The 140,433-nt window shown below is 59.9% G+C and overlaps 2 protein-coding genes across 4 annotated transcripts in view; both read right to left on the reverse strand.

Moving 5' to 3' along the window:
• Positions 1–42,283: 42,283 nt before the first annotated feature.
• On the reverse strand, positions 42,284–105,757 carry FBLN2 (fibulin 2). 3 transcript variants are annotated; one of them, XM_068981763.1, is made up of 18 exons: positions 105,723–105,757; positions 84,348–85,636; positions 64,452–64,563; positions 62,983–63,112; positions 61,557–61,737; positions 60,709–60,918; positions 60,013–60,126; positions 59,222–59,323; positions 57,014–57,154; positions 52,721–52,855; positions 50,720–50,857; positions 50,164–50,307; positions 49,917–50,045; positions 49,454–49,579; positions 47,624–47,740; positions 46,834–46,962; positions 44,859–44,982; positions 42,284–42,708 (listed from the first exon to the last, which is right to left on the reverse strand). In XM_068981763.1, the coding sequence occupies exons 2-18, from the start codon at positions 85,579–85,581 to the stop codon at positions 42,351–42,353; spliced, it is 3,624 nt and encodes a 1,207-aa protein (XP_068837864.1). In that variant the 5' UTR covers positions 85,582–85,636; positions 105,723–105,757; the 3' UTR covers positions 42,284–42,350. The 3 variants fall into 3 exon arrangements, with proteins under 3 accessions (XP_068837864.1, XP_068837865.1, XP_068837866.1); XM_068981764.1 differs by lacking the exon at positions 57,014–57,154; XM_068981765.1 differs by lacking the exons at positions 52,721–52,855; positions 57,014–57,154.
• A 33,674-nt stretch (positions 105,758–139,431) lies between these two features.
• The window catches only part of HDAC11 (histone deacetylase 11), a 13,337-nt gene continuing 12,335 nt past the window's right edge, over positions 139,432–140,433 (reverse strand). The window contains exons 9-10 of the mRNA XM_068982496.1: positions 140,327–140,433; positions 139,432–140,118 (exon numbers count right to left, since the gene is read on the reverse strand). The exon at positions 140,327–140,433 is cut by the window's right edge and continues 72 nt beyond it. Coding sequence (XP_068838597.1) covers positions 139,903–140,118; positions 140,327–140,433 — 323 coding nt within the window. The 3' untranslated portion in view covers positions 139,432–139,902. The remainder of the gene's footprint in view (positions 140,119–140,326) is intronic.

Genomic DNA, 140,433 nt, shown 5'->3' on the forward strand with positions numbered 1-140,433 from the left:
CTGTCGGAGCTCGCCAGATGCTGCTTGCCCACCTTGTTCACACACCCTGTCTCTCCTGGGCTCTCTTGCTGGGTATGGAGCAAGTGGCAACCCCTTTCTGAACCTGGAGGAATATAAACCCTCCTGCTCCCTAGAGAACGGCACTGATGTACGTAAAGCACCCAGGGTTCTAATAAACGCAGAAGCAAAGGATTCCATCTCGACAGCCCTGCTCAGAGAAGCTTCCAGCTGACTGGGCAGGACTCGGCCTTCCTGGGTTCCCCCCACCCTGCCCTGCAGAAAAGCCTCAGAGCCCTGGGCTCCGTGACAGGGCCCTGGGCCCACCCTCCTCCGGCTCAGCCTCGGCCCCTCCGTCAATACAGAGCAGAACTCTGACCTGCTTTATGCTGTCAAGTCAGGCTCTGGAGACAACACGCTCCCCGGGTCAGCTGGCCCCGGTCTGGGGAGAATCTCCGAAATCGCCGCACATGCAAATGATATGCAAACGACATGCAAATGAGCCACTCCTAAGCACCAAGTGTCCTCGTTGGTATGCGTTCAGGGCTTGCCCTGGTGAGTGGATGAAAACACCTGTGCGGGCGGCATGGCAACGGTCGGCATGGCAACGGGGCTTCTAGGGTGCTGCTCGAGGAGCAGGGAATCAAGCGTGCGAAACATCCCCTCCCTGTGATCTCGTCCACACTCGACGCTGGCACTCCAGCCACAGACAGAGACCTCTCCTGGCCACTGGAGACAAGCGGGGCTTCAAGCGATTGGCCGCCAAAGAGATCTCTGCTCCCAAAATGCACTTCCAAGTTGCATGGCCCTGAGTGTGAATCTCGCTCCTGAGGCCCACTTGTGGGGCTCGGCCGGAGGCTCCCTGCCCTGGTCCGAGATTGGGCTGTGTCTGGGGGGCCCTGTCCTGAGGACCAAGGAGCCTGGCTCAGGGGGCGCTGCAGAGGCTGGAGGCAGGCCCGACCCAGAGCCGACGCTCAGCATGCCTTCTGTCCTTCCTTCCTCCTTCAGCCCTGCAACTCGTGGGCTATTTTTATCCATATCCTGGGTGAAATAAAACAAGTTAAAGCAGAGCATGAAATCTGAGGAGGATTCTACCTTAAGGGGAAAAAAAATCCGCCTTTGCCATAACAAATAGCTGGAGCTGGTGTATTACCCGGGTGAAATTGTTACCCCTCGAGACAAGTCTAAACTCTTCAGCATTATGAAAACTCCGCAGATTGCCCTGCTACTGAAAATTTATGGCCCCCAAATCATTCCTGAGAGACAGCGCACATTCCCAACTGAGGGCTTTCCTCAGGACGACCTGCCTCTCTCCCCACACAGCTGCGTCTGGGGCGTTGGTCCTGCCTGTCCGCCCGAAGTGTCTACTCGACCGGGACCCAGGGAGGTCCCTGCACATAGTCAGTGCTCGACAAACGTCCGTCTTGTTCTGTGTCTGCCCAGCGGCCACGCCAAAGGACCGCGAGCGAGGATCCCCTTCTCCCACCCCAACCGGCCCCACAAGCAGGACCCCAGCTTGAGCCCCTCGCGTGCCCGCAGGGCTGGAGGCACCTGTCCTTCCCCTCCTCTATGAAAACACTCCCCCTCGACACTGAAAGGGCACCGTGAGCTTCCAGAAGCTTCATTCCGCAGCTACATGCAGGAGGAAACCCAGGCTCGAGGTGTCAAGGAACCCCGCCAGGGCCACACGGGGTGGAGCTGGGGTGTGGCCCTTGCTCACCACATGAACCCAAAGGCCTGGCTCATTTCACCCCAGCGGGTCTTCAGGGAGCACACGATGCCCCAGGTGGGGCCGAGTGGCAGGTGGGCGGGGATTTGAGCCCAAGGTCCCAGGCCCGGGCTGCAGCTGCCCTGCCCCCTCCACGGCCCTGGGCAGGACTCCTGAGGACAGAGTCTGTGTCTGCCCCCACAGGAGGGGCGTGAGGGCAAGTTCATCTGTTCTCATCACAGCTGATGTCAGGGAGGCAGGTGCCCCCTTTGCCCAGGAACCATGTGGCTTCCCTAGAGGGGTCTGGGCACCTGAGGCCACGTCCCCGGCCCCCTGCCAGCCTCCGGTCCCCCAACAGCCCCACCCTCCCGGACGAGCTGCAGGTTTCTCAGGCACCCCCTTCTCTCTTTCCGATTCCCCCCATCTTCAGACCGTCCTGTCCAGACCCTCCTCGATCCCAGGGACCAGCATAGCACGTCCGCAGGGGCCCTGCCTGGAAGGGCGTGTGGACGGCTGGAGGAGGGAGCCCCTGTCAGCTCCAGCTGGCCGGGGGGCAGCAAGGAGACAGGAGCAACCCCAGGATGATCCAACTTTCTGACTACATGTAAGAATTAAAGATTTTAAAATTAAAATAAATAAATAAATAAATTTATATGGAAAAAAAAAAAAAAAAAAACAAAAGAAGGTGGGACCCAGACGTCTTATGAGACCCCGATTTTTGAAGGTTGGCGCACAGCTGCTCTGAACGTTTGACGTAACACAGGGCAGAGCAGAGCTGACGCACCTGCTTGTCTGACCCCGGCACTGAGGCCACTGCTACGAAGCCTGGGATTCCCAGCAGTGGAAACGGGGGCCCGCGGTTACAGTCACTGGGGCCAAGCCCAGGCAGCCAGGCCTTCGGTGAGAGAGGCGGAAAACCCAACCGACAAAGGCTGCCTGACTCCACACCCAGGCATGAGCCCTGGGGCGGCTTGTGGGAGACGCCAGGGACTGGCCCAGAGGCCTCGCTGTGTGGCTGGCAAGCACCCCTAATGTCTCTGGGCCTTGATTTACCCACCTGCAAAATGGGGCAAGAAAAATAATAAGAACGCTGTTTCTCACCTCTGTCTTTGTGAAGGTGATATAAGAGAAAAGGGCTAAAAACCTCAGAAGGGCAGGGCCCGCCTCGGTCCTGGACAGCCCTAACGAGGCTGGGACCCCAGGACAGACCCCCAGGTGTCACGCCCTCTGCACTGAAGACTCGAGAAGGACTGGCCCCTTCTCTCTCCTCTCTGGGCCTGCGTTCACGGACCGGGAGGCAAGGCTGGGCGAGCGGCCGGCAGACCCGGGCCCGGGGCCCTCCTGGCCAGCTGGGGACAGGCCCCTGGGCTCAGCGACTGTCACCGCAGCCCTGGCTTCCCTCCCTGCTCCCTTTGAAGTTCAAAGAATGGGCCTCGCCCCTCCGAAGCTGGCAGTAAATCAGGCAGGAGAAAGGAAACTGTCCACTCCGGCTGAGTTATGGTGGCCACAGCGAGACAGCCCGCACCCTCTGGGCCGGCCGGCCCCGCCCTTGCGTGCCCCTCCGGTCCTGCCTGCCCCCTTCCTGCCCCAGCCGGCCCCTCCATGGCCCTGCAGTCCACTGCCCGGCCCCTCTGCCTCCCAGTGTCTCTGGGCTGAGGCCCTCCCACCTCTTCTCCATTGAGGGGGTGTCCACCATGCTTGCACACCTCCTGTGACGGGGAGCCCACTCCCGCACTCAGGCAGCTCGACCCAGACGGTACTCTCCCTGCCACAGGCTTGGGGTGGGCTCACCTGTGTCTGCTGCTGTGGGCCGGCCCCCACTCGGGGTCACGGGCTGCCTCCTCCCTGCAGAGACAGACCCACAGAGTCCCCGAGGGAGGCTCACATGGGCTCAGAGCCATTGGCGGCGGGGGATGGGGGGGGTCAAGGGAGACCTACAGGTTTGCAGGCATGAACTCGGGCACAAGCGCACTCGTGGAGATTTAGACTCGGGGCTGAGGACTCACGGGTGGACGCGTGGGTGGGTGGGAGGGCAGAAGCAAGCATGGTGTGTGTGACCCGGAGTGGCCCTCGGCACGTGGGCGTGTGGGTCAGAGGGAGAGTGTGCAGCTAGGCAGGTGTGCATGTGTGAGTGTGTGTGTGTGTGTGTGTGCTTGTGTGTGGAGTGTGTGCACTGTGGCTGGCAGGGCAGGACCCTGAGCACAGGGTGTGTCAAGGGGGAAACACAGGTTTGAGAGGCTGTCTGCTCCTACAGTGCGTGTGGCACTGTGAGTGTGATAGCGTGTGAGGGAAATGAGAGTGTGTGAGTGTGCAGTGTGACGGGGAGGGGTGGGGGGCATCTGGGCACTTCCCGGGGGCTCTGGTGGTAAAGAACCCGCCTGCCAGTGCAGGAGGTGAAAGAGATGCAGGTTCGATCCCTGGGTTGGGAAGATGCCCCGGAGGAGGGCACGGCAACCCACTCCCATGTCCTTGCCTGGAGAACCCCATGGACAGAGGAGCCTGGCGGGCACAGTCCACAGGGTCACAGAGTCAGATACGACTGAGCGCGCACACAGGGGCCTCCGAGGGCTGCAGTCCTCAGCCCCCGGGACAGCCCCGGGCCGGGCACTGTCACCAGGCAGGAATAGCCCTGAGCTCATCTCCTGGACACAGAGCTCAGGAGGTGGAGTCGGGGCTGCGGGGAGGGGGCGGCCTGGTCAGCGTGCTTGGCTCAGCCCAGGGGCCTCCACGGCCTTGAGGGCAGAGGGCAGGGCCTGGCTCCTGAGCCCTGGGGTCCCGGGGCTCTCGGGCTCGTGGGAGCGAGCACAGGAGGGGCGGTCACGACTCAGACCCTGAGCCTGACCACACGGCTCCAGACGGGCCTCAGCGCCTGTGTGCCCCGGAGGCGGGCTGCTCACCCCCCGCCCCAGGCACAGTGAGGCCTCGCTGCCCGGCCGCTTCAGTCTGGCTCAGCGAACGCTCTCCCTGTGGAGCTGGACGTGGCCGGCCAGCCAAGGGGGCAGTTGGGGGCCAGGCTCCCTCTAGGACCCTCACCTGCTTGTCTGTGAGTCAACCTGGGACCCTGGCCAGCGCCCGTCCTGCCCACCTCCCCTGGCCCCACAGCCGACCACTGCCGAGCCCTCTGGGATGGTCTCTCTGTGATCCGGCCCCAGCTCTCAGTTGCCACGGCAACTACTACCCTTCAAAGCACCTCTTTGCGCCTGGACCACACTGCTGCCCCCTTCTGGGTCTCCCCCCAACCCTGCCCCCATGACACACGCTCCCCTAGGCAATGCGATGCCCAGCCTGCAGCATAAGGTTGTGGGTACTGCTGGTGCCAAGCCCGGGTCCCCCTGGACGGGGGACACCCATCTGCTGACCACTGTGTGAGCCCCCCAGCTCACAGCCACGCCTCTACTGAGACAGCACCCCGAGGCTAGAAAGCAAGTGCCAGGAACGTTTTCGCTCATCCCATACACACCCCAGGAGCGATGACAGACAGGGGTCATTTACTCTCCAGGAGTGCCAGCAGACACTAAGTCAAAGGACATTCAGTGGCAACTGGCAGGAAACTCAGGGGACAGTCACCATCTCCCTGAAGAAATTCCATGGCCAGCCAGTCCCCAAGACGAGGCAGCCGTCTCTGGACTGGGGCGCTGCGGAGAACAGACGACCGAGGAGTCTCAGCCTTTCAGCCTCTCCTGCCCTCCCCTTCCATCTGTCCCCCTTTCCAGCCCATCTCTCTCAGCCCCTCCACCTTCCAAATCCTGAAATACCAGATCGGATGCACAGACAACAGCAGGAACGTCTGGGGACCCTGAGGGAGGAAGAGAGGAGAAAGGACCCTAGAAAAGCCCAGAAGAGACAGGCGCTGGGCCAGAAGGGTTAACAGCTTCTGGGAAGATGGAGACAAGCAGGGAAGGGACCTGGGGTGGGGGAGGGCAGGGCTCTCGTTTGGGGTGGGCAGCATCCACTCTCACCTAATGCCCCCAGACGTCCTCCAGAGCCTCCCCTTTCCCATTATGGGGGTCCTCCTGGCAGAAGGGAATGTCCCCCTCTCACCACCAGCATCCCCCTCTCTTGCCCAGGGAAGCCCCACTGACTGACGAAGTCTGAGCAAAGCAGAGCTGGCAGGCACGTGGTCAGGAAGTGGCCATAGGGCGCCCTCTGCCAGCTCTCCAGAGAGTCCTCTGGACCCCTCCCTTTTTATAAACACTGTCCTTGCGTTTTACACAAATGCATCATTATAAGTATCCTTTCTGTACAGGCTCCTCAGGTGCGACACTGTATTTATCCACGTTGACATTTGTTGCTCAAGTTCTTTCTAACAGCTATATGATTATTCCAAAGTGCGAAAATTTCAGAACTGTCCAGGTGAGCCACAGACTCGAGAACAACAGCGCAAGCTTATGTTTGCAGCAGATGGGTTTGCGGTTGTTTTGTTACACAGCACCAACCCCCAACGCACAGACACGTTACGAGAAGGAAGTGAAAGAACAGGACACGGCGCGGCTTCTGTCTTTCAGGTCCACTGACCGCTAGACTGTGTAGCCTGGGACCAGCACCTGTCACTTTCCAGAACTCTCCACGTATAGTTTGGGGTTAATCACTACTACCTCAGGAGAACTGGTGGGGTGCATGACAAGGGATGTCAGAAGGGGCGTCAGCAAGAATGCTTTCAGTGGCAAGTAACTGAAAACCCAATTTTAACTAGTCATGTACAGATGTGAGAGCTGGACCATAAAGCTGAGCGCCAAAGAATTGAGGCTTCTGAACTGTGGTGCCGGAGGAGACTCTTGAGAGTCCCTTGGACTGCAAGGAGATCCAACCAGTGCATCCTAAAGGAGATCAGCCCTGAATAGTCTTTGGAAGGACTGATGCTGAAGCTTCAATACTTAGGCCACCTGATGCAATGAGCCAGTTGACTGAAAAAGACCCTGATGCTGGGAAAGACTGAGGGCAGGAGGAGAAGGGGGCAACAGAGGATGGGATGGTTAGAAGGCACCACTGACTCAGTGGACGAGTTTGAGCAAGCTCTGGGAGACAGTGAAGGACAAGGAAGCCTGGGGTGCTGCAGTCCATGGGGCTGCAGAGTCAGACGTGACTTAGTGACCGAGCAACTCAACCTATAAGGGGGATTTGCTGGATCACATAATGGAAATTCCGAAAAGGGATGAATTCAGGCATGGTTTGGTCAAGCCTCCAACTTTGTTTCTCTGCGACTCTTCCTTGTGGACAGTCCTTTGGATGTTGACTTTGCCCTCAAGGTGACTTGTCCCCAAGGTGACTTTGCCCTCAAGGTGACTTGTCCCCAAGGTGACTTGTCCCCAAGGTGACTTTGCCCTCAAGGTGACTTGTCCCCAAGGTGACTTGTCCCCAAGGTGACTTTGCCCTCAAGGTGACTTGTCCCCAAGGTGACTTGTCCCCAAGGTGACTTTGCCCTCAAGGTGACTTGTCCCCAAGGTGACTTGTCCCCAAGGTGACTTTGCCCTCAAGGTGACTTGTCCCCAAGGTGACTTTGCCCTCAAGGTGACTTGTCCCCAAGGTGACTTGTCCCCAAGGTGACTTGTCCCCAGGCGCTGGTTGGCCTAGGCACTCGTTACTGGTTCATCACTATGAGAAAAGTGGTGGGATTGTGCCTCCTGGCTTGGAGTGTCCACGGCAGAGCTAAGGTGGAGACAGTGGCCTCTCACCCCTCATGACCACAGGTTCGTGGGAAAAAGAAGGGATGGGAGCTGAGGAGGCTGCAGCCCCACGGCAGACTTTGGCTAAGTGACCAGCTCCTCTATCACTGGCACACCCGTCTCTGGGCCTCGGTTTCCCTTGCAAGAATATGAGGGGCAGCCTGGATGGCATCTCTAGACCCCCACTCAGCGCTCAGAGCTCAGGTCCTGATGAACCATGCGGTGTCTTAGGTGGGAGCCTGGAGCGCATCGCCTGCCACTTGTGGGATGGACCAGACTCCAGAGGCAAGTGCTCTGAGCAGAACAAATTTCGGGCCTTGCTTCTCCTTATAAATGATTTCCAGAGCTCATTAGGGCAGGTGAATGATTTCCTCGCCCTGCCACCCCTTTCCAAGACTAATCGCATTTCTAGGGACAGCGCCTAGCCCCTAGTGGGGGCCAGGATGTGGCCCACTCCAGCGCACACGTGGTGAGGCCATCTGTCTGTCTGCGGCCGGCCCAGCTCCCGTCTGAAGCAGTGCTGAAGGCCAGGCCTAGCTCCAGCACCACGTGGCCATTCAAGCTCTCAAGAGCCGTGTGGCTTGTGGCTACCACACTGGCCAGTACAGACCTCTAACAGCTCCATTCCTGCAGAGCGCCCCTCTCGCCAGCCGATTTCCAGCGGGAACTCGATGCGAGAGGCCAGCCCCTCCTCCCCTCAACGCCTACCTGTCCTTCCCAACTTCCTCTTCTGTAAACTGGGGGTAATAGGACTTAGAGAAATAGACACATGGGATAGGGCCTAGGAAATACTGACTCCAGGGCCAGGAGTCCCTGGAACATGATCTGGAGTTTAGGTTCTCACCAACTCCCGGTGTGTGGGGTGGGGAGAGTGGGGAAAAGACAGGTGACGGGCATCTAAACGCGACTTCACGTGGCAGATTTGGTTGGTTGTCCCACTCACCGTCATTCCTTCTCTCTCTTTCATAACAAGACTCTCATTTTTGCTAAAATGCATTGACCCAGAGAACAAAGGATGATTGCCCCATGCTAATCTTGCCATCCTTATCATTATTTGCCTGTGACTGGTCCAGGAGCGGACATAAGACATCGGGAGAGGTCTGCTGGGGGCTTCTGGGGAAACGTTCCCTTCATGATAACAGACTAGCACAGGAAGAGAAAATATCTTGGTATCCTGGTCGCTTCCTGCTTTGGATCTACTGTGTGTCGCTGGTGCTATGGCAGCCATTTTGGGGCTGTGAGTCACAACCCTGCAGGGAAAGTGAACATGCAGAGGTGTCCACGTGGGAGGGTGGAGAAAACTAGAACTCTGATGTCTGGGTCAAGCCCTTGGACACACACTGCCTCCCTCCCCTCCAGACTCTCGTAAGGTGAAAATCAGTGTCCTCGAAGGCCAGCCTTCCTGCAGTCAGAATCACCCTGAGTGCCTCTCATTCACAAGTGAGTCAGAGCTTTCCAGGTCACCTGGGTGCACAAGGACATTCCGAGCAGAAAGGACAGGACGTGTGTGGGCGCGGAGGTGTGGGAGAGGATGCTGCCTCCTGGGAACTGGGAGAGGCTCCTGGGGCAGGAGTGGCCCGAGCTGATACCGGAGCTGGCAAGGGTCAGGTTGGCACACAGGGCCACGCACTGGAGTTTTGTCTCCACCTGTGGGAAGGTCGTGGGGGGAAGTGGGAGGCAGAACATTGGAGCATTTTTTTAAGGAACAGTTGGTTTTGAGTTACAGGGTGAACTGTGGGTAGGGATGGGCTGGTGGGGAGAGACTGGAGGCAGGGAGGCCAGGGCGGAGGCTGGATGGCAGCTGAGAGTGAGTGTGAGCCCTGGGGAGGGCCAGGGTGGCAGGAGGTGAGAGGGTGAGGAGGGAGGCAGGAAGAAGCAGACAGTTTTGGTGATCGAAGGACTGAGGAGATGTGAGGCGAAGGAGCCGGGGCAGAGGAGGACGAAGGACAGAGCCCCCCGGACTCTGTCACATGAGACGGGAAGGAAACCAGCCCAGAGGGAAGAGCAAGAGGTCAGAGGAAACGCAGGAGCTAAATGCAAAGAGGGTTCCAGGAGCAGGTGGGCGCCTGGCGAAGGCTGAGCCAGGTCAGGCCCCCCCACCCCGCTCCACACCTCCAAGGCTCACAGCACCTTTGAGGCTCCAAAGACCCCGGCCCCTTCCCTCTCCAGCTTCGCCTTCAACTGCCCTCTCCCGAGCTTCAGCCACGCTACCTCTGTGCTGCCTTTCGAACAAGCCGAACACGTTTCTACCTCCGGGCCTCTGCGCTTGTGCTCGCTAAGGCAGCAGGTTTCCCGGAGGCTTCCCCGCCCTTCTTGGGGGAGGTCTTCCCTGGCTACCGTATACTATATGATCCGGCCCCTCCCGCAGCACCGCACAGCCTCAGCCTGGCTGTCGTCCGCCTCCACGGGGTGTGAGCAGGACAGCAGGCCCAGGCGTGGACTTGAGGGGCTGGTGTGCCCACCGGCTCAGTGCAGGGTGGGAGTTAGGGTCAGCTCCTTGCACTGCAGTTACTCCTGGGCTGCAGGGAGTGGCCAGTGGAAATCTGTTGAATGAATGAGTGAGGGTCAAGTGTGAGAGGCCTTCTAAGGTCCTCTCTAGTTCGGCCAGGAATCTAGAAAGCTGAGGGTGGAGAGTGGAGTGGGGGGCATAGAGGACTCCTTCAGGAAGTATGGGGAAAGGTGCCAGGGAAAGAAGTGAGCGAGGAGAGACGGGGGGTTCAAGACACAAGAGAGGGGTGACTCACAGAGGCTGCCAGGGGACCATGGGGATCACATCAGCGTGTGTTCCCTCCTTTGCTTGGCTGTTAGGAAGCTCACAGCCAAATTCTAAGGTCAGCCTCTAAAACTGCATAGAATTCTGTGCTCCGTGTAGCTGCATTCTTACTGCCTTCCCAGACTTGATCTCATAAAGGTTTTCATTTTGCCTTGCCTGGAAGTTCTTGGTCGTCGTTGCTTTTCTTTGTGGGGCTGCATTTGATAGAAAATCTAAATATAACTGTGGCTTAACACATGATGCTGATTTGTTTTTCTCTCTTATTACTAAAACCCAGGAGGTATACAGACCAGGCACACACTATCCCCTACCTTCCTTCAGGTATGCCCTTTGTCCTCATGCTCACAACGTAGCTGTAGAGTTCCAGCCATCACATCCAAATCCAAAGCAGATAGGAAAAGAGTTGCCAGAGGATGAGTAGCCAAATGAGTTTCCCAGAAGCCCCTCCCAACGCCACCTGCTCAAACCCACTGGCTAGGACGGTTTCCTAGGACCACTCCTCACTGCACGGGAAGCCCAGAAACGAAGCTCTTTTCAAGCCTAGTGCAGCTCTGAACAAAATCAGGCAGCGCTGGTGGTTAAAGACCCCGCCTGCCGATGCAGGAGACATAAAGAGACGCAAGCTCGATCCCTGGGTCGGGAAGATCCCCTGGAGGAGGGCATCCAGTATTCTTGCCTGGAGAATCCCATGGACAGAGGAGCCTGGCGGGCTGCAGTCCATAGGGTCGCAAGGAGTCGGACACGACTGAAGTGACTTAGCATGTACACAGGGCAGCTCTGAACAAAATCACAGTCCTATTATGGAGAGGAGGGGGATATGGATATTGGTTAGGGACGCGGCAGCTATCTGTCATGGTTACCCATATTTCTCTCTTTCATCCTTTATGGATTAAGAAGCACACAGAGGGTGCAACGGAGCATAAGAGCCCGCGGTTTTCAGGGTAGCGATAAGCTCTATGTCTGTAGCTCTGTCTTCAGTCCCCTGAGGGTGAACCAGCTGCCTCTTGCATGCAGGTGGCGTTATCCCCACTTCACAACAGAGGAAGCAGCTCTTCTCCAGAGCTCAGAGACACCAAACCACACAGTCATTAGTCCACGGAGGAGGAGACATGGCCCAGAGATGCTAAGTGACTTGCTCAGGATCAAACAGCAAGTCCAGGGCAAAGGCTAGAGCCTGGATCTCTTCAAGATCACATTTCAGACTGAACCTGGTCTGGACAGATCTCGGCCATGAAGTTTGTTCAAGGCAGGCTTTCTCATTCCCCGAGACACTGCTATTCCATTACCCACAGGAGCCTTATGCATGGGGCCCAGTGAGGTGGCAGCCTGGAGTCACTTCTGAGCCCTGCAGCTGCTATAAGGTCAGGGGAGTGGGGAAAATAACCGACCATAACTTTCAACCAAAATCAGGCGCAAGTGGCAAACAATGAGCTTAAGAGCTGGGGAAAAAAAAAAAGAAAAAAAAATGTTTCCCGCCACAAGTCCCTTTCCTCGGGTCAAAAGCTTTTCAGCAGGATGGGTTTCCAGCAGACCATGAAGACCCGAACATGCTCCAAATATGTAATCTCTTAATAAGCCCTGGAGAAACCCTAGGCAGGCACCCTGACAAGCCGCCACCCGAATCACAATATGGTTTTGGCCCCCAGAGAGGAATCAAAGTCCCCGTTATTAAAATGCGTTATTTATGGCTTGCAGAAAGCCTTCCAGACCCTGACAGCACAGGAATGAGCTCAGAAGTTAACTGTTTGATATTATCAGGGTCAATTCATCTCTCTGAATTCCTTACCCTATGTTCTTTTTTTTTTTTCCCTTCTGAAAGGCATGTACAGAAGGCGAATTTCATTCCAGGCACACAGGAGTGACGAAGCCAGCTGGGGTGCTGCCTTTCTCCCCTTGCTGATCAACCCTCTGATTCATCCGTCCTTTCGGTAAAGACAAAATCACTTCCTGCCTCGCTGAAGGTGGCCGTGAGGGTGGGAGAACCCGGGAGGCGGCCAGGGAAGCAAAGCACGAGGCTGGAGAGCTCCTAGAGACCACGCGACCCCACAGAGGGCACGGAGCCTGGCAGGTGTCACACAGCAAGCCTGGAGCCCAGGGCTGTGGGACGAGGCAGGCTTCCACCAGGACTGCCCCACCCCTGAAGGTCCCTGGCACGGTCCTGACTCTGCCTGGAGCCTGCTTTTCCACCTGTAAAATGGCTGTGGACATGGGTACTCATCCAAAAGGCACGGAAACAGGATCTCAAAGGGATACTAGCAGCTCATGTTCATTGCAGCGTTATGGAGGCTAGCCGAGAGAGGCAGGCAATGTCAGTGTCCATCGGTGGGTGAACGGATAAAGAAGGTGTGGCGTACGAGTGAAGAGCCGACTCGCTGGAAAAGACCCCGATGCTGGGAAAGGCTGAAGGCAGGAGGAGAAGGGGACGACAGACGATGAGGCAGTTGGATGGCATCACTAACTCGATGGACATGAGTTTGAGCAAGCTCTGGGGGTTGGTGATGGACAGGGAGGCCTGGCGTGCTGCTGTCCATGGGGTCACAAAGAGTCCGACACCTGAGTGACTGAACTGAACTAATAGATACATACACATATATACATACAGTGGAGTTTGAGTCACGATAGAGAAGGGAATCCTACCTTTTGCAACAACATGGACAGAGCTTGACGGTATTAAACTAAGTGAAATAAACCAGACAGAGATAGGCGAATACTGCGTGATCGCTTTCATATGGGGAATCTTTTTTTTTTAAAAAAAAGAAGCCAAACTCACAGAAACAGAAAGCAGACAAGTGGCCTGGGGATGGGGGAATCAGGGAGAGGGTGGTCCAAGGGCACAGACTTCCAGCCATACGGTGAATAAGGGTCAATCCGTGAAGCGCGTGGTGCCTGCACCGACAGCGCTGTGTTGTCTAAGTGAAATCTGCCAAGACAGAAGCGCTTCAGTGTTCTCCGCACACACACAAGGAAAAGATGCACGCGCGAGGCGACCGAGTGTGAATCAACCAGATGGGCGGAGCCATGCACACACTCAGCAGTCACCGTGCACACGCTCAGCAAGTCATGGTGCACACGCTCAGCAGTCATCATGGACACGTTCAGCAAGTCACCATATACACGCTCAGCAAGTCACGATGCACACGCTCAGCAAGTCACCGTGCACACGCTCAGCAAGTCACCGTGCACACGCTCAGCAAGTCACCGTGCACACGCTCAGCAAGTCACCGTGCACACGCTCAGCAAGTCACCGTGCACACGCTCAGCAAGTCACGGTGCACACGCTCAGCAAGTCACCGTGCACACGCTCAGCAAGTCACCAGTTTTATCTGTCAATATGTCTCAGTAGAGCTGGCAGCAGCGATGAACACCGAGGAACGCAGACGTGGAGGATGGACGCCGAGGAACGCAGACGTGGAGGATGGACGCCGAGGAACGCAGACGTGGAGGATGGACGCCGAGGAACGCAGACGTGGAGGATGGACGCCGAGGAACGCAGACGTGGAGGATGGACGCCGAGGAACGCAGACGTGGAGGATGGACGCCGAGGAACGCAGACGTGGAGGATGGACGCCGAGGAACGCAGACGTGGAGGATGGACGCCGAGGAACGCAGACGTGGAGGATGGACGCCGAGGAACGCAGACGTGGAGGATGGACGCCGAGGAACGCAGACGTGGAGGATGGACGCCGAGGAACGCAGACGTGGAGGATGGACGCCGAGGAACGCAGACGTGGAGGATGGACGCCGAGGAACGCAGACGTGGAGGATGGACGCCGAGGAACGCAGACGTGGAGGATGGACGCCGAGGAACGCAGACGTGGAGGATGGACGCCGAGGAACGCAGACGTGGAGGATGGACGCCGAGGAACGCAGACGTGGAGGATGGACGCCGAGGAACGCAGACGTGGAGGATGGACGCCGAGGAACGCAGACGTGGAGGATGGACGCCGAGGAACGCAGACGTGGAGGATGGACGCCGAGGAACGCAGACGTGGAGGATGGACGCCGAGGAACGCAGACGTGGAGGATGGACGCCGAGGAACGCAGACGTGGAGGATGGACGCCGAGGAACGCAGACGTGGAGGATGGACGCCGAGGAACGCAGACGTGGAGGATGGACGCCGAGGAACGCAGACGTGGAGGATGGACGCCGAGGAACGCAGACGTGGAGGATGGACGCCGAGGAACGCAGACGTGGAGGATGGACGCCGAGGAACGCAGACGTGGAGGATGGACGCCGAGGAACGCAGACGTGGAGGATGGACGCCGAGGAACGCAGACGTGGAGGATGGACGCCGAGGAACGCAGACGTGGAGGATGGACGCCGAGGAACGCAGACGTGGAGGATGGACGCCGAGGAACGCAGACGTGGAGGATGGACGCCGAGGAACGCAGACGTGGAGGATGGACGCCGAGGAACGCAGACGTGGAGGATGGACGCCGAGGAACGCAGACGTGGAGGATGGACGCCGAGGAACGCAGACGTGGAGGATGGACGCCGAGGAACGCAGACGTGGAGGATGGACGCCGAGGAACGCAGACGTGGAGGATGGACGCCGAGGAACGCAGACGTGGAGGATGGACGCCGAGGAACGCAGACGTGGAGGATGGACGCCGAGGAACGCAGACGTGGAGGATGGACGCCGAGGAACGCAGACGTGGAGGATGGACGCCGAGGAACGCAGACGTGGAGGATGGACGCCGAGGAACGCAGACGTGGAGGATGGACGCCGAGGAACGCAGACGTGGAGGATGGACGCCGAGGAACGCAGACGTGGAGGATGGACGCCGAGGAACGCAGACGTGGAGGATGGACGCCGAGGAACGCAGACGTGGAGGATGGACGCCGAGGAACGCAGACGTGGAGGATGGACGCCGAGGAACGCAGACGTGGAGGATGGACGCCGAGGAACGCAGACGTGGAGGATGGACGCCGAGGAACGCAGACGTGGAGGATGGACGCCGAGGAACGCAGACGTGGAGGATGGACGCCGAGGAACGCAGACGTGGAGGATGGACGCCGAGGAACGCAGACGTGGAGGATGGACGCCGAGGAACGCAGACGTGGAGGATGGACGCCGAGGAACGCAGACGTGGAGGATGGACGCCGAGGAACGCAGACGTGGAGGATGGACGCCGAGGAACGCAGACGTGGAGGATGGACGCCGAGGAACGCAGACGTGGAGGATGGACGCCGAGGAACGCAGACGTGGAGGATGGACGCCGAGGAACGCAGACGTGGAGGATGGACGCCGAGGAACGCAGACGTGGAGGATGGACGCCGAGGAACGCAGACGTGGAGGATGGACGCCGAGGAACGCAGACGTGGAGGATGGACGCCGAGGAACGCAGACGTGGAGGATGGACGCCGAGGAACGCAGACGTGGAGGATGGACGCCGAGGAACGCAGACGTGGAGGATGGACGCCGAGGAACGCAGACGTGGAGGATGGACGCCGAGGAACGCAGACGTGGAGGATGGACGCCGAGGAACGCAGACGTGGAGGATGGACGCCGAGGAACGCAGACGTGGAGGATGGACGCCGAGGAACGCAGACGTGGAGGATGGACGCCGAGGAACGCAGACGTGGAGGATGGACGCCGAGGAACGCAGACGTGGAGGATGCACGCCGAGGAACGCAGACGTGGAGGATGGACGCCGAGGAACGCAGACGTGGAGGATGCACGCCGAGGAACGCAGACGTGGAGGATGCACGCCGAGGAACGCAGACGTGGAGGATGCACGCCGAGGAACGCAGACGTGGAGGATGCACGCCGAGGAACGCAGACGTGGAGGATGCACGCCGAGGAACGCAGACGTGGAGGATGGACGCCGAGGAACGCAGACGTGGAGGATGGACGCCGAGGAACGCAGACGTGGAGGATGCACGCCGAGGAACGCAGACGTGGAGGATGCACGCCGAGGAACGCAGACGTGGAGGATGCACGCCGAGGAACGCAGACGTGGAGGATGGACGCCGAGGAACGCAGACGTGGAGGATGCACGCCGAGGAACGCAGACGTGGAGGATGCACGCCGAGGAACGCAGACGTGGAGGATGCACGCCGAGGAACGCAGACGTGGAGGATGCACGCCGAGGAACGCAGACGTGGAGGATGGACGCCGAGGAACGCAGACGTGGAGGATGCACGCCGAGGAACGCAGACGTGGAGGATGCACGCCGAGGAACGCAGACGTGGAGGATGCACGCCGAGGAACGCAGACGTGGAGGATGCACGCCGAGGAACGCAGACGTGGAGGATGCACGCCGAGGAACGCAGACGTGGAGGATGCACGCCGAGGAACGCAGACGTGGAGGATGGACGCCGAGGAACGCAGACGTGGAGGATGCACGCCGAGGAACGCAGACGTGGAGGATGCACGCCGAGGAACGCAGACGTGGAGGATGCACGCCGAGGAACGCAGACGTGGAGGATGCACGCCGAGGAACGCAGACGTGGAGGATGCACGCCGAGGAACGCAGACGTGGAGGATGCACGCCGAGGAACGCAGACGTGGAGAATGGATGCCGAGGAACGCAGACGTGGAGAATGAACGCCGAGGAACGCAGACGTGGAGAATGCTGCCACATGTAAACGAAAAGCTCAGTGATGGATTCAGACTCAGGCAGGGATGGACACTTTCCCAAAGTGTCCTCCAGGCTGTCTCTTGGCCGCCGGCAGCACCGTTTTGATCTGTGTGGCTTGCCCTCAGGCAGGTATCCCCTGCAGTGGCAAGATGCTGGCCACCAGCCCCAAGTCCCAGGAAGCCACCCCTCGCCCAGGCAGAATCTCCGCGCTACACTGATGGAACTGCCATGTGACTTCACGCATCTAATGTCACGTGACCACCCCTGAGCCCCAGTCAGAGTGGTCAAGACCAGCTCCTCTCTGATTAGCCAGGCCTGAGTCTCAGGCTCAAGTCTGAAGCTTAGTGTGACAATCCACTCCCCCATCAACTCGCATTATCCCCCAAAGACAGTAAACCTTCCCCAAGAAGGCAATGTGGGTGCTAGGAAGACCGCACCCACAGAGGACCCCAGAGAGACGTGGGGCCCAGCTCAGGGAAGCACAAATCCCCGACTTCAGACTATAGCTCAGGCACGTGCTCAACACCCAACGTGTGAGAAAGGGCGGGTCACTGCGCTGGAGGCAATCGGGAGGCCCGGGACCCATCCACGCCTCCCATTTCCCCGCTGCGAGCATCCCAGTGGGGACAGCCAGGGACCCACGCAGATCCCTAGAAGCAATGCTTCCATGGCCTCAGCGGCTCAGCCTCGTGGTCTGTTCCACCACCAAGTCCTTTCCCACACACAGACCACGAGGTCATCCTGCCCCACCTCCCGTGTGACAGCTAATCCCCTCTCCCTGGCAAATGGCCTCTCCGCCCTCCTTGGCACCTCCACGGTCAGGGCACCCACTCTCCTGACACTCACCCCTCCCGGTATTGCCAACTGTTCAGTCTTCACTCCAGACTGTGAGCTTTGCAAGGGCAGAAAGGGAGCCTGTTTCCACTGCTGTGACCCCAGCCTACTGCAAGGAGGATGGATAAATATCAGATGCATGGATTGGTGAGTAGGTGGACAGATGAATGGTCAGATAGACAGAAGGACAGACGGATGTGTGGATAGATGGATGAATGGATGGGTGGTGGATGGACAGACAGATGGACAGATGGATGCATGACGGACAGATGGTTGACTGCCCCCTGGACACCCCCAGCCTACACCTGTTCTCTTCTCAAGGATCTCAGCTGCAGCACTTCAGGAATTCTGCTAAGTACAGGCTGAAGGCAGTGACCACCTTCCGCCTTCCAGGCTCTCTGCCTTAGGTCCTCCGACCCGGGGCTCGTCTGCGCCGCACCGGGGCTGAGCCCTGACCACCATGGACAGCGCCGAGCCAGCTCCTCCGATCCTAGCCACACGCCACTTGCTCTGGGGATGCAAGTGCTGGAACTGACTTTCATTTCTTCCTTAATTCACTCTGCCCCATCCATTCCTCCCAGCGTGACAAGACCATTCGGACCCCTGAGTCTGTCCATGGCTCTGGGCCATCTGTGGCTCAGCTACAGGCAGGGCACGGTGGCATTTCCCCTGGGGAAGTGGCACAGCCCACAGTGCTGGGAAGCAGGGGGCAGGGCAGGGTCCTGGTGGCGGGGGGCTGAGCGGAACCCCACCCTCAACACCCCCCAGGCGTCTCCTTTCCCCTCCTCTGTTTCCCCTTGTCTCACACTCAGGGCTCCAGCGCCCTGCCCCCATCTCCCAGAAGCTTCCCGAAGTCTCAGCGTTACACATGTGGGCGGACGGGGACACTGAGGCCTCGGGAGAACACGCTCCTCGCCCAAGGCCTCCTAGAGCGTCAAGGGCCAGACCAGACACCGCCTCTGCGGGCGGCCCCACCGCTGGACATGCAGGGCTGCAGACATGAAAACAAAATAAACAGGACCTAACCAGACTTACAGGCTTTTTGCACGGCAAAGGAAACCACCAAAGAAGCCAAAAAATCTACAGGACGGGAGAAAATACCTGTAAATGACACGACTGACGAGGGCCTGGTTTCCAAAATATACAAACAGCTCCTACAACTAACAACAGAAAAACAAACAATCCAATCCCCCCCCAAAAAAGGGCGGAAGATCTAAACAGGCATTTCTCCAAGGAAGACATACAAACGGCCCAAAGGCACGTGGAAAGATGCTCGACACCGCTACCTTTCAGAGAAATGCACATCAGAACTGCAATATGGTGCCATCTCACACCAGTCAGCATGGCCACGACCAGAAAGCCTGTAAATGACAAATGCTGGAGAGGGCATGGAGGAGAGGGAGCCCCCCTTCAGTGCTGCTGGGGATGAGAATTGGCCCAGCCACCATGGACAGCACACGGAGGCTTCGCAAAGCACTAACAGCAGAATTACCATAAGATTTATTAAAGGCAATCCCACTCCTGGAAGTATATCCAGACAACACGATAATTCAAGAAGATCCACACACCCCTCTGAACAGCGACACTGTTCACGAACGCCGAGACAAGAAAGCAACCTAAAGGCCTGTCAACAGATGAAGGGATGAAAGGACGTGGCCCTTAAATGCCATGGAATACCACTCAGGAGCGAAAAAGAGCAAAACAACACCACTGGCAGCAACACGGATGCAACGAGAAATTATCACACTGAGTGGAGCAAGTCGGAAAGAGAAAGACGGACACCATATCACTTACACACAGAATCTGAGGCAAGACGCGGAAGAACCCACCTGTGAAACGGAAACAGAACCACGGAAATAGAGATCAGACTTGCGGTTACCAAGGGGAAACAGGCTGGGGAGACGGAATGGGGGGCTGGGGTTCGCAGATGTAAGCTTTTGTACACAGGATGAATAAACAACAAGGTCCTGCCGTATAGAAGCACAGGGAATATGTTCAATGTCCTTTGATAAACCACAGTGGCAAGGAACACTTACAGAGAATGAATGCTGAATTTCTTTGCTGTACAGCTGAAATTCACACAACGTTGCAAATCAACTATACGTCAATAAAAATTTTAAATAAATATAAATAAAAGTAAAACAATTAATAAAATGAAAATAAAAAACAGAACAGGCAGGGCTGTGTAGTAGGCAGACCAAGGGGCTGCTTCCCACAGTGGGATACCAGCTCCAGCCTCCATGACCTTGGCCAGTGACCTCTCTGGGCTCAGTCTACCTGGCTGTAAAATGGGGATATTTGTTCCAGGACTAACCACGTACTACCCAGTTGTTCTGAGGATGAAATAAGGTAACCCATGGCAGGTGCAGAGAGCAGCACCCCAGGTGTGGAAACGGCCCAGAGCCCTGCATTTTCCACCCCTGGGGGCCGGACCCGGCACCAGGCACCTGCCATACATTGTCCCCTTTCTTCCTCGTGAAGCACCGGTAGTTAGAAAGGATTATTCCCATCTTACAGCTGGGGAAACTGAGGCTCGGCAAAAGAGCCAGGCTTGCTGCCCTCTGCACTCCTCAAACTGCCCAGTGTGTCCTGCTGAGCAACAGGCGGGAGTGTCCACTCTCGGGGCACTGCCCACCCACCTCCCGGCTCGTGGTCATCCTCATCCTCACTCCAGGCACTGGGCTCCTGGGAGACCCAGGGAAGGGCACAAGGGAGGCCCTGCTCCGTCTGTCTTGGGGAGACCTGGGCTGACGTCCAGCCAGCCCACTGCCACCTTCCTTTACCACCCCTTGTGCAAGGAAAACAACCACCTAAAAAAGACAAAGTCCAGGAGCGAACATGCTCTGACGAGGAAAAACAGGAAAATGAAGAGATGAGGGCGGGCATGTATTTGTTAGTTAGATCGGCCAAGGAAGGCCTCGCAGAAAATACAATCTGAGTTGTTGAGGAAGAGATGGATCATGGCTGTCTGAGGAAAGGAATCCAGAAAGGAAAAAAAAAAGCCAGGTGCAAAGGGCCTGAGGCAGGCATGTGCTTGGAGGAACAGCAAGGCAGCCAGTCCAGCTAGAAGGAACCAGAAGGGGCAGAGAGTGTGAGGCCAGGAGGATCCCCAGGAACGAAGTCTGCCTCCTGGGCAGCCTCAGTCCTCCCAGAGCAGGGGAGATCATGTTTGAAGGAGGAAACAAAAGGAGGGCAATTGCTTTTGATCCCAGGACATTGTGCGGGTAAGAGAGAACACGCAGCTGCTGGGAATATGACCTGGTATCAAGGTTCAAACATTAGTAGTGCACATCTTCTGACCAGGCAATTTTAGCTGCAAGAGTGATCAGGCGCATTTAATCACAGCCGGGGCAGAGGGGAAGGGGTCTGGTAAACACTGTGTCCGTGGATGGGTTGGCTGTGTGCATCATGACACGGCATCCAGGCTTTGTGAAATGATGCTTCGGAGAAATGGTTCCCAACACAGAAAGACAGGCACTCTATTTCATTAAAAGGAAAAACAGGGGAGTCCCTTTTTTCTAAGTACAGATACACACAGGCACAGCAGAAGAGACTGGAAGCGCCATCGGCTGTCTCTGGGGGAGGAATCTGCAGGCAAGTTTTCTTGCCTTCCTTCTGTTTATCTGGGGTTTTCCCCCCGGGGGTCCCTTCAACTCCCCTGAGTTACGATGCAAGCTGCAAAGAAGGCAGAGCTTCGTGGCTCTACACCCGTGGGAGCTGGGAGACGTCACCGACACGGTGGTCACCTCCACGGCCCAGTCCACCATCCGCAGCCCTGGCCGGTGACCCCCAGGTGAGTTTTCAAACAGGGCCCTCTTGGGGAGCCCCCAGCAGACCTGAGGGGAGGGGAGGGATGCGAGCAGGGCGGGGCCTGCCGGGTGGCCAGGACGTCAGTGGTCAGCACCCACGGAGCAGTGCCCTGGGTCAGAGCTCGCCCCACACAGCCTTCCCCTGTGTCCCCAGCAACCCAATCTGGGGGATACTGTGGTCCCCACCTTACAGATGGGGAAACTGAGGTTCTGAGAAAGGCACCAACCTAGCCTGGGTCTCACAGCCGAGCAGCACCAAAGCCAGGATGTAAATTCAAGCTGCGAGAACGTGTGACAGGCCAAGAGGGTCTGCTTACAGCCAGGTGTCCACTCAATGCCCCTCAGCTCTTTTACGGCCTCCTGATGGAGCTCGAGGCACAGAGACGTTAGGCAACTCCTCAGAGGCCACACAGCCCGGAGGAGGCAGGGCCGGGGGCTCCAACCCCCAGGCACACTCCAGCTTCCAGCACCGGGACAGGCCAGAGGGCGCTGGGAAGACAGCCACCTCGTCCCCCGAGGACTTGCGCGCAAGCAGAGGCAGCCATGGGTGGGAGCTGGGAGCCGCTGATCACCCCCTTCTGGGGCACCCCAGCCTCCCTGCCTGACCCTGCAGAGCCTGGGGATCTCGAGTGGGAACTGGTCAAACTGTCCACGGCAGGTGCTTGCAGAGCCCTGGGTCCCATCAGGAAGCCCAGAGAGGGCAGGTGACTTGTCCAAGGGCACACAGCACAGCCGCAAGACGGGGCCCCCGGGCCGGCCCTCCCCGGCGCTGCAGGCCGGAGTCCGGGGCTTGTCAAGGAGAAGGAAGGAGCGGGCCTGGTCTTCCAGGCAGAGAGAGATCCCTCACGTCCGGCGATCACGTCATCGGCGGGGACGCCGGCCCCCGGAGTCACCGTGCTGTCCTTCATGACCTCATCGTTTGGCTCAGCCCCAGCGCAGTGCCTGGTGCCTGGAATCAATACCTCTTGGCAGGGCCCAAGGCCCCCGTGTCTTCCTGTCGGCCCCTCCCGGACGGCCCTCCCCAGCAGCACATAGACCCACCACCCGCCTCACACTCCCAGGCAGGGAGTCAGGGTCGGAGCCGGGCTGCAGGTGACTGGAGGCCCTCAAGGGGCTCAGACCGGCTCTCCTGCCCAGCGCCCCCCGGGGCTGCGCTCTCTGCCAGTGGGAGGAAGCGGTCTCTGTGCAAATCCAGACCCCGCCCCATCTCCTGCCCGCTGGGCAGCACACACACGGCCTCCTTGGGGCTCAGGGTCTCACACGTCAATGCGGGTGATGGATCCAGCTTGCAGAGTGGCCGTGGGGCTCCACCGCCCAACTCGGCACCTGGCAAATAGTAGCGCTCAATAAACGCTCCCTTTGGCCTGTGGTTGTTCAGTCAAAAGTTGAGTCCGACTCCCTGCAATTCCGTGGACTGCAGCCCACCAGGTTGCCCTGTCCTCCTCTATCTCCTGGAGTTTGCTCAAACCGACGTCCAGGGAGTCAGTGATGCTTCAGCCTGGAGTTTAATAAAGCAAGTTCAAGGACATTGTCTGTCATCACTCTGAGCAGCAACAATGTGAAGGGAGTGGTGGGGGGGCCGTGGACGCTCAGGGTGGGATATACGTAAAGCTCAAGACTGCATTTCAGGACCTGGGCTGGAGACCCTCTGAAAGAACATGTCACCTGCCCTCTCTCGTTCACTGGTGGGGAAACCCCCCAAGGCCCAGGAAGGTCAAGGGAACGCCGAAGGTCACACAGCAAGTCAGACTGGAGCTTGGATGCTCGGCTGTGAGCAGGGGGAGCAGATAAGGCAACCTTCCCACCCTGGGTCCTGTGCCTTCCGTTCAGGGTACACCCCTCACCATGTACCTCACTCACACCAGCCCAGACTCCCCTGAGAACCACAGCCGGCAGTGGGCAGGGGCCACACGTTGGCCTTGAGAGGACACGGTCGTCAGCAGGCAAATCATGCCCCCCATCCCGAGATGTCCACGTCCCAACCCTGGAGCCCCCGTACGTGTTACCGCACGCAGCAAAAGAGACTTTGCAAACATGGTTACGTTACAGATGGTGAGAGGGGGAGATGATCCAGGTTATCCAAGTGGGCACAACATAATCACAGGGGTCCTTTACAAAGGTAGAGGAGGAGGAGGGCCAGTGTGGATGGGACTCGCCTCAACAACTGACCCAGATCCCAGAGGACGACCAGAGCAAGGCATCCTCCTGCCCAGGGAATCGGCACGGAAGCGGCCCGATCCCTGCTAAGGCCAGAACCTCTGCCGACTCTGCTAGAAATCCCACCTGTGAGGCCTGGAGCCTCTGCAGCCACTTTGCCATCATGAGGGGGGTGACACACGGAGGCAGCAGGAGCAAGAGAATCACGGTGAGAGCAGCCGAGGCCTGAGCTGGGACAGTGGCTGCAGAGAAGGCAGGGGGCCCGGGAGGAGGGAGACTCAGGAGACGACAGGATGGGAAGACGGAGCTCAGAGCTGCGGGGGGCGTGGGGACAGCCTGCGGAAACCCGCCACCAGCATCTCAGCGACATTCTCCCCCGGCAGCAGGGGGCCCCCCAGGAAGACCTAGGCCGCATGGGGACCCTCCTCTGCTCAGACCTCACATGGCTGCTGCCTCACGCCCAGCAAGAGCCAAAGTCCTTATCTTGGCTCCCAGGGCCCCCGACCTGGCTCCCACCTCAGGGCCTTTGCCCAGGCTGTGCCTTCTGCCCCGCGCGCTTCTGGACGCTTGCTGGGCTCACTCCCTCCTGCATTTCAGGTCTTTGCTAAAGTGTCGCCACCGCCCCGCCCCCCCTTCCCTGACCACCGAGACCTAAACCTGCAGTCCCTCCGGTCACCAACCCTCCCTCCCCGTCCCTCGGTGGGTTTGGCTCCCATTCTTTCACTGGTACTGCAGCTCCTCCCCGGGGGCCGGCAGCTTCTCCGCGGAGCGCTCCGTGCTTGAGACTGAACCTTACTTGCAGCAGCTGCAAAGCACCCCCGAGTCAGCCCCCCTCTGACCCCACCCCCACTGCACCGGCGCCTGGAGCTTGCTCTCGGGCGCCCCCCAGCGCCGGAGCCCGCCACGGCGCCAGATCGAGGGAGTCTGCAGGGGACAGCTCGGCCTTAAAAAGAGCAGGCATTCCTGGGCGCCCCCCGCCCATCGCCCCTGCCCCGGGCCTCCGGCGCGCACGAGGCGCGTGTGCAGACAGGCCGGCACGAGTGGATTCCAGGAGCCAAGGAGCAGCCTGCTGGGCGCAGAGAGGCTGCCCACCGTGGGGCACCCCCAGCCCCGGCCCCAAGCGTCCAAATCTGCTACCTGAGCCCTGCTCCTGGGCACCTGGGCGGCACGCCCGGACACATACACACACACACATACACAGCCGCTCCATTTGGAAATGCCGGAGTCTCAAAATTCTGAAAACGTATTTTTAGTCCATGTCCTTGTCTTGGCAGATTGCAGATTTCCAGATCCACAGACCCCTCCGGCTACACCACATCACCTTATGGCAGAATCAGCTGGTGGCCCCCAGCACCAACCTCCCCTTCTCTCTCTGATTTTCAGCAGGGCTCCCAAAACAAAGATTCCATTCCCAGCCTCTGCACATCTAGGCTCCCACCAGTGGAATATAAGAGTGTTCAGCATCAACTCCCAGGAGCCTTTCTTAAAAGATATCTGATACTCACACTTGGCCCCCTTTTCCTTCTTTCCTCCTTCTTCCTACTTAGAAGTTAGATGTGATGGCTGGAATTCTGGCAGCCCTCTTGGACCTTAAGGACCAGATTTCTGCCTTGGTTTGGTGCATCCAGGAGCTAAAAGTAGGCTGGCTCCTGTATCACATACTCCTAGGCTTAAATATGAAAGACAGGAACTTCTCTCTTATTTAAGCCAGTGCTCTTTGGGATTTTAATTTACAGTCCAACCCTCTCATTGCCTAGATGGGGCGAGTGGACTAAAGTCAAGCATGGACCTGCGCAAGGCCAGATGGTGAGTCAGGGCAGGGCCAGTATGAACTGAAGCGCTGGCCTTGTCTTCCTATGAGCCCTAAGCCAGCTCTTCCGGTTTCTGCTCTAATGGGTCCCAAGAGCTTTTCCCCTCAAGGTTGCCCAGGTCAGCCTCCTGCCTCACTCTCACCCACGGTGATCCCAAGGTCCCTAGAGGCAGCCCTGAGTGGAGGCACAGGGCACCCTGGGCTCTGCCACGGCACCTGTGTGAACCTGGGCAAGGCCTCCTGTGTGCTTGGTCAGTCCTGGCCGCTACCCTCCACGCCTCCTTTCTCTAGTCTCCCTGGGCTCTGGTTTGCCCTGAAATCTGAAGACCAGAGGATCTGCTGAAGATCAGGGGACCGCCAGCCCAAGCCCTGTCCCTCCCTGGCCACCCCAGCAGATGGTCACTTGGGTCCTGCTGGGACACCCCAGGTGACAGAGAGAACCTTCGTCCCCGACAGCCCAGCTCAGGCCAGCCCTGCTGAGCTCCATCTGGGCTCACCTGGGCACGGGGACCAGGACTCTCTGAGGCTGCTCCCCTCCGAGCTCCTGAGCGTCTGCTTCCCGAAGGACAGTGGAGGGAGGCAACGCCAGCTCAACAGGGCTTCTCAAGGACAGGGTGCCACCTCCATGGGCAAGGGAGCTGCAGGAGCGGCCCCAGGCCTCCCGCAACACAAGGAGGGACCCGGCCCACGTGGAGCCTGCTGTGTGCCATACAGAGGGCTGCTTCGTCACTATCCTCGAAGGCACCCGAGTACTAGCCCCGTTCACAGGTAAGGAAGGGCTTCCCAGGTGGCGCTAGAGGTAAAGAGCCCACCTGCCAATGCAGGAGACGTAGGAGGTGCGGGTTCGATCCCTGGGTCGGGAAGATCCCCTGGAGGAGGGCATGGCAACCCACTCCAGTATTCTTGCCTGGAGAATCCCATGGACCGAGGAACCTTGCAGGCTACAGTCCACGGGGTCGCAAAGAGTTGGACATGACTGAAGCGACTTAACGCAGATAGGGAAGCTGAGGCTCAGAGGAACCTGTCCACAGTCACTCCCCTGACAAATCCAGCCGCAACCCAGGGGTCCTGCACCCAGCTGCCCCTTGCTCTGGAGCAGGCCCCAGCGGGGGGCAGGGGGAGAGGGTCTGAGCGCCGGCCTACAGCCTCCCAGGGCCCCTCCCTCAGCCCGCGTCGGGACAAGACTCTGACTTGCAGGAGAAATTATGAATAAGGCGAAAGAGAGTTGTCCTGGCCCCTGTGCATGCCTTAAGTGTTTAAATTCTTTTTCATAATTATCTCAAACAGTAATTACTGCAGGAGCAGATGCGCTTATCACAGACAAGAAACCACCCGCCTTCCCATTTTTGTCAAAAGTGGAAACACTGACATTATTTTCCCGATTCGCTTCAATAGCTGTTTTCACTGTAAATACCACCTTAACCACAAGAAAAATACCCTGGGAGACGCTGCAGGTATTCGAGGTTTCAGAGGAATTACTCTGCGAGGGCTGCGGTGGTTCACGAGGAGGTGGAGAGAAGGGGGCTCGGGAGACCGCTCCCCACCTCTGCACCACCGGGAGAGGTGTGCCCCCTGGGAGGAGGGTTTACCCCACGGGGGTCCACGTGGTGCTCCCCACATCCCCTCCTGTGCTTGCCCCAACTCCCACCCCTACCTCCAGCTGCCCCCTCTCTAATGGCCCAGCCTCCGGAAACACCTCCTTCACCCCAAATGACATCAAAATCAAGGAGCGGCCCCCCACAAGCTCCATGGGAAATGAAGGGCCCCACCCCTAAGAGGAAGCTTGAAGAATTCTAAGGCTGGAAGGGACCGGGTTTCCAAGAATGTGGCATTCCAAGATTTCCCGGTCTCTAGGCCCCCACAGTCTGGCAGAGGGGAAGCTGGGGAGACCAGGAATCCAGGGGTCACAGCCTGAAAAACACCCCTTCCCCCGCCAGCGCCTCCCTGGAGCTCTACAGCACCCCGGCACCGGCTGCCAGGGCGGGAGGTGAGCTCTGGGGGCTTGCAAGCAGGGTCAGACGGGCACCGTGGGGAGCAGTGTCCAGGGCTGAGCGAGAGGCTGGGGACAGGGACCTTGTGAGCAGAGGCTTCCAGACAGAGCGGGACAAACTGAGGCCACACAGCAGGCGGCCCGGGTTCCAGTCCTGGGTCGGCCCAGGATGGTCTGGACAGGCCGACCCGCAGTCCTGGGGCCTCTCGGCCTCGCTCCTGGTGCGTAACGTTGGGTAAACCCTCCTTGACAAGCTCCAGCTTCTGATCTGTGGTCTCTGGGCTCTTCCCGCCCCCACCGCCCCCGTCCCTTCATGAATGCCCTGGTCATGACCAACTATCACCGTGGAGCGTATGTATGAGAGCTGGGCTGTGTGCCGAGTCCCCGGCGTGCGTGACGCATTTTGTCAGTTTCCCTGCGCAAGATTACACCAGCAGCCATCATCCCCATTTCACAGACGGGGAAACTGAGGCTCCAAGAAGGTAAGCGGGTTGCCCAAGGCCACCCAGCTCATCGGCCGCGGCACGTGTGACGGCAAACAGGCCGTCACCGCGACCGCCGCGCCCCTGGAGGTGGGACTCTGTTCCCGTCTCAGAGAGGCGGGTTCCAGGCTCCAGGGGGACCCCCTGCCGCGTACCGGGAGTGCTGAAGCCCGGCTGTAGCACGTGTCCTGCAGGTCAGAAGGGAGGAGCGTGGGAAGAGATTAGCAGGATGGGAGCACTGAAGTGGAGGGAGGGGGAGGCCAGGATCCGGCCCTGGTTCCCAAAGCAGGTTCCGAGGGCCCGCAGGGCGCTCAGCGGCAGCCCAGCCGTCTGGGTCTTTCCCAGTGTTGTTCTCTGCTGCCCTCGTGTGGCCGAAGGAGTCAACGCAGCCTCCTGGAGGCAGTTTCGGGGTCCCGGAGCCCGCCGGGGCGTGGAAGGGGTGGGGCTGGGCAGAGGACAAGCAGACCCAGGGGCGTTGGGCACAGCCCTTCTCTCGAGCCTCACCCACCCCAGCCCAGCCACACCAGCACGTTCGTACTCCCCGGCTCGTGGGGGCCTCTGCCCAGGACCCTTCTGGCCTTTCACACGGCAGCACCTTCTCACCCTCTGGGCGTCTGGCCCTGTAACACCTCCGCCCTGTAACCCAGACCCCCGCGTTCTCTCTGCCCCGACTCCACTCTGCGGTTCATCTTCATCCTTGTCACATCCTGGTTATCTGGCGACTGTGCGCTCCTCCAGCAAATTCATGTCAGCGCCAGTGCCTGGCGTACAGTAGGTGCTCAATAATGGCTTTTGAACCAACATGCTCACCCCGATTACCGGGCAGCTGTGACTAACATCAGGGCACTCCCTCAGCGCTCTGGGCCCTATCTTCCCAAGGGCCCCAGCCCAAGGGTGTGGCACAGTTAGGGCAGGCAGCCACCCACATTTACCGATGCCCTCCTGTGGGCTACACCACACCCCAGATGCACCTCCTTCGCCCCACGCGAGAGCTGTCTGCACCCCATTTACCGGCGGGGAGACGGGCTCGAGTCTCCTCAAAGGTGCCACAGCACCCAGCTGGCTGGCGTCTCCCAGGCCACGATCTGGGCCCCACGCAGATTTCACCCTCTCTCTCTCCACCTGCTGGGGCCTCTCTCTGTCCTTTTCTTCCCAGAAAGGGAAAGGTCTGGGCCAAACGTGTCGTGGACAGCCCCTGCCATCAGTGTTCACACATCTCTGTCTCAACTCCCCGTCTCTGCACCTCCAACTGTGTCTCGGGTTCTGAGCCCATGAGTCAAGCACGCCGTGATGAGTGACAGTAAGCCCTGCTCGACAGAGGTGGGTGTGCGCCCATTTCCCAGGTGGGGAAACTGAGGCACCGAGAAGTTAAGGGCTTGCCCACCATCACTGGGTATGTGTTAGTTGCGCAGTCTCGTCCGACTCTTTAAGGTGACCCCACGGACTCCTCTGTCCATGGAATTCCCCAGGCAAGAATACTGGAGTGGGTTGCCATGCCCTCCTCCAGGGGAATCTTCCTGATCCAGGGCTCAAAGCCGGGTCTCCTGCAATGCAGGCAGATTTTTTTTTTACCAGCTGAGCCACCAGGAAGCCAAAAAGACACCCCTGCCATGCCATGTTCCCACGACGCTGTGACTCAGATGCGAACAGCTGCTTAGTGGCAGGGCCGGGGTTTGGACCCGGGACATCGGGCTCCAGGCTCTTAAAAGTGAAAGTGAAAAAGCCGCGCGGTCATGCCTGCGACCCCACAGACGATACAGCCTGTGGACTCTCCAGGCTAGAATCCTGGAGTGGGTAACCTTTCCCTCCTCCAGGGGCTCTTCCCAACCCAGGGATCGAACCTGTGTCCCCTACGTCTCCTGCATTGGCAAGCGGGTTCATTACCCTCCTCCAGGGGATTTTCCTGACCCAGGAATCGAACCAGGGTCGCCTGCATTGCAGGAGTGTTCTTTACCAGCTTAGCCAGCAGGGAAGCCCTTAACAGATTTCCTTCGTGGGGTGTTCACACCTCAGCCTGCAGCTCTCCGGGACCACGTCGGCGCCCGGAGACCTCAGTTAAGGGCACACGTGCCCTTCAGAGAAGCGGGGCACAACGCCAGGAGGTCCCTCCCAGCCCCGGGGCTGCTTCCTCCAAACGGCGCCCAGTCTCTCGGGCTTCTGAGCCGCCGGCCGTCCCTCCCCGCGGGCAGCGACGAGCGGCCAGACCCTGGGGTGAGAGCGCCCCCTGGCGGCGTCTTGCCGATCGGCTCCGACCTTCCTTAGGTACAAGGGGGCGGGGGAGAGGCCAGGGGGCACGGGGTGCCAGGCAGCAGGGAGCCCCGAGGGCAGAGCAGGGGTGGGGCGCCAGGCATCAGTGGGAGGGGATGACTCCGGGTGCCGGCCCCGCCACCTGCTTCCCGTCCCCGCGGACAGGGCGGTGGCGGGAGGGGAAGGCCTGCAGTCGCACCCCAGACCAGCCCGGGAGGGCCAGGGACCTTCCGGCCACGCAAGCTCGGCCAGGAGGCAGGCCCGCGTTTCCTGAGGGCTCAGGGTGCATCTTCAACGTAAGTGCAGCCAGCTGATGGAAATGCCCGAGCCGGGGGTGCAGAGAAAGGCGGGGGGCTCGCCTAAACACACAGGAGGGCCCAGGTGCCCTGGGCCCCCGCGTCCCCCATCCTCCGCCCACCCGGGGACGTCTGCCCTTTCATCGGGTGTCACCACCCGATGGAGCCAGCGACTGGCAGGAGGGTCGGTCAGGAGGGTGGCTGGCCCGGCCCTCAACAAGCACAGACCTCAGGCGGCATTCTTCCCCGAAACCAGGCAGTGCCCCCCACCTACAGAAATCAGCCTGCTCCGAGTCTAACAAACGGTGGTAGAGGCTCCCTCCCGCTGGAGCCTCAGCCTCTGTTTCCATGGCAACCCCTCTTCCAGGACAAAGCAGAGACTCAGAATTACCCACAGCCACCCCCTGGCAGCCGGCGCCGCCAGAGAGAGGGCCCAGGCCGTCGGGCGCAGAGGGGAAACTGAGGCCTGCTCCGCCTCCCCCCGACTCACCCCGCATGGCCCCCCGCGCAGCACTCATCACACCATAGGGTCTGCAGGTGTGGACCTCGGACGGTGATCACACAACTAAATATGTGAAACAGCATGAGTGGATGTGGTTTGATGGAAAATATAAAAGGCTGAGAGAAGTAATACCAGCTGGGGAGTTGGGGGCCAGGACTCCGAGGGTCTTAGAGGCCACAGTTAAGGAACTGCCGTTCGTCCTGGGAGTGATGGCAAGCCCATGGTCGGGGGTAGGGATGGAAGGAACACAGAACCGGCATGCTATTTAGAATGAGGAGAAGGTGCTGGGCAGACAGGTGGGGGAGGGCTCAGGAGGAGGAGGCCGGCGAGAGGGGCCGCGGAGGAGGAGGAGGTGGGGTTCTGCAATGTTCTGAGGGTTCGGCAGGACTTTCTGACAGCGCGGATGCTGGGGCTCACAGAGAAGTCTGGCTACTCCGGATTCCTAACTAGACACCAGGGGCCAGGGGCACCACCGCCCGTGCAGCCCGTGATCCACCCCCGGCTCACTGGGCCCTTCCCTCCGTATACTGTGACTTCTGCAGCCAGCACCCCCCCAAACCCCTCCCCTTACTTGAACACCTGATCCACCGTCAGTGTCTGAGGACCCCTGCTGACAAGGTTTCCACATCAGCTCCCCTCGTCTGGAGGGATGGACAGGAAGGTGGTCAGTGAAGACCCCCGGAGGAATATGGGGTGGGGGGGCTGGGACAAGAAGGGCTCCTTCAGCCACGGCTGAGGAAACCGAGGCCCTGGGAGGCAGGATGTCATGGCCAAGGTCTCAGCTGGCCCAGGGTGGGCCAGCCACTGCAGGGACGGGGACACTGCGTCCACTCTGGGCCCAGCATACTGGGCGCCTGGGGTCTCAGAACCCCTCTGCTGCTGCTGCGTCCTCCGGGCCAAGTCCCGGTGCCCAGGCCCAGCCAGGCTCTCTGCAGGGACAACCCAGGGTCAGCCCAGTGGCATCAGCCCGCTGCCCAGCTCTCAGGCACAAATCCTGATGCAGCTGACAGCGTCCTGGGGCCGGCGCAGAGACCCGCTGTCCCCTTCCTGCCCCCGCCCTTCCTGCCAAGTTCCCCGGGGTCAGGGCGGGTGAGTGCCGAGGACAAGCACGTAACCTTGGGCGCAGCTGGACCGGACCAGCCTTGAGCTTCCGATCTGATAAATGGACCGAGGAGCGGACGAGGCAGGGCCTGGCGCTGACCTTTTAGGGCTGAGACTGAGAAAGCTGCTGAGGTCCAAGCCCTCGGGGGACCCTCGGGGGGGGACCCCCTCTCAAGATCAGGCTGATGGGAACCTGGAGCTGATGTTTCAGGTTCTAGGGGAGCCGTGAAGCTCGCAGACAGACCCCAGCCTGGGACCCCGCCCCAGTGGTCCCTGCTCCTCCTGCAGCTCCGAGTCAGCGTGGACAGTCGGGCAAACTCTGATCACCCACCCGAACAGACGGAAAGGACCCCGCCTTTCTCTCCTGGGTGGGTAGGTGGCTGGGTAGGGGCGCGCAAAGATGCGTGTTTATTCACTCAGCAAACATTTTTTAGAGCCTGCTTTGTGCCTGCCTGCTGCTGAGAGCTGGGGAAACAGAGATGGTATCTGTGTGGGTTTCTCCTAAGAGGGGCTGTGTGGAGGCCACGGGGTGAATAGCAGGACGCACCCCTCTGTGTGCAGTGGGTGGAGTGGGTCCGCAGGGCACTCCCGGCACAGGGGACAGAGGGGCGCATGCCTGGAGGTGTGGAGGTGCTCAAGGGAGCCAGGGAGGGCTGGGGCTGGAGTGGCAGGAGCACCGGGGTGGGCTGAGAGCGACGGCGGGCGTGGAGCTTGGACGTGAAGCCAGGGATGGGCAGGGCAAGGAGCTGGGTGGGGGTGCACACGGGACAGGGGTTGGTGCGGAGCACCCCCTTCCAGCCCAGCCTCACACCCCCCTCTCCTGAAGTGATAGGCAGGGACTTGGAGGCTCAGAAAGACCCGCCCCTTGTCTGTGGCTGCACTTTCTGTGTGGCCTGTGCAAAAATACTCAACCTCCCTGGACCTCAGTTTCTGCATCTGTAAAATGGGGGTGATCACAGTTTCTGCATCTGTAAAATGGGGGCTTTCCTCATAGCTCAGTTGGTAAAGAATCCACCTGCAATTGCAGGAGACCTGGGTTCGATTCCTGGGTTGTGAAGATCCGCTGGAGAAGGGATAGGCCACCCACTCCAGTGTTCCTGGGCCTCCCTGTGGCTCAGCTGGTGAACCTGCGATGCTGGAGACATGGGTTTGATCCCCAGGTTGGGAAGATCCCCTGGAGAAGGGAAAGGCTACCCACTCCAGTATTCTGGCCTGGAGAATCCCATGTAGCCCATGGGGTCGCAAAGGGTCGGACACGACTGAGCGACTTTCACTTTCACGGGAGGAAGGATGTGCTTGGTGATGCAAGAAGGCGACACACAGCCCATCCGTCTCTCAGAGGAGGCGGCGCAGAACCCCCTCCCGACCCCACACGCTGCCCCGGAGCCGGCCGGGCAGGGCACCTGACGACGACCAGTGGAACACAGGGCTGCAGGCCAGGAGGCTGCCAGAGCCCAGGTACCAGGTCAGACCCCTACACACACACACACACGCACGCACACGCACAGACACACAGAGAGACACACACGCATGCACACGCACAGACACACACAGACACACACAGAGAGACACACGCATGCACACGCACAGACACACACAGACACAGATACACACACATACACACAGACACACACACGCACAGAGACACACACACATAGAAACACACACAGATACACACATGCACACACACACACAGACACACACACAGACACACACACATAGAAACACACACAGACACACACACATAGAAACACACACAGACACACACACATAGAAACACACACAGACACACACACACAGCACCCACCTCAGATGCTCTCTGCTGCTTCCACACTCAAGCTCACTCACCTAGAGACGCAACCACTGACGGCCCTCAAGCCCTCCGTGCGAGGGGGAGGCCGTGCACCCACCCACTGCTCCGTTCTTCCTCAAGAGTGCAGATCCAGACGGTCACGTATACAGCCTTGCTGGTGTCGCCCTTCCTCCTGGGAAGCGGGTCGCAAACACTGTGCGTGTCTGCATGTGCACGTTTGTGTGTGCACGGGCGTCCCAGAGACGCCTCTGGCAGCCTGGAGGAGCCTGTCGGTTTTTAAAACGCCAATTTAGATTGAAATTATAGTTCTCAAAACACTAAAAAGAAGTCTGTCATACGGCACAACGCGGGCCTGCTTCCTGCTGCTGCTGCTGCTGCTAAGGCGCTTCAGTCCTGTCCGACTCTGTGCGACCCCCATAGATGGCAGCCCACCAGGCTCCTCCGTCCCTGGGATTTTCCAGGCAAGAACACTGGAGTGGGCTGCCATGTCCTTCTCCAGGGCCTGCTTCCCAGCACCGTGAATAACACGATCCGGCGGCAGGTGGTGGTTTGTCAAAGCACTGATGAGGCCCGGTGCTACTCTGAGATACCTAGAGGAGAGGGGAACACAGATAGCGCTACCGAGGTTTCCTGCCTGCGCTCGTACCGAAAGCAAACGCTCCACTTCCACTCGAGGTTAGTGAAAAACAAACCATGTCATCTTTGCACGTCTGTATTCGCAGATGCCCCTGATTCCTGCTCCACGACCGCGCCGGGTGCTCTGCCCAGGCCTGCCCGTCCAGGTCGGCACAGGCTGTCCGCGGTCTGCGCCTGCGCGGCCGCCCGCAATTCCCTGCGCCGCCGCCAGGTGTCGCCGCGCACACGTCTTGGCCCAGAGAAGCCCGAGCGAACCCAGAGACCTCACCTCCAGGGTGGGGGCGCCTCCTGCGACTCAACTCCGCACACGCTATGCACCCCCAAACTTCCGCTGTGCCCCCAACACTTCGCTCCTCCGTGCCTTCCTGCGAGCTGGTTCCTCCGTCCCTAAGGCCGGCCCTGCTATTCCAGCTGGGCTGTCAAAACTCACTAGACGCTTCCTCCAGGAAGCCAACACTTCCTCCAGGAAGCCTTCCCTGATGCCGGTGTTACGGCTCCTCTGAGTGTTCACAGCCCCCTCGTCCCCCGCGGCCTCCGCATCACTGCACTGACTGTACGAATGGTCGCACCTATTTCTGTGTCCAGTTCCCACCAGACTGGGAGCTTCCAGGAGCTGGTTAGGGTAATGCAGTGATTTTTTTAAAATAGACTACTTTTTCATAACAGTTTTAGGTTCACAGCAATATTGTCTGGGAACTGCAGAGTGCCCACATCCGCCCTCCCTCCACACAGGTGCACTCTCCCCAACCATCAGCACGCCCCACCACCGTGGCGCGTTTGTTAACAGTCGATGAGCCCATTTCGCTGCACTGTTGGTAACTACAGTCCCCAGTTTGTACTCTTGGTGGTGCATGTCCTCTGGGGTTAGAAAAATGTACAATGACACGTGTCCACCGTTATAATATCATAAAGAACAGTTTCACTCCCTTAAACACCCTCCAGAATGCACCGGTTTGCCCCTCCCTCCCTGCTAACTCTTAGCAGCTGCTCATCTTTTCACTGTCTTCACAGCTTTGCTTTTCCCAGAATGTCACAGGGTGGGAATCACAGTCTGCAGCCTTTTCAGACTGGCTTCTTTCACTGAGTCGTAAGCACTGAAGGTTCCTCCCTGCCTGTCTTTTCATGACTTGAGAGCTCATTTCTTGACAGTGCTGGATAATACCCCATTGTCTGGAGGCACCACAGTTTATTTACCCCTCACCTGCGGGAGGACATCTTGGTTGCTTCCTAGTTTTGCAGCATGAATAAAGCTGCTATAAATATCCATCTTTGCATTTTTGTGTGTGCACACAAGTTTTCAGCTCAGCGGGCAAATACCAAGGAAGGTGACAGCTGACTTGTATGCTAAAGAGTATTTTTAATTTTATAAGAAACCGCCTGGTATCTTGAGGAGTAGCTGTACAATTTTGTGTTCTCACAAGCAGTGAATGAGAAACCCTGCTCATCCACAAGCTCACCAGAATGGGGCGTCACCTGCATTCAATATCTTAGCCATTCTAACAGGTGTGTGATGACGCTTCCTGGATTTAATCTATAACCCCTGACGACATACAACGCGGGGCATCTTCCCACCTGCTTCCTTGCCATCTGTACGTCTTCTCTGGTGAAGTGTGTGTTCAAATCTTTCACCCATTTTTAAGTTAGGCTGTTCATTTTCTTACTGTTGATTTCTGAGTTCTCTGTATTTTTAGAGAACTGTCTTTTGCCAGTGTTTGGTCCCTTGTCTTCTCGTTCTATTGAGCCATGAGCTTTTGCAGTCAGGCACACCTGGGTCGGAATCTGTGACCTTCAGCCAGTCCTACGCTCTCTCTGAGCCTCAGTCTTTGCTTCTGTGGAATGGGAACAGCAGCCCTCCCTCACAGGTCACGGCGGGATGAAAAGCAATCTTAGCAATGCAGAGCCCCAAGCACAGAGGCTGAACCCCTGCAGTGCCTCCAGGTAGATGCTGGTGGAGCCCAGGCATGTCAGTTCTCTGGGGGGGGGGGCGCCCTTTGCGCCCAGTTCCACCATTAACGCACCTGGCTGTCAACGGTGGTCCCATCCATGGCAGGGCAGGGCGCAAATCCGCCTGCCAGGACGATCCCTGTGGGGGGAGTTCTTGGTCCCACAGAGACAGTAGAGGAGCAGGCCCCCGGAGACCTCAGCGTCGGGCTCAGGACACACCTGCTGTTGAAGTGAAGGGTGATCACTCTGCCGGGCGCTACCCAGGCCCACGTCCCTCGAGGACCACCCCTCACTCCACATCCGGTGCCCCCCATCTGACCCCCCACGCCAGACCTCCAGCCTCCAGTACCACTACCCACTCCCCTCCAGCCTCAGGACACGTGGTCAGGGTCTCTCGCGTGTCCCCATGAGCCAGCATGGACCCCCATGCCACCAGAAACCCCTTCCCCAACCCGTTGTCCAAATCCATCTCATTCCACAGGCTGTGGGCAGAGCAGCCGGCTGGGCTGCAACCACGAGGGGGCGCCATTGCCCGGCTCACGCGCCTGCGATGCCCGGCCTGCGGGAAGGAGCCGCCTCCATCCCACTGGCTTGCAGAGCGGCAGGAGGGAGGACGCTTGCCTCACAAAATCCTGGAACGTCCAGGGCCCCATCCCAGGCCCAGCGGACCTTCTGGGGCCAACCTGCACCTCTCCTGTGACGGGGAGCTTACCACCTCCAGCCAGGCTGTCACAGCTCTGCTCTGGCCTGTTCTGCAGGAGCTATGAGGTTAGATGAGGTTAGATGAGGAGCCATCACTTCATGGGAAGTAGATGGGGAACCAGCGCAAACAGTGAGAAACTTGGTTTTCTTGGCTCCAAAAGCACTGCAGATGGTGACTGCAGCCATGAAAGACGCTTGCTCCTGGGAGGAAAAGCCATGACCAACCTGGACAGCAGATTAAAAAGCAGAGACATTACTTTGCCAACAAAGGTCCGTCTAGTCAAAGCTATGGTTTTTCCAGTGGTCATGTATGGATGTGAGAATTGGACTATAAAGAACGCTGAGTGCTGAAGAGTTGATGCTTTTGAACTGTGGTGTTGGAGAAGACTCTTGAGAGTCCCTTGGATTGCAAGGAGATCCAACCAGTCCATTCTAAAGGAGATCAGTCCTGGGTGTTCATTGAAAGGACTGATGCTGAAGCTGAAACTCCAAAACTTTGGCCACCTCATGCGAAGAACTGACTCACTGGAAAAGAGCCTGATGCTGGGAAAAATTGAAGGCAGGAGGAGAAGGGGGCGGCAGAGGATGAGATGGTTGGATGGCATCACCAACTCAATGGACATGAGTTTGAGTAAGCTCCAGGAGTTGGTGATGGACAGGGAGGCCTGGTGTGCTGCAGTCCATGGGGTCACAGAGCCGGACAGGGCTGAGTGACTGAACTGAATTGAATGAGGTCATAAGGGGCCACAGGCGTTACCAAATCAACATTTTAAAAGAACAGCTTTACCTTGGGAAGTTACGGGGAGGAGGAAGCCTGGGGTTTCCAGAAAAGCTGAAAACCTATAAGTTCAGGTGAAAACTCTCAACGTTTACCTGTTGCTGCAAAGCTCTTCTAAAGATGGTGTCAGTCATGCCACAGAGCACGTGGGCCCTTGGCTCGCTGGGAGGGGCCCCCGTGTTGGGGGAGCTGAGTGACGAAGCAAGCCTGGGCCACCCACGAGGGGTGCTCAGACACACCGCCTGGCACTGGACGCTGGACACTCAAGGCCGGGGAGGGGGCTTCCCCGCTGGGCAACCCTCCCGCATCGAGGCTGGGAGGAGGTTACCCTGCACCTGGGACTCCACAGGGAAGGCGTGACCAGAACCTGTGTGCAGACGCCCCCGCGCCTGCCCTGAGTGTCTCCTTCCTCGGCTGATTTTCACTGTGTCCTTTCGCTATCGTGTTCCGTGGATTCTACCAGCACACGCGTGTGCACGCTTGACCACTCGGCCGTGTGTGACGCTTTGCGACCCCCTGGACTGTCGCCCGCCGGGCTCTTCTGTCCATGGGATTTCCCAGGTAAGAACACTGCAGTGGGTTGCCATTTCTTTCTCCAGGGGATCTTCCCACCCCAGGGATCGAACTCACATCTACGCGTCTCCTGCACTGCAGGCAGATGCTTTACCACTGAGCCATCAGACACATCCCTCTGCTGTTAACAAAGCTGTAAAAGTACAGCGCTTTTCTGAGCTCCGTGGGTCTTTATAGCGAATTCTTGAACCGGAAGGGAACACAGATTGAGCTGGCAGCTGCTCTGAAGTGACTGTGGTCCTTGGATATCGTAGCTGGCGTCTGAGGATGTGATGGCTACTTTATGTACCAACCTGACTGGATATCTGGCCAAACATCTTTTTCCCAAGTGCACATGGGAAGGTGTTTCTGGAGGAAATGAGCATTTGAACAGGAAGGTGCAGGAAAGTCGCTTGCCCTCCTCAGTCTGTTGAGGGTCTGAGCAGAACCGCACGGCGGAGGAAGGGAGACGCCAGCGTGAGACGCCGACCTTCTGCCCCTCACGTGCCGGGCCCTCAGGCCTGCAGACTCGCACCGCACCACCCACCAGCTTCCCTGGGCCGCTAGCGTGCAGGCGGCAGGTCACAGGACTTGCGGGCTTCTGGAGCTGTGCAAGCAATTCTTTATTTTATCTACACACACACACACACGATAGGTTCTGTTTCTCTAGACAACTCTGACCGACACAGAAGGGCAGTCGTGAGGGGATCACTTCCTCACACTGAGCCACGTGCCAAACATGGATTTGGGACCAGAAGCTCTCCACTTGAGAGACACTTACTGGCTGGGTACTTTGAGACACTCAGTTGGCCCCATGTTGGGCCAAACACTGTCTCACGGGTGGTGGCCAATGGCCTGCCGCACAGTCAGGCAGAGGGCAGTGGACACCTGGTCTACAATGCTGTTCAGGTGCTCAGCCCTGTCCGACTCTGCAACCCCATGGACTGCAGCACGCCAGGATCCCTGTCCATCGCCATCTCTAGGAGTTCACTCAAACTCATGTCCATTGAGTTAGTGATGCCATCCAACCATCTCATCTGCTGTCATCCCCTTCTCCTCCTGCCTTCAATCTTTCCCAGCATTGGAGTCTTTTCCAAGGAGTCAGTTCTTCACATTAGGTGGCCAAAGGATTGGAGCTTCAGCTTCAGCATCAGTCCTTCCAATGAATATTCAGGATTGATTTCCTTTAGGATGGACTGGTTGGATCTCCTTGCAGTCCAAGGGACTCTCAAGAGTCTTCTCCAACACCACAGTTCAAAAGCATCAATTCTTTGGTGCTCAGCCTTCTTTATGGTCCAACTCTCACATCCATACATGACCACTGGAAAAACCATAGCCTTGACTAGATGGACCTTTGTTGGCAAAGTCATGTCATCTACTATGGCTAAGTTAAGGCTAAGTGTAGTCGCGCAGTCGTGTCTGACTCTCTGTGACACCATAGACTGTAGTCCACCAGGCTCCCCTGTCCATGGGATTTCCCAGACAAGGATAGTGGAGTGGGTTGCCATTTCCTTCTCCAGGGGATCTTTCCGACCCAGGAATCGAACCTGTGTCCCCTGCACTGGGAGGAAGCTTCTCTACCACTGGACCGGGGAAGCCCAGTGAGGGTGCCTACAACTTGTAGCTGCTCAGTCACTAAGTCCTGTCCGACTCTCTGCAGCCCCATGGACTACAGCACGCCATGCTTCTCTGGCCTTCACCATTTCCCACTTTGCTCAAACTCGTGGCCATTGAGTCGATTCAGCCTGGTAGTAGACGCAAACGTTCAAGAACCTGTAAGAGCCTGGGCACGGGAGACAGTGTGCCAATTTGAACCAGCCAATCACGTTTCTTCAGACCAAGGATCACACATCATAGCATAGTGCCAACAACAGGCAGAGAGGCCTCCTCCTTGGAACGCTGCTCAAGCAGAGTCACAGTGGCATCCACAATGCTCGCTGTCTAACACGGCGTGGGGAGATAAAGCCGGGACGTGCCAGCTTTCAGGGTTTCCTGAGTATATGTTCAACACCAGGGGGACCGAGGCAGGTCCCTGCTAGACGGATTCCTCGGTTTTTCTAGGTGGCCTGGAGCGATGGAGGGGGAGGCAGGGAACGCTGTTATGAATACACAATTCTTCCCACGGCGGGAGGACACAGCCATGCTGTTATCTCAACCTTCTTTTCCTGTATCTAACGCCAGGAACAAGGCTGCAACAGTGGCCTGATTCCTAAGCAGGAAACTAAGACTTTAAACCCTGGTGGTAGAATTCCAAGGGGCCTTGCCTTCCACCCCTCTGGCAAGACCAAGGCGGACAGTGACTGCAGCCGCATTGCCCGCTGGTAGGGGTGATCCCTGGCTCTGGGTTCGCAACCCTACCCGGGGGACGGAGCGGACTGGGGGAGGCGCTTGCTGGACGGCCACTGGTGCCTTTGGTCTAGACCAGCACCGTGGCCAAACGCGACGTCCACTCCAGAGGTGAAGAATCAGGGTACAAACAGAAAGGGAATCACAGCCAAGGGGAAAGGAAGAATGGTTATTCAAGAGGGAAAGGCGGTACTACGTTTGTCCATACCGCATGACCATCTCAGGGGGCCTGGAGAAAGAGACGATGTCACCTCTCAGCTCCATCTCACCAGACGTCTGAAAGCGGGGAGCCAAGCTCACGCCTGCCTCTGGAGTCTGACAAGGCGGAATGGAGGCCGGGGACCCCGGCAGACACGTGGTCACGCGAGAGACAACGCAGTGGATGAATGGCTAATGACAGCTGGGGCCCCAGCCTCAGTCTCATTCTGCAGGTGACTCCCCCCTGCGCCATGTGTCCACGTAGCCCTGGCACCGCTGGTGAGGCTATAAAGCCAGTGATAATGGTCAGATACGTGGGGACACTGAGCTACAGCTTCTGAAGGACGGAAGACACCAATGGAAAATGGCTGGCCCGAGAGAGCAACTGGACTTGCCTAATCGTTAGCTAATTTCTCTGCTCAGCAGTCCCACTCACGTTCATTGTAAGGTGCGAACAGGGGTAGGTTAAGAGGTCAAACAGGTAACACTACCCACGCCTGCGTGTATGGGAAGTCATGTCCAACTTCGGGCGACCCCATGGACTGCAGCCCGCCGGGCTCCTCTGTCCATGGGATTCTCCAGGCAAAAATATTGGAGTGGGCTGCCACGCCCTCCTCCAGGGGATCTTCCTGAACCAGGGATCAAACCCACATCTCTTCCCTCTCCTGCACAGGCAGGCGGGTTCTTTACCACTATCACCACCTGGGAAGTCCCAACACTACACACAGATGTCTGGTTCCTGGGTGATGTCCAAGGTGACAAGCCAGGTGAGGTCCACGCTGGGAGAAGGAGAGGGGGTACCAGGAAACGGGTCAGAAGCAGAGTCAGAAGTGAGCGTGTTCCCACTGCCATCCTTCCAACAAGAGGCGAGGGCCAGGCTGGGGACTGCGGACACTCGGGAGCATCATCCTAAGCACGTCACAAAAGGAAGCAGGGTTTCTGTTTTCACTTTTTTACTTTATAACCCTTTGGAACTATTTGAATATATATATTTGTAATATATATGTGTTACTTTCATAATTAAACAAAAACACAAAAATGATCTTAAAAAAAAAAGTAAAGAACTAGTCACAGTGTTAACATGAAACAGAATATCATCGTTGGGGACAGGTCACCCAGTTGAGTCCAAAGCTCCAACGCGGTTTCCAGTCTCGGTCGCCATGTCCAGCCTCCGATCCTCCGACCCCTTCCACGGGGCACCAGCGATGGCCTGGAACTGCCCTTAAAGCCCCGTCCCGGGCCCAGGAGAGGCCAGACCGCGAGGAAGGAAGTCAGCAAAATTCAGTTAATTTACAGCGTCGGAGGAAACCGGCCGCAGCGCCGGGGCCCCATGCGGCCGGCGCGAGCGTGCAGGCAGGCGCGCGGCCAGGGCGCCGGACCAGCGGGGGGGACCCGGGCTCCACGCGCTGTCCGCGGCGGGCGCCGCCTCACAGGGCAAAGGTGGTGAAGAAGATGTGCATCTTGGCCAGGAAGGTGGTGACGGAGCCCTGCCGCCAGAGCTTCATCTCCACGTCCAGCGCGAAGTCGCGCGGCGCGCGCACGGCGCGCTGCAGGAAGACCACGCCCGTGTAGGCGTTGAGGCGGCGCGTGCCGAAGTAGCCCTCCTCGTTGCCCCTGGTGATGGTCAGCGCGATGGTGTCGCCGGCGAAGACGGGCGCGGGGCTGATGCGGAAGATGTGTGCAGGCACCAGCAGCCCGGTCTGGAAGTTGAGCAGGTAGTGCGTGATGCGCGCGGGCGCGTTCTGGCACTCCAGGAAGTCGTGGCACTGTGTGCGCTCGCATTTCCTGCGGGGCGGACCGGGGCGTCAGCGGGGCGAGGCTCCCGCTAGCAGCCCCCGACCGACGCCCACCCAGCCTCCACCCGCAGCTCCGCGCTCGGCAGCCCCCAGCAGCCTGGGCTGCGTCACCTGACGCCGCTAGGCCCTCCGCTTTCCCGTCTGCAGGATGAGTTCACAGCCCCGCGGTGTCTTTGGCGGGAAGAGGTGAGATAAACCAGGCGGCGCGAAGCACAGTGCCGGCAGCGTCTGGTAGCAGCCCTCCCTGGCCCCCGCGCTCCTTGCTGTCTGCCTTCATTCTTACCTCCCTACCTCTAGTTTTTTCCTTCCCACACTATTTGCATGGATTCCCTGGCCATGGTGTTTCTTTAATCGTTTCTCAGATTCCCTTTTCTCCCGTAATTGACTCTCCTGAGCCGTTTCCCCCACTGACTTGGGACGGCCTGCCCTTGTCCCTCTCCGAGTATCAGAGAGCTCTGAGTCACACCTGCCCCAGAGGAAGCCGGGGAGCCCGGCCACACTACAGGGTGACGACCAAACCCCATGGGGCCCCGACTCGATTTCTAAGCTCAGCAATAATCTGGTCTCTTCTTGGCGCGATGAGACTGCCTCCTCCATCACTAAACCCCCGTCTTGAAGCTCAGTGCTTCCAACAGGGGCACCAGGGCTCCGCAGTTGTAGGGGATGCTCTGAGCAGAGTTCCCGGACGGGGGGAGCCACAGCAGGCAGGACCAGGCCACGTCACGCCCTGTGTAAGCTCATGACATGTCGTCGCTCATCACGAGCTCTCACCCTCCCTGGGGCTGGCGCTACCATCACCCGTGTGGTAGGCGGAGCAGCTGAGACCCAGGGAAGGGAGGCCACCGGCCACCAGACACACTCATCTAAACACCCACCACACCTCACACCGACCCGCCCTCGCACTGTGTATCAGTGAGCATGGCACAGGGTCAGCGGGGCAGCCAGGAGTAAACCACGGGCGCATACGTGCCAGGAAGGGCCACCTGAGGTGGGCCGTGCGCACAGAGGCAAAAGAGGCTGGCAAAGCAGCGAAAGCAAGCTCGAAACAACCGAGCACATCTGCGTGGCAGCAACGATCGAAGGAGAGATGCTGGACACTCTGGCAAGCGCTTATGGAAACGTGTGTTTAGTAAGAAAAGTGAAAGCGAAGTCGCTTAGTCGTGTCCCGCTCTTTGTGAGCCCATGGATTGTAACCTATCAGGCTCCTCTGACCATGGGGTTCTCCAGGCAAGACTGCTGGAGTGCGTGGCCATTCCCTTCTCCAGGGGATCTTCCCGACCCAGGGATCGAACCCGGGTCTCCTGCACTGCAGGCAGACGCTTTACCCTCTGAGCCACCAGGGAAGCCCCGTGTTCTTTAGTAAGAAGACAGGAAAAACAGCAAAATGCCAAGAAGCGCCAGGAGGGAATGTGGTCAGCAGCCTGTGGGACAGCCCCTACGCCCCCCTGCAGTCACACCGCATGGGCCGCCTCCCCGGTGACACCTACCCACCCGCACCCGCAGCGCTGGACTGTGTGGCCAGTGGCAGGAGTGATGACACGTCAATTTTAAGAGTACGTTGGGTCACAAAGGACTGTCACTTGCCTTCTCAGTGACCCGGGCCGGGGAGCTCCGGCCCCAAGGAGAGGCCGAGGTGGCGAGGCGCTGCAGCCTCCCGCCCAGAGCCATGAGCAGGCAGTGGCATCCTGAAGCCCCGGCAAGCCTCCAGTGGACGTGGCCCCACAGGGCCCGGAGCAGAACCACCCAGCTCAGCTGCGCTCCTTGGTCACGACCCTCCCAACACCGTGGAGGATGGTACCCACTTGTCATACTTCTTAAGGTGCTACACGTTGGGAAACACTCGCTACACAACAGAAGATGAACGTGTGCGTGTGTTTGAGAGAGAGGGAGATGGAGGTTTTTTTTATGTGTGTGTGAGAGTCTTCTTTCTTTCATTCTCTCTGTTCCAAACTTCCTGCAAGGTGCTTTCTTTTGCACTATTTATGGTCAGTCAGACCACACCCCGGACAGGGGGTCCGTGAAGATCAGGAAGTGATGAAGGCGGGCACACTGGTTGCCTGGCCTCTGCCCCGGGCACTGCAGGACTGGGGCAGGGTGCCTGGGCCCAAGGCCGGGGCAGGGGGCGGGGGGACGACTCACATTTCGGAGACTCGGATGTAGTTCGGAGGGCAGTCAAAGCGCAGGCAGCGGAAGCCGCCCTTGACGTTATGGCAGGTCTCAGCCTCGGAGCAGTTGTGGGTGCCCAGTGCGCACTCGTCCAGGTCTGTGGGGAACACAGGGTGATGGGCGGCTTTATGGGGGCCCCGGTCTGGAGACCCTCGTCCGAGCACCAGCCCCCCCAGCCCGCCCTGGGGGCCTGGGTCTCGGAGCAGCTGGTCCTGTGGGTGTACAGCTCACACGTCCCCATCTCATCCACTCTGGACAACAGTCCGGGCCTGGAGCCTCTGTGGGGTTGGCACTGGGGAGGAAGGCTCGGGGAGACAATCTGAACGGACATACAGGTGTCCAGCCTGAAGCACCTTCAAGAGCCAAAGTCACTGTAGCGTCTGAGCTTTGAGACGCCCCTCTGGGTTCCACCATCAGGCAGACACGGCCTCAGCCTCCAGAGTGAAACCACGCTCTAGGCATGTGAAGACATCATTCCCACCTGGCCGTTTACAGCAGGTGGGATCCTCGTCTTTTACAGAATCCAGACTGGTTATTTTTTTTAATTAAAATTAGTAATAAACTGAAAATTCTGAAAGAGATGGGAATACCAGACCACCTGACCTGCCTCTCGAGAAACCTGTATGCAGGTCAGGAAGCAACAGTTAGAACTGGACATGGAACAACAGACTGGTTCCAAATAGGAAAAGGTGTACGTCAAGGCTGTATATTGTCACCTTGCTTATTTAACTTCTATGCAGAGTACATCATGAGAAACCCTGGACTGGAAGAAGCACAAGCTGGAATCAAGATTGCCGGGAGAAATATCAATAACCTCAGATATGGAGATGACACCACCCTTATGGCAGAAAGTGAAGAGGAACTAGAGAGCCTCTTGATGAAAGTGAAAAAGGAGAGTGAAAAAGCTGGCTTAAAGCTTAGTTTTCTAAAGAAAACTAAGATCATGGCATCCGGTCCCATCACTTCATGGAAAATAGATGGGAAAACAGTGGAAACAGTGGTTGACTTTATTTTTCTGGGCTCCAAAAATCACCGCAGATGGTGACTGCAGCCATGAAATTAAAAGACACTTACTCCTTGGAAGGAAGGTTATGACCGACCTAGACAGCATATTCAAAAGCAGAGACATTACTTTGTCAACAAAGGTCCGTCTAGTCAAGGCTATGGTTTTTCCAGTGGTCACGTATGGATGTGAGAGTTGGATTGTGAAGAAAGCTGAGTGCCAAAGAATTGATGCTTTTGAACTGTGGTGTTGGAGAAGACTCTTGAGAGTCCCTTGGACTGCAAGGAGATCCAACCAATCCATCCTAAAGGAGATCAGTCCTGGGTGTTCATTGGAAGGACTGATGCTGAAGCTGAAACTCCAATACTTTGGCCACCTGATGCGAAGAGTTGACTCATTGGAAAAGACTCTGATGCTGGGAGGGATTGGGGGCGGGAGGAGAAGGGGACTCAACAGAGGATGAGATGGCTGAACTCCGGGAGTTGGTGATAGGGAGGCCTGGCGTGCTGCAGTTCATGGGGTCACAAAGAGTCAGATACAACTAAGCGATTGAACTGAACTGAACTGAATATTCAAATAGTATTAACAGTAAGAACTCTGCAGCCAGGAAGCCCCAGCCAGCGCTGGGGTTCCTCTTCTGCAGGCTCCTCCCTGGGGAGGTCTCCCGCCTTCAGGACCACGGCCCAGGATCCCTGTCCCCCTCGCAGGACAGGGCCCAGAGTGGAGTCCAAGCCTCCAAGACTCTCAGCTGGGTCAAGCAGCAGAAAGACTGCCCTGTTCCTCACCCCAGGCGTGGGCCCCGGTGAGCCTGGCCACCAGCGGCATCGGCCGTTCCGGGCTCACGCGCTTGGTGTTGTGGCTCTGGGCGCACGGCAGGCTGTGAGAGGCTTCCTGCGCCCACTCGGGGGCTGCCTGAGGCCCCGCCGGCGCGGACCCCGCACTCACCCTTGCAGGACCTGCCGTTGGCCGTAATGGTGTAGCCGGGCTCCGGGCACGCGCACTGGTAGCTCCCCGGCACGTTGATGCACTGGAAGGTGCAGAGGACGCCGGCGCCCTGGGTGCACTCGTCAATGTCTGCCAGGGAGAGCGTCAGCCCTCAGGAACCCCCGGTCACCCTGTCCCTGCCCGGCCTGGGGGCCCTTCTCGCAGATGAGGACAAAGGGGCTGGGGACAGAGCTGCCCAAGGCCACACTGGACCCACACGCTGGGGCCTGCCCCCCGGGGCCACTCCGGGCTTGCTGCGGCCGGCCGAGGGCCCATCGGGTACCAGACACAGCCTGGACGAGGCACAGCTGACCCCTGAACGACACGGGTTTGGACTGCGTGCATCCGCTTACATAGGGACCTTTTTCAGTAATTACTATGGGATCCACCCTCGGGCCAGTCACCCATGTGGAACCACAGATACAGAGGGCGGGCTATAAAGTTACACGTGACTCCAGGGGAGGGGGAGGCCTTGAGCCCTGCAGGGTCCAAGGTCAACTATGTAACTTAACCCTTCACCCCACTGAGGTCAGGACCATCGTCTCTGCTTTGCAGGGAAGGTGCCTGCAGTCAGACCTGGGAAGCGCTTGTCCAGGTGCCAGGGAGCCACGTGGCTGGGAAGGGTCCACCGCTCCGGCGCTGAGGCCTCTGTGTGCCCGGTGTGTCCCCCCCACCCCGGCGGGGACTCTCGAGCCTGACGCACGGGGGAGGTGCCTCCAGGCGGGGGCCCCGGGCGGACCAGGGGAGGCACCTGTGCAGGTGTGCCCGTCCTCGGCCAGCTGGTAGCCGTGCCTGCAGTAGCACTGGTAGGAGCCGTAGATGTTGGCGCATTCCTGGCTGCAGCGCTGGGCCTCACACTCGTTCACGTCTGCGCACAGACCGGCCGGAGGTCACAGAGGAGCCCGCCCGGACCAGAGCTGGCACCGGGGGCTTGCTCACGTGGAGCTTTCTCTTGAGAGACCATCGGTTCCAGCCTCCGCTTGGGGCTGATGGGGAACCCAAGGTCCGGAAAAAGGCAAGGGGTCAGCCAGGGACATGCCGCGAGGCAGGGGCGGGATTGTGGCATCCTGGCCTGCTGCCTGGAGGCGGCAGCCACACTGGCATAGGCCCCCCGCTGGGGAAGTAGATGCTGCTGTATTGCGGGCCCACAGCAGCTTGGACAGGTGGCTCTGAGAGGCGCTAACAGGAATCTGCCCTCGACCCCCTTCATGGGGCTGGGGGAGAGGTGAGAGCCGGCCTGCAGGGGACGGGGAGGGGGTGAGGGAAGGACAGTGAGGGGAGCATTGGCTGCACCCCGAGCTCCGTGCAGGAAGGGATTTGTCTCTCGTTCATCCAGCCGAGACCTGCCGAGCTCTGACAAGCGCCGGGTCTGTGCCGAGCTTGGAGACATGGCCCCAAACAAGACGGACAAACACCCCCACCCCGTGGAGCTGATGAGGTACAGAGCGGCTGGGGGTGGCCCTGTGCACGAGCAGGGGGCACTGTGGTAAGAGCAGGGTGAGCCGCGGTGAGGGTGGGGCTGACATCGCACATGCCCTTGGGGCTGCCGCCTGACCCGTGACCCTCACGGCCCCTCCGCACACACCGCTTTCACATGGAATGACTGAAGGCATGAATGAACGCATAAGTGCCTGGTCTCCTCTACCAGGCTCCGAGGCCACGCTGGTTCCCTCCCCGAGTCTACTGCGCAGCCTGAGAGAAGCAGGTGAGGTAGGGACGAAGGGTGGGTGAAGGCAGAATGGACCGCCACGAGGGTGGGCTCGACGGCCCGCCCCCCACAGCTCTGTGTGCCCACCTGGCCTGGCGGAGGGGCTCAAAGGTGACGGGAACACCAATGACTGAACGCCAGCCACAGGGTCTGTCTGGGGAGCCCGTCCGAGTGCCATGTGACGGAGCCAGGCCTGGCAATGCTCCGCTGCCCCTGGGCGGGGCTTGTCCCAGGGAGGCCAGCTCTTTAGCCAGGCCAGGCAATCAGAGAGAGGGGCCTGGCCTGCCTGGGGATCTCAGCAAACTCACCTCCCCAGGAGGAAAGGAGAACAGCTCCTGGGGAAGGTGCCGGGAGAGACAGCGCTGGCTGGGGGTGCTGGAGACCCTGCACCCCCTTCACCCCCAGCGTGGGATCTCCGCCTCCTCACCCTAGCCCCAGCAGACCTGGGACAGTCCCTCCCAGGTTGTCAGCCCTGGGGCACCTACCAGTGTGTTCTTTTAAGTTTAAACCCACCAGCAACATGTAAAACCCAGCAGGATTTATGCGTAATAAATATCTGGGTTGCTGGGATCTGCAAAACCGTGACTGGTCGGCCTGCACAGCACACGGGGTGCTGCGAGGCCGCGGGCCTGTCTCCTGTCTCGCTCACTCGGCTCTGTGCCCAGACTCCAGGGCACCGTAGTGGTGACCGGGACCGGAGCCTACCAAGGGGCAGAAGCTGGGCTGCCAGCCCTGCACATGGAAACTCCCACCTCTGGGCATGCAGACAGCAGAGCCAGCCAGCTCCCCGCTCTGAGACGGGGGTTCCTGCAGGAAGCCGCGGGCAGCTGAGGCTGGGGGCTCAGGGGGCGGGTGGGCGGGGGGCCGCTGTACCTTCACAGTGCTTGCCGTCAGCCGCCAGCAGGAAGCCGGAGGCGCAGGAACAGCGGTAGGAGCCCAGCGTGTTCTCGCACGTGTGCTGGCAGACACGCGTGGGTGATGTCCAGCACTCGTTCACGTCTGCAAGCGGCAGGTGCAGGGGGCCTCAGGAGGGCAGAGGGGCCTGGACGCCAGCCCCCACCCCCACCCCGGGCAGAGGAGGGACCCAGGGACCCAAAGGAGCAAGGGGGAGGAGGGATCAGAGCAGGAAGCAGCCGGGGTGCCGTAGGGAGATGGAGGGACGCACGGACAGACACAGGCAAAAAGCAAGAGACGAGGGCAACAGGAACCGTGAGGGGAGCCTCAGCTGGGCAGACACACCCAGAGAGGGCCAGACAGGCGGTCAGAGCAAGGCTGGCTAGGGCCTGGGGCAGGCAGGCACTGCTGGGGGCGCGTCCCAGCCCCTAGCCCCACCTACCGATGCAGGCGCGGCCAAAGGCGTCCCGCTGGAAGCCAGGCTTGCAGTCGCAGCGGTAGGAGCCGGGAAGGTTGTGGCACGCCTGGCCTTCGCCGCAGCGGTGCACACCCGTCTCACACTCGTTCACGTCTGCAGGTTGAGGCCAGCGGGGCACGCTGAGGCCCAAGCTCTCCCCCCTGCAGGAGCCACCACGCCCAGGGCCCCCAGGAGGGCGGAGGCGGGGGGGGGGGGCTGTGGTGGGCCTCACCCACACACTTGGTCCCGTCCTCGCTGGCATGGTAGCCACGTCCACAGATCACCAGGCTCCGTCTGCACGTGTAGGAGCCCACCGTGTTGATGCAGTTGAAGCCGGACCGACACGGCTCGGAGAGAGACGTGCACTCATTGATGTCTGCGGAGGGGGTGCGGGTGACAGGGAGCCGGGTGCGGGCCAGCCCAGGTTAGGGCCGGAAGGTCAGACCTCCCCCAGTGCCTGTGTCCCAGGACCCAAGGGTGTTCCCTCCCAGAAGCTGGGCACTGTTGAAAACAGGTGTGACACACCTTCATCCAGCCCAGTCCCACAGATGGGGGAAACAGACTAGAGGAGAAGCAGCTCGGCCGTGATCAGACAGCTCGGGGTAATGGGAGCTTCCGTCTGCAAAGGCCTCCGGGGCCCAGGCACTGACAGTCACCGACCCGGAGGCTGGGGGAGGGAAGGGCAGCCCCCCAGGCCCCGCCGATCTCTCAAGCCCTCAGACCCATCCCCCCAAGCACCCTCCCCCCGCCCCGGGGCCGGCAGACACAGCCGGGCAGGCCCCGCTCACCCACGCAGTTGCCCTCGGGGTCCTGCAGGAAGCCCTCCAGGCAGCGCTCCCGAGCCTGGCAGTGAAAGGAGCCCTCGGTGTTATGGCACACGGCGCCTGCCGGGCAGTTGTGCGTGCCCAGCTCACACTCGTCCACGTCTGCCACAGAGACAGGGCCGGGGGTCAGGGGCTGGCGGGCATGCACCCGCACATCCCTGCCACAACCTTGACATTACAAAGGTCTCCCGCATCGCGGGGCGCTGCTGTGGCCTGTGCAGCAGTGCTAGCGATGTCACCCTTCTCACTGCCGGGCACTCCGAGATGTACATCTTTACTCAGTGCGCACGGGTACCCAGGGCCGGGGCCAAGATGAGCCCCCTCCCGCATGGGGGAAACTGAGGCACGGGCACAGTTCGGCACTGCTCCTGGGCCTCCGGGCTTGGAGCTTCCAAGGATGAAGCAGCCAGACCCGCGTGTCTCCACTGTCCCCACCAGCCGTGTGGCCTCAGTGGGTCAGGGCCCACCCCCACCCCGTCCCCGCTGCCCAGCACCCAGTTTACAAAGTGCCGGCCTGTGCCCCCCCCCCACCCCGCAGCAGGCACGTCGGGCTGTTTCCCCAGATGAGGAAGCTGAGGACGGAGTTAAAAGACGACGCGGGGCTCGTGGCACAGCCGAGACCCCGTCAGCCTCCTGACGGCCAGGCCCACCTCGTGCGAGCATCTGTCGTCCATCCATCCACCCTCTCCGGTTTCCACAGCAGCCCAGTCTCTAGGGGTCCCATATTGGGTTCAGGGACCCCCGGAAGCCTGAGGACACAGCCTCTGCCCAGCCACTCTGGTCTAAGGAGGGTGCCCTGGGAGCAGAGGGCCAGGGGTGCCAGGCGTCCAGGGAGCCAAGACCACTCTCCAGGGGTCAGGGTTCTCTAAAGGGGGCTCACCATTGATCTGCGTGTGCCCTGGGCGTGCGTGGGTGTGCACAGGTGTGCTACAAGGGGTCTGAGCTCCTCTCCTCTCAGCTCATTCCACCCCTGCTCTGAGCCCAGCTCAGGGCCTGGCACGGAGTGTGTTTGGTCACTTCCCTGAGCTCATGCCCAACGTCAGAGTTGCTTCCCATCAAAATTTTCTAGGCTTGCAACAATGGATCACTGCTCTGGGTCTCACCTCCTGGGTGACATCCTTCTGGACATTTAAATAAACTGTCACCGATCATGTGTGAAATAGAGTCCCAAGTCCTTGCCTGCCTGGGCCTGCCAACCCAGCACCCTCCTTCCATTGGCAGCGTGCCCCTAGCCAAAACTTCCCTCTGCTCCATGTACCAAGGCCCCCTCCTCCCCTACCCCCTAAGGGCTGGCACCTGTGTTCCTGGCACCCTTCCCAGGGGCTCTGCATTCTGTAGGGCCCTGCCTTGACATCACCCCCACAGGGGGCTGGCCTCTTTGGACCCCCATCTAAAGCAAAACCCAGCCTTAGCCCTGCCATCCCGGTGTGCCTATGAGCCCCTGCCTACCTGGTCAAGAGACCAGACAGAGAAACATGCCCCCACAGAACCCCCACCACCCAGAACCCTGCCGGGGCCATAAACAAAGCCGAGGGAGCCGCTGCTGAAATGGCTCAGCTGAACTTCTCTCTCTCCTGAGGTTAGACTCTTCTGGTTAAAAAGGACAGAAATGACCCTTCTGTGGGAACGGAGGCATGAAGAGGAAAGTAACATGACCCAGACACGTGTACCTCGCCCCTCCCCCCTGCCACCAGTTTGGAGGCCACCTCTGCCCCCAAACACCATCATCTGTGGGGTCTCTCAACTGGCCAGAAACCCTGGAGCTTGGAACTTTCCCGAGGGAGCATGCTCTGAGCGGCCCGGGCGGCGGGTGGGGAGAAGGGTGAGGGGCGGGGCGGAGCAGGGCGAGGGGGCGGGGCGGAGCAGGGCGAGGGGGCGGGGCAGAGCAGGGTAAGGGGCGGGGCCGAGCAGGGTGAGGGGGCGGGGCAGGGTGAGGGGGCGGGGCCAGCAGCCAGCCCTCCTCACCTGTACACCGGCCCTCCTCGACCTTGTAGCCCGGCTGGCAGCTCAGGACCCTGTAGCAGATGAAGGAGCCCACCGTGTTCACACAGTGCTCGCCGCGGCTGCACGTGTGCAGGTCTGTCACGCACTCGTTGATGTCTGCGGGGAGGGCCAGGCTGTCAGGGGCTGCGGGGTGTTCCTGGGGACAGCACCAGCTGACCAGCCCCGCCCTCCAGGTGCTCGCCTGCCAGACAGCAGCAGGCTCTGTGCCACCACCCATTCAACAAAGATTTATGGAGCACGTGCCTGGTACCAGCAGCACCATGCTTGGCCTCAGGGCCCCCGGTGAGCAAGACAGAGAGGAGCCCTGCCATGGGGCACGCTCAGAAGACGCCCAGCAGACAGGCCTAAGAGGGAGGGTGGTCTGGAGTCTTATGGAAGAAACAGTGGGGTGAAGGAGACCAGGAGGGTGGGGGTGGGGGTGGGGGGCACGAAGGGTCATCAGGGCAGAGGGCACTTGAGCAACCATCTGAAGAGATCCAGAACAAGCCAAACACACATCCCAGGCAGAAGGGGCAGATTCAGGGTCGGGTCCAGATGTGGGGTGCGGGGAGAGGAGATGATCAGGAGACGCGGCGGGAGGCGGGAGCCATGGAGGGGTCCAGCAGAGGAGAGCGGACTGACTTGTTGGTAACAGGGGCCCCTGGCTGAGTGTGAACACTGCAGGGATGAGGGGTTCACAGAATAGGAGATGAAGGGGCTGAGGCTGCCATCCACAGAGGCAAGGAGACACAGCCACGTTCTGAAAATAATGTGAAAGTGAAAGCAACAGCTCTATGATGGATGAGAGGAAGGAGAGAGGGAAAAAAGAAGCCAAGGGGTCTGGCCAAAGCTTCCTGGCCAAACAGCTGGGCAGCTGAGGATGGGGCCAGCTGAGGGGAGCAGGCTCACAGAGGAAGGCTGGGAGCCTTGGAGGGGACACTGAGTCCTGCCTCGGAGTTCACAGAACGGGTCTTAGTGAAGCTGGGAACTTGGGAGTGGGGGTCACCTGGGGGGACAGGACAGGCAGAGAAGAGGCCTAGGACCTACGCCTGGTGGGAGCAGGCGGCGAGGAGATGCAAGCAACGGAGGGAGAAGCAGCCCTGGGGAGGGCAGAGGGGACCCAGAATGGTGACCAACGCAGACGCACGCGCGGGGGACACCACGAGCCGGCCCCCCCCCCCACCCGGCCGCACCGGTGCAGCAGTCCTTACCGATCCCTTCATTCCCTGGACACACCTCAACGAGCACCTATTCTGTGCTAAGCCCGGGCAGCCTAGCCGCATGGGGGCCACCCCGAGCTGGCAGGGAAGTGGGGACAGGCGGGTGGAGGCACTGGGGAGGAAGGTGGCACGGTCTCGGAAGCACCGCCTGCTCGGGGGCTGGAATGTCAGGGTCGCTCTGGGGGACACTGAGATCAGAGCTGATCCTACAAGCAGGACGGGGACAAGGTGGAGAGGAGGGGTACTGGGCTGTGGGGCAAGTGTGTGTTAGTCACTCAGCCGTGTCTGACTCTGCGACCCTATGGACTGTAGCCCACCAGTCTCCTCGGTCCATGGGATTGTCCAGGCCAGAATACTGCAGTGGGTAGCCTTTCCCTTCTCCAGGGGATCTGCCTGACTCAGGGATCGAACCCATGTCTCCTGCATTGCAGGTGGATTCTTCATTTTTTGAGCCACCAGAAAAGAATGCTCCCAAACTCCCAGGTGAGCCGACTGGTGTATAGGCTGAGCTAAGCCTGGTTGGGTGGGGACGAGGGAGAAGAAAAGGGGATTCTGGACCCATAGTTTCCAAGAAAGCCTTGGCTCGGCGAGATAGAGACTTCTGATTTACAGGCTGGATTGACACTTTCTCAGGACCCCAGAAACGTCATGGGTCAGGAGCCCCCCGCCCCCAGTCCCCACCCTGCTCCGGAGCCTGGGAGGAAGCACGTTGAGGGATGACAGCAGACGCCACTGACTGCACGGCTCACTAGGGACCCGGTGATTTAGAGCAGGGGTCCCCAACTCCGCCGGTCTGCGGGCTGTTAGAAGCCAGGCCACACAGCAGAAGGTGCGCCGTGGGCAAGCAGGCACCGCTGGCGCTGCTGTTCCCCATTGCTCGCGTTACGGCCTGAGCCATCCCCCTTCTCCCCGTGGAAACCCTGTCCCCACAAAGCCAGTCCCTGGTGCCAAAGAGGGTGCAGACCGCTGGCTTAGAGGAGATGCCCTTCCATGACCTCGAACACTCCTTCCCAGCTAAGGAACTAGGTCTCACAGAGGGGATGTGATGACCAAAGTCCCACGGCCTGCACGTGGCAACAGCAACAGAGCTCAGAGTGCCCAGCTCTTTCCTCACCCCCCCAGAGTGGGCCACAGAGCCAGGGCGCCTACCTTCCCGAAGCCCAGCCCACCCGGAACCCTCTTCCCCAGGGCCCATGACAGTCCTCAGAGGGCAGGGCACAGCAGGGCAACAGAAGAGCACAGGGGGTTCCCCTACAGAGGCCGCCAGCCTAGAAGCCCTCTGGACTCGGCACCACTCAGTCCTGTCCCACTTTGGCTTACATACCTCCAGTGACGGGGAGCTCACTACCTATGCAGGCTGCCTCAGTAAAACACATTTGTTGAATCATTATTATGACATCAAACTCTAGCAAGTTCTTTACATGGACTCATCTAACCAGCACAGTGTCCCTTGGAGGTAGATGCTATTTCTCTTTTCACGGGTGAAGAAACTTGAGTCTCAGAGAGATTAAACGACTGGTCTTGGGTCCTACAAGTAGAAAGTGGCAGAGCCAGGGCTTGAACCCAGGCGGTCTGGCCGCAGAGGCCACACTCTTCACCCGGGCACCCATCTCCCGTCTCACCAGCCGAGGTTAACAGAATACGCCCGGAGCTTACAACGCACCACAGAAGACACGTTTGTGGACAGACAAGTGATGCAAAGAATGAGCGCTCACAGACGAGATGAACACGTGCGTGGAACAAGGATGGAGAGGAGACCGGGGTCCAGGCAGGATGTCAAGGAGGGAAAGACTGAGTGAGCGACCATAAACCTTGCTGAATGGAGGCACCTCTGTTCTTAACCCCAAAACCCATTTTCCAGCCACCCGGCAACCCCTTTGAGAACAAAGTCATCTGTCGGACCACCAGGAAAACCTGCACCCCACATCCTGGGAAGGTGCTGGCGGGCCCCACGGACCATCCTCCCAGACACACACACAGACACGACCCAGATGGGAGGAGCTGCCGACAAGCAGGCTCCGCAGGGCTCATGTTGTGCCCACGGCCGGGGGCCGGGGGGCAAACATGTCTGCAGCGGCCACGCAGGCGCCCAGCGGTGGCGGGTGAGGCAGAGGACATGCCCAAGCTGGGCATGGTCCCCAAGCACAGAGGCGACGAGGGGGGGTCTGGGCGCGAGCCGTTCCGCCTGCGCGTGCCCCCTGCCGTTGCTCTTCCTCCCCGCATGCCCTTCTCACTTCCCGCGCCCCTGCCGTCCCTGGGCCCCATGCCGCGTTCTCCAGGGAGGGTGTCCAGACACTGCCGGCTGGAACGGCCTCCCCCTTGGCCTGAGCCCCTGTATTTCCCAGTCTGCCCCAAGCTCCACTACGCTGGGTCCCTCTCGGGTCAGGTCCACGATGATTTCTCCGAGAAAACCTCAGTCCCTCCCCCGCCAAGCCATGGGAGACCAGCTACCCAGGCAGAAGGGCTCCAAGACTCAGGGTCACACAGCAAATGAACACCCAGCTGGGGTATACAGCCCCAGACCGTCCGGACCCCAGCTCCACCCGTTTGCCTCGGAAGGGACTGTGGCCCCACTGAAGTACGATCTCAGCAGCTGAGGTCGCGTGCTCACTGTGCCTGGCGTCCTGGCTGTGCCACACACGTCACATAATCGCCAAACGGGGAGCAGTGCCTTGAGCACCCCCTTCTCACAGATGATGAAACAGAGGCCCAAGAGGAAGCTCAAGACCACAGAGATACTGGGCAGCCCTGCTCTGAAGCCCGGCCTCCCTGCCCCCAGACCCCACATCCTGTCCTGCTGCCCACGCGTCTCAATGCCCCCTCTTCAGTGAGCAGCCGGGTCATGCCTCAGTTCCAGCTCTGACTCAGGCCCATCCCTGGGGAGAGCGGCTTCCCAGGGGGTCAGTGGAGAAGCAGGGCAGGACATCAGGGGAGCGTGGGGGCCGTGCTGAGAGCTCACATGCAAAGGTCGGGCCCTTTGGCATGTGGCTGCGGGCGTGGCGGGCGGGCGTGGAGCAGAGCAGGGGGCGTGGTGGCAGGCGGGGCTCTGGCTTACCCACGCACTTCCTGTGCCTGTTGAGGATAAAGCCCTCAGCACAGACCACTGTGTGGTTGACACAGTAGAAGGATCCCAGGGTGTTCACACAGAACTGTCGCCGGTTACAATCGTGAGCGCCCAGCAGGCACTCATCTTGGTCTAGTGATACGTCGCGAGAGGAGAAACAGAAGGGCCGTTAGAGAGGTGTGGCCTCCAGTGACAGATGGGGAAACTGAGGCCCAGAGGGGCAAGGAGTTGCCCGGGGCCTCTCAGCCCATCCATCAGCAGTCCCTCTGGGCTTTGGGCCCAAGTCTGAGTTTGTGCAGTCAAGAGATGAGGGAGCAGGGGCTCTGGTAAGGGCAGGTGGCCAGGTGAAGCTCAGAGAGGGCAGACAGCCTGCCTGGGGTAACACAGCGGGCGGGACCAGAGGCTGTCCCCCGCCCGTGCTCCGGAGACACTCCACCTCCACGGACGGCCAGGGGAGTCACAGATGCTGGGGGCTGCAAACCTGAGCGCTGAGGGGGCCAGGCTGGGGACATCCGCGGGAGCAGGGGCCAAGGGGGCTCCGTGGGCACTGCTGAGCCTGTTCTCTGTCCAAAGGGGAACCGGAGCTGCGGGCTCGGATATTGTAAAGATCCGAGAAAAGCCTGAAATTTGGATTCTTCTGAAAACAGTTCTGGAGCTGTCACTGTTGGTCACCTGGTGGATGATTTTAAACAGGATGGAGCCCAGCAGGACTCCCCCGCAGGGCAGGATGCACCGATGGAATACCCTCGCACGCATCCCCCGACCTGGACACCACAGCCTTCACCGCTGGGGGCCCTGCAGACAGAAGCGGGGGCCTGGAGGAGCAGGGACACGGGCCCAGGAGAGATACAGGTCCCAGGAGACGGGGAGCAGAGCCAGCTTGGCCCCCACCATCTGAGAGAAAGGCTTGCCAGGCACCGCCGTGCTGTGCATACTGGGCAAGTCTCCCGCGCTTTCTGGGCATAAGGATGGTTTCCGCCCACACCAGAGCTGTCTCAGGCAGGCAGCTGGAGGGTTTTGGCTGCTGACAGGGATGGGGGTCTTTCCCAGACAGGCGTAACCCCCCAGGGCCCCCACCAGCATCGTGGCTCCTGAACGTGAGCTAAAGCATAAAGCGTCTCTGACACCATCGGCTCGCTCTGTGCCCACGCCGCCGCCCAACACGGAGGGGCTCCAGGTGACGCTCACTGCGGGAACCACGCCCTGATGGCCCCATCGCACAGAGAGCGGGCGGGCCCAGCCCGCAGGGCAGACCCCTCGCCCCGGGACGAGACCCAGACTGAGCAGGCTCACGGGTGCGAAAGGGACACACTTCCAGACCCTTTCCAGCCCCTCTGTGAAGGCAGCGTCACCGACACCCATACCCTTCTGTGGTTTCTGAGAGCAGGGCCCCCAGCTGGGCCGCCCCTGCCCTGGCCTTGCTCCCCAGGGCGGCCAGTGGGAGGCACTGCCTGCTGTCCTGGCCTCACCCATGGCTGGAACAGGGGCTGTGAGCGAGAGGAGGCGTGCTAGGTGCTCAGTCGTGTCCAACTCTTTGCGACCCCATGGACTGTAGCCCGCCAGGCTCCTCTGCCCATGGGGATTCTCCAGGCAAGAATACTGGAGTGGGTTGCTGTGCATTCCTACAGGGAATCTTTCCGACCCAGGGATCGAACCCAGGTCTCTTGCGTTGCAGGCAGTTTCTTTACCATGTGAGCCACCAGCAGGGCTAACAGAAAGGTCCCACCGAGATACGAACTTGGATTTCTGGATTCAGAGTCTGGAGTGCTCACCATTACAGGGGCAAGGCGGTCACAAGCCAAGACAGGCCACTCACGGGGGGGTGACCCTCAAGGACAGAGCCAGTCAGAGCGGGGCCCAGGGGGCCTCGGGCCCCTCCCCAGACCTCCTGGGTCAGATCCCTAGGGCCAGGTGGCATTCTCAGGATCGGTGTGGCCCCAGGCCCCCAGGGGACCGGCTGCACACTCAGGCTTGGGAAGGCCCGCTCCAGGGGGCAGCGGGGCTGCAGTCACCCCACGTGCCACTGGGGCTGCACGCACGCCCGGCACGTGGTGTGGCAGCGGTCTCAGCCGCTCCCCGTGCCGCCGGCGGTCGCGGCAGCCACGCCCGCTCCCTGCTCTCGGCACAGCAGGGCTCAGCCCTGGACCGCCTCCCCCGTGCCGGGCCCACTCAGGTGTGCGGAGGGCGGCAGGGACTCACCTTCACAGGACACGCCGTCCGCCATGATGGCGAAGCCGGGCAAGCAGGAGCACACGGCTGCGTCCCCGACAACCCTGCAGACCTGCTTGCAGGGCCCGTTGTCTGCCAGGAAAGTGGACGCGTTAGCTGCTCAGTCGGGTCTGACTCTTCGCGACCCCATGGACTGCAGCCCCACCAGGCTTCTCCGTCCCTGGGATTCTCCAGGCAAGACTACTGGAGTGCGTTGCCATACCCTCCTCCAGGGGATCTTCCCGACCCAGGGATTGAGGCCGGGTCTCCTGCGCTGCAGGCAGACTCCTTACTGTCTGCCAGGAGACCACCCAGCCCAGCACCCCCAGTTCCAGCCTACACGCGGAGGGGCCGGGAGCCGGGGAACCCCAGTCCCGACCCTTTCCACAAGGTCTCCCCTCCCTGCTCACACCCTGCTGGGGTCTGGGCTCCGCCACCATCACCCAGGCCTCCCTCAAGTGCCAGGGATGCCGGCAGAAGGAGATGGGGAGGGCGGAGCAGAGGGTGCAGAGAACTTTCCGCGCGTCGCTGAGTGCAGGCTGCACGGCGCCTGGGCGAGCGGGGATCCCGCGCGCTCGGTTTTACAGAAACTGAGCCTGAAGGCGGCTGACGGGCCGTCCGGGGGCCACACACGCTCGTCCCAGGCCGTGTCCCCCATCTCACTTCTCCCAGCCCAGACTGCGAGCTCAGCCAACCTCCCCGAGCAGAAGCACCCCTTGGCAGGGCCACCTTGCTCACGCCCAGCCCCAGAGGGCTCCCCGCCTGCCCGCGGCCGGGTTTACCTTGGCAGATGTTGGAATGTGGCACGGACAACGCGATGGTGTTGGGGGCCTCCTGGGAGGACTCGGGCCTCTGTGCAGACTCCTCTGTGGCCTCTGGCTTGGAGGGGCCGCCATCTGTCACGGGCAGGGCAGACAAGCGAGGGCGTCTCATGTCTGCAGTCAACCTCAGGCCCTTACAGGTGCCACTCGGGGCACTCGAGCGGGGGTGGCTCATTTCACACACACCCCCCGCCCCCTCGATCCCAAGGCAGAGGAAACGGAGGCTTAGGGAGGAACACATTTCAGGCAAGAGCCACGTCACAGCTAATCAGAGTCGGGGGCAGGGAGGGGAAATGGTCTCTAGACTCAGATGACTCTACCCTGGAAGCTGGCAGGGAGAAAGTCCTCTTGGACCGGGTGCTGGGGCCTGACCACCGCAGGCCCAGTGCTGGGGACACAGTCTGGGGACATGGGGGCCTCCTCTGTGGCCCAGGTCCTGGCCCTGAGCTTGAATCCAGGGCGGGGTGCGGGGGTCCCCTGCAGATGGAGCTCCAGGAGGGACCCATCTGCCTGGGCTCACAAACCGATCGCTCAGGACCCCTGGCAGCTGTGGGTTCCTACATGTGCATGGCGGGAGGGGCAGGACGAACCCCCGTCCTGCAGCGCACCACGCCCTGCTGGCAGGGCCGGCCCCGCCCCCACCTCCCGGGCCCTCACCTGGGCGGCAGGTGCGGCCGTCATCCTGCAGCGAGAAGCCGGGGAAGCAGGCGCAGCGGTAGGAGCCCACCGTGTTGATGCACAGGTGCTGGCACAGCTCCCCTGGGAGGAGCAGACACTCGTCCTGGTCGTCGCCCGGCAGGCTGTTGGGCAGCTCGGTCTCCGTGCCCAGCGACAGGGCCTCCCGGCTCGCCAACTCTGCCTCTGAAACTGGGGCGGGGGTCCGTGCTCGTGAGGAGAGCCAGGCTGGCCCCAGCGAGTGGCTGAGACCACACCACAGGCCCTCAGGAAATCTGATCAGGCCCTCCCCAGAACCTTCCATGTGCTCAGCTGAGATAGCATGATGTAGGATGGAGGGGCGCGTGGATGGAGGGACGCGTGGATGGAGGGGTGCGTGGATGGACGGGTAAGTGGATGAGCAGGTAGATGAACAGGCTGATGGAGAGGTGAGTGTTTGGTTCGGTGGGTGGATGGAGGGGCGCGTGGATGAGGGAATGAGTGGTAGAAAGATGGACCAGGATTGGCGGGGGCTGGGTGAAACGGATGGGTGGATGGGGATACGTAGGTGAAGAAACAAATTGGAGGTGCATGGGTAGAGAGTGGAGGGAGATGGGTGGCACGCCGTTATGCAGAACGGACGGTTAAATAGAAAAGCGAATGAGACCACCATCTTGAAAATAACAGGAGTCTATCATCGGAAGCCACAGAAGAACTCTGTCCAGAGCAGACCTCGGGAAGGTGACCAAGGTCCCCACAGAAGGCCAGAGGGCACCGCCTTGTCTCGAAGCCCCAGCAGCTGTCCCCCGCCACCCACTGGCCCCCGGCCTGGCTTGGGGAGCAGCACGCACCTCTCCGTGGTGCGGCCTCAGGCTCTGGAGGCCGGCGGACCTCGGGCACAATGAGGGGATCTTCGCCCTCACAACAGGAGAGCATGACGTGGTTGCAGGGGTAGCCGAGGTTGGGGTTGGACTCGCACGACTGGCCCTCAGCCCGCACGCGGAGCCCCAGGCCGCAGCAGTCACAGCATTGCTGGAGAGAAACGGATGGTCGCTGCCCAGCCCACAGGCCTTCCCCACCTGCCTTCCCCACGGCCTGAGGGCCCATGGGGCTCACTCCGGGCCCCCAGGCTCAGAGGAGGGGCTGATAAACGGGAGCGAATTCACCCCCTCTTGGTTCTTCTGCCCAGGACGTGTTCTCCAGGGACAGACGTGTCACCTGTCCCCATGTCCTGTGTCTGGCTCAGCGAGTGCAAGTGTTTCTTAATAATTCATAAATGACTTCTTATGAAAAGAACTACAAGTTAGCCCCTGGCCATACCCATTAACTGCCCCTATATTTACCAGCAGACTCCAATTCTGTTCTGCTGCCTAAAAGACAGCACTTCCCATGGCCCCTTGAAGTTAGAGACAGGAGTCGGTGGGTGAAGCTTTCAGGAGAGCTCTTAACTGGGGTTAACTCAACTTGAAAACACATCTTTTTACATTCCTACTTCCTCCTTTCTGGAACAGATGTGATGGCTGGAGCTCTAGAAGCTATCTTGTGTCATGAGGTGACCTTAGCGATGGAAACTACAAGCTAAAAAGGATCAAGCGGAAATACAGAAGCTTGGGTGCTCAGAGACATTTTTAGATTCACTGTGCCAGCCTGCCTGCCTCCAAAATCAAAGCCTGTAATTTGTTCAAACTACTGTGGCAGAGTGACTGCAGTAACAGTGCCAGCGGCTCGCTCTTCACTGTGTCCTCTGTCTTTGCAGAGTGGTAGTGCTGATTCTCCTCCTGAAAGAGAGGGCTCATTTCCCAGTCTCTTGATTGCACCTCATGACTTGCTTCAGCCAACAAGAGGAGGCAGAAGTGCCGGAGGGCCCTTCTCCGCCCTGGCCCCAAAAAGCCCTGCACACCTCTGCTTCCTGTGTCGGAGGCCTGCCCAGCCACGACCTGAACAAGCGCATGCTAGCCTGCTGGACGTTGGGACCACATGGAGCAGAGAAACATTGTCCCAGGTGACGGCCATCCTGCATCTAGCCAGCAAAGCCACTGGCTTAGAGCAGCCACGAACAGACCGAGAAAGAAACCGAAAGCCCTGTGAGGGCAGGGGACTGTGTGTGATCCATTTCTGTGTTCTGCGTGACACGGGGCCCGACACACACTGGTGTTCCGTCAATATTCCCGAATGAATGGGTCCATGGGCCGCCCCCAGGAGGGAGGCCCACAGCCTGCCACTCCCTCTGCCCTCGAGGACCTGCGGGCTCGGGCCGCGAGCCCCAGGGCAGCTTGCCTTGTACAGGGAGACACCACAGGTGTCGTTGTCCTCCTCCCCGCAGGCCTCGCCCTCCTTGGCGCCCAACACGCCAGCCATGCAGCTCTTCTCCTTCAAGTAGGACACGCAGCAGTGCTTCTGGGCCGTCCTGCAACAGAGCCGCGCCTCAGCCCCACCGAGCACCCCGTCCTCCAGGGAGCCCGCTTTCCCAGCAGAGGACACTCGGCTCAGGGAAGGAAAGCCCTGCCGAGGTCCACTGCGGGCGGGGTCCCTGCTGGCGCGGGGGCAGCAGCCAGACAGCACAGCCCCACCAAGTGCCGTGAGCTCTGTTCTCAGCTTAACCAGGGTGACTCAGGCCTGGGCCCCACGGGGCTCCAGGCTCGGTGTCCCTGACCAGTGGTGGGGGTCAGTGTCCCTGGTCCTGCCTCCAGTAACTGTAGGGCTGAGAGAGCCGATGGACCAGCACCCAAGACAGGGGGATGAAAGAGCAGGCTTCAGCCTCGCTTGAGGAAGGCCACGTCCCAGCAAGGGCCAGCCGGTGGCAGGAACGGCTGCCTATGAAGCAGTGAGGTGCCCATCACAGCAGGACTACAAGCAAGCGCCGGAGCGCTAGGTTCAAGACTCCCGAGTACGGCCCGCCCTAACGCCTAGGCAGCCCGAGAGCAAAGGGGCGAGGCTAGCATTTGAGTATTTCTAACAGAGGGCTTCCCAGGTGGCTGTGCTTAAAGAACCTGCCTGCCAATGCAAGAGAGGAGAGAGACTCGCGTTCGATCCCTGGGTCGGGAAGACCCCCTGGAGGAGGGCATGGCAACCCACCCCAGTATTCCTGCCTGGAGAACCCCATGGATAGAGGACTCCATGGGGTCGCACACAGTGGGACAGGACTGAGCGGCTCAGCACCCAGCAGGGGCTTGGTGCCTGGAGAGCGGGAAAGTGTGTGTGTCAGTCAGATGAGCAGGCGGATTCTTTACCATCTGAGCCACCGGGACAATAGGAAGCACAGGATCTAATCCAAGCCAATCTCCAGTGAGCTGTGTGGCTTGGGGTGAATCATATGCCCTCTCTGAACCTTATGTAGAAAGAGGAGCAGGCTGGATGAGATGGCGCGTCCCAGGAATAAAGAGGGAGTGAATGTCTGAGAGGACGTCCCCTGGGCCTGGCACAGGGAGGGCGTGGGCAAAAAGGCTTCCTTTGCTGAGTCAACCGTCAGAAGAAGCGATCAAGGCTCAAGGCTGAGCAGAGCCCTGGAGCAGTACCTGGTCAGAGAAGCAGCCAGCTGTTCCCGGGTGACGGCGGGGGCCTGTCACCTGCTGCCAGCTGCCCACTTCTGACCGGTCAGCCACTAGGCTGCACGGTGGGCTGGCTCTCAGGGCCAGTCCGCAGCTCCCCACACCTGGAGAGCACCGGCGGGCACCTGACGTGTGCAGAGGGCTCCCGGGGCAGCGCAGGGTCCGGGGCTGGGGATGCGGGGCCGACTCCCGCCCTACCTGCACACGTCACCCTCGGCGCTGCTCTCGGGGATGTCCAGGCACTCGTCGCTGTCGATGGCCCACTGCTGCCCAGCTGCGCAGCACGTCTCGATCAGGTCCTTCGTGGACACTGTGGGCGGAAATGCGAGCAGAGTCAGTGCCCGGATGGGGCCCGCGGTGCCCAGGTGGGCAGGCCCAGCAGGTACAGAGGCTGCCGGCGCCCGGCCAGATCCCTGTCCATCGCTGGGCAGGGGCCTCGCCCACCTGCTGCCGCCCATGCGGGCCACTGCCAGCCCACAGCTCGCAAGCACGACCGTCTCTGCAGAGCTGCCTGGGCGGGTAAGTCCAGCCGGGGGGAGCCGACCACCAGCTAGGCGGGGTTCACGGACCCACTCCGTCTCCAAGGGGACAGCCCAGTGGGACCAGGAGTATCATCAGCTCCTTCCCTGGTCCCCTCCCTGGGCAGTTTCACCGAACGAACCACAATGTGCCCAAGAACCTCCAACCCAGACTCTGCCTCTGAGGCACCAGATAAGACACCAACACATGAGCAGTGGCATCATCATCGGGGAAAGTTCTTGGGGAGGACGGGTGTGATGACTGGGGAGGGCAGGAGAAGCTGGGGCTTGGGAGAAGGTCTTAAAGGCACAGACCACAGTTAAAATATGGATGCCTTTTCCTACCCCAGAATTAACATTCCTTGAATAACGAAGAGCTCCGTGGACAAATACAACAGGCTGCTGACAGGTTAGGAGGTGTGTTTGGAGCGTCTACACTGAGAAAGAGTTGCTACTGAGAAATACAGTAACCTCCTGGAAATAAACATGAAAAAAACCAACCCCCAAAGTAGAGTATCTGTGAAGCCAGAAAAATGGGGAAGAGTGATGAATGCCAGGCGCAGGCCCTGGTGCCCTGGGCACGGGAGCGGTGACCACAGCAGCCAGTCCAGGTGGACACCTGGCCCCTCGGACAGTTGGGCACATCGGCGTCCCGGGCCCAGCGGTCCTGCTCCCGGCGTCTACGGCAGGACAGTCGTCATCGCACGGACCCACATTCACCAGCTCGAGGGCGCTCACTTCAGTGAAGCTTATGCAGGTGGTGAGGAGGCAACCTGAGTGCTCACCACTGGAGTCTCTCTTGGTAACAGAGAGCCTTGCTAAGATGATACGGAACCGGGAAAAAAGGAAGGTAATTAACGCAACCATTTGCCTCCGCAGTCTGAAAACAAATGACAGTCAAAGACGGAGCCCAACTTGGACGCCTATGTGCGTGCTCAGGAGCAGCACAGCTTCACAGAGTAACTTCGTACCTGGGTCCACAGCTCGGGGCTACCACGCACAGTCCTCTCTCTTCCCTGAAGACTCAGCGTCCTGCTATGTGGACCCACAGCGGCACAGCTGCCAAAGCCTGCGAGGACCGCTAGACGTCCTTGAGCAGCTCACAGAACCCAGCAGGGCTGTGGAACAAAAGCACCAAGACACGGCAGCAGCCTGCAAGGTTCTGGCAGCAGAGAGCTCAGCAGGGACCATCTGCGTCACTGGCGCAGCATGCATTTCAAGTCACTGAGCTTTCCTGAGTTCCACTTTCCCTTCTGAAAGCAGGGGCAATAAGCTTTGACATCAACCTGAAGGCTGTTCTGAGGCACCAGGGGGAATGCAAAACATTCTTCAAAATCAGTGTCTACCAAAACAAGTAACAGACGTCACGCCCAGCGGTGAGACATCAGGCACTTGCCCACTTGCAGGCACAAGTGTCCACGAACACTCCTGCTCAGCACTGTCTGAGAGATGCTGGCAGACACGATAGAGCAAGAAAAGAAAAAAGAGGCAGCAGAAAAACATCGGAAGAGAAGACACGACTGTCATTCTCTGCAGACGTTACGGTTTCATCTCTCTAGAAAATCCGAAGGAATCAATGTTAACACAGTACTGAAATGAATACGAATTATTATTATCACTTGGTAGAAAAGAATCAACACATACAAACTGGTGGCTTTACCATACACCAGCTACAATTAAATAGCAAAGGGAAAAGAAAAGAAGTCCCACACTACAGAGAAAGAAACCGGGAAATAAATCCATAGTAAACACGCTAAATCTATGTGAAGAAAAAAAGTCGCCTCATTGATGCGTTTGAGCTGTGGTGCTGGAGAAGACTCCTGAGAGTCCCCTGGACTGCAAGGAGATCCAACCCGTCCATTCTGAAGGAGATCGGCCCTGGGTGTTCTTTGGAAGGAATGATGCTAAAGCTGAAACTCCAGTACTTTGGCCACCTCATGCGAAGAGTTGACTCATTGGAAAAGACTCTGATGCTGGGAGGGATTGTGGGCAGGAGGAGAAGGGGACAACAGAGGATGAGATGGCTGGATGGCATCACCGACTCGATGGACGTGAGTCTGAGTGAACTCCAGGAGTTGGTGATGGACAGGGAGGCCTGGCGTGCTGCTGTCCATGGGGTCGCAAAGAGTCGGACACGACTAAGCGACTGAACTGAACTGAATAGGTAAGAGCCAACTCATTGGAAAAGACCTTGATTGAAGGCCAAAGGAGAAGGGGGGGGGCAGCAGAGGATGAGACGGCTGGATAGCATCACCGACTCGATGGACATGGGTTTGGGTAAGCTCAGGGAGATAGTGGAAGGCAGGGAAGCCTGGCGTGCTGCAGTTTGTGGGGTCGCAGAGAGTTGGACACATGACTCACAGACTGAACAGCAGTAAAACGTCTCAATAAAGCTCAATAAAGGGGAGAAAGAAAGCACAATTCACAAGCAAGAAGGAAAGCCTTAACCCAAGCAACTGGATAGAAGCTGAGGGCGCCTGATGGTAAAACGCAGCCCCAGTCTTACCGCATCACTCACTTTCTAGTCTCCTCACGGCGCTGATCACTATGTGAAACCCTCTTGTTAATTCATGAGCTTGCTTCTTCACTTGTCTGTTTCGTCCCCTCAGCGTAGGACCTGAGCCTCTGTGCCCCTGAGAGTGACGCCACCATCCACACTTAATCCTCTCCCATCACACTCCAGGCACGTGGGAGTCTCGCCTTGCTTGAACACCTCTGGTGGTGGGGAGCTCACTCTACCCAGGCAGCTTGTCCCCTTCCGCCCAGCTCAGCACACAATGTCCTTTCTTTCAGCGGACTGAATTCTTTCTTCCTAAACCTTCTCCAAGACGGCCTTAAAGATCAGCAGATTGCAACAGACCCCTGGGGCTCAGCCAGATGGCAGGAGATGGGTGCCGTATCAGGGTAACACTAACGGCTGGAATGCGCTGAGTGCCGGCCACAAGCCAGGCGGGAGCCAGGCGCTTTGATCTCCACAGCCATTTATTACGGGTGGGAACCCCTGTCAGGCCCACTCGAGATCAGGCGGGGAGCCGGACGTCCCACGCCTCAATTTCTTCTCTCCAGCCTCAGCTTCTCCACTTGGGCGCCCGGGTGGCTTGATGCAGCCGATCCTGGAGGCCCTGTCTGAGCATCTCAGCGGCAGCCCGGGAGGAGGCTCCCTGCCCTGTGGACGGAGCGGGATCCCTTCCTGCCCCCGCCCCCCAGCAGACGCCAGGTCCCGGCCTGCACTTGGCAGGCTTCCCACCATTCTCTCCTAGTCTACCCCCCTTTCTCAGACAAAGGAACGCAGGGGCGTGACCCCTGAGGTTGGGAGGGCCACCCACTTGGAGCGGGTGGGGGATCGGCTCGGGTGCCAAGCCTGGCACTGCCCGGTACTGCCCACGGTGCGGGAGTGGGAGGCAGGGCTAGCAAAGCCCACCAGGTGTGGACCCCGGCTCCTTGTCCAGAGCGCAGCACCTCTAGGACCCCTGCCCCACCCATCACCCCCTCTGCGGTCGCAAGCTTCGTCTCTCGGGGTCTTTTTAAGCTCCTGGGCACCGAGCCCACAGAGTTCCGGCCCCAGGGCTCTTCCGTGTGTCCACACCCTGGTTGGCTGAGCTTGCCCAGGCTTGCTCCTGCACACGTGGCTGAGCGACCAGCCCGGGGCACCCTCTGGCGCTGCCACGGCCAGGGTCTGTCCAGTAACTGACTTTCCCCAGACCGCCTCTCCCCGGGTCGTCCCTATGCCAACCTCAGGACCCTCCTGGACGCTCCAGCCCCTGCCCCCTGCCCTCAGCGACCTCTGTTCTGCTTCCTGTCTCTGAATTTGTGGCCAGGAGAAGGTGGGCCTGCATGCGGTGCAAAGGGGCGCACGGCACACCACGCCCCATGAAGACCCGGCGAACCGCAGAGACACGGCCTCGAGGGAGTAGCCGTCACGGCCAGACACTGAGCTTCCTCGCAGGGGAAGCTCCGACCCACGGAAGGAAGGGCGCCTGCCGAGGCGGCGATGCTGCTACGAGCACGAGGCGCCCGTGCCCGCAGAAGCCAGGACGGCGGTGACCGGGCAGGTGGCCGCAGCCTCTGCCCCCACGGCTGGTGCTGAGGTGGGTGGCACCCACCTCGAGCCCTTCCGCCACCATCCAGCGAGTGCCGCATGCTCCTCTACTCACAAGTACCCCATAACAAAGGCATTACTGGAAAAGATCGTCTGGCTAGAAAATTCTCAGACTGAAGATGCAAAGAGTTCTGGACAGCTTTGTCCCCAAAAGTGCCACAAGCGAGACACCAAAGGCCAAGTGTGAGATTCTACTTACACAGGATTACACAGAGGACTCTACTTACACAGGATTCTACTGATAAAGAGAGAAGGCAGAGGAGAGGTTACTGAGGGCAGGGGCAGCGATGAGAGGGTTAGTGCTTCACGGGGACAGAGCTTCCATCTGGGAAGAAGAGAATACGCTCGGGAGCTGGACGGTGGGGAGGGCGGTGATGGTTACACACCGGGATGAGCATCCCTAAGGCCACAGACGTGCACATTTAAAACCAGTTACAATGCCCAGGGCTGTACTACGTGTCGTTTACCACAATAGGAAGAAAATGACGCACGGCAGTATAGAAACAAAGGGGTGAGCCAGCGCCTCCCCTCTGAGAAATCGATAAGCTCACAGGTCTACAGTGGGCACGCACACGCAAGTCCCGGATACCAGCTGCCCCGGAACGCGTGACAGCGAAGGTGGAGACCCAGCCACCCCCGCCGACAGGGCAGCGACGAAACAGCTGGTGTCATGACCGCCGCACTGCACACGAGTGTCAAAAAGGACACGCTCGGAGCCAGATCTTCACGCACCTCCGTGGAACAACTTCCCAACAGACGACAAGGAGCGAAGAAGGCAGGCTTCACGCTGAGCAGCGCCTAGTAAGCCACTGCCGACCTCTTCAGACCTGGAGGAGGACACAGCACCCTACTCCAACATTCCTGCCTGTCAAAATCCCACGGACAGAGGAGCCTGGGGGGCTACATACAGTCCACGGGGTCGCAGAGAGTCGGGCACGACTTAGCAGCACCTTTTCAAAGGGACACAGACACACACACGGAGGGTTTCAGGAGGGGTAACAGCGAGGGGCCTGGGCCTGGCCCTGGCGGGGAGGCAGCACCTTGTCATTCACTGCTGGCCTCTTTTGTACTTTTTATGTGTTTTCCTTATCGCAGGCAGGTATTGCCTATTGAAGAAAAGTGCTGTTATAAAAAAGACCCTGAGCTTCTGGGGACTCTAACCTCCTTTGATCACAGGAAATGGGGGGGGGGGCAGAACAATCCATCCCGGAGGTCGTGACCCCTCCAGAGGGTTCCCTCTCCCAGACATCAGAGCCCTAGAGAATGGCGGCTTTGGAAATGCTGCAGAAAAATGTCCCCCTGCAGGGTGATGGGCGGCCACCACCACCAGCGCCCTGTTTGGACAGGATGTTTGCGGGCCCTGAGCAAACAGCCCGGGGAACGCCGCGGCGCCGATGCTCCGTGTTCTTGGGGGGAGGGGTCACCTGCAGGCCCTGACTGTGCCTGGACGCCTTTCACAACGACTGGAAGAGGGACAGACAAGCAAGACTCTGAGCGCTGTCTTCCCGCCCCAGGATCCTGGACACGATGGCTGAGAACCAGCAGGAGTGGTTGGGCTGAGCCCAGCTGCCAGGTCCAGGCCACCCAGCCCCTCAGAGATGCCTCCATCCCTCACCCAGGGCAGGAGGCCCCCAGCACCGCCGCCCCTCACAGCCCCTCTCACCACCTAGCTTCCCTGTGGGGGGTGCCCACTGACTCCCTCCCCCGACCTGAGTCAGCACCTCGCCCACCTGCCGACTACCCCAGCCTGACCTGGGAGGTGCCCGGCCACCCTGGCCGACTGGCTCGACCTCTGGCCTGGTGGGCACCAGCCTGCAGCCGCAGCACCTTCCCTCCAGGTATAGGAAGAGGTCCCATCCCCAGCCCCGTTTTAGAGGTGAGCAGATAGCAGTCCCGACCACACGCCCAGCCAGGGGCAGTCAGGCAGCCAGACACCAAAAGTTCCCAAGGGACTCCAGTAACTCAGGGCAGTGAGCAAGACAGCTTGACCATGGAACAGAAAAGAGAGATCAGAAAAAACCTACCCAGGTGCACCCGACCCTGACTACGGAGCCTGCAGTGGGCGGGGGGGGGGGCGGCGAGACGGGCTTCTCAACACCCAGACTGGGGGCAACCGAAGACCCATTTGAATCAAGACAGTATGGTACTGGCACAAAATCAGAAATACACACAAGATAGAAAGCCCAGAGATAAGCCCACTCGTCTACAGGCACCTTATCTTTGACAAAGGAGCCAAGAAGATGCAACGGGGCCAATAGCCCCTTCAGTAAGTTGGTGCTGGGAAAACTGGGCAGCGACGTGTAGGAGGATGAGAATGAGAACACTCCCAACACCACACACAAAGCTAAACTCAAAATGGATTAAAGACCTAAATGTAAGACCAGAAACTATAAACCTCTTCGAGGAAAACACAGGCAGAACACTCTGACGTAAATCGCAGCAAGATCCTCTGTGACCCACCTCCTGGAGTAATGGAAATAAAATCAAAAATAAACAAGTGGGACCTGATTAAACCTAAAAGCTTCTGTACAGAAAAAGGAAGGAATTTTGACTCCTACTCACGCTACCCAGAGCAAAAAGCAAGATCTAATGTGGAAGGTGAAATAAGTTAAAACATCCGGAATGTAACAAAGGAAAATATTTTCATGACTCCAGGGTAGACAAAGATTTCTTGAAAAGCGCAAAAAATACATTACCGTAAAAGTAAAGATCAATAAAGCGTATTTCACTAAACTGAGAAGTGTTCACTCCTCAGAAGACAGCGTCTGCAATGTGCCGATCAGAAAATGTCATCACGAGACTGGAAAGAAAAGGCAGGGAATGAGATGAGGCATTTGCTGAAGATGTATCCTCAGAACATCTCAAGAATTCCTAGGCACTGGCAAGACAAAGAAACCTAATTTATAAGCGGGCAAAGAACAACAAACTGTTCAACAGTGATATGAAAAGATGCTCAACATCATCAGCTGCGAGGGAATGCAAATTAAAGCCACGGTGAGATCCCTCTACACGGCCACCAGGTTGGCGATGACGAAACAGACCACATCCAGTGTCGGCAAAGACGGGACAGCTGGAGTGTTGCTCGTGGCTGGTGGGGACAGAAACTGGTGACACTCTGGAAAACTGGCAGGGTCGGCCACAGCTCAGATGCAGCAACTCCTCTGCTGGGTGAACACCCTTCGGAAACACACAGAATGTCCACAGCCACGGTACTCACTACAGTCGCTCACCAGAAACAGCCCGAACCTCCATCCACACCGCGACAGATCAATAAACTATGATTTATCCCTACGATGGAGCAATCAAGAGCAGCGTTTTAAAATGATTTACTGCTACACGCAGCAGTCTGGATGACTCTGCAACACACGGTCCTGAGCTCAAGAAGTTAAACACAACTGAAATTGTATCATATGGTTCCCATTACACACAATAAATTCAAGAATAGGCAGGAGTCATTGATAGTGATAAGTCAGCCTTGTGGCTTCCACGGTGGGGGTGGGGTGGGGGGAGGGAGAGCAGAACTGGCCGAGAAGGGGTACCAGGAAGATTCTGGCCCACTCGAGATGTTCTGTGTCTTGATCTGGGTGGAGCTGCCTGGAACCTACTGAGCTTTTTTTATGAAGAGCCCTGTGCTTTACAGACATAGTACTTTATAAAACTATACAGTAAGACATAAAAAAGTTTTAAGGGAGTACTATTAAATTAATCTAGATGGAAAGATGCTCCAGAGCCTCTACGGTATTCTTTAATAAAAGCTTTCAGAAAGAAGGAAATTCAAGGAATAAAACAACACGAACCGGAAAAGATCTCATCGTCCCTGATTAGATACTAGTTTACAAAAGCAACCGGAGGTAACCCTCTGGGGCCTCAGGAAGTATAGACGCAGCAGGAGGGCACTGGCCGCTGTTAGGTGGAGGACCGCAGCAGCAATGTATCCAGAGAGGTCTTCATTTCTCAGTTGCAACATACTGTGCCAGACCGAACCGCGTCCATCACACACGCATCTGCGCCCTGTAACTGAAACCAGAGAGAAAGGACAAGCCCTAGACAGTTACAGGACTGAGATTTCTTTCCCGAGCCCAAGCCGCTTAGAGGGTCTGTCCCAGCTACCTGGTGGGGGCTGGGGTAGCAGGTGGTACTTGAGATGCCGGTTGCTGTGGCTGGCAGAGCCGCAGATACTTGCAGGCTCTACGGTGGGCTTTGTTGATGCGGACGGGCCCTGCCAGGCTTCCGGCCAGTCCTGGGAAGCTCTGGAAGGTAGTAGGCGGCGGTCGGATGACCAGCACAAGTCCTACCCTCCCAGCCTCACCAGGGAGTAGGGGTGTGGGTCTGTCGGGGGCATTTTAAAGGGCTAGGGCTCTTGGTACCGTCACTATCAATGAGAAGCCAACACCACGCGAAGAGAATAGCTGCTTGTACAAAAGCAGGCTGCCCTGATCGGGGGCCGTGCAGAGACTCCTGACAGGCTCTGCTCTGTTCAAGAGGCGTGTGGGGCCCAGGGAACCACGGTTAGCGGATGCCACCCCAGAAAGGGCCACTGGGCACATGGAACCTGCAGGCAAACGCTGACAAACTGAACGGGACCAGCCTTGTTTTCTGAGAAGATAACTTTCCCAGAAACAAGGAAGGAACAACGAGATGCAAGCTCTTGGATGCTGCAGCGGACAGCTCACGCCCGAAGGATGAGCAAGCCACTGGAGAGGAGTCCAGAAGCAGACACTGCAAGCATCTTTCTGACGCAGGGCATGTGACCGAGGCTGGGTTCCCATGAGATTGGCCTTCGTCTGGAAGGAGCCCTGTCCCTCCCTCCACCCAGGATCACCTTGGCCACCAGCCAGCCCACCCCCTGCCGAGGCTCCTGGCGGCCCCAGATGTGGGGGCACTCCCTTGCTGTGCTTCTAGAGGCTTCTGCAGACCCCCGTACCCCAGCACAGGCTTGCAGTGTAACTCACACTGCAGAAAAACCAAGACATCTGAACGGATTTTGTTCCTCCTTAGAAAGAACTGTGAACTCGCTCTTGTTCAATATGAGCTTCAGAAACGGCTGCTACCCCAGACGACGCTTTGGCTCAAACTAGAGTCTGATGGCATTCCAGTTCCTGGGATAGCTTTTCGTTTTATAGACAAATCTTGTAAACGACATCATTCTATTTTCCTGTTCTTTCCAGATAGTTTAATTACCAGTTCATCATACATGCACACAGTTTAATAAGAGAAGATGTTTATCTATAAGGCAATTTGGGTTTTCCCGAGCCAGTATTTACTCTAAGAGAAATGTAAATATAACTTCAATTCCCATCTTATTAAAACTGACTTGTCAAAAACATTTTAAAAAATCACATTAAAAAACTGGACAAGTTTTTTTTTTTTTCCTGTTCTGAGATGAGATGCAAACAGGAGAGAGAGCATCAGCAGAGGGGGCGTGAAAAATCCTGCCTGGGGAAGGGGCAGCGGGCACCCTGGGGTCCGTCACCAGATGTGGCAGTGGGGTGGGTGCTGGGGGGGTGCATGTTGGGCAAGGGTCTGGGGCTCAAGGTTTCCAGTGTTTCCAGGTGGGATGCCCTGGGCCAGGCTGGGGTCCTTCTGGAACCAAATTCCCAGCGACTTTCTGTGTCTCGTAACCCACACACGTGGCCCACCCAACCCAGATCTTGGCCAGATCTCTTCCCCACCCCACCCGCAAAAATCTCCATCCTTTGTCCCCATCCCCCGCAGTCCGCAGTGTGTGGCGAATATTCAAAGTGAAGCGACCCGGAAGAGATGGGTAACACCCCCACCCCCACTGAGGGCCCGAAACTGGGCGTCACCAGGAGCAGAGCTGGGAAGCCCACTGAGGGCCCGAAACTGGGCGTCACTGGGAGCCGAGCTGGGAAGCCCACTGAGGGCCCGAATCTGGGCGTCACCGGGAGCAGAGCTGGGAAGCCGGAACCCTGCTCTCCCTCCCACAGGCTGAGCCACTGCAGACAACACCCTCAGCCTCTCTGTTCCGGGATCCAGGCTCTGGGGGCCAGGCGGCGATGGACAAGGAATCACGAGACCTTCCCTGAGTGACCAGCTCCCACCCCTGAGGCCACCCGCCTGACCAGGTGGGCCCAACTTGGCGGGAAATGAACAGGCCGGCCGCTCCCCTCTCTGAGCAGGTCTCCATGGCCCAGACCTCCGCTCTGACTCCCACAGCTCCTCCACAGGAGTCGGCGCCCAGCCCCCACGCCTCCCTCCAGGATGGGCCCGCGAGCCGCCCTGGCCCACCGAGCTAGGGCCGCCTGTCTCAGCAAGCACACGCTGCTCCCCGGCTGGGAGGTGGTGTCCAGCTGACCCTGATCCACCGCCCGGCTTGCTCACTGCGGACGGAGCCGGGTCCTCGCTTGGGTCACCCTCTCCAGCAGCCTAGAGCCTGTTTTCTGGACTTGGATTCCGCTAGGCCAGGAGTCGGAGCTTTGGGGACCCCACCCTCTAAGCTTGCTGTGAAGTCTGCCAGGCCCCCGTTGGCCTCTGTGTCCCAGACGTATAATTAGGGGCAGTAGGCGCTCTCTGAGTCTAAACCACGGCAGCAAGCTGGTGCCCACTGCACGCTTTGCCGGGGCCTTTATATACATTTACAGATCTGCAGACTTGATTCAAAATTCCAGATCCGAGGCATCTTTTGGAAAATCTAAGGTGACAGATCATGCCACCTCGTCCCCCCTCATTCTGCAGCAACGCTGGTGCTGGGGACCTGGAGCCTCGATCTTCTGACTACGGGGAGAACCACAACCCCTGGGCCAGGCAGCTGGAAGACTCCAGGAGGCGCCATCAGTGGTCAGTTGGCAAACATCCGCTTCACCACCCTCAGTGACCCTGCACGTGGACGTCACCTCCCTGTGCCTCAGGCGCCTTGGCTATGAGGTGGGGATGACGGCCCCCCCCACGCCACGGGTGTCCCGGTTGGTAACACCCTGATCAGTACATGTCCAGGGAGGACCACAGTGCCTGCCACGGGATGTATACACAGCCCGACCGAGGCTGAAGGAGGAGATGCTCCCCATTTCTGGGATGTCAGCCTACGGCCAGGCTGTGCTGCCGAAGGCGGGACTCCGCAGGACGGTACCTGAGTCCGTGGGCAGGCGCCAAAACGAAGGTGCAGGGCAGGGGCCAGCCTGGCGGGGAGTGGGGGGATATCTCTACAGGTCTCGGAGGGCTGGAGGGGCAGGCGGGGGTGGGGGCAGACAGTAAGCCGCTGAACGCCCCCAGCCAACCCTACGAGGCCCGGCCCCTTTGCCTCTTCACCAGAAGGACAACTCTTGGCCCCAGAAAAGGCCACATCTGTTCACTTAAGCAGAAACAAACCCGCAGCCCACCGCCCAGAGTGCAGGGCCCCGGGGCAGGGATAGAACAGGGCTCAGGCCACAGCAGCTGCTCTGAGTGGGCGGTTGTCCCCTCTTTCCGCCGGTCAGTAATCCATGGTGGGGAGAGCTTACCCTTCTGTCTCACCGATGCTGACACTGAGCCTCAGAGAGGGCGTGTCCATCGCCTGACGTCACACAGCCAGAGCCTCAGAGGCAGGGCTCTCGCCCGGGGACTCACCTTCTGAAGACCAAGCTGGCTCATGGCCAGCACAACTCGGCTCCACGCCCGACTTCCCTGCGTGGAGATCCCGGAGCAGGCAGGGAGGGCCCGGTAGACACCCCGTCCACGCACAGCTGGCCTTGGCCAGACAGAAGCTCCTCCTGGAGGCCCCAGACGCTGGAGGACCAGGGGCCCGAGGCTGTACAACCCCAGCCCCACCTGCAGGAAGTGCTGGAGGATGACAGGGCTGACACTCCCCCCGGGGAGCCCACCGCCCCCACCTCTGAGCTGTAGGTCACGGGGCACCCGGGCTCTGGAAGGTTCAGGGCGCAGGAGGCCCAGGGGGCTTGGCTGGGCCTCAGGAGAGCCACTCGGTGGGTGAACGGGAAGCAGCCTGGAGCTCAGAGGGACTGCCCTCCAGTGGAGCGCCCAGGACGCTGGCAGGAGGCCAGCCCTGCTACGCGGCAGACCCCAGCAGGCGGTCCAGCTGAGAACGTACTCTAGCAGGGAGCCCTCAGGAAGCCCACTGAAGAGATGAGAAAATCGAGGCCCGGGGCAGTGAAGCGATGTGCCTGAGGTCACACAGCCAGCGCGGGGAAGGGCAGCTTCTGCACTGGGGACCAGGCCAGGGACCCCCGAGGATCAGAAGGACCTGGATTCGCAGCTGGCCCACCAATGCTCGCTGCTGGGCCGCGGGCTGTGTCCCCTGGTGGGAGGGGACTCGCTGGAAGGCTGTTTGGGGGCTGAGATGAGGTTCCCAGAGCAGAGGCCTGGGGTAGATTCACTGCAATGACCACCCAATGTGCTTCCTTTCTTCCCCAAACCCCCTGTAACGTCCATCAAGAGGGACCCTCGACCCCAGGCCAGCGTCCTGCCCGGCGGGCAGCAGATGCAGAGAAAGCAGTGGCTGAGCCGGCTCCGAGCCCGGTCCAAGGGTCCCCGTGCGCATCTCATTTTTCCCTGGGAGCCCTGTTTCCACGATGGGATCGGGGTCTGGGGCGGCGGCAGGTGGCCTGGTGGGGGCTGTCCTGAAACAACTGCTCCCAGAGCAGCCCCTCCCAGCGGCCACTCCCAGCCTGGGGCAGCGAGTCTGGCCGAACCGTGGTCTTGGGAGCCGGAAGAAACGCGTACGGTGCACCGCAGAGGTTCCGCGGAGGCGAAAGACCATGCATCCATTCGTGCTGTGACTGAGGCGCGTCCCCCGCAGGAAGGACCGCCACCGGTTTGGCAAGACGGCAGAGAGATCACCCCGCACCCCACGCAGGGCTGGCAGACCTCCCGGGGGGCCCTCAGCCAAAGCAGGGGAGAGAGGAGTGCACGTGACACCAACGGTCCTGGGGGACACGTCCCTCCGGCCGAAGTGCAAGCATCTCGCAGCCCTGCTCAGCACTCTCCTTGGCGCTCTTCAGCATCTGACACAGATCTGATGTGTTCTCATGGGTGGCTGTGGGCACCCCCTCCCACAGGGTGGAGGGCCCGTGAGGGGTGCCAACTTCATTCAGTTTGATCTCAGCTGTCTCTCTGGCACCTAGAATTGTGCAGGAAGCACTCATAAATATTTGCTGACTCAGTATCCTAGGAAACAGGCATTCTTGTACACAGCAGGTGTGAGTACCGTCTGGTACCATTCATGGAGGGGAGTTGGCAGGCACCGATTAGACGTACACACCCCGTGGTCTCTCCAGCAGAGCCCATGGCAGCTGGCTGGTGCTTCCCTGGAGAAAAGTGTGCAGGCAGTCATTAAAACGGGAGTGGCGTGCGCATAGCAGCCCTTCTCCGAAGGGTCCACACCGGAAACAAGCCCACAGCCCTTGAGGAGGAGGAACCACCAACCAGGGTCTGTCCTCACCATGGAGCGGCTCTCAGCCACAAAAAGGACCGACGGCGGCGCCCACAACATGTGGGCATGAACGTGCCGTGCTGAGCGCAAGTCGCCACCCCAGAGAGTGGACTACACGGCCCCGTTCACAAAGCTCCCAGAGTGGCTTGCAGTCGGGGCAGCAGTTCTGGGGATGGGCACAGATGAGGGGACCCTGCATCTCGGGATGATGCCTCATGATCCGGGTGCTGGGCATGCGGGCATTCACCTCTGAGACGTATCACTGAGCTGCGAGTTTCTGAGGCTGCCCAGGGGGCGCGGTGGGAAGAACCCGCCTGCCAAGGCCGGGGACACAGGGAGACAAGGGACACAAGTTCAACCCCTGGGTCGGGAGGATGCCCTGGAGTAGCAAACGGCAGAGTCGGACACGACTGAGTGGCTGGGAGCACGCACGCGTGCATGCTTCTGAGAGGGTCTCCTGATCATATTGGCTCAATGGCTCACCAAGAGTAAAGAGAGAAACCCACGTGGACACGGACCCAGCAACTTCCTGCCAGGACAGGAAGATGTTCACTGGGGCAATGGAGAGAACCGAGCATCCACCAGCAGGGATAGTGAGCAACTGCAGGGGCGAGCAGAGAGCAGAGCTCCTCCCCACGTGCCGACAGGGAGAGCCCCAGGGTGGGCTGTCCACGGAGGAACGCAGGGGACAGAAAAGTCCGCACACGACGCTGTATCTGTGAAAGCTAGTGCACACGCCTAACACACATGGCATCGTCGACCTGTGGTTCCCAGGCGTGCTCCTACGCCCCGGGGTCCCTGAGACCGAGCCGGGGACCCACGGGGTCATGGTTACTCTCAGAACAACACTGGTGGCCTCCTTCGTGCCCCTTCTCCTATGAGTAGGCGGTGGAATCTTCCAGAAACCAGTGACAGGGACGATGGCATCGCTTTGATGGCTAACGGAACGCGCGCTTGCGTGTTCAGGGCTGTCTAAACTCGAGAAAAGGAGCTCAACGTCACCAGCCTTCAGGGAAACGCCAGTGAAACCCGCAGTGAGATGTCACCCAAGACGTCAGCACATCACATTCAAAGAGACATACAGGTGTCTGGTGGTCCAGTGGTTAAGACTCTGAGCTCCCAACGCAGGGGGCTGGGGCTCAATTCCCGGTTGGGGAACCAGGTCCCATATGCTACAACTAAAACCCAGTACAGTCAAAAATAACAACTAAATAAATATTAAAAAAAAAAATACAGACAATAACAAGTGCTGGCAAAGACAGTGGGGCAGCCGCTGTGGGTTAGCAGTTCTGTGTTCCATGACAGTTACACAGAGTTACCAGATGACCCAGCAAGACGACATCCTGGGTACATTCCCCAAAGATGTGAAAACACACAGCCACTCAAAGGTACGTAATGAACACCAAGAGCAGTGGCACTCACAGCAGCCAAAAGGTGCCAACTGTTTATCACCTGGCAGCGCACAAAGACGTGGCCCATCCCCATGCTGGAACGCCCGCCACGAGAAGCGCAGCCCTGATCCGCGCTGCAACACGGAGGAAACGCCGAAGCGTCACGCTGAGTAACTACCCGGGGGCAGTCCCCAAAGGCCACACACTCTGTGATTCCACGCCCAGGAATGTCCACCACACGCAATCCATAGAGACGGCGACTAGACCGGAGTCTGCTGGGGCCTGGGAGAGGGAGCTGGAGGTGGCTGCTACTGGTATGGGGTTTCTTTCTGGGGTGATGAGAGTGTTCCAGAATTCGATTCTGATGATGTTTTCACAACCCTGACAAAACCTACTGAATTGTACGCTTTAAATGGGAGGGCTTAATGGTGCACGAACAATGTCTCATAAAGCTGTCTAGGAAGGAAGGGAGGGAGGGAGGCAGGAAGGAAGGAAACCGTTTTTCTAAAGCCAAGAAACCCCCCTCAGGCCAGACCTTCACTATGGGGAGCGGCTGTGAAATGCGCCCTTTTCCTCCAAGTGCCATAGGCTCTGGGGGCAGCCAAAGCCGGGGACCCCTTCCTGCCCCTGGTGCGCCACGGGCGCTGTGAGCCCACCCCTCGCCTGGGAGACGAGGGCCCCCTGCTCAGCTCTACTACGACCTCTAGAAAATCCCCTCCACTCTCAGGATCCCAGTTCCTCTTCCATGGAATAGAAGGACCACAGAGACCCGCCCAAGGTCACCGCACAGGACCTCTCAGTGCCCTGACAGGCACCCCCTGCAGAGGACCCATCCACCACCCAGCTGCCAACTGGGGCCGGGCCACTGACAAAACTGAGGGGAACCAGCCCAGGATAGTCCAGCTCCACCCCTGCACCCCGACGGGCAGGCAGCCCCTTCTCAGATCCCTTGGCGGCTGCCCCAGGACACAGGGGCCTGGTGGGCCCACAGAAGCCGATTTCCAACAAAAGCCAGGAAGCTCGCATTCACAAGACGTCTTCTAAACGTGTGCAACAAAATCCAAGCACTTATGAAGGTGCTTTGCAGAAAGACACTAACCCGTGGCACTGGCGTGCACCCTCAGCCCAACGGCAGACAAAGGAGAAGGGGGCGACCGAGGATGAGACGGCTGGTGGCATCGTCGACTCAAGAGACAGGAGTTTGAGCAAACTCCGGGAGACGGTGAAGGACAGGGAAGCCTGGAGTGCTGCAGTCCAAGGGATCACGAAGGGTCGAAGACGGCTGATGACTGAACAAAACCAGAGGCAGCGGGGGCCGGCCCCAGCTGTGCGGGGTCAGTGAGGAACCTGGGGCTCCGAAAGGTGGCATCCGGTCACACGAGGAGCGAGGCTGAGCTTCGCCCGGGGACTCAGCGTGGACGGGCAGGGGCCGGGGGGCGCCCAGGTCCCTGGTCTGCTCCCAGCGGCGTGGGCTGGGGCAGGGCCACCTGGCCTGCCTGTGAGCTCAGCATGGGGGGCGGGGGGACGCCCCCTCTCCAGGCCGCTCCGGGAGCCAGGCACTCTCGCACAGGACATGGACTCAGCTGTCCAAGTTTCCAGCCTGGCTCCCTCGGGTCCCCCGGCCGTGCTCGGGGACCTCTCAGACCCGGCGCGAGTTTAAATCTCCCACACGCCCGGACTGGAGAGGACAGCAGAGGCGACGGTCTGCGGCGATCGACCCACAACCCGGGGACTCTGGGGGACCCTGGAGAACCCCAGACGCTGAAGGCCCCACGTTCTGCCCCTGCACCCGGAGGAAGCGTTCCAGGACCCAAGCAAGACTGTACCAGCTCCTGCCTCACACCGGCAGGGCCGCCCCCTGCCCCTGGGGAAAGGCCCCTGTCTTCGTGCTGAGGGTAACACTGCCCCTCCCGGGCCTCTTCTCGCCGCAGCCACACAGCCTCATCCCAACCCAACCTCCCCTCCACCTGCAGGGCTTCTGCCAGACACACTCTCTGCTCCCCACTGCCACTCGGTCAACAGCTCCTCCTGCTCAAACAGCCCTTCCTCCAGGAAGCCCTCCCTGATCTCCAAGGACGTCAGATCCCCTGGACAGGCCCGCAGAGCACATCCGCTCCACTCCCACGACGCTCGAGCTTTCTCTTCCGCTGAACTATACGGTCCCGGCGACAGGGCCGCGCTGGGTTTTGGGGAACATCTGGCATGCGTCACAGCCCCCGGGCAGGCCGGGCACCGGAAGTGACTGTTGGGGTGAAGATGTGGAGAAATGGGGGGTGAGGTGGGCCCGCTGCTTCCTGCACATGTGTTGGTGGGGAAGCAGCCCGATTCCTCCGCCGTGTGCCGAGGGGGTAGCTGTGATGACTGAAAGGGCCTCTGATCTCAGAGAGTTTACGACCGTGCGGGCACAGGCCTCGAGCATGATACGGGGTGTGCAGTTAGCATGCAGCTATCTCAGTGTCAAAGCTTCTCTATTACCCAGACGTCGAGCAGCTCAAACACCCCTGCCCAGCAAAATCCGGGGGCGGGGGGGCCTCCTCCTCCCACACGGTCCCGGGGCCTGCAGGTTTCGCTGGGGTCCTTTTCTGGGGAGGGGGCTGCCTCTAGCTGGGCCACCCTGACCCCAGGTTCCCTCCCTTGTGCACAGGGGGGCGGGGTGGGGTGGTCCCCAGGTCCCTCCATCCTGCCAGCCCAGCGGTAGAAGTCCCCGAGTGACAGGAGGTGTCAGAGCCCCTCTCCCCACGGGGGAGTCAGGCATGTGGCTCCCAGCAGGTCCCATCTGGACATCCCAGAGGTGGCCGGGAACCTGGCAAGGCTCGGAACCCTGCCCGAGCCAGGCCTGACGCGATGGCTGGCAACCACCTTCTCCAGGCCCGGGCTGCCACAGCAGCATGGCCGAGGAGCATTTCTGCCCCGTGACCCACCTCTCAGCAGGTCCCACAGGCAAGCAGGATCAAGCTACCAGCTCCCCAGTTTCACCCAAGGGCCCTCCTTCCCTCGGGATCCCCCAGCCACTCCCTACAACAGCAGCCAGAAGGCGCAGAGGCCCTGGCTGCCCCAGCAATGCGCCATTGGACCCCTGACCCCCACCCACCAGGCCTCCCGCAACCCCCTCCCCACGCTGAGTGCATGGTGGTGACCACGAATAATTCCGTGTGCCCATCCACGCGTGCCCTCTGCCCCCACCAGACCACAAAGGGCAGAGGCTGTGCCCGCCCAGTTTCACCAGCCCGACCCCTGGTGCAGAGAGGCTGTTCCGCACTCGTCTGTTGTAGAAACTGAGTAGGCGGACTGAGAAACAGAGGGTGGATAATCACAGCGAGCATTTTTAATTACTCAGCAGCGCTGTGCCCCTCTCCGAGCTTGAATGGGTTAGTTCATTTAACCCTCAGAACCCTTCCCCGCCCCCGACGAAGGGCCTTCCCTGCGCTTATAGATGGAGAGAGCGAGGCACAAAGTGGTGCCCGCCTGAGTTACAGACCAGGAGAACTGGTAGGGGTCAGGGGTCAGGCAGAGGGGTCAGGGGTCAGGGTGAGGAGGAGGCAGCGGCGAGATGGATGGGGTGATGGGCGGCGGTCGGTCCTTGTTCATGCGGCCAGGGCCAAACTCCTGGGTCCCACTGGCATTCACCCCACCTGCCCCCCACGGTCCACACCTCCCTCCCCAGAGCACCAAGAAACCCAGCCTGTCCCGTCCGCGCCCTCCGCCAGGCCCCTGCCAGGACAACCCTCGGATGGGACGAGGGGCACTGAGTCAGGGGCCCCTACCCCCTGGCCGACTGCAGCAACAGCCACACCCCAAAAACCATCTGAGAAAGCCCAGGCAGAGGAAAAAAACCTGGGGCGCCCGAGAACAAAGCAAGCCTCCAGGATTCCAAGGCCCACAGCCACAGAGGCCTCTGGCAGCAAGCAGAGGAGTGGGGGGCTGTGTCTATTTTGGAAACCCTGGAGGCTGCAGGCACAGACTTGGGAGCCAGGCCTGCGAGCCCGCCCGCTCGGGCACACGTGGACTTCATTACGCTCCCCACCTCCTGCAGGCCCGGGGGCCTGGGTGAGGAGCCGCCCCCGGAAGCCCGCTGCCCTGGTGGCAGCCCGCCACCTCCTGCCGTGAGACCACGAACCACACCTTCCCACCCTCGACCTGGTGAGCTGAAAATCAGGAGCCCAGCGCCCAGCCTGTGCGCGGATCAAGCCACAGACGGGGCAGGCACTCGGTGAGGGCGAGTTCTGCACCGTCCACTGAGAGCAGGATGCAGGGAAGGAGCCGCCGGGCCGGGGGCCTGCAGTCTCAGCCTCAGCACACCGTGGACACCCGCCAAGGGCCACAGCTCTGGACAGACGGGCCCCCCGTCCCCAGGAAACCCTCCTGGACCCCGCCCAGGGGTGGCCCGCTCACAGCCCATGGACCAGGGCCAGCCGGGCCCATGCCTGCCTCCCCAGGGTCCCACAGGGCCTGCCCACGGCTGATGCCCGGTGAAGGTCTTCACAGTGAGCAGCCCAGGCCTGGACAGGAGGTGGACCCCCTGCCGTGGACAGAGGTCTCTGGAAAACAGGTTCCCAGGACTCCCTCAGAGGGGTGGGCTCGGCCACAGATTCCCCCCTCCCCAACCCCTCTCCAGCTGAGCACAGACCTGGGCTGGCACCAGGACCCGAAGACGCCCTCCGCTGGACGAGGTTCCCTGGAGGAGCCAGGGAAGAGTCTTACCTTCCAGGCCGCTTCTCGGGACAGAGTGCACGGAGTTGGGGTCCTCCTCCTCCTCCAGCCGGGACCGGGGCCCGGCCGGCCGCTGGGGCACTTCCTGGGTGGGCGGGGCGCGGGGGACCTCCTGCTGAAGTGTGGTCAGGGCGGCAGGGGCACTGGGCTCGGTGGGGCCCGTGGGGGGGCCCTGCGTGGTCTCGGTCAGGAGGATGCTGGGCACGCTGAGCGTGGGAGGGGGCCCGGGACGGCGGTGCGTGGCCTGCACGTCGGGGATGAGGTTCTCTTCCACCCCGGCCCTGGCCTCGGCCCCCTCCTCCCGGACAGGGTGAGCCGGCATCGGGCCTGCCGTCGGCCGTCCGTCCAGCCCCCGGGGGCCGCCTGCGGCCAGCTGCTCCCGGACGGCCGGTGCCTCCCTGTCTTCCTGACCGTCGTCCGTCACTCTCCTGGCTTTGGCCTGCACGGGGGCCGGGGGACCCAGAGCGGCGGCTGCCGTGGGCCTGGGGAGGGCGGCCGGCCAGAGAGTGGCCTGGAGGGCTGAAGGTGGCTGACCCCCGCCTCCCAGAGCGGCTGGGCCCCCAGCGCCCGCCTGGAGCTCGCCCGCCAGGGCCTCTGCCTCGGCCACCTCCTGGTCGTAGCTGTAGGGGTCCTCATAATGCCGCTCAGGGTCCCCCTCCTCGGCGTCCGAGGCATTTCCGGGGGTGGCATCTCCATGGCAGTTGGGCAGTGGGTAGCAGATGAGCTCGCCACCCGCGTCGGGGCAGTGGCAGGCCCGGCAGGGCGCCAGGCGGACTGTGTGGCCCGCGGCGTACTTGCGGCCGGAGTGGACGCAGCCCACCTGGCCGCACTGTGGGCAGCTGTCGGCCGCCACCACGGCCTCGATGCAGTTGGGCGGCAGCTCTGGGCAGGGCATGAACTGGCAGCTGATCTTGCCACCGCCCGGCGGGCAGGAACACTCGGTGCTGCCGAAGTCCACGAAGTAGGACTGGCCGGCGGGCACGCGGCCGCGCACGAAGCCGCCCTGCAGGCAGTCATAGTACTGGTAGCCCTCGCAGGCACAGCCCTGCTGCACGCACGTGGCGCAGCAGGCCCCCGGCTCGAGCGCGTCCTCGATGCAGTTCTCCAGCGGGGGGCACTCGACGCCCGTGCAGTCCTGCCCCGGGACTGCTGCACCGCCGGGACTCAGGGCCAGGGCCAGGGCCAGGGCCAGCCAGGCTCCCACAGGCTCCCCGAGTCGCGCCATGCCCCACAGCCAGCCACGTGCAGCTTCCAGACGGACCGTCCTCTCCCGCGAGGCCCTGGGGGAATCAGAAAGGACAGGGGTCAGCACCGCGTGGTGGGGGTGGGGGGACTCGCGTGCATGCCTGGCACACACGCCAGCACGTGAGGGCATGGCTGGACAGCCTCACCGCCTCCGTTCGCATGCGGAACTCGGCCCACATCCCTGCACACACATTCCCACCTGCTCAGACGCTGCACAGACAGGTCACCGTGGTTCTCACCTGGGTGGTGTACAGGGTTGCCAGCACCCAGCTCAGGACCGCGGCCCCCGCCCTCACCCGCCTCCTGACACGTCCCCAAGTGGGACCCTCTGCCCCCAGTCCCGCATGCACACACACACACACATCACACGTGTTCACTGGGCACATGGCCACAGGAACGCGGGTGACGGGCAGGCAGAGGCCCCACCACAGTCCTCCAGGCAGTTATGAACACCGTGGCACCAAGCCTCGCCTGTGTGCCGGGACACCACGGGTGCTCTCGCAGACATGGTCCCAGGCATGTGCACACGGCAGCACCCAGCTTGTCTCCCCCCGAAATCCAGGTTGACTCCCAGCCATGCGCCCAAAGGCCCGGGGCAACCAGCCAAAGGACACAGCCAGGTGGATGCGAGGCAGGAACCAGGCCCTCCCAGGTCTCACGCAGCAACCAAGCCCCCCACCAAGGTGGCCCTCAGATCCCAGGGCTCAGGAACAACCCCCAACAGACCTCCCATGACTGCAAGCTTAGCTGCAAGGCAGCCTTCTGCCAACCTCCTCAGCAAACGTTACTGCCGTTTGCAGAATTAGCCTTGCACGCACACTGTCCTACACATACACACACACACACACACACACACACACACACACACACACACGCCAATGCCGTCTATTCATGGGGCCCTGTGAACAGCTCCCCGCCTCTGCCCTGCTCCTCCATCCACCCTGCCAGCCCCTCTCCATCACCACAGCCCACCCCTCTCCACCCACCCCTGCCCGCCCCCTCCATGCACCCGCCCGCCTCCTTCCACCCACCCCTGCCCGCCCCCTCCATCCACAGCCCCTGCCCACCCACCTCCATCACCACAGCCCTGCCCCGCTCAAGCCGCACACTTCCCTCCCCCAACCAGTACCCTGGAAGCCGCCTGCCGCCTCCCTCCCCGATCGCTTTCTCTGCAAAGCCAGTGTGCTCTGAGAGCAGCTGACCCCACGGCTTCCCGGCCAGCAAGGAGCAGCCTGGATTCCCTGTGGGAGCCACCCCGACCTGCCCTCCAGGGCCCTCATGTGACCCCCGCAGCCCCTCCTCAGCCTCCTCTACAAGCTACTCAAATGTCACCTTCTCACAGGTCCTCACTCGTCCCCTCACCTCCATCCTCACAAAGGCCAGTGGTCCCACGGCCCTGGGACCTGCCGCGACTCGGGAGCAGGCCTGCACCGCCTGGGGCCGCGTGCTCCTGGTCAGAGATGAGGGGTCCCTCTCCACCCACTCCCCGCCCCGGAGCTACGTCAGTCACTGCTAAAGTCCTCTGATTCAGAAACGAACACAATGAAGCAATATCACTAGTATTTTAAGTTTGTGAATTTCACACCTAGGAAATATAAGGATAGGGACTTCACTTTACTGTGTTTTTAACAGAGAGAAAGAGGAAACAGTCTTCATGCTGCCCACCACCTGGCTGAGCTGGGCAGAACACGACAAAAGAATGTGGGAGAACATGAGAGAACACAGGAGAAACGGTGAGAGAACACGGGAGAGATGAAGAGAGAACACGGGAGAACATGAGAGAACACGGGAGAAACGACGAGAGAACACGGGAGAAATGAGAGAACACGGGAGAACATGAGAGAACATGGGAGAAACAGTGAGAGAACACGGGAGAACATGATGAGAGAACACGGGAGAAACGAGAGAACATGGGAGAAACGAGAGAACACGGGAGAATCGGGAGAAACGAGAGAACACGGGAGAACATGATGAGAGAACACAGGAGAAACGGTGAGAGAACATGGGAGAAACGAGAGAACACGGGAGAATCGGGAGAAACGAGAGAACACGGGAGAACATGATGAGAGAACAAGGAGAAACGACGAGAGAACACGGGAGAAACGACAAGAGAACACGGGAGAACAAGATGAGAGAACACGGGAGAACATGAGAGAACACGGGAGAAAGTGAGAGAACACGGGAGAACATGAGAGAACACGGGAGAAAGTGAGAGAACACGGGAGAACATGATGAGAGAACACGGGAGAAACGGTGAGAGAACACGGGAGAACATGAGAGAACACGGGAGAAACGGTGAGAGAACACAGGAGAAACAACGAGAGAACACGGGAGAAACGAGAGAACACGGGAGAAACGGTGAGAGAACATGGGAGAAACGGTGAGAGAACACGGGAGAACATGAGAGAACACGGGAGAACATGATGAGAGAACACGGGAGAAACGGTGAGAGAACATGGGAGAAACGAGAGAACACGGGAGAATCGGGAGAAACGACGAGAGAACACGGGAGAACATGATGAGAGAACAAGGAGAAACGACGAGAGAACACGGGAGAAACGACAAGAGAACACGGGAGAACAAGATGAGAGAACACGGGAGAACATGAGAGAACACGGGAGAAACGGTGAGAGAACACGGGAGAACATGAGAGAACACGGGAGAAACGGTGAGAGAACACGGGAGAACATGAGAGAACACGGGAGAAACGGTGAGAGAACACGGGAGAACATGAGAGAACACGGGAGAAACGGTGAGAGAACACGGGAGAAACGACGAGAGAACACGGGAGAAACGAGAGAACACGGGAGAACATGAGGGAACACGGGAGAAACGGTGAGAGAACACGGGAGAAACGGTGAGAGAACACGGGAGAACATGAGAGAACACGGGAGAAACAGTGAGAGAACACGGGAGAACATGATGAGAGAACACGGGAGAAACGGTGAGAGAACACGGGAGAACATGAGAGAACACGGGAGAAATGACGAGAGAACACGGGAGAAACGGTGAGAGAACACGGGAGAAACGAGAGAACACGGGAAAAACGGTGAGAGAACACGGGAGAACATGAGAGAACACGGGAGAAACGACGAGAGAACACGGGAGAAACGATGAGAGAACACGGGAGAAACGATGAGAGAACACGGAGGACACCACGAGACAACACGGGAGGACACCACAAGCGAACACGGGAGGGCACGACGGTGGCACAAGGGCCCGGCCAGCTGGGCGGTGACAGCGCGGCTCGGCGGTCGCAGAGCAGCAGCAGCCGCCCGCCTCCGCAGCCACCCGGCCGAGTGAGGGCACAGGCCCCCCAGGCCGGCACCCTCCAAACGGGGCCTGTCCGCCAGCGCTGTGGCCCCAGCGTGGCGAGGCAGGTGCCAGCCCACAGGGACTCCGGAGATCACTGAACGCCAGGCGGCTGTGAGGACAATGGAGACATAAATGAATGAAAGCCAGGAAATGGGACAGGAAGAGGCCGGGGCAGGGCAGAGGCTGTGTCAGCCAGGGCAGTCGGGCAAGGCTTCTCTGAGGAAGTGCCACTGGAGTGGAGGCCTGAGCCCCGTCCCCCTCGGGAGGCAGAGCAGAGCAGAGACCGCGAGTGCAGAGGGCCTGAGGCAGGACTGGGCAGGGACAGGGGTGCCCCCCACCCGCGGGTCCACCCTCCACAGTGGAGCCCAGCGAGCAAGGGCCAGGTGGTAACGGCCAGGGAGCCCCGGAGCCGGGAATGATCTGACAGGGTGCTCGACCTAAAGGGCTTCTCTGCCGCCGCGTTGAGAGCAGGAAGCTGCGCAAATGATGGGCAGCGGGAGAGGGCGTGGCAGGACCGGCTGGCAGCCTGGGTGGCGGGTAAGGAGTCCAGGGAAGCGGAGGTCTGGGCCCGAGTGTCTGGGAGGATGGGTGGAGCCGGGGCTTCCATGGAGGGGGGCCACGGCGGGCAGAGGAGACTGGGCCAGGCTGCGTTTGAGAAGCCCAGAGACGGTCCAGGTGAGGACGGTAAGGATGCAGGTGAGGACAGGAGCACGTGCGCAGTGGGGCCAGAAGCCAGGCGTCCCTGGGCGAGGGCCGAGCCCCACGGCCCGCCTCAGGCGCGTGGAAGGGCCGAGCCCCACGGCCCGCCTCAGGCGCGTGGAAGGGCCGAGCCCCACGGCCCGCCTCAGGCGCGTGGAAGACGCCACAGCAAGGAGGCCCGAGATCCACATGACAAACCACAGAGATGGGCGAACAAAGGCAGCCCCTCTGGCTCAGAGACAGACCGGGCTGCAGGGACAGAGGGAGCTCCCCGTCCTCGGAGACAAGCAGGCCAACTGGGAACCCGCACGCGAGAGAGGACTGCGAGGGCACGATCTCCACGCGGCTGGTTCTCGGATCCAAACACGCCGTTCTGGGGATGCCCACTGCTGTTCTCCCAGGGCCCCTGCTGGACAGAGCCCCCCAAATGCCTGGCTTCTGCAGGGCCCCCCCCCAACCTAAAAAGAGGAATCACGGGAGGAAGGGCTGAGAAAGGGTTCTTGACCTCCTGCAGCCAGAGAGTGGGGGACACACAGAGACCCTGTGGCGGACTGCCCAGGGCCTGTGGCTGGGCCGGGTTTGGGGGCGCCGGGCCCGAAGGAGGGGCTCACTGGGGACCAGGGAGACACAGAGGCTCCCCCAAGCTCTCCCGACACCCGCAGATGAGCCAAGCTGGGTAAGGCACGCACACTGACGATGAGACTACGCCTGTCACAGTGCCAGCAGCCTACGTGAGCCCTGGAGCGGACACTGCAAAAGGGGCACTCGTGCGTGCGGGGCGGGCGCTGGGCTCTCCTGACCCGCGGGGTCCCCCCGAGGGATCTGCAGCCCGCGGTGATGGCCACTGATGCGCGTCCTCTCGGGGCCTCACGCTCCATCACCAAGAGACAGAAACAAGAGGCCTTTAGATGGGAAGGAAGATGGGAGATGCCTTCAGCTGGGGTCGTCCCGCTCTGCAGGCCCAGGGCAGGCTCGGGGCAGCAGCGGGGAGGTGGGGTGGCCCGGGCTGACCACAGCTCTGCCAGGGAGGGGTTCTGATGCAGCCCCAGGGCCAGGGTCTCACAAGCCGGGTGTGGGCAGGGCGGGGCCGGGCCTCGCTCAGCAAGGCTGTCTTCCAAGGGTGCCCAGGGAGACATGCCTACCGTCCCACAGCCCCGCATCCACAGGGCGCCCAGGGAGCAGGGGGTGGTGATGCTGACCACACCTCCGTGCCCTCACTGCCCGGCTGAGAGCGCCCGTCACTGACCCCCCCAAAACACAGACACATGTTCCTCCATTCAGATGACCCCCACCCCCATAAATGGACTACAGCGCACCCGTCCACAGAAGCCCCGGATTCACACTCTGGGAGCTGGCAAGGCCACCCTGGTGCCCCCCACACGGGGCACCAACTCATCACCACTACCAAGGCTCCACTACTGAGCGTGGGGTCTGGCCTCACATGACAGACAGTGACTCACAAGATAAGGGAATTCTTCCTTTCTCCAGTTCGCTGAGCCTTCTGATTCTGACGAGAACAGGCTTGCCAGAGCTAGCCAATAAAAACACAAGACATGCAGTTACAGAGGAATTTCAGATAAACAAGGCATCGCTGTTTGGTACTAAGTCAGCCCTGTGCAATATTTGGGAGATACTTATTCCATTGTTTCTCTGAAATTCCAACGTAACTGGACATCCTACGTCTTTACTGGGCAACCCCAGATGAGAACGAAGTCTCAGGTTGACACTGGTGTGGCTTCAAAACTTTAAAAATATCTGTGGGGCATCTTTCTTTTAAACCCGAGGCAGACACAGCCAAACGCTGAGGCTCTCAAGCAGCTGGGGATGACAGAAGGGAAATAAACACTCAGGACCCTTGTAGATACACCAGTTACAAGCACGCGAGTAATCGGGACCACCTGGCCTGCTGGCCGCCACCTCACAGAGCAGCGCTGGCCCCAGCATCTCCCAGAAGCCTGTCCAGACCACTGTCCGCTGCCCCCAGGTCCAAGCAGAGGGTGAGCGCCAACCAGCCACCCCACCGTCTGTCCACGGGGTATGTTTGGAACCCACACAGTGCTTCTGAAACTAGTTGCTGTTATTAACGTTGCAGTGTTACTAATTTATATAATTGATTTAATGCCATGACACATAAAATCAGAACATTTTTACAGTCAACCTGGATTTCCAATTTCTCTAGGAAAATCTGAAGCTGGGCCTGACGGCAGGTCCACGCTCACTGTCCATCGGCATCACGAGGCTCCCCCTGGCACCCCATTTCTATCCTTTGGAACCCTCCCAGGCCTCTCCTGTCTACACACAAGCAAGAGAGTCCCAGGGGAGGCGGGGGTCCCTGCTTCTTCCTGCCTAGAGTCTCTACCGGAACCGCCTAGTGTTCTGGGCTAGGAACTGTCTCTTCTCTAAGTAGAAGCTGGGGAATCGTGCCCACTCCAAGAAGTCCACTCCAAGGAGCCTCGAAACCTAGAGAGCATATTAAAAACCAGAAATGTCACTTTGCCAACAAAGGTCTGTATAGTCAAAGCTATGGTTTTCCCAGCAGTCAGGTACAGATGTGAGAGGTCGACCACAAAGAAGGCTGAGTGCTGAAGAAATGATGCTTTCAAACTGTGGTGCTGGAGGAGACTCTTGAGAGTCCCTTGGACTGCAAGGAGATCCAACCAGTCCCTCCCAAAGGAAATTAACCGTGAATATTCACTGGAAGGACTGATGCTGCAACTGAAGCTCCGATACTTTGGCCACCTGATGCAAAGAGTTGACTCATTGGAAAAGACCCTGATGCTGGGAGGGCTTGAGGGCAGGAGGAGAAGCGGACGACAGAGGGCGAGATGGTTGGATGGCATCGCCGACTCAAGGGACATGAGTTTGAGCAAGCTCCGGGAGGCGGTGAAGGACAGGGAGGCCTGGCGTGCCGCAGTCCATGAGGTTGCAAAGAGTCGGACACGCCTGAGCGACTAAACAACCGCCAAGGAGCCCACTCCTACCCGGGCAGCCTGGAAGGTCAACGGTGTGAGAATCCGACGTCATCCGCACAGCCACACGAGACACACGCACGGGAGGGAAAGCTGGAGTGGCACGCTGGCGCCCCCCAGAGGCAGAGCCCGAGATGGGGCACGGGGCCCACTGCAAGACCCCTTTTGGGAGAAGAGAAAAGGGGGCGTGATGGCAATGGAGCCGTAGTCTGACACCTGCCTGACCCCACGGGGAGCGCCCAGGGCTCACCCCCGTCAGGCATGTCGGAGGGTCACCTGCTGACGATGGCGGAGGGACGACAGCCGGAGATCACGTCCTGGGCTTGCGGCGGTGGGGGGGGCAACGCCTGTCGGCCAAGGGTGAGTGTCTGGAGAGGGTGCCGGTGTGAGCCGGGGGGGGAGCAGCCTGGGCGCCAGCAGGGACCACAGGCTCTGCCACGCACAGACGCACACACGCGCGTGCGTGCGCACAAAAGCAGGTCAGGGAGCCTAAGCCAAGAGACCACCCCCAAACCTAGCTTTGCTTGCTATACAACTTGGGCTGGGATCACCCCAGGCTCAGAAAGGTAAGAAAGTAATGTCCTAAGATGTCGACACAAACCCCGCAAGATGCTGAAGGCCAGGGAAGCCTGGCGTGCTGCAGTCCGTGGGGCCACAAAGAGTCGGACCCGACCCAGCGACTGAACCACCACAACACGTGTCCTGAAGCAGTGTTTGCACACCGATGTTCACAACAGCATCAGTCTCACTAGCCAAAAGGGGAAAGTAACCCAGGCGTCCATCAGCTGACAGATGGACCAACATTACATGGTTCTCTGCACACAACGGAATATTACCCAGCCGTATAAGGGGGTGCTAACACTTGTGACTACACGGGTGAACGTGGAGAACACTGCTCGGTGAAGCGAGTCAGACACACGAGCACGGGCTATGTGACCCGTTTACGCGCGGTCCTTAGAGAAGGCAGCTCCACAGAGGCGACAGCGAGATGGTGGGCGCGGCGGCGGGCGGGGCGCGCCTAACGGGGAAGAGGGTCGGCTTGGGAAGAGGAAGGCTCTGGAGAGGATGGTGGGGACGCTCACACACCAGTGGGGATGGACTTACCGGTAGTGAGGTGTCCATTCAGAAACGGCCCAGCGGGTCCGTTTTATATGTATCTCTTACAGTCAAAAGTAAAAAAACGTGTGGTGCGGAGCCGAAAGTGAACAGTCAAGGAGCAGAGAGAGCAGGAGAAAAGAAGTGCTGTGCTGAAGAGCTAACAGGAAGCCAGGGGCCGCCCCCGCGACCTCGCCGTTGTAGGAAGCTTCCTGGCAGCCAAGGCTAAAAGGGAAATTGGAGGACGACCCGGTGCTCCATGTCTGATCAGAGGAAGTCATCTAATTCCCTGGGAAAAATAAACGTGCTCTTGGCACAAAGCGTCAGGAGGGATGTTAGCTGTTGATCAGGCTCGTGTTAACCTTTGCTTCCTCGGCACCAACGGAATGCCCAGCACCGGCCTGAGAACTTCCAGCGTGTTGATTTTATTCAACCATGCTCGACAGATAAGGAAACACGGGCCCAGACGGGCCCACGGTGACACCAACGGTAAAAGGTGGTTCAGATATCGGAAGGCAGATCCGCCTGGCCAGGGAGCACAGCCTGGGGCCTCCAGGCTGCAGACACTCATTGCCCACCTGCTGCCTGCCAGCCTCCATGACAGGTACCGGGACGCGGCCACGAACAAGACCCCCGGCGGCCAAGACCTCGTGTGGCCGACATCCTGGTGGACGGAAGAGACAAATAGCACGTAAGAAGGGAACAAGGAGGTTGTGAGGGATGACCCTGGCAAGACGGGGCCGCACGGGCCTCTCCAAGACGGCGACACTTGGGCCGAGGGTCTCCTGGCACAAGCGCGGCGGCCGTGCTAGCAAGTGGGAGAAGCAAGCCAGGAGGTGATAACAGCACGTGCGAAGGCCCTGTGGCACGGACCAGCGGCACTCCCTGCGGCCGGCACGCAGGGAGACAGAGAACAGCGGGAGAGGGGGTGACAGGAACCGCAAGACGGAAAAGAGGTCGGGGTGTGAGAATCAAGGAAGAGGAGGAGGTCAGAAGAGGAGGCCAGTCAGTCCCCCATGCCCAGGGCCCCAGGGGACGTGGCAAAGTGTCTTGGTGGACACTATTCCAGCAGGGTGGCGGGAGGCATCACCGGGTCCCAGCACGTTAGGAAGTTGTCAGGAAGCCGGAGGACGATTCCAGCCGCAGGTAGCAGGGAGCCGGGTCAAACTCTGCCATCGTCAAGGAGGGAGAGCAAGCAGGGGGCAGGGCTAGACGGCCACGGCCAGTGAGGCTGGCGGGTGCTGCGGGGGCGGCGTGGGCAAAGGACCACGGAAGGAAGGGGTGTCCTCCGGGGTCAGAGGTGGTGGTGGTCACAGGAGAGTGTCTCCACTGCTATGCTGACGTTCATGGACTTTTGGGTACGTTTTGGTATGCGTGTTTTTTCGCAAGGGAAGAGACTTTTAAAGAAAAGAGCCTATTATAATTCCCCAGAAAAAGGAAACAGAGCTGTTGGCAGAAGAAATGGACAGGAATGGACAGACGTGAAAAACAGTCACAAATCACCCAAAGAAAAGTGATGAGGCCTGGCTTCCATCTTTAAAGGCTGATATTCCTGCCCTTTCTCATGGAAAAACATCTCAGTGATCTATGCCGTCATCTGCAAAAAGACAGGTCTGGCCACGGGAGAGTGGGCATGGCTGAGGGCACCGGGGACTAGCCTGGGACCCCCAAGGCAGATGGGGACTAGAAGGAGTCCAGGGGACCCCGGGTCTCGGGCCAACCTGAGGTGAAAGTACTGACCGCAGGGGGTGCTGGGGCCCGTGCGCTCATACTCATGGCCCTGGAGACCCTCCATGGGCGAGCTTGTGAAAACACCGGGAAGACCATCCTTCCAGTTTAACAGCCAGGCTTCTTCCCCTCCCTTCCCTCTCTTTGCTCATAAACAGAAAGGAAAAAAAAGTAACTAAAATGGTTAAAATCTCCTTAAATCTGGAGTGAGGGTTGAGCCTTCATCCATCACTAATCTCATTACCAACATAAGCAGGTGAAAAATCACAAAGATGAACACCCAAGACTTACAATCAACCCTCGAGAAAAGAAAACGCTGCTTCTGGCACAGGACGGAGCTGATGTTTTCCTTCCCCAGGAGTCACGACTCTGGACAGAGGAAGCACACTGGGCACAGCAGTGAGCGATCGCCCTGCCCGCGCCCAAGGCTGAGCTGGTCACCCGCCCCACCTGCGTCCCCACGCCCCCCACCCGGCCCCAGGCAGGCAGACAGGCATCCAGCTTGCCCGCGGTCCTACCCGCCTAGGACTTCTCGCCAGGCTGCCTCCCAGTTGCTAGAAATTCTGATGCTTTTCTACCACCTCCAATCTCTCAGTCAATCCACCCATCTCCACCACCAAAGGAAAGTGTGAGCGTTCCTTGGACATGGGACGGCTTCTCGTTACCCATCGTACACTCACTCTCCTTCCAAGAAGGGCCCCCGGATTTCATTCCGGGGTCCACGCCACTCAACTGCCACGCCATCAGTGCTTCTCACTCCTCTCGCAACAATGGCTAACCCAGGGATGGACACCAGGCCGACCCGAGCCCATGAGGCCCAACTCAGGTGTGACACTGGGCACACGGCCTCTCTTGTTCCCACCGTATTAGGCATGAACTGATTTAACAATGAGGGTCCCTGAGGCCATCGTGTTGTCAGGTGGAGACTGTCTGAGGCTGGGGTCAACTCAAAACCAAACAAAAAACAAAGGAAAAGCCAAGATACAGGAAGAGAGAAAGAGTCACAGTGGCAGCTGTCGAGCACCTGGGTCCAGCCAGGCCTGAAGCTAACCGATAAGCTGGACTTGCAACGTCACGAACCCACCTTGCTTACGCTTCCCATCACCTGCAACCCAAAGTCGTAACAGGTATATGGGCTTATATAGAAAAAAAAACTGATGCCTATCATTTTAGGGGTCTCAGAGACTCTCTGGGACTCATGGAACCAGGGCTGAATCCCCCTGGCCCAAGGATAAAGTGAAAACTCCTAGGGTGAGCTCTCAAAGTCCTTCACCATCCAGCTCCCACCTATCTTTCCTGCTCCATTCCTCTGAGTCGCCCTCCACATATGTAATTCCTGCTAAATCCTAAGGCTCTGGTTCCCAGCCGCTCATTTTGGCTCATACTGTTATCCCAAACAAGGGTGCCCTCCCTCCTGAATCTCTGCACACCCAAACCTAACCTTAAGGCCAAGACCCAAGGGCGGGTGGACGGATGAGTGGGTGGGCACCAGAGGGAAGGTGGATGAGGAGGTGGACTAGCAGATGGGAACGTGAACTGGCACGAGGATGGACAACGACGAAGAGACGGACGGCTGTCTGACGGATGGCGGTCCGATCAGGGATGGTGGGGCAATGAATGGCAGACGGAAGACAGATGGATGTGAAGACGGGTCGGCGGACGGAGGAGTAACCAGCCTGTGGATGAATGTCTGGAGGATGGGGGCGGGTGGGTGGAAAGATGGGTGAGGAGATGCAGGCAGCGTGGACGGGAAGGTGGGTTAACAGCGAGGGCATCAGCAGGGGGACGAAGGGCTGAAGGACAATGGGCTGGCTGGGCAGGGAGCGGGTCAGCAGACAAGCGGATGCTCGGATGGCGGGTGGGCCAGCAGACCGCGAGCAAGTGGGGGGAGCTCTCGCTCCATCAGTGCCCCTCCCAGCCTCCCTGGAAAACCCAGAGCAAGGCTCGCAGCTCCCCTGCAGGCCAGCGTCTCAGGGGAGTCCTGCACCACGGTGAACAGCGTGCAAAGCACAGGCGGGTGTCAGACGGGCTCACGCTCACAGCCCAGCGGAGCCACCTCCTGCCGTCTGACCACGGACCAGAAGCTCCAACTCTGAGCTTCCTTTTCCCCGTCCATCCAGCGAGGAGAACACGCTGCCCTCGCAGGGCGCTATGGGATGAAATCGAAAGGTAGCTGCAGAGGCCAGCCCGAGACCTGGTCCAGTCAGAGCTGACGATAATTCCCACTCTACTAAAAACGGCTCCAGCGCCTAGAATAAGAGCAGGGCCTCCTCCTCCAGTTTTATGAGACTAGGAAAAGTCCTGATACCAAAAGCAGATGCGGGCACGACAAGAGCGAGGTGCCGGCCAGCCTCACTTATGAATCGAGCTGCCAAGCCCTAAGTAAAATATCAGAAAATTGAATCCAGCAGCACATTACAGCAGTAAGAATCCATCGCGTCCAAACAGGGTTTACCTCAGGAATGCAAGCGCCGTACAACACTGAAAAATCAAGGCAATTCCCTAAAAGACAATTTCTGTGTGATCCTTTCAATAGACGCTAGTCAATAAGCTTCAACATTTTGTGATTAAAAGCCCTGAGAGAAGTCAGTTGCTCCGGGTACAGTCGGTCATCCACTCGGTCCTTACTGGAGGACCCCCTCCCTGCCAGACATGGAGAATGGGTTCACCATCACCCACCCCCCCAGGACCACACATACACAGAATAAAAGTAGCTCAGTCGTGTCTGACTCTTTGCGACCCCATGGACTGTAGCCTACCAGGCTCCTCTGTCCATGGGATTTTCCAGGCAATAGTACTGGAGTGGATTGCCATTTCCTTCTCCAGGGGATCTTCCTGACCCAGGGATCGAACCCGGGTCTCCCGCATTGTAGACAGAGGCTTTACCGTCTGAGCCACCAGGGAGTCCTAAACCGGCCTTTACAGGGATTTAATTCCCCTCCCGCGTGTGTATGCCGTTATACATGACTCCATGTGACCACAAGGACTGTAGCCCTCCAGGCTCCTCCATCCATAGGCAAGAATACTAGAAGGGGTTACCATGCCCTCCTCCAGGGGATCTCCCCAACCCAGGGATCGAACCCACGTCTCCTGTGTCTCCTGCACTGCAGTGGACTCTTTAGCCACTGAGCCACCTGGGAAGCCCAATGTCTCTCCCTGAAAGGGACGCAAAGGGAGGAGATCAACTCTGGGGTCCATCATTCCTTCAGAGCCTCCCAAACCAGGCACGTGCCCTTCTCCAGCCCCTGGACTCCAGAGGTCCATGCACACTGAGAAACTGCTGGAGGAGGAGAGGGGAGTCCCCAAGCAGGGCCGGGACCCGGTTCTCCCCCTACCTCCGGGCTCACGCAGACCGCCTCTGGCTTCCTGTTTTCCTTCTCCTTTGGAAGCAACATGCATTTTCAAGGGAAGCTGAAAGACCAAGTGTCCCTCCACGAGAGATGCATGCCCACAACCTGCGGGTCTGTGCAACCAGGAGTGTTGGGGCAGAGGGGGGCGAGGCAAGTGTGTCTGTGTGCATGTGAAGTCTAACTGAGTATGCGCGGGGGCAGGTGTGTCCCCGAGGCATGTTTAAGCTTGTAGGAGTGCGTGTGCGTGAGTGTGAGCCTGTGCATGCCTGCCGCACTGGGTTCCCAGTTGCACTGGTGGGACCAGGGTGTCAGCACCTACCGCACCCCGCGTCCTGTCCAACCTCAGCACGGGCAGCTCTGCCCACATCCCCGCGCTCCAGGCTCCCGCGGTGCCCCGGGCAGCCTGGTTCTGCTACCACCTCCCCTCTGCCCAGACGGGCTAGATGCCCATGGGGCCAAGGCAGGCAGGTTGCCTCCTCATGCTGGGAGCTGACATCTCGCCCACATGGCCCGGAGGCGGGGACCCAGCTCTCCTGCTCAGCCCTGATGCTTCTGGTGGGTGGGAGAGTGGGGATGGGTGGCTGGATTCACTCGCCCGGCCCCAGCACAGGACGGGAACAGGATATGAGATGCGTCCTCAACATGAATGTCACCTGCACTCATCCCAGAAGGGCCTTCAGCAACGGAGAAAAGCTCACCTGACATCACCTGGCAAGTCGCTGGCTAAGCTGGAGGTGGTGGTCCCACCGTAACCACCGCCGGTGTGTGTCCACCCTCCATACAGAAGTGCGTGTCTCCTGGGTCCTCCTCTGAGCCTCACGGAGGCCAGGGAGGGACTCTGGAGTCGGGAGTGGGGGCAGAGACATGGAGACACAGAGGGAAGCAGCAGCAGAGAGACAAGCAGACAGACAGACAGGGATGGGCAGGAGGTGAGATGAAGCAGACGGGCAGGGGGCTGGTCCGGCAGACCTGGGCTCCTGGACCACCCCCCGAAGCATCAGCATTCGGAAGGCGGTGTGGCCAGGGAGGCTCTGTGACCGTCTGGGGCCTCTGCCAGGCCAGCACCCCCATTTATTTGCACGGCCCTGAAATTTAGAAACTTCTCATGGCTGTCCCCAAAGGGCCCCCAAGGCAGTCAGTCAACTCTGCTGGAGCAGAGATGGGCAACAAGTGGGATCAAGCCCTGGACCCTGGAGGTCAGGGTTCAAATGTGAGCCCAGCTCCCCCCAGGCTGTGGGCGGCTCAGAGCATGTGACCCCAGAGCGGACCCGCTCCTGTCTGCTCGTGAGCCCAATCACAACAGCCTCCCGGCAACACGGGCAGACTCCAGAGGAGATGGAAAGGCCACAGCAGGGCGCCAGGCAAGCCAGGCATTCAGTGAAGGGCCTGCCCCAGCTCCTCTCAATCTCACAGCCCCGCAGGTCTGCCCACTGTTCTGGGCCCTCTGCCAGGCACACCCTTCTGGCCTGAGCAAACTCCTAGTCATCCCTAAAGACCCAGCCCAGTATGCCCTCCACCAGGAAATCTTTCCTGGGCATTCACAGCTGCCTTTTATGCCCTCCTGTGCCCTGTGCATGGAGACCTGACCATCTGGAGTAAGGAAGGCCAGGCTGGAGGTCGGGACTCCGCAGCCTCACCCCGAATCTCCAACTCCCCGTTTTCCAGGCCCAGGCAGGTGCAACAGTGCCCTGGCCTGGCGGGGTCCTCACCCCACCGTCACCCAGCACCTCGGACCCCTCTTCTCACACTCCAGGCCATTCCTGGGCTCCAAGTGAGAGCAGAGCCAGGAGGGCTGGCCCCAGTTTGCAGATGAGGAAACTGAGGTCCTAGGAGGTGAGATGGCCTGAGGCCGGCAGAGTCTGCTTGAAGGTAAAAGCCGCCAGGGCCTCAGAGGGTCATCCACTCCTGGGCACATGGGGGCTGGTGGCCCCCACCCTCTTGGCCACACAGAGGCTCTTGACGCTCCCCGCCAACTACACCCCCTGGCAGACAGGCACGGCACTTCCTCACTGACGCTGACCCAGGCGGGGGTGCCCTGGCCGCCCACACTGCAGCACACGTCCCCCCCGACCGAAAAGCCAGGCTCCCCACCCTGAGGAAGGAAATAACCTTTCCCCAAACCAGCACTTTCTTTGCGATAATCTCCATATATGAGAAGACGGGCATTTTTGCAATGCTTCCAGATCCCAACAGCCCTGAGGACAATGGTGCAAAATGACGCACGACCTGACCCCACAGGGACCCCGGGCAGGGACCAGCCCGACGGAAAGGAATCGGTGGTTCGTGCGTGCCAGGCACCCCACAGCCCAGGGCCAGCCGGCCCAGGGCAGGACCCGAGGTGCACACACCTGGCCCCCGCCCAGCCCTGCTCCTCACATGCTGCGTGACCGCAGCCAGCCTCCCACCTACACTGAGCCTGTTCCCTGCCCTGTCGCCCGCCCAGGCCTCCCACTGGCTGGCGGACCCCCGCCCCTCTGCTCAGAAACGCCCGAGGCTGCCCACCCGCCACCCTCTGAGCAGGACTTAAGGTCCTCCCTGTCTGGTCCAGGGCTTGAGGCCAGCCTCACAGCCCGCCTCCCCTCCAACTCATCCAAGAGGAACCAGTGTTCTGTTCACCCCTCAACCTTCACGTTACAGAGAAAGCATCGCCCCCTCCAGGAAGCCCTCCCTGACCACGCCCAAGCTCTCAGAGGCTCCACGCTCTCCCCTAGAACCGCTCTGACGGAAGCATTTCAGAACTGCCTACGGGGGTCCCTGGGGCCCTCAGGATGGCTACAGGAGGGACCCCAGGCTGGCCCACACCAGAGGCTGTCCTGAGTGCTGGGTGTGAGGAGGGGACTCAAGGTCCCTCATACGGAAGGAACCCTGAGTCCAGCCAGCCTCTCCCGGCTGCTCCCACACAGTCCCCACCCTGGGTTCCCAACCTTCCCGGAGGCAGGCTGCGACCCCACTCCCAGAAGCCAGGGGTCCCTGAAATTCCCAATCAGATCGGCCCACTCTCGTCTGACTTCTCATCACACCCAGGGTAAGACTGAAAGTCCCCCTGAATCCCCAGATCCGACCACCCCCATGCTCACGGGGGTCCCTCCTCCAGCTGCTCTGGGTCATTTGCCCAGGCTGTGCCCCCTCCCCCGAACCCCACTGGCCTCCACTGATGTCCCACCTACAGCAGCACCCCGCCAACCCAGGTTCTGGGCCAGCTTCTCCTGCTTTGCAGCCCAGGTGTACCCGGCTGCCTCGGGACCTCACAGTGAGCATCCGTCTGTCTCCCCTAGACAGCGAGCTCTCTGGGGGCAGAGGAGCTGGTCCTGGCATTGCTTTCCCCAAGGACAGCGACCAGCACCCACTGGGTATCACTTCCTTCCTCTTTCCAACAACCCTAAGAGATGGGTTATGACACCATTTGACAGATGGGGTCCTGTCCCGAAGGAAGCACGGCCTGCGACCAGTAGAGGTGGGATCTGAGCCTTGCGGGTCACTGAGGCGGGGACTTCCTTGCACCCAGCAGGCCCCTGTGGTCTGGACCTGTCGCTGAGCTCCAGCCTGTTGGCAGGCAGACTGCAGAAACAGGCTGGAGAAGGGGCGCCAAGTGCCATGGTGCCCACCCCAGGAAGAGCCAGCAGTCAAACCTGGAGAAGGAAACTCCCACAGGAAAAGGGGCAGAGAAAAGGGCGGCATTTTTTCTTTTGTCCAATTGCCAAACTTTGCAAAACGTGACTTTGCTCGCATCTAATTTTCATCACAGTGGAAACCTTTATATACCGTGCCAGGAAGAAGTCAGTCTGTTCGGTAAAGCAAAGAACTTAGAAACCGTCCTTAAACACTGCACTTAAAATTCACAAACGAACCCTCACCCAGCCAACTGCTCAGCTGTGTCTGACTCTAACGTAATGCTTAAACAGCGAATACAGTGGCGTGGTTCAAAATCCAAAAATACAAGCCTGGCAGTGGGCGTGTCACCTGATCTTACAGCCTGGCCCCCACCTGCACACGCCCTCCAGGCAAAGCACAGGCGACCACTGCACCTCACCCCAGGGCTTCCTCCCTGCGTTTGCCTACGAGCATACGAGCAAACGCGGATGTGCAGCTTTTACTTGGCACAAGACACACTGTATGTCACACGCTATTCACCACCTTCTCTTCTCTCAACGGACCTCGAGGATCAGAGCCTCCTTTTCACAGCTGCATAGTACTCCGTCAGACGGCTGCACCAACACCTACTTCACTAGCATGTATCACCCTGGATCTCAAAGGTCTGTCGACGGCCCTGTCTCCTCACCTCCCCTGTAGCTTCTCAAGGGGTAGACCTGCCCTCGGGCCCAGGCCCAGAGAGGGCCTCCCCACTCCTGCCAGCACGCTCTTGGTGGGGGCACATAGCCTCCAGATTGCGCCGCCAGGGAGGCTGTCTTAAAATGGCAATCAGAGCTCGTGGCTCCCTGGATAAACACTTCTCCGCAGCTTTCCAACTCCCTGACCTGCCCCTCCTCCCCTCCCCTACCGGCTCCAGCCTCCTCCCTTTCAGTCCCTCGTCCCTCGAACACACCAAGGCTCACGTACACCACGCCAGGGCCCCACTAAAGGCCGTTTGCACCAGCTGTGCCCTCAGCCTGCATGCTCCCATCTCAGCTCAGAGATCCCCTCCTCCGAGGACCCTGTCCTCCCACCTGGGTTGGGCTGCCCTGTTGGCTTCAGCGCCTTTATAGCAACTACACCTGTCTGAAGTCAATCTAATTCAATTCTCTGTTGCCTCAGTCACCCTACCTGGCAGGCTGGAACTACATCCCAGGACCAGGCCTTCAGTTTGGGGGGGGCAGGTGGTGAGTGGTGGGACATCAGGGTTCAAGAAGCCAGAAAGGGGAAACACTCAGCCACTTCCTGGGCAGCGGGCCCCAGGCTCCCCTCCCCAACACCCCATTTCAGGACCGTGAGCCCTTTACAGAAGAGAAGACACAGGGTCAGGGAAGGGCGGGACAGGCCATTGGCACCCTCCTCTGTAGCAGGAACGAAAGCCTCGGGGGGCACAGGGACGAGGCCGGGGGCCGAGTCCACCCCCCAAGTCCCACGTGCCACCCACAGGCCCAGTCCTCAGTCAGTCAGTCAGCAAACTTCCAGGCTCAGCCGCATCCATGCGGCAGAAAGAGAGGAGAGAGTCACAGCAACCAGGCCTTAACACAGCCACCGCCCCGCCCCACGCCACCCAGCGAGAGGCCGCCAAGAAGTGGGAGCTGGGAGCCGGTCCCTCGGCCTGAGCCCCGCCCTGCAGAGAGCGCCCTCCTCCTCCACGGCCAGCCAGGGGTGGGGAAGGGAAATGCTCCCTGCTCCCCCCCACGGCAGACACAGAATTCTGATGCCCAACAGGACACACCGAGGTCCTCCGGAGGCCCCGCAGCCTTGGGGAACTCGGGGTCTTCAGCCTGGCGGTCCTGGAGTCACAGGGGCTGCAGGGCCACAGCGGGAAGAGTGTCCACCGGCCCAGGCCCCCTTGGGGTGGGCACCGCTGCTGTAAGGGCACCCCAGTTTATACAGCAGGTCTGGGGGAGCTGCAAACGGGAAAGCGGCCAGCTGGGGACTACGGCCTAGTGGGCCCCGGCCCCGACCCCAGGGGCGGCAGGCAAGCCAAACTACCCAAGGGCCCAATCCCCGGCGACATGGGTCCCAAGCCGCCGGAACCCTGCGATTTCTCACAAGACAGAAATCGGACTTTTCTGTGAAGCTCACCGATCTGCAAATGCTGACAGCTAATTAAATTTTTAAAAATAATACTAACGTGCTGAGAGCCAAACCAAACAGGCAGGGCCAGGCTCGGCGGGGGCTGGCAACTCCGCGCCTCCCGAGTGAGAGCCTCTGACTCCATCCACGCCCTGCCCACTGCCCTTCCCAAGGCTCTGGACCCGGTGTGGGGGGGGGGGGGGGAGCCGGGAGCAAGAGATGGAGCAGTAGTTCCCAGGCCCTCCCTTCCTCCTGGGGGGCGGGTGGGGGGGGGACGGGGATCTTCAGCCTTGTTTGCACGTGGGGACGCTCAGAGTCCCAATCACTCAGACACAGACTCCGGCCAGGCCCAGGCACCAGCTGACTCCAGGAGGGCCCTGCAGCTGCACCTTCGTCCGAGGGGCTCGGGGTGACGGCCAGCACCCAAATGATCTTTCCGTTTTTCCATTTCTAGCTGGTCACGGTGACACCTGCTGGCTCAGGCCAGCTTTGGACCAGCCCAAGTGGTGGGCACACACTGAGCGGGAATGAGACCCTGTGACAGCAAAGGGCAAGAGGGCACCCCTGCCTGGAGAGCGGGCAGGAGGAGAGGACACAGGGAGGCGGTGTGTGGGGGTGGGCGTGAAGAGGAGGGGGAGGCTGGCAGGGCCAGTCACGCCAGCCTGTGCTCCCGGGAGCCATCCAGGCTCCCCCACAAGGGACAAGGCCTCTGGGGGCTTGCCTGGGCCCCCACCGGGGTTAGGAGGGCATGAAGCGGGGTGCCCACGAGGGTGGAGAGGGCCGGGGTCCCCCAACGAGGAAGCTATTGGCCTGTGCAGGCATTCATGGTGTGTGGCTCGGAGGGGGGTCTGCTCACCCCCGCAGGTATGCCTGTGACGCACGGGAGCGGTGTGTGGGACAGACACACAGCGGCGAGGCACACGCGCTTCACAGGCAGCGGGGTGGAGGCTGGCGTGCGTGTCCGGGGCCGCCCGTGTGCAAGGCACGTGTGGGTGAAGCTGTGCGCGCACAAGAGACGTGAGAGAGCCGAGTGTGAGGGGCCGGGCGTGCGCAGGGGGTCCGGGGTGGGCGTGCGCCGGAGCAGGAGAGCTTGGGCCGCCCGCGGTGGGGGGACGCGCGGGGGAGGAGAGCGGTGCCAACCGACCAGGGCCCGGTTCCCTCCGGGGAAGGGGGCCGAGGGCGGGACTAGGCGGGGGAGCGCGGCAGAGGAGGAGCCGGGGGCCCCGGGGCGCGGGCCGGGGTCCGCGTGCACTCACCGCGCTGCGCTCCGCTCGCCCGGCCGCCGGCGCGTCCACCCGTCCGTCCGTTCAGCCGTCGGCGCGTCGAGAGCTCGGGGAGCCCGGCGGCGGCGCGGGGCGGGCCGGGGGCGGGCCGGGGGGCGGGCCGAGCGGGCGCCGGGCCCCCGGGCCGCCCTGCCCCTCCGCCTCCGGGGCGGGGTCTCGGCCGCGGCCGGGGAGGGGGCCGAGCGCGCGCCGCCGCTCCCCGCCCCGCCGCGCCCCCGGGGCCGGACGTGGCCGCGCCGCGCGTGCGCCTCGAGCCCCGAGCGCCCTGGGCGCGCCCCCTCGCAGGCCCGTCTCGGCGCGGAGTCCCCGCCCTGGCCCTGCAGCCCTCGGGGGGCTTTGGCCCGGCCGCCTCGGCCAGCTGGGCCTCAGTGTCCCCGCCGGGAAGATGGGCCGGCCTCCCCGAGCATGTTGAGCGGGCCCGAGGGGCCTGGCCGCCTCTCACCGGCTCGCTCCCCGTCTGGGAGTCTCCCACACCACCCCTGGCCTGCTGGCACCGGGTCCCAGCCCCCAGCCTAGGCTTGTCCTTTTCCCCAGCCCACACGGCTGCCTGTGCCCACTGTGTGACCTCAGCCAAGGCCCTTGACCTCTCTGAGCCCAGGCTCCTCATTTCTTGAGCAGTCATACCCTGGGCTGTTGGTGGGGAGCCGCGCAGAGCCCCGTATTATGCCCTCCTGGCTAGGTGCGACAGGCAGTGAACACCCCAAGCTGTCAGCTCAGAAGGTCGAGTGCCCTGACGCCGACCCCACAGCCGAGGCGGGGGGCATCATCCGGCCCCCACTCACTGGGTTTGGCAGCCTTGGAGCTGGTGAGAGGACCTCCAGGGACAGGCTGCCTTCCGCATGAAGGAGGAAACAGAACAGGCTCTGTCTTGAAAGCAGGACTCCATGTTGGGCCGGACTGTGGGCTTTGAGCTTTATGCCCAGTATCTGTGGAAACGACATACCAACTGGAAAGCCAGGGCCCCTGGATGGAACCCCAGGGCTCGTAGCTAGACTCTCTGTTGCCTAAAAGAATACCCTAATTATCTCTGTAACCGAATAGAATCATACATTCTAGTATGCGTATTGGGGTATGAGCACAAGCTTATTGATAATTGTCCACTGTTAACTACCTAGGCTTAAGGCATATGAATCACGAGTTAACTTTGTATCTTTCTTTTCCTTTGTTCAGACTAGTTTCAGGGAATTTGGGGAGGTGGGTTTGGGCATGTACACTTAGGGTATATAAGGTTTTCACAAAAACTGGTCGGAGTCCTTGGCTAAGAGGAAACTCTGCCTTGGGCCCGCCGGTGTAATAAACTGCACTCCGCTATCTGCCTTGTCGTTCTGAGTGAGTTTGTTTCCTGGAACATGTGGCTACATTTGGCGCATGGGCCAGGAAACTCCTCACTTTGAGGAGTCAGGTCCCATTTGGGACTACTCCAAGGCCTTGTGGCTCGAATCTTCTGGAGGGGAGAAGGCGCCTGGCCCTTCTGGAAGGATTCTGCTTCTCAATGCCCGGACCTTTCACGTTAACAGGTAGTGGAAGGCATCAAGGAATCTGAGTGCTGGGGTGAGGAGGAACCCACCCGGTAGGGCGGAAGTGGGGGCCTGATCACCCCCCTGGGAGGGATTAGAAGGGGCACAGACCCACAGGAGCCTGGATTAGTCAGGTGGCAACGATTGCTTGGTACACAGGTTGACGAGCGTGTTAGGGTTTAGGAAGGAAATTTGTGAAGGTCATTTAGGAGGTGGTGTCCACGCCATCTTGGGGAAAATTATTACCAAGCGATTGCCAGGGGATTTTTAGGAAAAGAAACTTGGTTTTTGTGTGCTCGTATTCTGCCCTCCCCCAGGAGGTGTCCCGTCTGCTGTGAAATTCTTGACCCCCTCGGAATTGTCAGGCTAGAAGGAGGGAGATTAGTGAGTATGAATTGGCTTTTCCGGAGACGGCCTGGGACGTGGGATTTTTAACCCATCTGTATTTTCATCCGCACCTGATCAAGCCCACCAAGGCAGAATGGACTTTAAAAGTTAAGGGAGAAACAGTCTTGGACCACGTGGTGTTCTGGTTCGGCTGTGCTGACCGGCAGGTGAAGACACGCTGATCCCCCTTCTCCCTCTGGGGTCTGGCAGGTAAGGCTCTTCTCACCCCAATTAGGAAGGAGGCAGAATGGCAACTGAAGTGTCATTGAGTGGAAGTATCAGAAGTACAGAGGGTGCTGAGAACTTCGTAGACAGAACGGAAAGGAAAAGTGGAAGAAGGTCGGAGAAGGTGAGCAAGATGGGGGAGGTGAGTCCGAGGCAACTGTACGGGAGCACACGATTCAACATTTAAAGAAGGGATTGGAGGAGACAGTGGGGTGAAGATGAAGCCTAACCGCCTCCACATACTCTGTGAGGTCGGATGGCCCCCTAGGGGAGTAGGACGGCCACCAGAGAACACCGTGAACTTACAAATGGTGGGAGCAGTCTATACAGCAGTCACAGGAGAGCCGGGACACCCGGATCAATATCCATATACTGACTCATGGCTCGGCTTAGCTCAAGACCCTCCTACTTCCACAAGGTTCTGTATCCAGACGAGAAAGGGAAAAATATTAATGGCACAAAAATTGACTGATGATAGAAAAGGAAACTTTACAGGATTTAGACGGGGACGACCTGACCCCTCCTTCTTGTGGGAGAAGGTGGGCCCTCACATGATTGCAAGGTAATATGCCAGCAGGCCTGACTTGAGAGACCAGCCAATCCCAGACCCAGATTTGGTCCTGTACACCAACGGCACCAGCCCGGTGAAACAAGGACAATGACTGTTGGGATATGCAGTCGTCATGGAAGAAACCATCGTTGAGGCTAGCTCTCTGCCGTCACACTGGTCCGCTCAACAGGCCGAACTATATGCTCTAATCCAGGCCCTCCAGCTGTCAAAAGGACAGAATCTCAGAACTGCACTGCCTGCTTACAGGTCAGTGCTGCCTCTTGGCACAGACAGGAACCTCCAGGGATTCAGGTAAAAGGCACGCTGCCCTTTGAACACCTGGAAGTGGACTTCACTGAAATGAAACCTCACCAACACTACCCTTACCTGCTGGTCATGGTACGTACGTTCTCGGGATGGGTCGAAGCTTTTCCTCCCCGGACTGAAAGAGCATCCAAAGTAGCCCGGTGCCTGCTGAGGGAGACAGTTCCCAGATTTGCATTTCCTACCAGCATTGGATTGGACAATGGCCCGGCTTTCATAGCTGATTTAGTATAACAAGTGAGCGAAACTCTAAACATCAAGTGGAAATTGCATACAGCATATAGGCCCCAGAGTCCTGGGATGGTGGAAGGAGCCCAGCCGGACACTTAAAGAGACACTCTCCAAGTGGATCTTAGAGACTGACTGCTCCTGGGTGGGCTTGTTTCCGACGGCTCTGCTCAGACTCAGGATGACCCCACCGTCCCATGGCTCTTCTCCATACAAAGTTGTGTATGGGAGGCCCCCTCCCATAATAAAACAGGTGTTAACAAATTTGCCTCAAGTAAGGGGAGATGAGATTTCACAGCAGATGGAACAACTGGGTCAGGTAATAAACCAGGTAACTAAGTTTGTACAAGAAAGGGTGCCATTCCTCCTTGGGGAACAGATTCACGAATTTGTGCCCGGGGGTCAGGTGTGGTCAAGCACTGGAAACACGACTCCTTGGCCCCACATTGGAAGGGTCCACATGCTGTTGTTCTAACCAGCCCGACTGCAGTTGAAGTTGCAGCTGTCACTCCCTGGATCCACCACATGAAGGTGAAGAGAGCATACCACGCAGACCCGGAGGACGCCGAGCGGTCTACACAAAAGGACCCCACTGAGCCCCGTGAGACCAGGAAAAAGAGGTGAAGCTCTACAATCAACTGCTGCTACAAGGACTTGCTGGTATCGTCTTGAGACTAACCTTAGCTTCAGTACAAAGAGGGACCTGTGCCATGATTAAAGTTGAATGTTGTGTATATGATCCTGATTTATCTGGCTATATATCAGCCACCCAGGATGACATGAAAGGCCAGGCAAAAGTTATGTCTGATGATAATCTTCCCTTTTGGACTTCGGTCCTATCTTGGGTAAAGCGTGATTGACGGAACACTGTATTCGCCATTGTTATAGTTGCCCTGATACTTCTGCTTTGTGGACCCTTATCTTACAATGTGTTATGAACTTTGTAACCAACCCAAAGGTTGATGTCGTTCTCCCAAATTGGAGGTCGAAGAGTCAGGGTGCAGTATATCCCTAAGAATGATGCTCATACTATGAGTTAAGAGCATCAAGAGGGGGGAATGAAGGAGGAAACAGACAGAACAGGCTCCATCTTGAAAGCAGGACTCTGTCTTGGGCCGGACTGCGGACTTTGAGCTTTATGCCCAGTATCTGTGGAAACGACATACCAACTGGAAAGCCAGGGCCCCTGGATGGAACCCCAGGGTTCGTAGCTAGACTCTCTGTTGCCTAAAAGAATACCCTAATTATCTGTGTAACCGAATAGAATCATACATTCTAGTATGCTTATTGGGGTATGACCACAGGCCTATTGATAATTCCCCCCTGTTAACTACCTAGGCTTAAGGCATATGAATCATGGGTTAACTTTGATTGTATCTTTCTTTTCCTTTGTTCAGACGAGTTTCAGGGAATTTGGGGAGGTGGGTTTTGCACGTACACTTAGGGTATATAAGGTTTTCACAAAAACTGGTCGGGGTCTTTGGCTAAGAGGAGACACTGCCTTGGGCCCGCCGGTGTAATAAACTGCACTGTCCTGAGTGAGTTTGTTTCCCAGAACGCGTGGCTACAATACCCAGACTTCCCAGGCCCTGTCTCTAGGCCAAGGGCTCAGAACCCCGTCCCAAAGCCTAGGTAAGCAAAACCGGCCACTGCCAGACCAGGGCAGCCCGATGCAAGGGGGACTTGCCGCCAGCCCCTGGGCCCTGGAGGCCTAGACTCTGCACAGGGACCCACCCCCCAGCCCCTTCCCCACCACCAGCTTAGGGCCCCGGAGAGAGTCAGGATCCCAGAACTCGGTCCTTCCATCGCTGTCTCTCTTTTCACTGTAAAATTTACAGAGCGTGAAATTCACCATGGCAAGCACCATTCAGCGGGGTCCGGACAGTCACAGCTTTCTCTCCTAGCCTCTGTCCCCATCTCTCTTTGCTGCTGTGGGTCAACGTCTCCCTGTGTCTCTGGGTGTCTCCTTCAGATGGCCTGTGTCTCCCAGGCTCTCTGGGGGCGTGTCCCCCTCCCCACCGACCCTGTCCCTCCGTCTCTGCGTCTCCGCCTGTGTCTGTCTTCCTCTGGGTCTCCGCATCTCCCTCTGACTCTGTCCTCCATCTCTGTGTCTCTCTCAGCCCTGCGACCTCTGGGAGCACCTTCCGTCCCTGCCAGGAGACACGTGGTAGCGGTCGCTGCCTCACATCTGAGCAGCAGCCGTGGGCCCATCGTGGGCCCTGCCCCCACCCTAGGGGCCTCCAGAGCCCAGACTGGGATGAGGCAGCCAAGGGCAAAGGCAGAGAGAAGGAAAGCCGCCTGCCCAGGTTCACCCAGTGGGAGGAGGTGAAGCCAGAGGGGCTCAGACTGGCTGCGGACGAGCCAGAACTGGATGGAGGGGCCAGCTCTGTACTGAGAGCCTGGGGCCAGGCCCGCGGCCTCCCGCATAACCCCGCCAGGCCCTTTCTCTGCAGGCCCTTTTCCCCTGGAGCTCGTTCTCGCATGGGGCCTCTGCACTAGCCGTTCCCTCTGCCTGAATGCCCTTCCCCCAGATCCCAATACAGTGGGATGCCACTCCCCATCCCACCCCCAGGGAGCCCTCCCGGAGACCCCAGCAGAGATAGCAACTGCCCCTCCCTCTGTCCCTTTCTGTCCTCTCCATTCCTCAGAGTTCTTGTCCCTAGATGCCTTTTGAAAGTCTGTTTATAAGTAACTTTAGGTAAGCTAACCTGGTAAAGACTCCACCACCCACCGGCTATGTGACCTTGGGCAAGTTGCTTGACCTCCCTGGGCCTTGATTGTCTCAACTGTCAAATGAGCCGAATGACATCAGGGCCAATCTGGTGGGATCTGTGGGGAGGATTAAATGAGTTGAAATCCCAGAGCACTTTGAACAGGGCTTGGCCCCAGGGGCGAGCTCGGTAAATATCTGGTGATCAGGTGAGTGGTGGATTGAATCCTTCCTGCTGTGGGCAGCTGGCAAAGGCCCTGGGCCGCTGTCCGCTCTCAGACGCACTCCCTTTCCGCCCCAGGTGTCCAGGCCGGGAGGGGCGGCAGTGAGGTTGGGCCTCACCTTCCAACCCGCCCCCAAGGCCTGGCCAGCTTTCCAGAAGATAAAGCGGAGATACCTCCGTTATCTGAGCTGGAGATGAGCCGAGGCAGCCGGCCCCTCAGAGTCCTGCCAGGGCCGTATCGCAAGCAGCCTGCACATCACCCACCAGGAATGTGGGGCCCGGGGCCCGGCCGCGACAGGATTGGAGGAAGTTCCGGGCCGATAAGGCTGAGACAGAACACTCAGAGTGGGCAGAGGGGTTACATCGGTGACGATCTCCCGGGCATCGAGGCGCCAGGGCTGGCGGGTGTGGGGGCTCACCTGAATCCCTCTGCCAGCCCCGGTGGGGCAGAGAAGGCCTAGTGAGCTTGCTGGGTCTATATCCTTGCTGCGTAGGCAGGAGGAGGTCCCATGCCTCTCTTGGTGCGTGAGAGACGCGAGTGACCACAGTGATAACCCCAGACAACAATCACGTAGGTTTGGACACGCGGGCTCTGCAGCCAAAGGGTTGGTTTAAAGCCACATCTGCCTGCGTGACGTTCGTAGGGGGCTTTAGCCCTCTGCCCTCAGTGGATTTGTCTGGAAAATAGTTCCTGCCCCGTGGGATTGTTTTGAAGATGCTTACAGCAAGTCTGGCACGTAATGAGCCTTCAATTACAGCCGGCAGCTTGGGCCGGCCACCTTCTCCCTGCAGCCCTGTGTGCTGGCTGTGTGGGGGCTGCTCACTGCCCCCAGGATCCGCCTGCTGCTGCCTCTGGGGGTCACAGGGACCCCCTCCTTTTCCCAACACTGGGCTCTGCACTGGGCTAGCTTTCTCATCGCTCTGGCCTCAGGTTCACAGTAACTAGGCGGCACAGAAAGTGAAGCATCTGGGCCCAGCCAGAATGTCTCCTACATACGGGAAAGACATTCAGAGTGGATGGACAGTGACTTTCAGACAGAGGCCCTCCTCCCCAGAGTGGTGCTGCCTGCCAGGCTTCTGTCCAACAGACCCAGGGTTGCCCTGCCCCTGGGAACTCAGCTCTAGGACAAAGCTGCTGTCTAGAATCACCCCAGTCTGGAACGATTAAATCTGAGTCTCTGGAGGGTGCAGCCAGGTGTTGGGATTTTTTTTTTAAGCCCCAGTTGCCTGGAGGTGCTGCCAAGTGGGGAAAGCACAGGCTCCCTGTAGCCTTCTGGCAGAACTGTGTCCCTGCTGCCTGGAGCCCACCATGCCTCACTCCAGGCCCTGGAATCCCCTGCTCAAACGGCCCCCGAGTCCCACGATCTGCCCCTAGGAATGGCCACAGTGGACACATGCCAGTCCCAACAGGTGGCCGAGGGCAGCTGCTAGCAGTTAGCATGGAAGGAGCTCAGATCCGGGCACAGAGTCAGGCTTGGAGCCCCGCGCAAGCCCTCTGCTCTGGACTCCAGCCGTCCCTGCAGCCCCTTTGCCCGTCTGCACTCCTTTCTGCATCCCCAGCATCCTACTCATCAACCCAATGAAAGCTGATTGTGCCCGGTCTCTGCGTGGCCCCACTTTCTGGCTGCAGGAGGTCAAGAACCCTTTCCCCTTCCAGCTGGCTGAAGCGAGGGCCTGGGGTGGGCATGGAGCTGGAGCTCCCCCGTCTACCAGGGGGAAGTCACACTGGGGTGGAAGCATCCCTGAGCCTCATGGAGTCACCGAACATGGCCTGGCCCTTCACCTGCAAAAGAAATGAACTCTCGGGTGCACTGAGCCCTGGGTCTGTAGGCCTGAAGCCAGCCCACCCCTGGGGTGTACTAAATTCCCTTTGGAGCTTCAGCTAGTCTGAACTGGGGCTTTATTACTTGCACCCAAGAGCTTCATCTGATAGCCTGAGTTTTGCCTTGGTGACATTACCTCCCACCAGTTCCCAGGCCCACTTAGGACAAGGGTTAGTTAGCCATCAAGAATCTGTTTTTCCTGATCTCCAAGGATGCTCTGCCTTAAATAAAGGTGACACTGATTGGAATGAAAAATAAACTCATATCTGTTCATCATACACTGTAACAGTTCAAGCTGTGGTGCTGGAGAAGACTCTTGAGAGTCCCTTGGACAGCAAGGAGATCCAACCTGTCCATCCTAAAGGAAATCAACGCTGGATAGTCACTGGAAGGACGGATGCTGAAGTTCCAGTACTTTGGCCACCTGATGTGAAGAGCTGACTCATTTGAAAAGACCCTGATGCTGGAAAAGATTGAAGGCAGGAGAAGAAGGGGACGGCAGAGGATGAGATGGTTGGATGGCACCACTGACTCAATGGACATGAGTCTGAGCAAGCTCTGGGGACAGTGAAGGACAGGGAGGCGTGGTGTGCTCCAGTCCATGGGGTCACAATGAGCCAGATGCAACTTAATGACTGGGCAACAGCGACAGTACTTTAATAGGAACCTTACACCAATTAATCAATTTGATCTTCAAAGTAGTCTTTGAGAAACTAGGTATTATCACCCCCATTTCACAGACAAAGAAAGCGCAGCTTGATGGCAAAGCTAAGGCCCCAGCCCAGAGCAGTCTGAGCGCAGAGTCTGCACACTCTCCCTGCCCTCCCAGAGGCAGGAGCGGAGCACCCTGCAGCCAGGCAGTAGGTTCCCCATCCACGGGGCGTGAGCAGGGGCTCGGAGACCCCTTGGCAGAGTGGTTGGAGTGGGCTGTGTGGAGAGAGGAGCTGGAGGAAGCCTCCACAGTCCTTCTCTCACTCTAGGATTTCTCTCCACTTTCCCAAGCCATCTGCTGATTCCAGGAAAGCGGCCCGGCCTGACACCTCCCATCTGGGAATGGCCAGACCCTACCTCCTGTGGCCTAGCTCATTCGTGACTCACCCCCGCCCATCCCTCTGCCTGGTGTGATGAAATTTCTGGCACTTCTGAAAAGTTCTGGTCACCCTAGACAAGACTTGGCCCAGTCTCACCATCAGGCCAGCTTTCCTGGGAGGGGGAAGGGAGGGAGGGGGCTAGGGGCGCGCTGCTCAGGGGGCTAGGACCTCCCTGGAGGGCTGGAAAACTCGGTCTCAGCGCCCCTTCCCTACTGGGGCAGCCCAGAGATGGGAGGCCTGCTCCCAGCAAGTCTCTTGTCTGCTCTGAGCCTCAGTTTTCCCATCTGTGAAATGGGAGAGGCTGGTTTTGATTTTACTAAATAAGTTAGGAAGTGCATAATAAAACACTCAACACTAGCAAATCTACCTTCACAAGAGAAACTCTTCCAACCCCTTTTGTTTTATTAAAACGAGTAGTTGCGTGAGTGAATGTATGTGCGTCCACGTACATGTACGCTAAGTCGCTTCAGTCACGTCTGACCCCGTGACCCTGTGGACTGTAGCCCCCCAGGCTCCTCTGTCCCGGGGATTCTCCAGGCAAGAACACTGGAGTGGGGTGCCATTTCCTCCTCCAGGGGATCTTCCCGACCCAGGGATCAAACCCAGGTTTCCTGTGTCTCCTGTACTGGCAGGCAGGTTCTTTACCACTAGCGCCACCTGGGAAGCCCGTCCGTATGTACGCCCACAAATTCTAACACACTTTCTGCTCCATTTCTGTGTGATACACTGTGGCCATTCCTGCATCAACACGTGTGTCTACAAAACTACAGTCAAGAGCTGCCCAGTATCCCGCTGTCTGCTGTAGCCGCGGTCGATCTGATTCTCCAGTCATCATTTCCAGTTTTTTTATCATGAAAAATAATTCGAAGAATATCCTCCAGCCTATATTGTGGGGCACTTGTCCACCACCCAGAAACTGCAAGGTTGTGCATATGTGTAAATGCTTGCGGTATATCCTGCCAAAGGACCCCCGGAAAACCACACAGATTTCCTCCCCTCAGTCATGTGAGGACGCTCGCTCCTCGCCCAGTCACCACCGTCTTCTGAGGTCTTAGTCCATCTGCCAGGCGAAGGCCTTCTCCCACCGTCTGAAGCTGATTGCCGTCGTACATGATTGGTGTCTTCTGAGAACTCCGTAGACCTGTTCTTCATTTGCTTTCACCATTGAGGTGCTCATCTTAATAATTTTTGAGAGTTCTCTGTATAGTGAGAGTGCTGACCCTTTGTCTGCCAAGTACCTGCTGCAGACACCTTTAAGTTTATCTGTTTCTCTCTCTTTTTTTTTTTAACATGTAGAGCTTGTAAATTGTTTTTTTTTAACTTGTAAACTTTGATGTAGAAAAACTGTCTAGTATTTTCCTTTGCGCTTAGGATTTCTCCATTCTAAGACGGACTAGCAAGCAACCTGTTTTCTTCCAGCTCTTTTCCATTCATCCAGCATTCATCCATTGTTACTCTCATATTTAACCCCTAGCCCTCTGGCTGCCCTGGCCCACAACCCTGGTGGCTGGGTCCTCAGCACCAGGACTTGTTGACGGACAGGAATTCCCAGTAATTCCTTAAAGCCTCCCCTTCTGGGAACGTGCGAGGGAAAACACATCTCTATTTAAATCACGAAGTTTGGCCTCTGAGGCTCCAAATAACCTCCAGTTACCCGACAGGGCTCCACCCGACCAGTCCGCAGGTACCGAGGAGTTTAGGGTGGCGATGCTCTCAGTGGCCCTGGGAATGCCTCACTCAGACCTCCCGCTCCAAGGAGCCTGGGCGACCCCTACTCCCGTCGTGTGAGCTGCCCCCTAGCCGGCAACTGAGCACAGTGGCTGCCAAAGCAGGATCACTCCAGCAGGACCCGGGGATCCCCCCGCAGAAAGTGGCTGAGGGCTCCCTCGTTCTGGCTGAAGCTTTCGGGAATAATGGTGAAGACAGTAATTAAGACAGTCACGGGCTTCCCTGGTGGCTCAGCAATAAAGAATCCACCTACAAAGCAGGAGACGTGGATCTGATCCCTGGGTCAGGACGATTCCCTGGAGAAGGAAATGGCAACCCACTCCGGTATGCCTGCCTGGGAAATCTCACAGACACAGGAGCCTGGTGGGCACAATCTACAGTGTTGCAAAGAGTCAAACATGACTCATGGCTAAACAACAAGAAGCGTAGTCCACAGCTTCATGCAGCTTATGAGCCTGTGATACAACCACCCCTCTCACGTCCTTCACCACGCGGCTGAGACTCACACCTGAGCTTGGGCACAAACCCAGCCTCTCTCCTTCCCACCAGGAAGCTCACGTGAGCTCTGTGCCCACCCTACCCACACCCCGGAGTCCCAAGTCCCTGAGTCCAAGTCTCCCAGTCCAGAGACACAACCCAGCAGGCTCCAGGTTTCCTCTTCCAGCTCTGAGACCTCTGGACCCCAGCTGGTTATAGTGATGCCAGGGGAAAGGGCCCAGAATGCCCTTCCCTGAGTAGAGGAGCCCAGATCCTCCTCTCCCAGCTGAATCCGAAAGAAGGAGCCAGAAACTGGGCTGTTAGGTGTGGAGAGAAAAGTCTTCCTCACACAGGAAGGCACTCCTTTTTGGGTCCCAGCCCTGCCTTCTGGTACCTGCAGACCTCTCTGCTACTCCTCAGTCAGAGCTCCAGGCTGCCTGCTTTCCAAGCTAACAAACCCCAACTCCTCCAGTACCCTGTGACCAACTCAGCCCATCCCTTTCCCAGGGCTGGGCCAGAGGCTTTCTACACGGTCCAAAGAGAATTTTCACCTCCCACATTCCAACCTTTAGACCTCATGTGATGTGACCCACGCTGGAGGTGGTTATCTAGGGTGGCCATATTGAAGCACCAACATACTGACTGCAGTGCCCCTTAGCTGCCCGGCTGACCATGCAAAGCTGAGGAGTCCTTTGAAGGGAAGGTGGTGAGAGGAGAGGACTTGGCCAGGCCCAGTGGGCTGGCAGAAGAATTTGGTGTTTATTTGGAGAGCTATGGGGAACTGCTAGAGGATTTTAACGGGAGAGACTGAGAAGGCTGGGGCTTCCCTGGTGACTCAGCAGTTAAAAGAATCCTCTTGCAATTCAGGGGATGCAGGAGATGTGGGTTTGATCCCTGGGTCAGGAAGATCCCCTGGAGGAGGGCGTGGCAGCCCACTCCAGTATTCTTGCCTGGAGAACCCCATGGACAGAGGGGCCTGGGAGGCTCCAGTCCATGGGGTCGCACAGAGTCAGACATGACTGGGCAACTGAGCATGCGCGCGCACACTGAGAAGCTGGGTGCCAGAGAGCAGGTGGGAGATGACACGGTTCGGATGGGGGTCGTGGTGTGAGGATGTGGCAGGACCGGAGGGACACTGAGGAGAGACGCCACCCGGGCTAGTGTGACGTGGGAGCTGGGGAGAGGGAGGGCTGGGGCGACTCCCAGGTTTCTGGCTCCAGGGGTGTCCCTGATGAGCTGGGAGGGGTGCTGGTCTGCACTTTCTGCTGCAAGTCACAGAACACTTGACTCACAGGGGCCTAAAGCCAAAAAAAAAAGGGGGGGGGGGGGAAGGTAGTGAATTCCATAATGGAGCAATGTAGAGACGAGGACTTCAGGCATAGCTAGATCCAGGTGCCCAAGTGTCTCCAGGAACAAGTTTCTCCCCCTTGGCTCTCAGCTCTTCTCTCCTCTCTCCACTTTCCACCCAAAGCATCTCTGCTGGTGACCAAAATTCCCAGAAGTTCCAGCCCATAACCCTTCACGTCTAGACGAAATGAAGCAATATTCCACTGGCCTTAGGGTTCTCTCCCGATGGAGAGGCTTAAGTCAGATGCTCAGCCCTGGACCAATCACTGCAGCCAGAGGAACAGGCTGTGCTGATTGGCTCAGCCCCGATCATACGCTCTCCCAAAAGCCTGGGTGTGGGAGTGAGCCTCTCAATGGAAACTGGGGGCCGTTGCCAGATCCTGGAGAGGAATCCGTGAATGACCCTCACAGGGTGACTGCATTTGCGTTCTTGGGTTTGAACTTGATTTCTTCTGCATTCGATTCTGATGCTGTCAGATAATAGCAAACATTCCTGAAGCGTGTTCTCTGTAAAATCCCCCACAGCACACATTTCTGAAGCGTATTCTCTGTAAAATCCCCAACAGACACTTTGAGGACTTCATCGAGCTCATCAGTGATTGGCTGTCAGCCAACGAAGCCCTGAGCCACCAGCCAATGAGAGCCCAGAGATTTCCTGCGTCTCACATGGTCGCTGACTGCGGCTGGACTGGGTACCAGGAGCCCCGGCAGCAACTGGGAAGCAACGTGGGCCTAATAGGAATGCCGTCGCCTGCGGCTGGTGACTAATAATAAAACAAGCGGGTTACACCCATTGCAAAAATGCGAAGCCAGCAGGAGAGAAAGTGACACGCGCCCAGTGGCTGATTCCCACTTTGTGAAAATACCGGAAGCGGGGGATTGTGGACCACGGGGTCCACCGGATCCAGAGAGCCTCTCCCAGGCCCCTCCCCGGTTGCAGCATCTCCCCGTAATAGCAGCGGCCAGCTCTGGGTACATCCCTAAATCGGTATGTTGTTTGGGTTGTTTTTGAACTGGACCTAAACAGACCCCCCGTAAACGGTCTTCTCTGCATCCGTGAGCATGTGCACATCCGTCTGCATTTCCTTTCAGGGCTGTGTAATATTCCACCGCCCCTGGGGGAGCACAGCGGGTGAATCTGCTGTCTGGGTGTTCCAGGCTGCAGTCTGGTTTCCCTGTTACACGTGACACCCCTCTGGCTGCTCCAGTGACGTCGGCATTAGTCCTCCAGGGCCAGCGTGCGGCCCGGGTCACGGGTGTGCACGTTTCAAGTCCACCAGCTCAAGCCAAACTGCTCTTTCCAAGTGTTTGCACCCACGCGGGCTCCCGCCAATGGCTGCTGGCGGCGGGGGGCCGCGCCTCCCCGCCAGCCCTTGTTAACGCTGGCCCGTGCAGTAGGTGTGAAATGGTGTCTCAGCGTGGTTCTAATTTACATGTCCCTGGTCACTAATGGGGATGAGGATTCTGACGTGTTTGCCAGGCGTCTGCAGCTCGTCTTCAGTGAAGTTTCCGCTCAGGCCTTTCACCCCCGAAAATATTGTTCTCGGCAATCACTGATTTGTAAAGCGCAGTCTGGCCACGTGACTGCCTGCCTTAAAGCCCTTCCGTGGCTCCCTGGGGGCGCTGGAGCAAAGCCCACGCCGAGGCCAGGCCGGCAAGGCCCTCGAGTGGTTGGGCTCTGATCGGCGTCTGCCCTGGGTGGGAGCCCGGCATCTCTCTCTCTCCTCTCAGTCTCCCCTCCTCTCTGCGCCTGTGGGGCTGTATCCACTTTCTTGTCCACACCCTGCTCTCTGCGACCTCCCAGCTCCTGCTTGTGCTGTGACACCTGCCAGAAACACCCTCCCTCTCCCCACCAGCCCCGCCTTGCCTGCTTGCTCCATTCTCAGCCTTCGCATCTCAGCTGAAACATCACTTCCTCCAGGGAGCCCTCCTGGCTTCTGTCCACCCCTACCCAGACGGCGGGGCCACAGGGCCTGTCTCCAGGCTCTGCTCTGTGTGCCATGACTGTCAACAGGCTCGTGAGCCTCTGCCACTGAACAGCAGCCTCCCCGAGCGTCAAGAGCATGACCGTTTGGCTCATGGGTATAAGCCTCGTAAGTGGGAACGTAGCTGCACAGAAGCAGGTCAGCAAAACTCTGTGGAAGACACAGATGGACAGAGGCAGCCTGGGGACGTTAAAGAAAAGCAGCTGCACAGACAGAGAGCCCGGGAAAGACCCAGGGGCCACTAGGGAGGAGGAGGGGCAGGCCCTGGCCTGGGAGCCCTGGAGCTGGTTCCAGTCCTGCCAGACTGAGTCCTGCCTTCGGTGTCGCCCCGTCTCACAGAGGGCTGTCCTCCTGGCTCTCCTCTCATCACAGGTCATGCCGTGGGTGGCCAGCCTGAGGTCAGGCCCACAGCTTCAGTCTCGGGGAGCAGGCAGACCTGGGATCAAACAAAGAGGCCGTGTTCTGGGCTCTCTCAGCGGCTTGGCTGCAGCTGAACAAAGCCACGTGCCAACACGCAGGAGGAGGGGCTGGGGGCGGGCAGCACCCCAGCCCCCTCTTGGCCTCCAGGCCCTGCTGTCTGAGTCTCCCGTGGGCCCGAGGGAGCTGGAGGGAGCGTGCTCTCCACCCTGGCTCTCCCAGGGCTCATGCCCATGGCCTGTTGAGCGGATGGGGAACTAGAGAGGCTTGGAGGTCGTGGTCAGAGGTCCCGGGACGCTGCTAGGAGGGGCAGAGGCTGGACCGCACTCCGCTGCACTGCCCAGAGGCTCCCTGCCGGGGTCTCAGCAGCCAGGGCGGGGGTGTCGTCCACCCAACCTCCCCTGGTCCTGCCCTGGGAAGATGGGGCACGGTGCCCTCCTGTCAGCTGATCAGAGGACGGGCAGAGGCAGCTGCCATCACCTGGCCGGCTGCACGGCTTCCAGGGGAGGAGCGGGCCTCAGTCTCAATCACCACCTCGTGTCCGGAAATCTGCCGAGCATCCACCCACGTCCCCTCCCCCCGTGTCCCCTCCACCCACCTCCTGCCAGCTAGCAGAAGGCCTCCCGCAGAGAGCCTGGCTCAAGCCCCGGCCAGCCGCCCGCACGCTGTGTGACGTGGGGTCAGGGGCTTCCTCTCTGGGCCCCTGTTCTGTCTCGTCTCTGAAGCGTGGAGGAGGCTGGCGGGGGTCAGAAGGACGCGGCGCCTGTGGACAAGCCCCATGGCCGCTAGGTTTGTAGAAGGAAGAGGACGCGAGTCTGCAGTGTGGGCGGGAGGAGCCGCAGCTGGAATCCTTGTCCGCCGCGGGTGGGAGCGTCACGCGGTACGCTCATCTCAGAAACCATTTGGTAGAATTGGCTACAGCTGAGCACTTGAACTTGGATGACCCGAAACTCCCCTGCCGAGGAGGCAAGCGAGTGTCCGCCAGCAGCCAGACGAGTCGGTTCCCTCCAGCACCGCCCTTAGTTCCCCAAACTGGAAGTCACTTGCATGCCCACCGCAGAGGGATGGATACGGGGGTCCGGGTGCATCCACACAGCAGCAGATGGTATCACGGTGAAAACGAACGGTTCCCAGCCACATGGGGCAAGGTGGACATCGCTCAGCGACGCAGCCCAAGAAGCCAGGCGCAAACAGCACGCACAGGAGGCCCCTTTCCACGAAGTTCGGGAGCAGGCAAAACTAGCCTGTGCGGCTGGAAGTTGGGAGCAGGGCCCCCAGGGTAGTTAGGACTGGGAGGCGGCACGGAGGGGACTTTTGAAGGGTTCTCGGGCTGTGGGTTGTTTTTTTTTGGTCACATGCATGGCATGTGGGATCTTAGTTCCCCGACCAGGAATCGAACCCGAGTCCCGTGTGTTGGAGGTGCAGAGTCATAGCCGCTGGACTGCCAGGGAAGTCCCTGGGTTCTGAATCTTAACCTGGGGGCCAGTTTCATGAGTCTGTGTGATTCACGAAGATCCAGTATGCACACCCTGATGCTGGGGGTGTAAGAAGGTATCCCAAGACAGGATCGCGTGGGAACTGGGATATCCCCCCAGCTCTGTTCATGTGAGTTTTGATGAGGCCTCAGGAGGGTAGCAGAGTGGCCCAAAGGCAGGCAACACACTGTCTGCCGCCCTCAGCCCGTGCAGAAGGTCACTGCAGCCCCATGGTCAGCCTTGCACACACGTGTGGCTTCTGGCTTCAGGGGAGCAGCTGGCCCGTGTGTGTGTGCAGGGCCACCCCAGTGCTGTGGAGTTAACCTCAGCCAGCAAGGGGCAGGCAAACACCCAGCTTCCTCGGCCCCCACTGGGGGCAGTTCTCAGGCGCGCCCTGCGCAGTCCCTGCGGGGGCCCTGGTTAACTGCGCCCCGGTTACCCCAGGGGCGACGCGACCCCTGCTGGTGACTTTCCCCCTCGCCTCCCTCCCTCCCGCACTGGGCTTTCCGAGTCACCCTTTGTGCCTGAACCCTTGCTCCAAGTCACCTTTTGTGTCCTTAGATGTGGAACAAAAGGGAAGCCGGAGGGATTACCCCTATCTGGGAATCTGGAGGCAGGCGGCCACCTCAGATCTAATCAGGAGACTGCCTGTGCCCGGGGCTGAGTCACCGCCTTATCTGAGCCGTTCAGCAGCCCCACGTCTTGACCGCGGCTTTTGCTTTTGCAGAAACTAGTAACCAGGACCCAGAGCAAAGGACAAAGAAGCCCGCCGAAGCCCACATTCTGTGATAGATTCAGATTGTGAATTTCTTGCATATTTTTCTTTCTTTTTATACTGGCCGCGCTACTTGGCATGTGGGGTCTTCGTTCCCTGACCGGGGATTGAACTCAAGCCCTCAGCTGAGTGAGCGCAGAACCCTAGCCACCGGGAAGGATTCTCTGGGAATCCTTCCCCCCCAGGGAAGTCCCAAACCCCACCTTGTAAAGACAGTCAGAGAGCCGCAGCTCCATCACCCCCACAGGAGCGCCCGCCGCGTGCCCAAATCCGCGTGGAGCGGGAGGATGGGGGTGGGTGGGGGCTCAGTGCAGGGAGGGCTCTGCACTGTTAGGACATAAGCCGCACTTCCCCTCCCCCAGAACCCAAGGTAACCCCCAAAGCTGCACCCCCCAAAGCCGGGCCTCCTGACCGTGTGGATCTGCAAGGAGGAGGGCCTGGCGCTCCCGGTGGATCCCGGAGGCCCTGTGTCCGGGGCCCAGGTGTGCAGGGGAGAGGAGGGCAGAGGGCAGTCGCTGGTGCCCACCGCTGGGCAGCGCAAGAGGGGGCCAGGCTCGGGCTGTCGGGTCAGCTCCCCACGTTGGAGGGACGCCTGGCCTGGGGCACCCAGCTGGGGCAGCATCAGAGCGGATCGGGAAGGTGCCCCGGGGTCAGCGCTCTCCCTAACAGTGCTTCTGGAAGATTCTCACGTGCCCACGAATGCAATGGTGGGGAAGGTGGCCACCCTAGGGACCCTGATGGCCGCTCAGGGCAGCCCAGGGGGCTGTGGAGACGGCAGCGAGCGGGCAGCAGAGGCGAGGGGGCAGCAGAGGCGAGGGGGCAGCGGAGGCAGGGGTGGGCGGAGGTGGAGGGGCAGCGGAGGCGGCCGGGGGGTGTGCAGCGGAGGCGGGGGCAGGCGGACGTGGGGACGGCAGAGGTGGGGGGTGGGCAGCGGAGGCGGGGGCAGCAGAGGCAGGTGCCGCCTCCTCCCTGCAACCTCCGGCCTCCGCGGGCTGGACACAGAGGAAGGGGGGAGGCGGGGGCCACGTCCCACCCGGGAGGGGCACAGCGGAGGAGGTTCACAGCATCCTGAACCCGCCTTCCCCCGCTGAACCCTCTGCGTTCTGCCGGAGTGGGGGCTCAGGGAAGAGCCAGCCAGCCGAGCTAGGATGGAAGGAAAAGAGCTGTCTGCCTTGTCTGCCCAGGAGTGCAGGCTGCTCGTCGAGCCGGTGGTGGTGAAACGGGAAGCTGGGCCTCGTGAGGGACGAGACCGGGGCTTTGTGGGGCGCCAGGCTGCGGCCCAGCTGCAGGAGACCCCCGTTAACCCCCCACATGCCAGGCTGACTGAGGCGGCCTCTGCCCACTTGGTGATTTTGCCAGTGGGCAGCATCCTCAGACAACAGGACTGCCCCCCCAGGACTCCCAGGACACAGAGGGGCTCAGGCCCCCCCAGACCCTAGGAGGGGCACCCCAGCGATGGGCTGCCCCTCGGTCCTGGAGCCCCCATGAGCTTAGACAGCTGAGAATGGGCGGGCCGGGGCAGGGGAGGGGGGGCTGAGAAATGAACCCCCAGCTAGGAGCAAGGACAGGCACAGGCCAGTCTCATCCAGAGACACAGGCGCAAAGGTCCTGAACGAAGGCGAACAAAGCAAATCTGGCCGCCTCCGCAGAGAGACGCATCACGTGTGAGCGTGGCCCAACCAGGACGGCGAGCCTGGAGGGCAAGAGGACAGGTCACCGGGGCAAAAGAGACGCGGGAGGCCATGCCGTCGTGCCCAGTGGGCGCGGAGAACACTGCTTAACAAAGTCAATGTCCTCACGCAGACTGGCCTAGACAGTAACCTTACAAAGGGCGGGGAGGTATCGATTCCACTGTGGCAGGTTAAAGGCAGAGCTGGTGGGCAAGCCCACGCCAGCGTCCAGTGTCACGCCAACCCCGATCGCCCTCCCAGACAGCAGCTCACTGGGCACCTCCTGGCTGGGTCCATCCCTGTACTGACCTCCCAGAGCAGCGCTGGGTGCCCGGCCAGTGGCCGGGCGTGCAGAGCCCATGTCCCGCTGCAGCGCTTGGGTGCGCCCCAGGGCTTTGGGAACAGACAGCATTGGCTCCGCCGCCCCCACGCCAGCCTCCCCAGCCCGCCTCTCCCCTCCCCACGGGAACTTCACAGCCACTGCCTTTAAATTGGAGTCATTTTACACGTAACGCATAATTGTAGTAAAATACACATAACAAAGGTCTGTCTAGTCAAGACTATGGTTTTTCCAGGAGTCATGTATGGGTGTGAGAGTTGGACTATAAAGAAAGCTGAGCACCAAAGAACTGATGCTTTTGAACTGTGGTGTTGGAGAAGACTCTTGAGGATCCCTTGGACTGCAACGAGATCCAGCCAGTCCATTCTAAAGGAAATCAGTTCTGAATATTCTTTGATAGGACTGATGTTGAAGCTGAAATTCCAGTCCTTTGGCCACCTGATGCAAAGAGCTGACTCTTTTGAAAAGACCCCGATGCTGGGAAAGATTGAAGGCAGGAGGAGAAGGGGACGACAGAGGATGAGATGGCTGGAAGGCATTACCGACTCGATGGACGTGAGTCCACCGACTCACAGGGTTGGTGATGGACAGGGAGGCCTGCGTGCTGCAGTGCACGGGGTTGCAGAGAGTCACACACAACTGAGCGCCTGCGCTGCGCTGACGTGTGGCTCCGCAGTGGCCGTCTGGACTGCTGTTAGGTGCACAACGCGGTGGAATCAAGTCCATTCACACTGTTGTGCAAACAGCCCCACCATCATCTCCGGAGCTTTCTCGTCTCCCCAAACTGAAGCCCTGGGCCCATTAAACTGACTCCCCGGCCCCTTTCCCCAGCCCTTGGCAACGCCCTCCCCCGCATAGTCCTACTTCCTGTGTCTATGGATTCAACTCTTCCAGGGACCTCATATGTGGAATTGTAAGAGTAGGGGACGACAGAGGATGAGACGGTTGGGTGGCATCACCAACTCAATGGACGTGAGTTTGAGCAAACTCCGTGATGGACAGGGAGGCCTGGTGTGCTGCAGTCCCTGGGGTCACAAAGAGCCGGACACGCCTGAGTGCCTGCCGCTGTAGACACAGGTGTGCAGATATCCGTTGCACACCTCACTGTAAATCATGAAATGGAAATATTTTATGTCTGAGCAAAAATGTGGACCCACCAAGTGCATACATTTCTCTCAGAATTTGCGTTTTTCATCCCACGGTTTGAGATCTTAAATCCAGATAAAAGCTGCACGCGTTCTCGTAGAATGGAAGTGAGTCGGCTTCTGTCTTTCCCAGCTCTATAATCACGGTGCAGGAACTGATTATTTCCAATCCACCGACCAAACACAGGAGTAGGTGGCACGGCGGACAGCAGAGACCCCAAACGCACCTTGTGTGGCCTGAGGGCGCTGAGCCGCCACCGACTTAACCCTCCAAACAGGGGCTTGGAGCTGAGCCCTCAGGTGCCGGGGCAGCCGGATTGCAGGGAGTTCAGTTCAGTTCCACGGATGACGTGATGCTTATGAAAAGGTGCGTTTCGAAAACACACGCATCCAAAGCACCCGTCTGTGTCACGAAAGCAACCGTGTCCACGGCGATGGCTTAACACAGCCAAGCACTTTATCCAGAACTCGTTGCAGAATTTCTGGAACATGGTGATCATAAAAAGCAGACTGCCTTTATGACTGATTCAACTCATGCACAGGCAAGGCCCCGTGTTGGCTGTGCCAGGGTGGGGGTGGGGGCTGCTGTTCCTACCAGCCCACCGGGGTCTGCATGGCCCTGGCAAGTCAGTAGCTCTGGAAGAAGAGTCCTGCTCACCAGGCCTCGCCTGGGGACCACTACTCAGGCCCTGTGGCTCTAGGCTTTCTCTGGGTTTGCTGGGTGCCCCTGGTGGGCCACCGATCAGCAGGGTCTTCACCTTCGGTCCCACCTGGGGCAACTGCCGGGCCCCCACTCCGAGTGGTGGCATGGCAGGGCTGGATCGAGGCGGACCCTCGGAGGGGGAGCCTTTTTTGGCTCTGCCCCGCGCCCCAGAAAGATGTTTGTCAGGCTCTCTCTGTCTCCCCCTGACTTCCCCAGCCCCGATGGCCTCGAGCCCACCACTGCAGAGACGTGACCCGGCAGACAAGCCCCCGCGGCAGCCGGGATGCTGTGCCCAGCAGGCAGCCTGAACCAACCCGTGCCTGCTCTGCCGGACTGATGACCCCGATCCTGCGCACAGACAGGGCGGCCAGAAGCCCTCCCGCACATAAAAGGCCTTTGTTTGGCTCCCTTCGCCCCTGGCCCCCCGTCTCGGCCTTCCCCACGGCCAGGGAGGAAGCAGGCTGCCTGCCCAGCGTCTGTCGACCCCTGCCAGGCCCTGTGCCGGCCGGCCCTCATGCTAAGCTGAGGAAAATGCTGGAGAGGTCATGAACATGGGCTTTGGTGTCACACCGAGGGGGGGCTGCTCCTCACGACCACACACCAGCTGCACAAGCCTGGGTTTTCTGCTGACCACTCTGAGCCCCCCGGTGGCTCAGACGGTAAAGAATGTACTCACGATGTGGGAGACCCGGGTTCCATCCCCGGGTCGGGAAGATCCCCTGGAGGAGGAAATGGCCCCCCACTCCAGTGTTCTTGCCTGGAAAACCGCATGGAGAGGAGCCTGGCGGGCTACAGCCCATGGGGTGGCAAAGAGTCGTTCACAACTGAGCAGCTGACACTCTCTGACCCCCACTTCCTGGACAAAGAGATGTCCTAACCCCAGGACAGATCTGGAGCGCTGGGGGTCAGAACCCGGGGGCCCCCTTGTCCCCACACGCCTCCTGCTCTGTCTCCCATGCCCGGCCCGTCTGGACCCCGGGCCCTGGCGCTTGCGGACTCTCTGTCTGAGCCCTGTGTCACCGCGTCCCTGGGCACCAAGCCAGCAGCACTCTCCCCGGCTCTCTGCGTCCTTACCTGGTGGGACGCTGACAGGCGCGTGACCCGGCGGGCCTCGCTTCCCTCTCAGGACCCTTGACAAGGGTCGCCAGTGGAAAGCAGAGCATGATGACCGCACACACGCGCCCACCACGAGGTTCCCTGCGTCCCCAACCCCAGGAAGAGTCTGTCCTCGCCTGAGACCCCCGAGCCCAGGACCCCACACCAGGAAGGGGCGCTGGCGCCAGGACCGCAGGGAATCACCCTGTCGGATGGCTGCCCAGGTATCCCTGGCTGACCTGGGTTCCACGGTGTTTTCTCCGGGATGATGCCCTCCCCAAGGAGCTGGCTGGGCAGGAAGCTGTCCTCAGAGGGCGGGGGGTGCCTCCCTGAGGTGGGCACAGCCCTGTCCCTACCTGGGCAGCTGACTACCTTTCCTCCAGCCTCAGCTTTCTCCGCCCCCGATCTTGGACCCCCCTCCATCCAGCCGGGGATGGCCTGGCCGGAGCTCGAGTTGGGGAAACAGGCGCAGAAGAGTGGAGGGCTCACCCCACATCTGTGATGCTCGGGCTGCAAAGTGGGAGACCCCAGGGTGCCATGGAGGGAGGGGCACCTCGTCTCAGCCTGGCGCTGCCGGGTGGAGGAGGAGAGCTGGGGCATCAGGGGGTCGGGCTTCCCCAGCACCCCGGGGAGTGGAAGGAGGCTGCAGGAGGCAGGCCGCCCTGGCCTGAGCCCATGGGTGTCTGTGGGGGCAGCCAGCAGTCCCTTTGGTCACCCACGGGGATCCCGCCTGATCTCACTCCAGGGGACACTCCCCTCGGGTGGCACCTTCATCTACACGCAAGGTCCTAAACCATCCAGCCCTGGGGCTGCAGAGCCGGCACTCTGGAGCCACGGTGTTGGAGAAAAGCCGCAGTCATCGGTGAGGGTGGAGGGGCTCAAGGTCAAGTTCAAGGGCTGTGCTGGGAGCCAGCCTCCCCCCAAGGGGGCTGCCCGTCCGGACCCCCAGGAGGCACCAGCTCTGAGGATGGCCGGGGCTGCTGCATCTACTAGGGTGCGGGGGGCATGCCCCCACCAATCCTGAGCCTGCCTGCTGTGTCTGTGCGGGGCCCCCCTTTCCCAGCGGGCGTCTCAGACGGCTCTGAGGGGCCACAGCCTGGCTCCTGGAGCCATGGCCCCAGCCCCGGACACCTCGCTCTGGCCCCCTGGCTCTGCACCTGACTGCCAAGCCCAGCTGGATGCCCTCTCCTCACTCCCAGCTGGTGGCCCCCTCCCGCCCAGTCCACGCGTCCAGCCGCCACAGGGAGCTCCCGATTCAGCTCAGTTCCAGGCGTCTTTTGGGGAGACATTTGCTCACAGCCTGCAGGCTGCCCTGGCTCCCCTTTCCAGCCCTCAGAGGGGGAGGACCGCTGTCGGCTGTAGACCCTGGCCAGCAGCCGCTGGCACTGGACGAGCAGGCAGTGCCCACTGTCCGTCCCGGGTCAGAGAGAGCTTGGCAGAGCTCTGCCCTCCTGTTCCTGGGACAGACCCAAGTTCCCATGGGCAGAGCACCCGTCCCGGGACTAACCTGGCAGCTTCCAGGGTCTTGGGAGCTGGAGCCAGCGCGATCAGTGCCCACAGCTGCATCCTCTGGCCCCTGGACAGAGCAGGAGGCCTAAAGCGGCCAGAGGCTCAGAGCCCTGTCTGCCTGACTGCCGGCCACTGGGGTACACTAGGGCCAAGTTGCACATGTTGGGGGCGTTCCTCCTCTGCTTTGTGGATGAGGAGCTGGGAATCAGAGGGGAGAAGGTCCCTGCTCATGGTCACACAGCTGGGACGAGGTCCAGACGGGACTGGAACCAAGGCCTGATCTCTGCAACGCCCCTCAAGTCAGCCTCTCCCTGGCTGGGCCCTGCGCCTCCTCCCATCGGCAGGCGGGCCCTTCAGTGCCAGTGACCCCGGTGCCCTGGTGCCCACGCAGCGACTGTCTCCCTGCTGGGTCATGTTCGTCATCAAGCCCTGGAACTGGGCTCCTGGAGATGCCCCTGCCTCCCCCAGCGGGGTCCTCCCCGGGATCCAACTGGCCTGGGACAAGCGCCCCCAACTGGTGTTAATGACTCTCCCCTCCCCTTCCTGAGGCCTCGTCCCTTTCTGGGGCGCGTGGTCCTTCCACAGCCCAGCAGCTGCTTCTCAGCCTAGGCCCAGCCAGGTCAGGAGGGATGAGGGGTGAGGCACATCCCACTGACGGTGTGCACACCCACCTGAGCACATTCTTCCCTAAAAGGGCCTCTCAAATGCCACCGGGAGTATAACGTCCCGAGTCACCCGACCCCCACACCCCATCCTCATCTCCTAGGCCCAGAGCGGGGAGGACACACGGAGACCGACCGCTCCATCCCCCTGATTTTCACATGGAGGTGGGGGAGAGCGCCAGGCCTGCAACACTGACCACCAGGGTCTGACTCGGTCACCCAGGGGCTGTCCCAGGCCAAGACCGCGGGAGCCAAGGGGCAGGCAGGGAGGCCTGCCGGGGTGTGATGACCTGTGTCTCCTCCAAACAACAGCGGGGGACGGCGGCCAGGAGGGTGGGGACAGCTTGTTCTTACAGCCGGGCCCCGGGGACCTGAGTGGCCGCCCCTCAGCCCCGCTGGACCTCACAGCTGCGGGGCCGCCCTGCCCCCAGCCCCAGCCTGGATGTCGAAATCTGCGCAGAGGCTGCTGGGACGTGGCTATATCAGTAGGTCCGCCACATCTGCAGCGCAGGGGGCCGGCAGGCGACCTGTCCCTTACATTTTTGGGGACAGCTGCCAGGCTACAGGCAGAAAGATGGGATGGGGACTGGGGGTGTCTGTGGGCTCACGGCTTCCCTACACACACAGCGGCTCGGAGACGGGACTGACCTCCTTCACCGCAGACGCGGCGTCAGCATCAAGATGACAACCCCCAGGAACGATGCCTTACAACTGTAAGGATCACGGCAACGCACTTCTGGAGCCTTCGTCCAGGGCCAGGCGCTGTTCTAAGGCCTTTGCACGGGGCCCCCCAGCCAGGCTGAGATGTCTTCCCCATTTCATGGATGAAACGGGAGCAGAGGGCAGTTCGGTCACGCCTCCGAGGTCAAATGACAGTGGACAGCCGACCTGCGGCGTCCACTTCGCTCCATGGACGGAGTGGCTGAAGCTCGGCTCCTCCCGCGCCCGCTGGCGGCTCACCCGAGCCCCCCGGCTTGGCTGCCAGCCGCCCCTTGGAAGCTCCAGGTGGAAAAACAATTGTGGTGTTGGCCCAGGGCTGCTGGCGGGGCCCGGGGCCCCCCCTCCCTGAGCCAGAGATGCCAAGCAGCCTGCCGGGGAGCCCTGGGGAGGGCCTGGCCAGTGAGGGGGGGCAGACGGGGCACTTGCTCAGAATGCAGGGGGGGAAGGGGGCCCCCTCCCGGATGTGGAGTGGGGAGGGGGTCCCTAGGCTGGCCCGGCAAAGACCACTCCCAGCCGGTCTCCTGCAGCCCATAGGCACAGACCAGAACACCAACGGAGTGGTTCTGAGGACCCACTGCCTGCCCTCAGGCCCTGTTCTGGGGCTGACGCGGGGGACAGAGACCCGCACGCCCTTGCTGCCCAGCAGGGAAGCAGAAAGGGCCTGGTTGTTCCATGCACCCTGGGAAGCCAGCACCTGACAGACGAGGAAACCCAGGCTCCCAGAGGCGAAGCGACTTGCCACAGGCACCCCGGGACCCACGTCAGGGGCCCTGGGCCCCGCGCCCACCAGCCACGCCCTGGGCCCTTCTCACGCCCACCAGACTCTCCTGAGGACCCCGCAGGTGGGTGTCAGCTTTCCCACTCTTGGCTGCCGCAGCTCCGAATGGGCAGGGGCGGGGGCTCATCTGAAGTCATCTTGCCGGGAGAGGCAACACCAAGACTGCCCCCCGGCGCCCCGATGGTCCGACGTCAGAGCCCACAGGCTTTCCTGCTCAGTTGTGTCTGACTCTGCGAAATGTTGGACGGTAGCCCGCCAGGCTCCTCCATTCATGGGATTTTTCAGGCCAGAATGCTGGAGTGGGTTGCCATTTCCTCCTCCAGGGGATCTTCCCGATCCCAGGATGGAACCCATGTCTCCTGTGTCTCCTGCACGGCAGATGGACTCTTCACCTGCTGAGCTATCAGGGAAGACCCACTGTCTCTCCCAAAACTTTCCCCGAAGCTCCCCGCATTTTGAGTCATAGGAGGGAGTCCGCACGAGCCGGGCAGACTGGGGTTAGGGCCCTGGCCAGCGGGCAGCCCCCTCCTGTGCCGGGGACAGCTGGGGGACTGGGCCTCGGCCAACAGCACCCTTTTACAATGATACGTTATTTACCTAGCTCAAGCCACACACACATGCGCCCTCTGCAGATAATTTTGGTCTGTCCTTTTTAAGCAACAACACAGTTATACTTAACCATTCAAGAGGAAGTGAAGCCCGCACAATGCCTCCTCTGTGATCCGACAGAAAAACGACCAGGCCAGCCAGCCGCGCTCAGGCTGCAGCACAGCAGAGCACCTGGGCCTGCGGAGAGCGCGGGCGTCACTCCCTCCACACAGAGGGCCCCAAGCTGCACTCGGCTGTTGCTGTTCTTGTGTTTGCTCTTGTTCGGTCTCCTCTCCTGTCGTTGGTCGGTCGCTTCTAGAAGCACCCAGGCTCTGCCTGGAAAGCGGCTAACAAGCTCGATGCCTCTGGCCAATGAATGGACCATCGATGACTCTGCTGTGAGCAGAGCTTAACAACAAGGGGAACTCGCGGCGAGAACAAGCGCCATCGAGCCCTCCTCGAGCTCCGGACGCTCTGGGGGCTCCAGGCGCAGCTCGGGGATCTGATACCGCAAGGGGGCCAGCCTGGGTGAAGTTGTGTGCCAAGTGCAGCGAGGCTCCACTTCCTCGAGATGCTTTACCGCCACCTGCTGGAAGAGTATCCTGGCAAGTACGTCTACCCTGATGCCCCTCTGAGCAGCACACGTCAGAGCTGGGTAGGGCACAATCGCAGAGCTGTCCATGAGAGCCCCGTCTCAACGCCACCAGCCTTCCTCGTTTCCCCATCATGCTTTACCCTTTTCTCCTCCGTTTCATTCTCTAATACCTTAGACAGGCTTTATCTCTGTGGCTGAAATCAGGCTGCTCTGTGACTTGTGAGACAAAGTCCCTTCCCCTCCCACCCCCAAACATAAAAGTCTAGGCGAGGACTCTGGTCCATCACTGAACCTTCTCCGTGGTCAGAGGCAGGGGACGGGTGTCAGGATGGGCAAGGCTGTGCCAGGCAACGCGCCATGTCGAACCTCAGCGGTGCTTCATTTCTCCCTCACTCTGAACATCCACCCCCGTCTGCCCAGGGGGCTCTGCTCACTTGGGGCTTTCAGGGACCCAGACTGGCAGATGCCACAGCTCAAAATGTGTTCCCGCCGTTGCTGCAGCAAGAGGGAGGCTCCCGGAGCACCGCCCACTGGCTGGGAAAGCGTCCCCGGGGAGGAGAGCGTCCCGGGGGAGACACGCAGGGCACTGAGCTCACGGTTCTTGAAGCAAGTCCGCGGGCGCGTCCAAGCTCAGGGGTGGCGAGGAGCACCGTCCAGGAGGATCTGCGCTTGGGTCACGCTGCACTCTTGGGGGCAGCGGGGGCTAGGCTGGGGGGCGGGCAGGGGACCGTGACTGCTACAGCCTGGGCTGGAGGCGTGGGAGCCCCTCCAGGAAGGCAAGGAGGGTGCCAGCGGCTCTAAACACTCGCCCGGGGCCGAGACCAAGAGGGAGCCGGGCCAGGCAGGGGTGTGTGAGCAGGGGCACTGGGCGGCCGCACCAGGCTCTGGGCGTTGCAGCAGCGGGAGCCCCCAGGGCCCCCCAGGGACCAGCTCTCCGGGAATAAAGAGTCAGGCTCCGGCCCAGGCGAGACAGCAGGAGTGGTCTGGCCTGGCCTCCACCAGGACGGGTGAGCCGGGGACCCTCTCTTTTTGCTTCCCCTCTGGTGCTGGGGTTGGCTGTGAGCAGGCCAGGGTGTCAGGAATGACTCATCCGTCAGGGTTGAAGGTTCCGCTGGACAGAGGCTACTGGCACTCGGACTGGTCAAGGACCTGTCTCAGGCTCGAGGAGCTCTTGGGGAAGCCGCCACGGCTAGGTGCCCACCACGTGCCAGGCTAGCGTGCCCCCAGCCCCACCAGGAGCGCCCGTCTCAGCCGCGTGGACGAGAGCCTGGGGTCCGGGAACGCATCACACATCCGGCACCTCGTCCCAGGCCTTGGACCCCCGCGGCATCACAGGATTCCTGGGGAGGGAGCCACAGCCTTTGAGACGACAGCGGGTCCTCACGTGACCGAAGACCTCGGGAACCAGATGGGCGTCCGCCGGCCTATGTTTTCGCCACATTCCTGAGCTCCGAGAGGAGAAATAAAAGTGTTCCCTTGTCTGCGAGCTGAAGAGACAGCAATATTGTGGCGTAACTAGGACCAGATGGCTCCAGGAATTTCCAAACGCCTCTCAGCGCATTAGACAAAATAGCCTCCCAGCCGCACACCATAACTCCGTCTGGCCGCCCGGGTATCAGTTACCGGGACGACCGGCGGGTTGTGAGTGCCGGCTCGGAGGTCCTAGCAGGGAAGGGGTCTCTGGTCTGGCCACCGCCCCCTCCTCCTGGCCCCTCGGGAGCACCCCTCATGCGTGAGCCCTCCCCAGAGCTCCAAGGCCAGGGCGCCCAATGGGAAATCTCAGAAAGGGGTGGGACATCCCTCAGCCATGGAGCTGGATGCCCAAGGCCCCCTCGCTAGCACACCCCCTGGGAGGGGAGGTCACAGCTATGGGGCACCCAAGGGTGGGCACTTCCAGCACACCGAGTGCAGGCTCTGGGGGGCTGGGGGCATGTCCGGAGACCCGCCCTCTCTGCACCCGTCTTCCTCCACGGCCACAGCGGTGCTGAGAATGAAGCCAGTGAAACACGCCTGTGCACAACCCGCGTCGTGAACCCAGAAGATGCACCCAGAGGCCACGAGATGATCTCAGATGCCCCGGCCCCGAGAACATCCCGCCCGGGGCCCTCCTGAAGGATGCCAACGTTAACTGAGAACGCGCCAACACCAGGGCATCTTACGGGCGAGGAGATCGGGGCTCAGCATGGTGACGCACAGCTCAAGGCCGCACAGCTGGCAAAGAAGTCCAGCTCCAACCACCGTGCCCACCACCTCCCGATGAGCCAGCTCCCGCGTGCAATGAAGCCGTGTCTCTCTAGGTGTCCACGTCCCGTCTGTGTGGCAGGAGGCCGGGGAGCAGGCCAGGAGGGCAGCCCACACTCTCCCGCTGGACCCGAAGTCCGCCCTCAAGTGACCAGAGCACGTAGGCCAGGCCACTTCCATCCCCTCACACAGGCCTCTGCGGAGGGAGGGCCAGCCTGCGGGCAGGGATGCACCTTCCCAGGGTCACTCTGAGGCCAGTGGCGAAGCAGGTTCAGACAGAGGCTGGCCGGCCACAAAGCCCACGTCCTTCCTGCGGAGACCACGCCCCCAAAGGCAGAGCCCAGGGCTCCCTCGTGCCCTGACAGCTGTGCCTCCACCCTGGTGGCGACAAGGTGTGCGGAGGAAAATGCCCAAGGGGGTGGTCGGGGCGGCACTCAGGACCCCCGACTCCCCTTCGGAAAGCTGCCGTGGGCGGGAGCCAGGAGGCTGAGCTCTGGTCCCCAGCTGGCCACCAGGCTCCTTAACAGCCCCCCTGGGCGTCAGTTTCCAGACTGACCACAAGTCCCAAGCTGGTATCCCAGCAGGCCCTCCACAAAGGACAGCTCCGCCTCTCCTGCCCCCCGGTCATTACAAACCTTTGCCAGACGGTCTGCTTGCAGGGTGGGGAGGGGGCAAGGGTGCTCGTTCTAGAGTCAGGCGGCCTCGGGTCCATTCCCTGGCTTTTGTGGTGCCTGCGTGACCTTGGGCAAGTCACTTGACCTCTCTGAGTCTCAACCTCCTTGTCCCTAAGGCAGTGACACAGCTGTTGATGGGTAACTGGTATGGAGTGTCTGTTCCAGGCTCGACACCGCTATAAGCTCTCGACAAATATTGGCTCCTTGAGTTCTCATGACAACTGCCCCCATGCAGAGTATCATTCCTACTTTGCAGATGAGTATACTGAGGCAGAGAGGGAAAAGCACCCGGCTCCAAAATCACTGCAGATGGTTACTGCAGCCAGGAAATTAGAAGACGCTTACTCCTTGGAAGGAAAGTTATGACCAACCTAGATAGCATGTTGAAAAGCAGAGACATTACTTTGCCAACAAAGGTCCATCTAGTCAAGGCTATGGTTTTTCCAGTGGTCATGTATGGATGTGACAGTTGGACTGTGAAGAAAGCTGAGCACCGAAGAATTGATGCTTTTGAACTGTGGTGTTGGAGAAGACTCTTGAGAGTCCCTTGGACCGCAAGGAGATCCAACCAGTCCATTCTAAAGGAGATCAGCCCTGGGATTTCTTTGGAAGGAATGATGCTAAAGCTGAAACTCCAGTACTTTGGCCACCTCATGAGAAGAGTTGACTCACTGGAAAAGACTCTGATGCTGGGAGGGATTTGGGGCAGGAGGAGAAGAGGACGACCGAGGATGAGATGGCTGGATGGCATCACTGAGTCGATGGACGTGAGTCTGAGTGAACTCCGGGAGTTGGTGATGGACAGGGAGGCCTGGCATGCTGCGATTCAGGGGGTCGCAAAGAGTCAGACGTGACTGAATTGAACTGAACTGAGCCAGGGGTGGAGGGTTGGGACTTGAGGCCTGGCCAGTGAGGGGCGGGCACTCACAGCTTAACCGCTGCCCCCCTGCAGCCTGGCTGACAGTCCCAGGAAGGCACTGCTCCCGACGTGGCACCAAGCCTCCCCGCGGTGGCCCTGGGCTCGGGGCAGGGTGTCCCCAGGCGGGGCTGGCTGGGCTAAATGAAGCCAGCAGGAGGGCAGCCGGCCCTGAAGGAGCTGGGGCAGCATCCTGTCTACTTCAGATCTGCCCGGGAGTCCTACGAAGCCGGGGGGCCCTGCCAGTGCCCCCGCCTGTGTTTGCGCCCTGGGCGGCAGGCTGGGCACGTCCCTTCCTACCTCTGTGCCCTCCAGCCTCAGGCGTGGTGCCCTGGGCGGGCAGTGCTGCCTGAGAACCCGCACTGGTCCCTAGCTGAGATAGGGGCTCTGAACTCTCTCGAGAGGACCTCCCAGGACTCGTGGGCCTCCAGCCAGGCCTGGCGCTGGGGTCTTGGGGATGACAGGGGGATGCGATCGCGCAGCAGCTACGTGGGGTCAGGCTCTGAGCTGGCTCCAACATCACCCCGGACACCCCGCCCAGCCTCACAAGTTCAGGACACAAGCCACCAGGACGGCTGAGGACGGAGGCTCGGAGAGGCCCCGGAGGGCTCCCTACTTGGTGGGCGTGGGGCCCAGGGGTCTGCCCACTCCCCAGCTTGGGGCGTGGTAGGGGCGGGGGTCCTCCTAGGTCAGTTCTTCAGGACGCTCTGGAGCCACCTGCTGCAGAAACTCCCACCACCTCCGGGCACCATGCTGGCCCACATGGCCTCCGGGCTCCTTTTTGCAGGACCTTTTCCAAGCTTGCCAGGCCCCTGGGTTCTGCCCCGAGCATGTGTCCGACCCCAGACCTCCCAGCCTGGCCCCGTTCTTGCCCACCCGGTCGGCCAGGGCTTGGCACGTTCCCCTTGGGGTTTCATAACCTGGGGGATCATTTGCAAAGAGCACACACCCTACGAACAGACCCCGAGCACCTCTCGGGAACCAGCCCGGACCCTCCTCCTGCCCCGCAGCAGTCACCGTCGTAGTCACGAGCGGTCCCAAGCACCCCCAGGCGTTCAGTCCTGGGCCCGCCCTCCGGGTGAGTACCGCGTCCTTCGAGGCCCATCTCACAGACGAGCAAAGAGTTGCGGGTTCCGGAGCCAAGGCCTTGGTGGGAATCCTGCCCCTGAGCTCCCAGTGTGCGCTCTGAGCAAGTAACCCCTCCCCTCCCCCGCCAATCGCATCCCTCAGCATCTACATCCGTAAACAGAGACGACGGCCTTGCCAGCCTTCACCCGCCTCACACCTAGCGCAGGGCACACCTGGACCCCAACCACCACCCCGATGCCTTCATCTCTTGTCCTTGCCCCGGCACTGACCCTCGAGCGACCGCCCACTCCCTGCCCAGGCTGTGCCCCTAACGCTGGGGGTGCCCTGGCCGCTCTGCCGGGCTGAGGACAAGGTCCCACTCCCCACCTGCCCCAACCCTTCTGCCCCCACTCAGCCCATCCCTACCTGTGCTCCCTGCCTGGCACCTTCCCATCCCCACTCGCCCCCGCCCCGAAACCGCTCTGTCTGGACAGCACCCTCTCTTCACCCTTGCTGAATCAGAGGCAGCTGCGAACATGCTGTGGGATCTGGCAGAGCTGCGGTCAAGCCTGGCTCCACCACTCACTAGATGTGCAGCCTGGGGCAAACTCACTGAGCCTCAGTTGCCTCATCTGTAAAATGGGCCCAATGACCTTCCTTCCCCAGGAGACTCTGAGGACAGAACGAAACTCTGGCATTAACCGGGCCGCTGCCCCAGGCCCCTTGCTGTGTGAGAATTCAGCCTTTACTCTGAAGAACACACGTCAGCCAGCTCGCATCGGGAAGGGCCTTTATGGTTCTCTGGAACAGAGGCTCCACGGACACAAGCCCATCACCGCCTGCCCCCTGGGGTCGCAGGCCCGTGTTGGAGGAGAAGGGGTGTTAGGTGCAGAGACCGGGGGGGCGGGGGCGGGGCAGGGCGTCCAAGTGTTTGTGACACTTGGTCATCTTAGGACCCTCCCCACCCCCACAGCAGACGGGGTGTGAGGGAGAAGGCGGGAGGATTCAGGGCACCCCCAGGTGGCGAGGAGCAGAGTCCCCATGGGGGTTGATCAGGGACGGCCCACCTTCCCTCCCCCCAACTCTGATCTCCGAGAGCACACCCAGGCCGTGGGGCGCTGGATGTCTCCCTCACCCTGGCTTCCTGGGGGGTCCAGAGCATCCCCTTCAGAGCAGAGCCGGTGACAAGGTCAGGGCCCACCTGGGACCCCAGGCGCAGGGCAGGCCTGACATTTTCAGGGAGGCCAGTGGAGGCTGTAGCCCTACCTGGCCTCACCCCAGCCCCCAACCCCCTACCCGCTGCAGGACAGGATGGAGACCCTCCGCTCATCCCCAGCAACCCCAGCCTGGCGTCACCAGCACCGCAGTCCCCACCTGGGCCTCGAGGCCTGCGGGACCCCACCCGGCCACCTGCCCCTCCACGGTCTCCTGGGCTGGGCCTCGGTGTCCTCCACCCCTCTGGCCTCCAGAGCTCAGGCCTGTCCTGTCCCTGAGCCCAAAGCTCATCCCCCGCCCCCCAGCCCCGAGCCTGCCCTTCCCTCTGGACAAGCAAGATGTCGGTGGAACAGGCTCCCCTCTCCACCCTCCCACGAGCGGGGAGGGGCTCAGGGACAGCGGGCCCAGCCCTCCCTTTACTGATGGAGAAGCCAGACGGGAAGACCCACCTATTCCTGCGCGCCTTCCCCGCGACCCCACACCCAGGACCAGGGCTCGAGCCTGCTGCCTGGGAGTCCCTGCCCAGAGAGACCCGGCTCAGCCGCCTCTTGGACGCCCCACCCCTGGCGGGAGGGGAAGAGGGTGTGGAAGAGGCAGGAGGGCGATCCTGCAAGCCTCCTCAGTCTGAAATGGCCATGCTGTGCTGAAAACTGGAGCATCCAGGGCCCTGAGGAGCGCCCCCTGCACCGGAGCCTCACCTGCCTCCTCCCTCTGGGGAGAACCACCACCTCTGTGGTCTGGTCAGGCCATGCCCCTGTGGGTCCTGCCGGGACTCAGGCCCTGCCCTCTGCCCCATCTGCAGAGGGGCCCGGAGTCCCCGATACCCGGGGCGGGGGGAGAGCGGAGCTGTGCAAGGCGCCCCCGGCCCCTCGGCTGGAGGAGGAGATGCGCTGGGAGGCTGGTGGGTGGGTGGACGGGCTGCAGGCGGGGAGCCTCCGAGAGGGCAGCGTGGTCAGGGCACCTCCAGGGGCAGCAGAGGCGTGTCTGAGTTCTGTGCTGAGACGCTAGCAGACTCGGGCCCGATGAGCCCCAGGCCATACAGGTTAAGGATGGAGTCGGCGATGATGCGGGCCGTGCGCTTCTGGTAGCCGCCTGAGGTCACCATGAGGATGGGCAGCTGGCGGCCACGGACTATCCGGAACACCAGCTCGTCCCGCTTCACGATGCCCTGGGTGGGTGCGGGGGACGGGGAAGATGGGCTCAGCCTGGCCCGGACCCTCAGGGTGGCGGAAGTCCTGCTGTGAGTCTAACCCCGCTCCGTGCTGCTGCTGCCGCCCAGCCCCTCTGGCCTCAGGAGGAACACCCGTGCCACCCACGTTCCCATCGCTGCTGAGTCCCCAGAGCAGAGCCCGCCCCCGCCCTGCCCCGGGACGCACCTGTGGACTGATGGCCAGCCCGCCGAGGCGGTCGCCCTCGAGGATGTCCGTGCCCGCGTTGTACACCACCACGTCGGGGCGGTGCTCCTGCAGAGCTTTCTCCAGGT

This window comes from Capricornis sumatraensis, chromosome 10, assembly GCF_032405125.1.
Source record: "Capricornis sumatraensis isolate serow.1 chromosome 10, serow.2, whole genome shotgun sequence".
In the NCBI taxonomy this organism is placed as follows: Eukaryota; Metazoa; Chordata; class Mammalia; order Artiodactyla; family Bovidae; genus Capricornis; species Capricornis sumatraensis.

Coding starts and splice junctions, on each gene's coding strand:
- FBLN2 (XM_068981763.1), bottom strand. CDS start 85,581: ATGGCGCGACTCGGGGAGCCTGTGGGAGCCTGGCTGGCCCTGGCCCTG. Junction 44,983..46,833: donor CAACGGCAGGTCCTGCAAGG/GTGAGTGCGGGG, acceptor TGTTCCCCACAG/ACCTGGACGAGTGCGCACTG. Junction 42,709..44,858: donor TACATCCGAGTCTCCGAAAT/GTGAGTCGTCCC, acceptor TCCGCCCCGCAG/GAAATGCGAGCGCACACAGT.